Genomic DNA, 133,160 nt, shown 5'->3' on the forward strand with positions numbered 1-133,160 from the left:
ACATTTTAGGCACAACTCTGTTGGAAATCTCAGTGTTGTTGTGTTGCTGGCAGCTGTGCAGGAGAAGCAGGTCAGAAAAACAGATTATGTGACATAAATTCTTCTTTGAAGGGGACATGTGAGGGAATAGCAAGGGATAGCAGACATGTTACTTTGTAGAAGAGGGACAGGGGACACGTGAGGGAAAAGCAGAGGGATAGCGGACATGTTACTTTGTAGGAGAGGGACAGGGGACATGTGAGGGGATAGTGGACATGTTACTGAGTAGTGGAGGGACGGGACATGTGAGGGAATCAGGGCCGGTGCAAGGATTTTTGCCAACACAAGCGAAGCTACATTTTGGCGCCCCCCCCACGCCGCTTCTCTCTGTGGTCCTGGTATCTTTTCTCTGCTTTAGACAATGACTGGTTTAAGGACCATATTTTTCGCCCTCTAAGACGCACCTAGGTTTTAGAGGAGGATAATAAGAAAAAAATATTTTCCATTACACCTCAGGTCAGACCAACAATCAGACCCCCAATGTTAATCAGACCTCAGATCAGAACCCCATGTCAGACATCATCCCCCAGCCTTCAGCCCCCAATGTCAGCCATCAGACCCCATGTCACATTTATCCCCCTCCAGGTCACATTTTTCCGCCCTCCCCCAGGGTGCGCCCTAAGGCGGCCGCTTGGTCTGCCTTATGGTAGCACCGGCCCTGGAGGGAATAACAGAGGAATAGCAGACATGTTATGAGTAGCTGAAGGGACAGGGGACATGTAAGGGGATAGCGGACATGTTACTGAGTAATGGAGGGACAGGGGACATGTGAGGGAATAGCAGAGGGATAGCGGATATGTTACTGAGTAGCCGAGGGACAGGAGACATGTAAGGGAATAGCAGAAAGATAGGCATGTTACTTAGTACCAGAGGGACAGGGGACATGTGAGGGAATGGCAGAGGGATAGCGGACATGTTACTGAGGGACGGGGGGGGGGGCATGTGAGTGGATTGCAGAACGACAGGGCTTGTGAGTGATTACCAGAGGGATGGTGTTGGGGAACCAGGAGGAAGAGAATGATTTTAAGTGAGAAATCTAAGATGTCTTTGTGGCAAGCTCTGCAGATATGAGATGTGGCTGAAGGAATTTGTCATGATGGTCTGGGCTGAATGGAGAAGAGAAGGAAAGAGAATGTCTACATCAGAGGAAGGGACAGCACTGCATGTAAGAGGTATTTAGTGCAGAATTTTCCTGTATGGGTTTTTGTTGCACTGTATGTAATGTCCATCTAAATATGTCTAACATTTGGGCTGGTTTGAGGGGTTGGATTGAGAATTTGTCACGGTAAGGAGGGGTGCCATTACAATTTTGCCCCAGGCAGCAGAAAAGCTAGAATCGGCCCTGGCTGCAGCATCCACAAGACAGAGGAGGAGTGATTCTCCTCCCTTTCCTCCGCTCTGCAGTGCTAAGTGTTGAGCTGATTGGTGGAGCAGCAGTAAGTGAAAACTTCTGCACCACCAATCAGCTCAGTCACACAGTGATAGAGACCAGCACCGCCAAGGAAGAAGCAGGAGCCGCTGTGTGACATGACACATTGACATGCCATTTGTGAGCAGACGATTGCATGGACTGCCAAAAATGGTAACTAATTTATTAAGAGGTGTACGCCTCTTAATAAATTTGGTGCACCTAACTCCAGTGAGCTTCTTTCATGCTATGGGTATAGACAATTTTGGGTTGATTTTCTTTTTATTGCATTTGCTGTATTATGGTATAAAAATGTTTTTGCACCCTCTGTCTTTTTCAGTCTGCATATATTCTTTCCTCTGATATCTACCATCAAGGGATGGTCAGTACAGATAAGGGTATGAGCACCTTAAAGGGGTTTACTGGGAAAAGACTCTCAGATGCTCTTAGGGTGTGTGATTGGCATTATCACTGATCACAGACATTAGATGTGTAAAAGTTGCTGTGTAAAGACCTTACTTCCACCATAAATACAGTGCTGCCCATAATTATTCATGCCCCTGGCAAATTTTGACTTAAAGTTTTCTATTGATTATTGAGAAGGGTATGAATAATTTTGGACTGGACACTTTTTGCTCAAATGTAAATAAAAGCTGAGAAATGTTTTTTTTTCCCACAATAATGCCTCTTGTACATCGTCTTATTATCTTTTGGGAGACACCTATGTCATTTCCCGTCAAAACATTACTTGCTGGTTGAATAAAAGTAACTTTAAGTCAAAATTTGCCTGGGGTATGAATAATTATGGCTAGCACTGAAGTTGTATGATGGTAAGAATGTGATTAATCTATATGCAAATATAGAAGTGCTTCAAGGGTGGACTCGAGTCACTATGTGCACCCTTGCTCCTTTTACTTCCTCTGCTATCCCCTCCCTCTCCTAGATTGACAGGGCCAAGCAACATGATTTATGTAGGAACATGGCCCTGTCAATCAAGGAGAGAGAGAGAGAGAGTGGCAAAGGAAGCAGGTGATGCAAGGGTGTACAGAGTGACTTTAAAATAAAGTGACATGGAAAATGTATAAAATTGTAAAATAACCACAAACAATTCTTTAACAATGTTTAACATAAAAATAAGTATTATTTAAATAGGTAATTTTCAGATGAAACATTCTATGAAATGGGTTATCTAATTTCTCAATCCCCCCCCCCCCCCCACATGTGTCGGGCCCCTCACCAGTAATATACTTACCCCACTCCTTGCTCCCAGCGCTGCTCCTGGTTTCCGCACTGCCGCTGCTGCTTCTCCCTGCACACGGATGAAAACATCCGGAGTCGGGGTGGAGCAGCCAATGGCAGGGAAGACGGGGACGCGCCTCCCTTGCATCGCGGGTGACACTAGGGATGCTCGTCCCTGCCTGCCATTGGCTGCTCCCCCCGACACTGGATGTTTTCATCTGTGTGCAGGGAGAAGCGGCAGTGCGGCGACCAGGAGCAGGCCTGGGAGTGGGGTAAGTATAACCTATGTGAGGGGCCCAGGCATTAGGCGGGTCATTATAGGGGTTGGATAACCACTTTAAGACTGGCATATAAAATGAGATTCTTAATAAATCTGCTCCACAGCTTTTCATATATATAACAGTCTAAAGCTATGTGCATGATGACATTAAATGTTCTGCTTCCAATCCACTCTCAGTAACGTTTTAAGGACAAGTCCTTTTTAAGGCTACATGCACAGGAACGTTGTTTGTTTCCGTGTCCATTCAGTTTTTTTTGCGGATAGGATGCGGACCCATTCATTTCAACGGGTCTGCAAAAAAAGCACTGTGTGCTGTCCGCATCCGTATGTCCGTTCCGTTGCCCCGCAAAAAAAATAGTGCATGTCCTATTTTTTTCTAGTTTACGAACAAGGATAGACATTATTACAATGGATCCGCAAAAAAAACGGATCTGCAAAAAAAAACAAAAAAAACGGATGCCATACGGAACGTCATCCATTCTTTATTTTTGCGGAACCGCAAAACACATACGGTCGTGTGCATGTAGCCTAATGACGTAGATGTTCCTGTTTAACACACTGGTGCAATATCAGAGGACATAGACAAAATACTAAAGTAATATTGTTATGATTGTCACCAAATTCCCTTTATGAAGATATTTATTTAAAATGCAAACCTATATATGTTCCCACACACATGCATAAAAATCCCAGAGCTGCATTGCACAAACGTGGATGCTGATTTCAGATTTGCTGTAGACATCAGGAATTAATGAAAAAGCTAAAAATCGACGTCAAATGCTAATGGAATAGCCTATCTGCCTGTGTCTCTGGGAGGAAGAGAGAACACATATTGTTGCATAGAGCAGTGAAGCTTGTAATGCTTTTCCCCAGCATGAGACCCCGCCTCCTTTCTGTAGCCTGCAGTAAATGGATGTGCAACATATCTGTTCTTCTCTGTTCCTGTGGATGGCAGGAATACCTATCTGCTACCAATCCTTCGTCCATGAGATTTTGGTTTCCCTATTTAATCAGGATGCACAGTGATGGCAGATCAGAAAATCCCAGCTACATTGCAGCATTAGGGACAGGTTTCCAGGCGAATGACACTCTCACTTCACTCGTTTGAACGTTTGCCGGCTTGCAGGGACATGCAATGTAAGTTTTCAGTCCGCCTGAAATCTGTAGATGGCAGCTCTCCTGCACAGCACCTTTCCAAAACTCAGGGGATATTCAGCAGGTAAATATAAATCTAATGCATTTTCAGAAAAGATTATGTCAACTACTTCCGTGGCACTGCAGCTGACTGCAGATGTGGCTTCTAATGACTAAAGTCTTAATTACAATGTATGTTTGCTTTTTATTTGCATCTTTTTGCCTTTGCTTTGTATCTTTATACATCAATAGAAACGCCCATCTGCACAATACAAATGGCAAATGGATGGAAGGGTAAATTTACATGTACTGCATATGTTTTTATACAGACTTGACGTCTTCTCTGAACCAGCAGCCCTTACCTTACTAGCCGGTGAAAACACTTAAACGCAAAGGAGAAAAGCCTCCAATCAAAATCACAAACGCTTATGCAACATATCATTGATAACCATCCTGACATGGCTACTGCTTTGCTAGCTGGAGAAAAACTGAAGGAATTGATCCTGCCGGGGCCGCAGGATGATAAGGCTGGTTCTTTGGCAGCTCTCTTGGTCCAGCTCAAACTGGAACTGCCCTTTGACCGAGTGGTTACTATTGGCACAGTTCTTATCCCCATACTCCTTGTAACCTTGGTCTTCACAAAAAACTTTGCTGGTAAGTCAAATGTCATGTGACAGATGCAGCCTGTCCCTGCGGATGAAGGTTGTAAAGCCTTCTTGATACTTGAGTGTGTCTATTCTCATTAAACCTATGTATGATCTGAATGCAGCAGTCCCTTTCATCAGTTCAAACCAACCACCTTCCTTTTGTCATTTGCTACATTTTGTGATGAGGGTTGGATGAATCAGTGTGTTCCTTGCCGAATGTGTCATTGGCACATGAATGGGAGGGAAGGTTTACAATTACAGGATTGTTCCATGCTATGACCTTCCTAATACTCTTAAACACCCTTAGAGGTGAATTGACTTGAAAATATGATTGTGAACATTCTAGACTGAGGCCTTTTTATCAAAACCGGTGCAAAAGTGGAACAGTTGCCAGTAGCAACCAATCAGGTTGCAACTCTCATTTCATAAAAGGTCCAACTGCTTCACATCCCCACCAGAATTGATTATTATACCCCATTGTATAAACATTTTATAAGGGCATTCCTATCTCAGACCCCCATCAATCGCACCGGTTTTGCAATTCATTCCCTTCTAATTTTTGATTGCACAGCAGCATCCTAATAACCAGATTGTGAAAGGAACTGCAGCTGGCCCAATTCACGTGAATGAGGCCAAGAATCAGTACCCTGTGTAGCAGGTGAAGGGAAAGACTGTGAAAGGGACACAATTGTAATCTGAAGCTCCTTTATTATCAGGATCGATGGGCCCCAACTGATTAGAAAGTAATGACATATTCCAACAGCATGCTTTAACTTCATAAAATGTGAAAATCCCTTCAAATGCTCGGAATAAAAAAGAAACGTGTTTATGGTAAAGGCAAATGTCTGGACATAAAAGCTTGTTAGCAGCTGACTTTTCTTTGTTTCCTTAAATGTAATATTTTTTCTGCTGCCACAATTAGGCCTCATGCAGACTGCCATATTTAGCATCTTCATTGCAAACCAAAACATACGCCACTATGGGCCTATACTTTACCTCAATGTGTCTCCAACTCTGCATGGAGGTACACAATTAGATATTGTCTCAAGATCAAAGTCCCTGTCCATATGGCAGATTAGGGCATATGAAGGTCATAGAGTTGGTGTTTCATGCTTGGTACCCCATTACGTGTCAGGATGGACAGTTGTGGCACCAGCTGTGTCACCACAGTATTTAAGTATTAGCACAAAGAGGGGCACCCTCTTTCACCCCATGACTTCCATGAGACATGATTATGGGATGTTGTGGTAGCCAGGGCCCTAAGAATGGACCCCAAGTGTGCCATGCATGGAAGGCCATTAGGTCCTCTAATGCCTTGCCAGTCAGTTGTACACTGACAGGAACAATACTGTCATGTTCTAGCGAGGGTCCAACTGACCCCTAGAACATCTAACCACAAAGAATACACAGAGAAATAACAGTGAGTTGGAAACTGGATCAGCAGGTAAGGAACCAGTGGCAAGAGTTACCACTGGACCAAGTGCACTGGTTTTACTTGGGGCCAAACCCAGAGTGCATAAACCCAGTGAGCCCCCTTCTTCACAGGGCCCCAGATGGTAGGGATGAACTTAGCCAAAGGTCACTGGTTGCCCCTCCAGGATGGTCCCAGTGCACTTGGCTACTTACCTGTAGAGACTGCTGGAAAAGGCACCAGCAGTCCACACAAACAACAACAGAAACCCAGTCACCAGTACTGGAACCCGAACACCGCATAGGACTCAGTACACACACTGAGCACCAGAACACCAAAAGATCTTGATGTATTACAAGTGGCCACAGAGACTGGGTAGAAGGAAACCTAGGAAAGGTGCATAGCTCCAGCACCCAACAAGGGCTGGAGAACAACTAACACCCTGGCCTACAGCAACAGGATTAGGCCTAATGCCGTGGCCGTATTGCAGCCCGCAAACAGCAGATCCGCAATATGTGGGCATTGGCCGCATGCTCCCCGCATCACGGATGCGGACCCATTCACTTGAATGGGTCTGCTATCCGGAACTGCGGTGTGGAACGGAGGCACGGTAGCACTGCGGTGCAGACGGACCACGGACCCATTCAAGTTGAATAGGTCTCGATCTGTCCCGGCTGCAAATTGTGGTCCCTAATGCACGAAACGGCCACATAACGGCCATGTGCATGAGGCCTTAAAAAGCACCTATAGACCACACCCAGACCAAGATCTTAACCCCACAAGCACCAGACAGGGAAGGAGCAAGCATTCAAGGAGCAGTGCACACACAGACAACCAAAACTACACGTCACCCCTGGCAACCAGCATACACGACATTAACCGCAGCCAGTGCGCCAGACCAGAACAGTAAGCAACATGGAACCCGTGTCACAGTGAACCACACAGAGACCGTGACACTACTGTGACAAATACACTGCAATACAGACGTTTTGCAATGTTATTATTATTGATTAGCAGATCAGATATTCAAGTCCTCTAATAGGATTTTAAAAATCAAAAAAAAGTTTAACAATAATTTCCTTTCAAATCAATTTAAAAAATATTATTGATGTAATGACTTGTAAAGTAATATAAGTACTTGATTTATTCAGTTTTTTTTGTTCATCCCGCCACCTAGAAAACAATAAAAAAGTGATTACAAATTTTTATGTACCCAAAATTATACCAGTGTAAAATACAAGCCCTTACACAGCTCAACAGAAAAAAAAAATGTTATAGGTTCTTGAATGCAGCAACAATTTTTTCCTAAAAACATTTTTTATTGTGCAAAAGTAGAAAAACAAAAACTATGTAAATTTGGTATCACCATAATCATGACGTGCATACTAGTCATCATGTCATTTGCAGTTTGCAGTGAACATCAGTAAAACAAAACCCCAAAAACTACAACAACAAAAATGCAAAATATGAACTTAAAATGGTGTCATAAAAATACAGTTGCAAGAAAAAGTATGTGAACCCTTTGGAATGATATGGATTTCTGCACAAATTGGTCATAAAATGTGATCTTATCTTCATCTAAGTCACAGCAATAGACAATCACAGTCTGCTTAACCCTTTATGGACCGGGTTCATTTTCACCTTAACCCCTTAAGGACACAGCCTTATTTCACCTTAAGGACCAGGCCATTTTTTGCAAATCTGACCAGTGTCACTTTAAGTGGTGATAACTTTAAAACACTTTGACATATCCAGGCCATTCTGAGATTGTTTTTTCGTCACATATTGTACTTCATGACAATGCTAAAATTGGGTCAAAAAAGTTAATTTTTTTTGCATAAAAAAATACCTATTTTACCCAAAAATTTGAAAAATTAGCAAATTTAAAAGTTTCAGTTTCTCTACTTCTGTAATACATAGTAATACCCCCAAAAATTGTGATGACTTAACATTCCCCATATGTCTACTTCATGTTTGAATTATTTTGGGAATGATATTTTATTCTTTGGGATGTTACAAGGCTTAGGGCTCTTTCACACCTGCGTTCTTTTCTTCCGGCATAGAGTTCCGTCGTCGGGGCTCTATGCCGGAAGAATCCTGATCAGTTTTATCCTAATGCATTCTGAAGGGAGTGAAATCCGTTCAGGATGCATCAGGATGTCTTCAGTTCCGGAACGGAAAGTTTTTTGGCCGGAGAAAATACCGCAGCATGCTGCGCTTTTTGCGCCGGCCAAAAATCCTGAAGACTTGCCGCAAGGCCGGATCCGGAATGAATGCCCATTGAAAGGCATTGATCCGGATCCGGCCTTAAGCTAAACGTCGTTTCGGCGCATTGCCGGATCCGACGTTTAGCTTTTTCTGAATGGTTACCATGGCTGCCGGGACGCTAAAGTCCTGGCAGCCATAGTAAAGTGGAGCAGGGAGCGGGGGAGCAGCATACTTACCGTCCGTGCGGCTCCCAGGGCGCTCCAGAGTGACGTCAGGGCGCCCCAAGCGCATGGATCACGTGATTGCATGGCACGTCATCCATGCGCATGGGGCGCTCTGACGTCACTCTGGAGCGCCCCGGGAGCCGCGCGGACTGTAAGTATCCCACTCCCCGCTCCTACTATGGCAACCAGGACTTTAACCCTAAGTTCACACTTGCGCGTTTTACAGAGCGTTCCTACGCGCTGTAAAACGCGCAACACATGACAACCAATGCTTCCCTATGGGGCTGGTTCACATTTTCGCGTTTTACAGCGCGTTTGAACGCGCTGTAAAACGCCCGACGCTCAAACAAGTACAGGAGCTTTTTTTGGCGCGTTTGAGCCATAGACTCTTTGGACAACACTGCTGTCAATCACCCAAACGCGCGTCAAACGCGCGTTTACTATTACAAAAAACGCGCATAAATACGCGCGACAAAATCGCGCGTAAAAACGCGCATTTGCGAAACGCTTAGGTGTGAAACCAGGGTAATAGCGTCCTGGGTGCCATAGTAACACTGAAAGCATTTTGAAGACGGATCCGTCTTCAAATGCTTTCAGTACACTTGCGTTTTCCGGATCCGGCGTGTAATTCCTAAGAAGTTTAGAAGCAAATCTTGAAATTTTTCAGAAATTTTCAAAAACCCAATTTTTAGGGACCACTACAGGTCTGAAGTCACTTTGCGAGGCTTACATAATAGAAACCGCCCAAAAATGACCCCATTCTATAAACTACACCCCTCAAGGTATTCAAAACTGATTTTACAAACTTCGTTAACCCTTTAGGTGTTGCACAAGAGTTATTGGCAAATGGGGATAAAATTTGAGAATTTCATTTTTTTGCCTAATTTTCCATTTTAACCCATTTTTTCCACTAACAAACCAAGGGTTAACAGCCAAACAAGACTGTATCTTTATTGCCCTGACTCTGCCGTTTACAGAAACACCCCATATGTGGCTGTAAACTACTGTACGGCCACACAGCGGGGCGTAGAGTGAAAGGTGCGCCGTATGGTTTTTGGAAGCCAGATTTTGCTGGACAGTTTTTTTGACACCATGTCCCATTTGAAGCCCACTGATGCACCCCTAGAGTAGAAACTCCATAAAAGTGACCCCATCTAAGAAACTACACCCCTCAAGGTATTCAAAACTGATTTTACAAACTTTGTTAACCCTTTAGGTGTTCCACAAGAATTAATGGAAAATAGAGATAAGATTTTAAAATTTTACTTTTCTGGCAGATTTTCAATTTTAATATATTTTTTCCAGTTACAAAGCAAGGGTTAACAGCCAAACAAAACTCATTATTTATGGCCCTGATTCTGTAGTTTACAGAAACACCCCATATGTGGTCGTAAACCGCTGTATGGGAACACGGCAGGGCGCAGAAGGAAAGGCAGATTTTGCTGGACTGGTTTTTTGACACCATGTCCCATTTGAAGCCCCCCTGATGCACCCCTAGAGTAGAAACTCAAAAAAAGTGACCCCATTTTAGAAACTACAGGATAGGGTGGCAGTTTTGTTGGTACTAGTTTAGGGTACATATGATTTTTGGTTGCTCTATATTACACTTTTTGTGCGGCAAGGTAACAAGAAATAGCTTTTTTGGCACTTTTTTTTTTTGTTATTTACAACATTCATCTGACAGGTTAGATCATGTGGTAATTTTATAGAGCAGGTTGTCACGGACGCGGCGATACCTAATATGTATAAAAATGTTTTATTTATGTAAGTTTTATACAATAACTTCATTTTTAAAACCCAAAATGTTTTAGTGTCTCCATAGTCTAAGAGCCATAGTTTTTTCAGTTTTTGGGAGATTATCTTGAGTAGGGTCTCATTTTTTGCAGGATGAGATGACTGTTTGATTGGCACTATTTTGGGGTGCATATGACTTTTTGATCGCTTGCTATTACACTTTTTGTGACGTAAGATGGCAAAAAATGGCTTTTTTATACACCGTTTTCTTTTTTTTTTTTTTACGGTGGTCATCTGAGGGGTTAGGTCATGTGATATTTTTATAGAGCCGATCGATACGGACGCGGCGATACCTAATATGTATACTTTATTTTTATTCATGTAAGTTTTACACAATGATTTCCTTTTTGAAACATAAAAAAATCATGTTTTAGTGTTTCCATAGTCTAAGAGCCATAGTTTTTTCAGTTTTTGGGTGATTATCTTGAGTAGGGTCTCATTTTTTGCGGGATGAGATGACGGTTTGATTGGTACTATTTTGGCGTACATGCGACTTTTCTGATCACTTTTATTACCTTTTTTGGGAAGTAAGGTGGGCAAAATTTAAATTTTCTCATAGTTTTTATTTTAATTTTTTTATGGCGTTCACCATGCGGGGAAAGTAACATGACCGTTTTATAGATCAGGTCGTTACGGACGCGGCGCTACCTAATATGTGTAGTGTATTTTATTTTTTTAATTTTTATTCAGTGATAAATGTTTTTTTTTTAATCTTAACTTTTTTCACTTTTGTTTTACATTTTTTTGACCCAGACCCACTTGGTTCTTGAAGATCCAGTGGGTCTGATGTCTGCATAATACAGTACAGAACCCTATATAGGGTTCTGTACTGTATTTTACTTACACTGAACAGATCTATGCTTTTAGCATAGATCTGTTCAGCACCATGGACAGCAGGACGCCTGAGCAGGCGTCCTGTTGCCATGGGAACCTTCACCGTCTGCCACAACTTCGCAGACGGGGAAGGGTAAGCACAGGGCTGCGGGGGGCTCTCTCCCTCTCCATCAGGGGGCTGCAAAGGCACAGCAGCCCCCGATGGAGAGGGAGGGAGCTCCCTGACCGATGACAGTTAACCTTTTCCATACAGCGGTCCGTATGGACCGCGGTATGGAAAGGGTTAAACGGCTGACATCTGCGCAGATGTCAGCCGTTTATACCAGGGTGTCAGAAATGTGCTGGCACCCTGGTATAACCCACTAGAAGCCAACAAATTTTCAAGGGGAGGCGGGCGGGGGATCGCAATTCTGCCTGCCGCACCGCCCGCCTCCTGCAACGCCCCCACCGCCTGCGACACCCCCCCCCCTGCAAGGGGTGCAGGGGGGTGTGAAAAATCTTGATTTTAGGCACTCTAAAGTTTCTGATTAGAAACTGCAAAAAGCGCAGCAAACCGCAGGTCTGAATTGACCTGCGGTTTGCTGCGATCGCCAACACGGGGGGGGGTCACATGACCCCCCCGGCGTTGTGACAGGATGCCGGCTGAATGATTTCAGCCGGCATCCTGTTCAGATTAACCCCTGGGGCGCCGAAATGCCTATTTAAAGTTAGGACGTACCGGTACGTCCTGTGTCCTTAAGGACTCGGGAAATAGGGGTTAAGGGGTTAAGGACCAGGCCATTTTTTGCAAAACTGACCAGTGTCACTTTAACGTTTTGACTTATCCAGGCCATTCTGAGATATTTTTTTTCCGTCACATATTGTACTTCATGACACTGGTAAAATGGAGTAAAAAAAAATCATTTTTATTTATACAAAAATACCAAATTTGCCAGAAAAATGGAAATTTCCAAGTTTCAATTTCTCTACTTCTATAATACATAGTAATACCTACAAAAGTAGTTATTACTTTACATTCCCCATATGTCTACTTCATGTTTGGATCATTTTGGGAATGACATTTTATTTTTGGGGGACGTTAGAAGGCTTAGTAGTATGGAAGCAAATCTTGAAATTGTTCGGAAAATTTCCAAAACCCACTTTTTAAGGACCAGTTCAGGTCTGAAGTCACTTTGTGAGGCTTACATAATAGAAACCACCCAAAATGATCTCATTTTAGAAACTACACCCCTCAAGGTATACAAAACTAATTTTACAAACTTTCGTAACCTTTTAGGTGTTCCACAAGAATTGATGGAAAATGGAGATGAAATTTCAGAATTTAACTTTTTGGGCAGATTTTACATTTGAATCCATTTTTTTTCCAGTAGCAAAGCAAGGGTTAACAGCCAAATAAAACTCAATATTTATTACCCTGATTCTGCGGTTTACAGAAACACCCCACATGTGATCGTAAACTGCTGTACGGGCACACGGCAGGGCGCAGAAGGAAAGGAACGCCATATGGTTTTTGGAAGGCAAATTTACCTGAACTGGTTTTTAGATGACATGTCCCATTTGAAGCCCCCCTGATGCACCCCTACAGTAGAAACTCAAAAAAGTGACCACATTTTGGAAACTACGGGATAAGGTGCCAGTTTTATTGGTACTATTTTGGGGTACATATTTTTTTTGAATGCTCTATATTACGTTTTTTGTGAGGCAAGGTAACAAAAAAATTGATGTTTTGGCACCGTTTGTATTTTTACAGCGTTTAACCGAGGGATTAGGTCATGTGATTTTTTTATTTAGCAGATCGTTACGCACGTGGCAATACCTAATATGTATACTTTTTTTTTCTTTTTTTTTCTTTTTTTTTTACTTTTGCACAATAATAGCAGTTTTGAAGCAAAAAATAATCATAGTTTAGTGTCTCATAGTCTGAGGCCCGACACATATGTGCGCTAAGAGCTCCCATTATTCATGTATACTCATTTATAGTCGGTATTGTACCAGTTTTATCTAGAATGACCACCATTTCTTAGCTCTATATTTTGTATATATAATGGTGTGCAGCCATTTTGTTTTTTGTAATTATGTTTGCTTTATGGATATGCACCTGTGATCCTGAAGGTTTTAGTCAAAATTTTCTTGCAATATATTGGGGTGGCACCCCTTTTAGACTGGACACGCCCATCTACCTGGGACTTCTGAGCAGAGTATGTTTGTAGCTGGTTCCTACACTGCCCTGAATATTGTAGGCTTAAATAAGTCTAAAGTGAGGCAGTTTCTTTAGTGATGGGGACCCATCTGCGGAAGCCACCTTGACGCCTGGTAGATGGGCTCGACACTTATGTGCGCTAAGAGCTTCCATTATTCATGTATACTCATTTATAGTCGGTATTGTACCACTTTTATCTAGAATGACCCCATTTCTTAGCTCGTTAGCTTAGCTAGTTTGTATATATAATGGTGTGCAGCAATTTTGTCTTTTGTAATAGTCTGAGAGCCATAGCTTTTTTGTTTTTTGTTATTCTCTCAGGTAGGGTCTAATTTTTTGCGGGATGAGGTGACAGTCTGATTGGTACTATTTGGGGGGCATACGCCTTTTCGATCACTTGCTGTTGCAATTTTTGTGATGTAATGTGACAAAAATGTCTTTTTGTTACACATTTTTTATTTATTTTTTACGGTGTTCACCTGAGTGGCTAGGTCATGTGATATTTTTATAGAGCTGTTTGTTACGGACGTGGCAATACCTAATATGTATACTTTTTCATATTTTTTTTTTACTTTAGCACAATAATAGCAGTTTTGACACAAACAAATGACGTTTTAGTGTCTCCATGTTCTGAGAGCTATAGTTTAATTAGCTCTCGTGGGGACTCGATGCGATCGTTCACCCGACACAAACCTCTTCTATGTCGCGGTCAGCGCAGACCGCGGCATAAAAGGGGTTAATCCGGCAGCATCAAAGGTCGGGAAGGGGTTAAACTAATAACACACACAGAATTAAATGTTACCATGTTTTTATTGAACACACCATGTAAACATTCACAGTGCAGGTGGAAAAAGTATGTGAACCCTTGAATTTAATAACTGGTTGAACCTCCTTTGGCAGCAATAACTTCAACCAAACATTTCCTGTAGTTGCAGATCATACGTGCACAACGTTCAGGAGTAATTATTGACCATTCCTCTTTACAGAACTGTTTCAGTTCAGCAATATTCTTGGGATGTCTGGTGTGGATCGCTTTCTTGAGGTCATGCCACAGCATCTCAATCTGGTTGAGGTCAGGACTCTGACTGGGCCACTCCAGAAGGCGTATTTTCTTCTGTTTAAGCCATTCTGTTGTTCATTTACTTCTATGCTTTGGGTCGTTGTCCTGTTGAAACACCCATCTTCTGTTGAGCTTCTGATGGCCTTAAGTTCTCCTGCAAAATGTCTTGATAAACTTGGAAATTCATTTTTCCTTCGATGATAGCAATCCGTCCAGGCACTGACGCAGCAAAGCAGCCCCAAACCATGATGCCCCCACCACCATACTTCACAGTTGGGAGGAGGTTTTGATGTTGGTGTGCTGTGCCTCTTTTTCTCTACACAAAGTGTTGTGTGTTTCTTCTAAACAACTCAACTTTGGTTTCATCTGTCCACAGAATATTTTGCCAGTGCTGCTGTGGAACATCCAGGTGCTCTTGTGCAAACTGTAAACGTGCAGCAATGGGTTTTTTTTTGGACAGCAGTGGCTTCCTCTGTGGTATCCTCCCATGACATCCATTCTTGTTTAGTGTTTTATGTATTGTAGATTCGCTAACAGGGATGTTAGCATATGCCAGAGTCTTTTGTAAGTCTTTAGCTGACACTCTAGGATTCTTCTTCACCTCATTGAGCAGTCTGCGCTGTGCTCTTGCAGTCATCTTTACAGGACGACTAGTCCTAGGGAGAGTAGCAGCAGTGCTGAACTTTCTCCATTTATAGACAATTTGTCTTACCGTGGACTAATGATCAGCAAGGCTTTTGGAGATACTTTTATAACCCTTTCCAGCTTCATGCAAGTCAACAATTCTTAATCGTAGGTCTTCTGAGGGGTCTTTTGTGCGAGGCATCATTCACATCAGGCAATGCTTCTTGTGAAAAGCAAACCCAGAACTGGTGTGTGTTTTTTATAGGCAGGGCAGCTGTAACCAACACCTCCAATCTAATCTCATTGATTGGACTCCAGTTGGCTGACACCTTACTCCAATTAGCTCTTGGACATGTCATTAGTCTAGGGGTTCACATACTTTTTCCACCTGCACTGTGAATGTTTACAAGGTGTGTTCAATAAAAACATGGTAACATAAAATTCTTTGTGTGTTATTAGTTTAAGCAGACTGTGATTGTCTATTGTTGTGACTTAGGCCTCTTTCACACTTGCGTTGTCCGGATCCGGCGTGTACTCCACTTGCCGGAATTACACGCCGGATCCGGAAAAACGCAAGTGTACTGAAAGCATTTGAAGACGGATCCGTCTTCAAAATGCTTTCAGTGTTACTATGGCACCCAGGACGCTATTAAAGTCTTGGTTGCCATAGTAGGAGCGGGGAGCGGGGAAGCGGTATACTTACCATCCGCGCGGCTCCCGGGACGCTCCAGAATGACGTCAGAGCGCCCCATGCGCCCCCCCAAATTGCGGATCCGCAAAACACGGATGGCATTATTGTGCGTTCCTCAATTTGCAGAACGGCACGGACAGCCATTAATATAACTGCCTATTCTTATCCGCAAAACTGACAAGAAGAGGACAGGTTATATTTTTTTTTATGGAGCAATGGATGCGGACAGAACACGGAGTGCTGTCTGCATCTTTTGCGGGCCCATTGAAGTGAATGGGTCCGCATTCAAGCTGCAAAAACTGTGGCTCAAATGCGGACCAAAACAACGGTCGACTCGTGTGCATGTAGCCTTACAATGTGGATTTTCTAAAGGATTATTAGGGAGTGATGAAGTTATTGTTATTCCAGTGAATAATCATTTTCTATTATAATATCATGATTTTTTATTTTTTAATATATGTGTACAGTATTTATCAGCTATTCAGGTAGTGGTAGTACGCTCAGTTTGAGTATCACAGCGTAACATAATATATGTATTCTAAAATCTCAACATGTGGTCAACTATACCTACAGCATTTTCTTATCAATGTTTCGGTTATAAGAATGTCATCTGTCACCCAGGAAGAAGGAGAATAAGCAGCCTACATGAGTTAAGGCCTGCTTATACTAGACAATTATCGTTAAAATCCACTTGTTTCTAAGCTATTTTAACAATTATTGGCCAATGTGCATGTAGAGGCACATCAACAATAAAGAGTAAGACTGTGAAAACTATCATTATCGGCAGCAGAAATGAATATAGATGTTGCGTGTAGCAACAATTACCATAGTTTTCATTTACGAGCATATGGCTTTAAAAAGAATGGCAATGAAATACTGTGGTGTGTATATCTACTTTTAGCATATGGAGAATTAGAGAGTCAAGATGAAGAGAAAAGCTAAGAATATTTATTTAGAGTGCCCTGAAAAGGTTATTACTATTATTATAATTATTATTATCATGATCGTTATTCTTAGTAAGCCACTGAAAAGGAACAGGAATATTTGGATAGTTATTACAGACCCTGAGTGGCTTTGAAAAAATGCATATTATTTACTAGGTTTTTGACAGTACAAATCATTTATTCTGTTCACGTAGCCGCATGAGCGCTTGTTTTTTGCAGGACAAGTTGCATTTTCTAATTCAACCATTTAATATTGCATGTAGTGGGGAGCTGAAAAAAAAAATGGGGTGAAATTGGGAAAAAATGCAATTCTGCAACTGTTTCTTTTGTTTCGTTTCCTATGTGGTAAAACTGACCTGTTACTTTGTTTCTTCAGGTCAGTAAGATTATGGCGATACCACATATGTATACTTTTTCTTGCATTATAATGCTGAAAAAAAATAAAAACCTTGAAAAAAAGTTTTTTTTTTTTCCATGGCCATATTCTGACCCCTATAACTTTTTTTGTAGTTACAATGCCTTGAAAAAGTATTCATACCCCTTGAACTTTTCCACCTTTTTTCACACTACGCCCAGAAACTTAAAGGGGTTATCACATGAATAATGCAAAAAAATTAAAATCAGACATCATATAGTACATGATACCCTCTTTCTAACAAAGCTAGAACCAGCCCTGTGGATCCAGAGATATCTCCATTCATTGCTCTGCTAGACTTATATCAAGCTGAAAGCTCAAGGGGAGTGTCTTTTCTGCTGAAGCTAAGGGGGCGTGTCCATGCTCTCCCTATCACAGTTCAGGAGGCCATCTCAGTGAGAAGGACAAAGAAATAGGAAAAAGTACAAAGGGCAGGTAGTACTATATAAATACATTATATTGAATAACTCAGTGGTTATGCCAAATTTCTAATTAAATGTAATTACAAAAGTATTCCCATCGAGGAGCTAGTTTTAAAACTGTAGAATATTTTTGTTAAATGTATTTTATTAGATTTTATGCGATAGACTAGCACAATGTCACGGGTAGAGTAACGGGTATGAAGATTGAGCGGAGGTGCACCCCCTGAGCTGCCACCCAGTCCCTGCCTACTTGCACCACCCGCCCTAGGTGACGGAGCGCAACTGGGCCACAGTCCCTAACCTACTAAGTGCAAGCAGAGAGAAAGAGACAGCAGGGAAGAGGACAGCCACTGAGAAGTTACAATAAGCGGACAAGAGGTAGAACAAAAACGGAAGGCGAGGCGGGTCAACTAGCCGAGGTCAGTCCAGGAGGTCAAGTCAGAACAAGGGAAGTTGCAAAGACAAATCCGTAAACAAGCAGAGGTCAAAATCCGAGAGGTAGCGTCAAGGTACAGGGAGCGGGCAGAAGAGATGTCAAGAGGTGGATAGAGGTTCAATTCCAGAGGTAGCTTAATAACAATAAAGTACACAGCCTATAGGACGAAGATCACAGGCAACCTGTAGCCAGCAGGCCGCCTGTATTTATAGTGGGGAGTGAGGGTCATGTGACGTGGCCAGCGTCACATGACCGACAGACAGACAAGTCGAACACCGAGTGATCAGCTTGGCGCTCAAGGCAGACCTAGGAGCAGGGAGCCTCCCAGCTAGCAAAGCCGCCCTGGGAACGAGGCCAGACACAGATCCTAGCTCCTGAAGCTAAGCAGCAGGTCTGAGGCTGATGGGAGACCGAGTGCGCCTTTGGCGCCCCGTTACAGTACCCCTCATTTTACGAGGGGCCACCGGACCCAAGCATTGTGGACGAGGTTTCTCAGGGTGTTCCCGGTAAAATTTAGTAATGAACCTGTAAGCATGCATCCTAGACATAGGTATCCAGGACCTTTCCTCAGGTCCAAAACCTTTCCAGTGGACCAGGTATTGAAAGGAATTTCCAATCTTTCTGACATCTATTATTTTAGAAATAATGAATTCCTCCTGACTCTCAACCTCCACTGGTGGAGGAATTTTTTTAACCGGAACCACTGGTGACACATATCTCTTAAGTAACTACTTATGAAACACATCATGTATACGGAGGGAGTCGGGTAGCTTAAGTCTAAAAGATACTGGGTAATAGGCTCAATAATATTGTATGGTCCAATGAAACGCGGCGAGAATTTCTTAGAACATTGTTTCAAAGCAAGATTTTTAGTCGACAACCACACCTTATCGCCGAGTACAAAATTTACCCCCTTGGAATGTCTCTTATTGGCATGTTTACACTGGGTTTCCAGGGCCTTTTCCAGGTTCGATTGAACCTATGCCCAGACTGTGCACAGTCTAGCGGCAAAGGAATCTGCCTGCGGGTTGAGTGAGGAAACAGAGGGATTAGAACTAAAACGAGGATGTAAACCACTTTTACAAAAAAAAAAAAGGAGACACCCCCGTGGAAGAATTAACCCGATTGTTGATGGCGAATTCTGCCAATGGGGGTTGATTATGCGATACATAGCACCTTAGAAAAAGCTCCACTGCCTGATTTAACCGTTCTGTCTGTCCATTGGTCTGTGGATGGAAAGCAAACAAAAAGGACAAAGAGATGCCGCATCTTCTACAAAAAGCCCTCCAAAAGCTAGAAACAAACTGAACGCCTCTATCAGAGACAATATTCTCAGGGACACCATGCAGACGTACCACATGTTCAATGAACAAGGATGCTAAGGTCTTTGCATCAGGGAGCTTACTTAAAGGAACAAAGTGCACCAACTTGCTAAAACAGTCTACCACTACCCACACCACTGACTTCCCCTCAGAGAGGGGAAGATCAGAAATAAAATACATGGAGATGTGAGACCATGGCTCACAGGGAATGGGTAGTGGTTGTAGTTCACCAGCGGGATGTGTTCCTGGGGTCTTAGACTGGGCACAAGCATCGCAAGATAAAACATAAGACTGTACATCTTTAGACAAAGTGGGCCACCAGAAAGACCTTAGCAGCAATTCCTTAGTGGCAGCAATACCTAGATGACCACAGAGCACTGAGTCATGACATTCACCCAATAATTGAACACGAAAGCATTCAGGAACAAACAACTTATTATAACGATCGGCGCGACTATCACATACGTGACACAGAGGGAGGGAAAGAGGAAGGCCCTGCCCAAGTGAGAGGGAAGGTGGTGACCCCTGACCCACCTTGCGGCTGGCACCTGGCTGCCCTGACGTCCCTAGACGGGTTCCTCACCCGTACGCCGATCACGTGCCTAAAACCCTGGCTTTCCCTAAGATGAGCCCTAGATAGTGAACAGGGCGGTGGGAACACTAGTCCGCACCACTAGCTCTAAAGGAAAACACCAAGGGGAGGACAGACAATACAGACTAAACATATAATCCCAGGTGGGCGACAACAGGAGACAACAAAAAAGCCCAACAGGGATCCGGAGGGTAGCACTCTGGAACAACAACCAGGATTCACAGCTCCAGTGGGTCAGTATAGAAGTCCAGGCAGGAAGCTCTATAACTGGCAACTAGAGAAGTGTGAGAGGAGAATATAAGGAGGTTGGGAGTGGCAGACAAGAAACAGCTGAGGAGGAGAAGCTACGGATCCCTGAGTGTGACAAAAAGGATTGCAAGGCAAACACAGAAAGCAATCACTAAGAAACAACGTGATCTTTAGACATAGAGCGCGCAGCCACCCGCTGCGACTTCCTGACCCCGGGTATAACGGAGTCAGACGTGGCTCTTGACACCCTCGTGACAGTACCCCCCCCCCTTTCACGAGGGGCCTCCGGACACTCAGGACCAGGTCTCTCAGGATGAGAGGCATGGAAAGCCTGAATTAACCTGTTGGCGTTTACCTCTGACGCTGGAACCCACATTCTTTCCTCGGGACCGTAACCCCTCCAATGCACCAGATACTGAAGAGAGCGGCGGACCCGACGAGAATCAACAATTCTGGATATTTGAAACTCCAGATTACCATCCACAATAACAGGAGGAGGTGGCAGCGGTGATGGTTCTAGAGGTGGAACATACTTCTTGAGTAACGACTTATGGAAGACGTTATGGATCTTAAAAGTCTGAGGTAGCTCCAGGCGAAAAGCCACAGGGTTAATGACGGCTACTATTTTATAAGGACCAATGAACCTAGGGCCCAGTTTCCAAGAGGGAACCTTCAACTTAATATTCCTAGTAGACAACCACACATAGTCATTCACTCCTAGGTCCGGACCTGGCGACCGTTTCTTGTCGGCCATGCATTTATATTTACCACTCATATTTTTCAAGTTAGCTTGCACCTTCTGCCATACCGATGAAAGAGATGAAGAAAACCGTTCCTCTTCGGGAACCCCAGAAGACCCCCCCTCTTTGAAAGTACAAAATTGGGGATGAAAACCGTATGCACCAAGAAATGGTGACTTGCCGGTGGATTCCTGACAGCGATTATTTATGGCAAATTCGGCTAACGGTAAATATGATGACCACACCTCTTGGTTTTCAGACACAAAACACCTTAAATATGTTTCTAGGTTTTGGTTGGTACGCTCAGTCTGTCCATTCGACTGAGGATGGAAAGCTGAGGAAAAGGACAAGTGTACCCCCAAACGGGAACAAAAAGCTTTCCAAAACTTAGAAATAAACTGGGTTCCCCGATCCGAAACCACAACGGAAGGGACCCCGTGAAGCTTCACGATTTCACTGATAAACACCTGAGCAAGAGTCTTAGCATTAGGAAGTGCGGGTAGTGCAATAAAGTGTACCATTTTGCTAAACCTGTCTACTACTACCAAGATAACTGTTTTACCCGCAGACAACGGTAAGTCAGTGATGAAATCCATTGACAGATGTGTCCATGGCCTATTGGGGATGAAAAGTGGCAATAAAGACCCTGCTGGACGTGTATGAGAGACTTTCGCGCGTGCACAAGTAGAACAAGTAGACACGAAATCCATTACATCCTGACGCAACCTTGGCCACCAAAAACGACGAGACAATAGCTCCAAGGTTGCTTTACTACCCGGGTGCCCAGCAAGTGCCGAATTATGATGTTCCTTTAATAATTCAAGACGCAGGTTTAACGGTACAAACAATTTCTCTGAGGGGCAAGAGGCCGGGGCGTCCCCCTGGGCCTCTAACACCTTTCCCTCTAGAACAGAGTGTACAGCAGAGACAACCACTCGTCTTTGTAAAATAGGTACCGGATCACTAACATTACCCCCTCCAGGGAAACTACGAGATAATGCGTCTGCCTTGGTATTTTTTGCCCCAGGACGATAGGTGATTACAAAGTTAAATCTGGTAAAGAATAGCGACCACCTAGCTTGTCTAGGGGTGAGACGCTTAGCCGATTCTAGGTACAGAAGGTTTTTGTGATCCGTAATCACCGTGACGGGGTGGATTGCTCCCTCTAAGAAGTGACGCCACTCTTCAAACGCCAGTTTAATCGCCAACAGTTCCCTATTTCCAATATCATAGTTCTTTTCTGCTGTAGATAACTTTTTGGAAAAGAAAGCGCAAGGACGCCATTTGCCAGGAGACGGACCCTGAGACAATACAGCCCCCACTCCCACCTCTGACGCATCTACTTCAACAATAAAAGGCTGGGAGACATCAGGTTGAATTAGAACAGGTGCTGAGGTAAATCTCTCTTTTAGAGAGGAAAATGCAATTTTAGCGGCGTCAGACCATTTAGAAAAATCAGTCCCCTTCTTCCTAGTCATGTCAGTAAGGGGTTTAACGATCACTGAATAATTTTTAATTAACTTTCTATAGAAATTTGCGAAACCCAAAAACCGTTGTAGAGCTTTAAGGTTCTCAGGAAGATCCCAATCTAAAATTGCCTGGACCTTCCTAGGATCCATACGGAAACCTGAAGCAGATAATAGATATCCCAGGAACTGTATTTCCTGAACGGCGAAGACACATTTTTCAATTTTCGCATATAATTTATTCGTCCGTAGGACCTGCAGTACTTGCCTGACATGTACTTCATGTGTTTTCAGATCAGCCGAATAAATTAAGATATCATCTAGGTATATGACTACAAACCTACCGATGAGATGACTAAAAATATCATTAACGAAATGTTGGAAGACAGCAGGGGCATTGGTCAGACCGAAAGGCATGACTAAATTTTCATAATGCCCCTCAGGGGTGTTAAAAGCTGTCTTCCACTCATCCCCTTCCTTGATACGAATCAGATTGTAGGCACCCCTAAGATCAAGTTTGGAGAACCACCTAGCACCCGCAATCTGATTAAAAAGGTCAGGAATGAGAGGAAGAGGGTATGGGTCTCGGATGGTTATCCGGTTTAGCTCACGGAAATCTAGGCAAGGACGCAGGCCCCCATCTTTCTTTTTAACAAAGAAAAACCCTGCAGCCACGGGTGAAGAAGAGGGTCTGATGTGTCCCTTAGCCAGACTCTCGGAGATATAATCTTTCATGGTTTGTCTCTCGGGACCCGAAAGATTATACAACCTGGACTTGGGTAATTTTGCACCGGGAATCAGGTTAACCGGGCAATCATAAGGACGATGAGGTGGTAGCTTCTGACAACCCTTTTCAGAAAAAACTTCCTCAAAGTCCGAAATAAATGTAGGTAGGGAAGCTATGGAGGTGATTAAGCAATTGTTATTTAAGCAATTCTCTCTGCAATGCTCACTCCACTCCAATATCTCCCTGGCCTGCCAATCCACCACTGGATTGTGCGCTACCAACCAGGGAAGACCCAATACCACAGGAGAGGGAAGGCCCTCCAGAACGTAACATGAAAGACACTCATTATGGTGGTCCCCTACCCGAAGGTGTAAGTTATGGACAATGTGAGTGAGGTTTCTCTGAGACAGAGGAGCAGAATCAATAGCGAATATGGGAATAGGTCTCTGCAGCGTACAGAGAGACAAACCCATAGTGCGGGCAAAATGGGCATCTATCAAATTTACCCCTGCTCCACTGTCTAGAAAAAAAGAAATAGACTCCGTCTTAACACCAAAAACAATAACCGCTGGCAACACAAATTGAGATGTTCGTATGGAGGAAACGTATACCCCCCGGCTGACATCCTCCGCACAGCCTGGGGTTAGTAGTTTTCCGACGGTCTTTTGTTTTTGAGAAAGGAGGGACAGACATTAATGAAATGACCCCTCCCCCCACAGAAAAAAGCAAGCCCCCCACCTACGGCGAACCTCAGGAGGACGGACCTGACGAGAAGTTCCTCCTAGCTGCATAGGCTCATCTAAGTCAGTACAGACTAACTGCTGCTTGGGAGAGGTTACCAATTGCTCAGGAATTTTCGATCTCTCCCTAAGACGTCTATCTATTCTGATAGAGAGGGACATAACAGCATCAAGGGAAAGGGGGGTCTCATTCAGCGCCAGCGCATCCTTAACCCTTTCAGATAACCCAGAACAGAACTGACTCCTGAGAGCCGGGTCGTTCCACTGAGTATCCGTAGCCCACCTACGGAACTCTGAGCAATATTCCTCTGCTGGCCGATCTCCCTGTAGGAGTCTCCGTAACTTCGACTCAGCCAGGGCGACTCGGTCAGGGTCATCATATATGAGACCCAAAGCCCCAAAAAATCCCTCCACTGACCGGAGAGCCTGGGAACCAGGGGGTAACGAGAACGCCCAGGATTGCGGGTCCCCCTGAAGCAGGGAAATAACAATCCCCACCCGCTGTTCTTCATTACCTGAGGAGTAAGGGCGCAGCTTAAAATATAATTTGCAGGCCTCACGGAACGTCACAAATTTGTCCCTTCCCCCAGAAAATCTGTCAGGAAGAACAACCTTGGGTTCTGTAACAACCTGGTTACCCATAGCAACCGCTGGGCTTGCGGTCTGCTGCATTTGCTGCTGTTGTTGGAGGACAGACGCCTTCAATCCTGCCACCTCCAAAGACAGGCCTTGAAGCTGTTTTGCCAAAGCAGCAATAGGATCCATATTGGATTCTAAGTAGAGAGAAAAAAAAAATTTTTTTTTTTTTGTCCCCAAAAATAAGGGCCAGTTATAATATCACGATCGGCGCGACTATCACATACGTGACACAGAGGGAGGGAAAGAGGAAGGCCCTGCCCAAGTGAGAGGGAAGGTGGTGACCCCTGACTCACCTTGCGGCTGGCACCTGGCTGCCCTGACGTCCCTAGACGGGTTCCTCACCCGTACGCCGATCACGTGCCTAAAACCCTGGCTTTCCCTAAGATGAGCCCTAGATAGTGAACAGGGCGGTGGGAACACTAGTCCGCACCACTAGCTCTAAAGGAAAACACCAAGGGGAGGACAGACAATACAGACTAAACATATAATCCCAGGTGGGCGACAACAGGAGACAACAAAAAAGCCCAACAGGGATCCGGAGGGTAGCACTCTGGAACAACAACCAGGATTCACAGCTCCAGTGGGTCAGTATAGAAGTCCAGGCAGGAAGCTCTATAACTGGCAACTGGAGAAGTGTGAGAGGAGAATATAAGGAGGTTGGGAGTGGCAGACAAGAAACAGCTGAGGAGGAGAAGCTACGGATCCCTGAGTGAGACAAAAAGGATTGCAAGGCAAACACAGAAAACAATCACTAAGAAACAACGTGATCTTTAGACATAGAGCGCGCAGCCACCCGCTGCGACTTCCTGACCCCGGGTATAACGGAGTCAGACGTGGCTCTTGACACCCTCGTGACACTTATCTGCCGGTGTTTGTAGAGGAGCAAGTTGCTGAGCCTGTTGAATCTCAGAGGAAAGATCTGGAGAAACTGCTGCCACAAAGATGTTTGTCGGCAAGATAGGTTCCGGGGGGGGGGGGGGGGGGGTAACAGAAGGTTGGACGGCATTAAAACTCCGGGACAAGGCATCTGCCTTAACATTTTTACTTCCTGGTCTGAAAGTAGCAGAGAAGTTAAAACGAGTAAAAAACAGGGCCCATCTGGATTGTCTAGGATTAAGTTGGAGTGCCTTTAAGGAGGATGGTCTTACCCAGTCTTGGATAGCCTGAACCTTACTGGGAACCATTTTAAATGAATGAGGAGTGTGAGGCAGTGACAGGCCTCACGGCTGCTAGGGGAAAGATATGGCAGGAGTTTCCATTTCTTCGCTGTCAATCAGCAGGTCAGAATCTGCACCGGGTGAAACAATCAGTCTGGGATAAGAGCCCAGTCCACACTGTTAGGAGTTGAAGAAGTCTAAGCGTGCACTCGAGCAGCAGGTGGAAAATGAGAAACCTGAAGAGGGGAGAGTCCTCTGAAGGATGTCAAGAGGTCTAAGCCAGAGCCTGTTAGGAGGCAGTCTGGAGATGATGCCGCTGTAGTACCGCCCGAGGCAGAGAAAATGGAAGGTCTTTCTGCTGAACCTGTTGATGGGGCTGATGTGGATGCAGAGGCCAAGAGTCTCATGACAGTGTGTAACCAGGACCAGGTCGCAAAAGATGTCCCCTCCGCCTACAAGGTCTTCCAAGTAGCCAGCAGCTTGCTGGGGAAGAAATATGAGGAGATGGACAACCAGTATGCAGATCCTGTCTACTACTGTGGGCTGGCTCTCCCGAAAGGAGAACAGTGCCCTGGGTGAGCCTCTGGAGAAAGAGGAGAAGGACTTAAAAGGGCAAGTATATGATGCCAGGTCCAAGGAAACAAAGGCTCAAGAAGTTAAGGCAGAGGTGTTGGGGGACGTGAAGTCTTCAGGTGCTGCAGAGACCGAAGGAGTGGCTACTGATGTAGAAAAAGCCACTAAAGAAGCAGAGGTCTCTGAAACTGCTGCCAAAGTGGGGGAAACCACAGCTGGGAAGATGTGCACCGGAGGCACTTTAAAAAAGCGTGCGGGGACAAGCCTGCTCTGCTGAAGAAGAAAGGGTTGAGACACAACCATGAACTGGAACCGTTCAGTCAAGAGTTGCGGCAGTCCAAGAAAGGACATGAGGAGCATGTACAGAAGCCCGAGAATCAAAAAAGAGAGCTTGCTGATTATATAAAAACATCTTCTGAGAGAAGTTCCAGAGGCCGAAGGCCAAATGTGGAGAGAAAAAGAAAGAAAAGAGATAGGCCACGAGTGCGAAGGAGTAACATCCTCGCTCGGGAAAGAGAGTACCTGCTCATGAAAAGGGGAAGAAAGTCCCATAGATATGATCTACTCCATAATAAACTTGTGTTCGTGACAAACCAAGCGCTGTTGTCCTGGGTCTGGCAGAATAAAGGGAAGACTGTAGGCCAGGTCGATGCCCTCTCACAAGCATCTGGGTTTGGTGCTAGTGTTCACCCCTACGGGTTTGAACAAAGGGGGAGGATATGTGAGGCAGTGACAGGTCTCACGGCTGCTAGGGGAGAGATATGGCAGGAGTTTCCATTTCTTCGCTGTCAATCAGCAGGTCAAAGGCCACACCAGGTGAAACAATCAGTCTGGGATAAGAGCCCAGTCCAGACTGTTAGGAGGAGGAAGAGTCTGTGTGCAGCAGAGGCCTGGGAAGGCTCTGTACAAGTGGGCTCAGCCGAGCTGGTTGAGGGGCCATGGGGCTAGGTGTTAGCCTGAACTTTGGGGGACTCCGCGAAGTCTTGGAATCAACGGTCGCTAGGCCAGAGTCAGGAGGACTTCTGGGCCACAATCCCCCAAAAGGTACTGGACTTTGTTACAGCCTGGAAGTGCTGGATTGTTAGGCTGGGAAATGCTGCATGTTCTTCCCGTGTGTGAACAGGGCTTTCAGTGAGGTAGGGAGTCCTCATGTTTAGTTAGAGCCCAGCCGGGCAGGTGTTTTATTTGTATTGTTTGTTTTGCTTTTGCTGAGGTGCCAAATAAAAGCAATGTTTGGCCCCTAACCCTGTGGTCGATGAAGATCATTGTGAGAATGACCCCCGAATAAGAGGCGATCCCTTACAGGAGTAAGAATATAGCCAAGATAGGTGATCTCTTGAACTCCAATTACACATTTCTCTAATTTACCAGACAAATGGTTCTCCCTGAGGATTTTAAGAACCAGTCTGATGTGAGACACATGAGAATCCCAGTCAGGTTAAAAGACAAGAATATCATCGAGATAAACAATCATAACTTTGCCAATAAGTTCTCTAAAAATATCATTCATGAAATTCTGAAACACAGCTGAGGCATTGCAAAGACCGAATAGCATAACCAGATACTCAAAGTGTCCCTCTGGAGTATTAAAAGCAGTTTTCCACTTATCTCCCTCCTTAATACGAACTAGGTTAGAAGCTCCTCTCAAATCAAATTTAGAAAACCAAGAAGCACCCAAAATCTGGTTAAACAAATCAGGAATCAACGGGATGGAATACTAATAGTAATTTTATTGAAATTACTGTAGTCAATGCAGGGCCTGAGACCACCGTCTTTATTTTTAACGAAAAATAATCCTGCTCCCAGGGGAGAGGTGGAGGGCCTAATATGTCCTTTCTTGAGACTCTCCTGGATGTAGTCTTTCATGGATTATAAATCCGTCCTTTAGGAAATTTGGACTCAGGTAGCAAGTCAATAACACAGTCATAAGACCTATGGGAGGGACAGTATCTGTCTCAGTGTTGGAAAAAACATCTGAATAATCAGCAATAAAATGAGGAATATCTGATGAGACCCCAGCTTGAACTACGGTTAAGCAAGAATTACAGTTAGGCCCCCATCTCTCTAACTCGCCTGAACTCCAGTTAATGACCGGATTGTATTGCTGAAGTCAGGGCATACCAAGAACTACCTGAACTGGAAGATTCTCTAAAACAAAGAAGGAACATTTCTCAGAGTGGCAGATCCCTACAGATAGGGTAACCTCCGGAGTACAGAGTTTTACTGTGCCCCCTAGCAGGGGGGTAGAATCGATGGTGACAACCCGGATCAGGGTGGGTAATTCTAGTATAGGAATTCCCATCTGATCAACGAATTTGTAATTCAATAAAACTAAAAGCTGACCCTGAATCCACAAAGGCATTGCCTAACCCCTTTAAGACCCCAAAGGTAATAGAAACCGGCAGCAATAGTTTACTTTTTACCACCTCTGGGAGTACCTTGTCCTTGAATCCCTCAGACTTGGATGATTTCCCAGAAGGCTGAGCTTTAGCACACTAACGGATCCAGTGTTCGGGATCCCCACAATAAAAACAAGAGCCACGACTACGACGTAGTTCTCTTCGCGTCATCCCGAGTTGCATGGGCTCGTCCGAGTGGGCTTCCATCCTGTGTTCAAAGGGGGGAGTCTCAGGTTGAAGAAGGGTATGAGGAGAAAACAAATGCTCCCGCTGTCTCTCTCTGATCCGTCTATCTAGTCTGATGGTTTGCGTCATGGTCTCCTCTAAAGAGTCAGAACAGGGATAACAAACCAACATATCCTTTAACTTTTCAGTCAAGCCTGCCCTAAATTGACATTTGAGCGCTGGTTCGTTCCAGCCCGAAGGAACGCACCATTTGTGAAACTGCGTACAATAATCCTCCACGGGACGATTTCCCTGAGTGAGGGACTTAAGATTGGATTCTGCCACAGAGGCTCGGTCAGGTTCATCATAAAGAACCCCTAACGCCTGGAAAAAGAGGTCCACAGAGCTAAGACAAGGGTAATCTGGTGGTAAAGAAAAGGCCCATTCCTGGGGGTTCCCTTGAAGCAAGAAAATGATAATACCAACCCTCTGTGGGTCAGGGCCGGAGGAGTGGGGTCGTAGTCGAAAATAAAGTTTACAGCTTTCCTTGAAAGCTAGAAAACTTTTGCGGTCACCCGAAAACCGATCGGGCAATTTAGTGTGAGGTTCCACCTGAACGGTGGCGGGAGCAAGAATAGGGGGAGTTCGGACGGTCTCCTGAACTTGTAGTCTCTCCCCAAGTTCCTGTACTATTTGAGCAAGACCCTGCACATGTTCGGTGAGGCTCTGTATAGGGTCCATGCTGAATTTGGGCCTGTGATTTTGTCACGGGTAGAGTAACGGGTATCAAGATAGAGCGGAAGTGCACCCACTGAGCTGCCCTGCGGTCCGCTGTCCCTGCCTACTTGCACCACCCGCCCTAGGTGACGGAGTGCAACTGGGCCACAGTCCCTAACCTACTAAGTGCAAGCAGAGAGAAAGAGACAGCAAAGAAGAGGACAGCCACTGAGAAGTTACAATAAGCGGACAAGAGGTAGAACAAAAACGGAAGGCGAGGCGGGTCAACTAGCCTAGGTCAGTCCAGAAGGTCACGTCAGAACAAGGGAAGAGGCAAAGACAAATCCGTAAACAAGCAGAGGTTAAAATCCGAGAGGTAGAGTCAAGGTACAGGGAGCAGGCAGAAGAGGTGTCAAGAGGCGGATCAAGGTTCAATTCCAGAGGAAGCTTAATAACAATTAAGTACACAGCATATAGGACGAAAATCACAGGCAACCTGTAGTCAGCAGGCCACCTGTATTTATAGTGGGGAGTGAGGGTTATGTGACGTGGCCAACAGACAGACAAGTCGAGCACCGAGTGATCAGCTTGGCGCTCAAGGCAGACCTAGGAGCAGGGAGCCTCCCAGCTAGCAAAGCCGCCCTGGGAACGAGGCCAGACACAGATCCTAACTCCTGAAGCTAAGCAGCAGGTCTGCGGCTGATGGGAGACCGAGTGCGCCTTTGGTGCCCCGTTACACACAAAGTAGTTGGAAGTGAAGTGAGAAGTGAAGTGTGTGAGGGGAAAAGAAAATAAGACATGGTTTTTAAAAATTGTAATAAATACAAATCTGGAAAGTGTGGCATGTGTTAGTATTTATCTCCCCTCCCGAGTCAATACTTTTTACAGCTGCAAGTCCTTTGGGGTATGTCGCTTCCAGCTTTGCACATCTAGAGGCTGAAATTGCCCATTCTTCAGATTGGATGGAGAGCGTCTGTGAACAGCAATTTGACTGGGCCATTCTAACACATGAATATGCTTTGATCTAAACCATTCCATTGTAGCTCTGGCTCAAGTCTTTTGCAGCCTCTACCAGGATTGCCCTGTATTTAGCTCCATACATCTTTCTATCAACTCTGACCAACTTCCCTGTCCCCACTGAAGCAAAGCATCCCCCAGCATGATGTGGCCACCGCCATGTTTCGTGGTGGAGATGGTGTGTTCAGGGTGATGTGCAGTGTTAGTTTTCCCGAAACGCAAAGAGTTTTGCATTTAGACCAGAAAGTTCAACTTTGGACTCATTTGGCCAGCGCACCTTCTGCCACATGTTTGCTGTGTCTCCTACATGGCTTGTGGCAAATTGCAAACTGGACTTCTTATGGCTTGCTTTCAAAAATGGCTTTCTTCTTGGCACTCTTCTATGAATTCCAGACATTTGGATTCCACAACTAATAGTTGTCCTGTGGACAGATTCTCTCACCTGAGCTGTGGATCTCCTCCAGAGTGACTATGGACCTCTTGGCTGCTTTTCTAATTAGTGCTCTCCTTGTCTAGGTTGGCAGTTTAGGTGGACAGGCATGTCTTGGTAGGTCTGTAGTTGTGCCATACTACTTCCATTTTCGGATGATGGATTGAACAGTGCTCCGGGAGATCTTCAGAGTTTGGTATATTTTTTTTAATAACCTAGCCCTGCGTTACACTTCTCCATAGCTTTATCCCTGACCTGTCTGTTGTGTTGCTTGGTTTTCATGATGCTGTTTGATCATTAATGTTCTCTAACAAACATCTGAGGCCTTCACAGAACAGTTGTAATTATACTAAGAATAAATTACATACAGGCGAATTCTATTTACTAATTAGGTGACTTCTAAAGGCAACTGATCACATGTGTGTTTATATAGGGGTATCGGAGTACAAGGGGCTGAATACAAATGCATGCCACACTTTTCAAATTTTTATTTATTAAAAATTCTCAAAACCATGTATCATTTTCTTTTCACTTCACATAGGGAACTATAACAAGCAATCATCAGATTGCTTCTCTCATAGACTCTAATGAATTAGCATTGGAGTCTATGAAGATTATATTGTTACTATGGAGCCCAGCCACATACAGGGACTCCATAGGAACTAATGTGCAGCAGCCTTGTATCATTCAAGAATACAGAGGCTGCCTTGCACACACTCCAGCTCCCTCGATCTTTGCTAGGGGGAGCCAGTACACACCGGGAAGCGCACGCATCCAGTTTTTGTGCTCCCAGATGCCATGATCAAATTTAACCACACCATCTGAGGGTTTAAAAGTATACAATCAACGTTACCCGGCAGCTATAGTGCCCGCTACACTCACAAGCCGGCACCATCTGTAAAGTCCCGTCAAATACTGTACATATACAGTGCTGGTCGGGAAGGGGTTAACAAAGTCACAGTGATTATATTGTGCAGTGTTGTCACTTTATGGGTTCTCAGTTTTGGGCAACCCCTTTGCTGTTGATTGATGACCCAATGAGTGGAGGATAGCAATGTGGATTTTAAAATCTTAAAAATTGTCAGTTTATTATGGATGGAACCTGCTGACAAAATGACTGATCATCAGTTTCAAAGAGGCCCAAATAAAGCTAACAGACAATATGGCTGCACTCCCTGTAGTTAGTTTTGACAAAATGTCTGTCCCAACTTAGTTTTGGCATTTTTTCTGTATGTAAATATAACATAATACTGATTTATAAAACATACATTTACAAATATATGGTCGTTTTCACATTTTTAGCCCGTAAACATGGCGAATTTTGACTCTGTTAAAATCTGCTGTGTATACCACAGCAGAAACTGCCATAGTTGTTCACTTTGGATGCTCAGGCCCATTTACGGCTTAGCTCTATTGAATGGAGCTAAACTGTGAGTGGACACCCGCTGTGACTCCAAGCGGTGGCTGTTTGCACACTGCACCAAGAAGGGACATGTCGTGGCTTTAAGCCACCAGCCTGCACACTGCCTCCCTCTGAAAACAATGTGAGATAGACACAATAAAGCTGCCCCCAGCATTTTGAAAGTTAAAACGGGGTTTAAAGGGGTTCTCTGGGAATAAACACAGAGAAGGGAGAGGAAGCAAAGCTGTGCTCCTGCATGTGAATAAAATCAGTAAAGAGAGCATATGTACAGTGTTCATTTTAGGACATGGTCAGATATCATAGTCACATATCAGAATAAGACTGGGGGACATACTCAGTCATATGCAGCTGGTGTTTATGACATTCCCATTTTAAAGCTCCTTCTGCTATTTCAGGTAAACATGTATTTTTTAAATGTGTTCAAATAAAATTAAGTATTATATGTATTTATCAATTGTAGCATTAAAATGTGATAAATAGTAGATTTATGCCAGAGGGAAAGTTATTGCTTATTGGAACTTCCTGAGGTTAACCTGATTTTAGCCTTAGGGTGCATTCACACACCGTATGTACTTTGCGGTCCGCAATAAATACGGATGTGTAACCTCCGTGTTGCCTCAATTTTTTTGCGGATCCGTTGTAACAATGCCTATCCTTGTCCGCAAAACAGACAAGAATAGGACATGTTCTGTCGTGGGGCTACGGAGCGGACATAAGGATGCGGGCAGTACACTGTGTGCTGTCTGCATATTGTGCGGACACATTGAAAAATGAATGGGTCCGTATCCTATGCGCAGAAAATTGGGGATCAGATGCAGACCAAAAATACAGTTGTGTGAATGGGGCCTCTGTATGAACAGAGCAGCTTGAAATCCCAAACGGCTCCTGCATACCACAGAGTTAGGCCTCATGCACACGACCGTTGTGTGCATCCGTGGCTGTTGTGCCGTTTTCCGTTTTTTTTCACGGACCCATTGACTTTCAATGGGTCCGTGGAGAAATCGGAAAATGCACCATTTGGCAGCCGCATCCGTGATCCGTGTTTCCTGGCCGTGAAAAAAATATGACCTGTCCTATTTTTTTCACGGCCAACGGTTCACGGACCCATTCAAGTCAATGGGTCCGTGAAAAATCACGGATGCACACAAGATTGTCATCCGTGTCCGTGATCCGTGTCCGTGATCCATGTCCGTTTTTTTCCTATCATTTCAATGGCAAACTTGACTTAGATTTTTTTTTCATTTTTCATGTCCGTGGATCCTCCAAAAAACAAGGAAGACCCACGGACGAAAAAACGGTCACGGATCACGGACCTACGGACCCCGTTTTTGCGGACCTTAAAAAAAAACGGTCGTGTGCATGAGGCCTTAACAGCAGGTTTGCTTGTCAGTAGAGGCTGTGCGGCTGGTCCTCAGAACGGTTGGGCCTGAGTAGTCATGAAGATTGATCTGGGCGAACAAAGGCTACCTAAGGAAGCAGGCTGGGTACTGGTTGATGCATCTGGCACTACAGATGATCAGCTCAGTGGGGCCAACAGGGCAGTAGCTCCTAATCAGCAGATATTGTGTGGCGGTCATTTGGGCTCCATCACTGTTTTCATATGTGTTTTGAATAAAATTAGCCATTTACTGTGGTACATTATTTCTATGAATAGAGAAGGGGTGAGCAGCGACAGACATCTCCAGCACCACTCATCTAAAAAGTGTCATCAGTTCACTGATATATGAAAAGGTCCATCACTCACATGCTATGATAGTGTTCATTTAACAAACCAACCACGTACCAATTTTTCAGCATATACAGATTCTTTTTGTTAATAACATTTCAGTTGAATATTTTATATTATGTTTTAATTAATAGGCGTTATTGTATTGAAGTGTTCAGTAAATGCACTCATATTTAAATAGCCTTGCAGTAAATGGAAGGGTAGGGCCTTCATCTAACACTTCACCATTACAAAGTATGTCCTTACACTGAACATCTAAATACACTATTCAAACATAACCAATGGATGTCGTTTTTGTGGATATCAATAGCTACTTTGATCAAACACAGTGGGATACAAACAGTAATCTCATGCAAACTAACTGATCAAATGGATGTTAGGTTACTTTCACACTAGCGGATCCAGCAGGGCTTAGCAAAAACTCTAGCGTTACTGATAATACAACCATCTGCATCCGTTATGAACGGATCCGGTTGTATTATCTTCAACACCCGTCATAAACTCCATTGAAAGTCAATGGGGGACAGATCAGTTTTCTATTGTGTCAGATTGTGTCAGAGAAAACGGATCCGTCCCCATTGACTTGCATTGGGGGTCATAGCAGATCCGTCTTGCTCCACATCCCAGGACGGAAAGCAAACCGCCGCATGCTGCGGTTTGCTCTCCAGGATGGGAACGGAATGCATTTTGGAGCATTCCGATCTGTTCAGTTCAGTTTTGTCCCCATTGACAATGAACGGGGACAAAACGGAAGTGCTTTTTTCCGGAATTGAGACCCTATGACTGATCTCAATACCGGAAGATATTAACGCTAGTGTGAAAGTAGCCTTATAATGCTACATTTGTAATTATGTAATAAATAGAGTCCTAGAGGGGGAATTACCGTAATCATTTGCAGTGGTTTTGGTGTCAATCTGTGCTTTGTGAAGTTGCACCAAATGTAAGAAATGGTGCACAGTAATAATATATTTGGTGCATGCACAATGTGTTGTATATAACATACAAATGGCCGGCTCACAGTACATAAAAATACACCATTTATTTCACAAGAAATATATAAATAAATTGAAAATATATACCGTGAAACAAACAAATTAATAAATCGTTCACTGTCACAGTCTCAATTATATGTGGTTGCGGAGCTCGCGCAAACAAAGATAAAAAAAATAGTAATAAGGTTATTTTCTCAGAATTGCAGTAAAAATGCGGTATATGTCCAGTTCACTAAGGCCTCATGCACACGTCCGTTCCGTCATTTTTCACCGTTTAGCGGAGGTCCCATTCATTTCTATGGAGCTGTGAAAAAAAACTGATAGTCCTCTGTTTTTTCTCTGTGTCCGTGATCCGTGATTCCAGTCAGTCAAAAAAATATAACATGTCCTATTCTTGTCAGTGGAAAACAGAGGACGGACCCATTCAATTCAATGGGTCCATCAAAAAAAAAACAGATGCACAACTGGTATGTCACCCGTGTCCGCGTCTGTGTCCGTTTTTTTCTACAAGACCTTGGTGCAATAAAATTCCACTTTTCATTAGCCTTCCTTTTTTTCCCCCTGTCAGACAAAAAAAAGGAAGACACAAAGAAACCCAACTGAAGCAAAAGCGGACACGGACCACTGAAGCCAAATCACTGACAGTGAAAAAACACTGTCGTGTGCATGAGGCCTAAGGGTGCATTTTCAATTGATAATCCAGGAGTGCAATCACACATTCATTTGCCAGTTCTTATACTATTAGTGACTAGATGTTATTAGTAATATTGTGGTAGGATTAGCACTTTTCTTCCATATGTTCTAAAGGATCATTTGTGTTAAACAATGTTCGGTGATTGTAATCCGCCGTCGTACTTTCCTTAACCTAGATGCCGATGTTAGTAGCCAATATTGCGATAAATGTCCAATTCACATAATCACCTATGTTCTCAGAAGACATCGGCTCTCAGCGGCTCCCACTGTTTCGTTCTCCCATGTAATTTGTCTTCGACATGCTTACGCTCACTTCTGTTCCCGCAGTTGCGTACGGTCTCGCTATTCTCCTGTGTGCTGGCACACTTACGTCTGCGCAGTAGAAACACGGGAACGCCGACTCGTACCGCTTCTGTGAGTGGGATGGTATGAAGGCAATTTTAATTCTTTTCCAATGAGATGATATTGCACTTTGCACCATATAGATGAATACCGCTAGTTCACCATTCACCAGATGCATTTTGAAACATACAGTTTCTTCCTCAGTGGTAGTGGAAACTCTTATACAGTGTATAGAGCTATACTGATATCTTACAAACCTGGATCGGACTGTAATATCATGTGTGCATATTAACGGTCACACAGACCCTGCGTTTTTTTTAAAAGATCTAACAGCATTAATATCAAATATAGACCATGTCGTAAAGAGATTATAATACTCCTATAGCAATACAGATGGAGACAAGGCGTGCAATATTAAAATTATAACAACAACAAAAAAACATAAACTTTAAACTTCCAATGAAAGGGGGTTAGTAAGAGGGCGCAGACAGTGTCAGGGCGCTGGTTAAAAGCCTGGCCCCGAATCGTTGTGCGACCCTACCATACACCCATTCATGGAAACCCAAAAATGTATAGTTCTGTGTTAAGACCTCAAGGTGCCAACTGCCAAGGATCCAAACTCAAAGATCTTCTTAGATTCGCTTCTTGACATCCTAGATATGAAATCACCCCCCACTCCAATCTTTTTTCACTGTTTGTAGTGCCATGTACAGGTGAAACTCGAAAAATTAGAATATCGTGCAAAGTTCATTTATTTCAGTAATGCAACTTAAAAGGTGAAACTAATATATGAGAGACTCATTACATGCAAAGCGAGATATTTCAAGCCTTTATTTGTTATAATTTGGATGATTATGGCTTCTAGTTTATGAAACCCCAAAGTCACATTTTGAGGTACCCCATGCTCTGGGGGTAAAGATTAATTAGCTGACTAGAGTGTGACACTTTGTGCCTAGAATATTGAACCTTTTCACAAAATTCTAATTTTAAGCTGCATTAATGCAATTCCTTTTAATTTGCATTACTGAAATAAATGGACTTTTGCACGATATTGTAATTTTTCGAGTTTCACCTGTATTTCAACGTGGCGTGACATATTCTGAAATGATTTGAGAGTGTATGTTTCCCATATCCTTTAAGTATATTGTTTCTGTGTTCTGCCACTCTAACCTTCAGCGGTCTAGATGAACGGCCTATATATTGTTTAGCACATGGGCATTCTAATAGATAGATTACTGCCTCGCTATTACAGGACAGAGTTTTTTTTTTATTTCCCATTTGAATCCATTGACAGTTGAGATTACTTTAGAGGTATTTAGTCAGTCTACAGTTACAGCATAATCCACATCTATAAAAACCTTTTAATTTTTTCCACTGGGTTATCAAGGACCTTTCTTTTGTTCGTCTAATTGTGGGTCCCACCTGTAGACCCAGACTTGGTGCTCTAGTATACACAATGGGTGGTTTCTTTGGGAGATTGATCCTTAGGAGTTTGTACTCCTGTAGTAAGTGCCAGTATTTATGAATAAGAGCTGACACTTTTTATAGTCTGTGTTAAATGGCAAGACTAGTTTGGACATTTCGACTCTTCTAAGATATCTAATCTCTTTAGATATTCTTTATCTAGAAATTGAGCTTTCATTGACTGTGCTTCAATTTTCAACTGATCTTGTTCCGTGCAATTCTGTTTGCACTCCTGGATTATCTATTGAATATGCACCATTAGTGAACTGGACATATACTGCATTTTTACTGCATTTGAGAAAGTAACCTGTTTATTGTTTTTTTTTAATCTTTGTTTGCATGAGCTCCGCAAGCACATATAATTGGGACTGTGACAGTAAATGATTTATTAATTTGTTTCTTTTATATATTTTCAATTTAGTGATATATTTATAGTTAAATAAATGGTGTATTTTTATGTACTGTGTGTGAGCCGGCCATTTGTATGTTATATTATATTAAAGCTAGGTGGTTATAGCAGGCTGAGCACCAGTGAACTTTCTAGGGAGTATCCTATCTGGATTTATTGAGAACAATGTGTTGTATGCCTGTGTCTGTAAAAGTACACCAGCGGGTTGCCTGGCATGGAGATGCAACTTTTTTGTGACTTTTTTAAAAGTCGCACATCATAATTCAGATTTAAAGGTGTTCTAATCTGAAATCCTGACCTACTTTTCACTCAACTTCTAAAAGTGGCAAGTCTCCCCAAATTTCGCAAAAATAAGCATCAATTTTCCACCCGCATCACTTGTGACTTTTTTACCACATAAAACGGGCATAGCATATTCTTTTAAAAAAACAATTAAAATATATTGTCTGTTCAAAAAGCATCTGAAAATTCTATAATATTTCATGACATAAATACTTTTGATTTCCACTAGAATAGCCTTCATTAGTAGAACAGATGGCATACTTCTCATTGCGTGTATATTATTTGTTGAAAATACATATCCCTTTGTAACTTTGTCATGTACAGTTTGACAAATGAATTCTCTACCATCTGTGTCTAGTTCTAATTACATTTTGGCCATACTACATATTTATAGGGAGAAGAAATACTAGTTTGTCTATCTATTATCTATGCATACATTTGTATAACACTACAATTGAAGTAGTATAACATAGAGAAGAGCTAAACCTTTTAAGATTCGGTTGGTTTCAGGTTCGCCAAATTTTTTAAAAATAGTGAGAAAGTGAGAGACTAGTTAATATATGTGCACATTATTGTAGGCTAGGCAATGTTCGTCTGGATTTCTTGGAAAAATCTATGAAAATTAGCACATCTTACATTTGCTGGGATCAGGTAGTCTTAGGAAAGTTCATTTGAATATCTTTCCCAGAAACCCAGAGGGGCATTTCCTGGCCTACAATACTCCACACATGTACTACGCATACTCTGCACTCTCCATAATGAGTAAGAGTACCTCCCCAGATAATAACCCTTATACCTGTATTACATTAGAGATCTACTTAGAGTAGTACAGAGTAAAAATGGTCATACTAATGACTCTGCTTACACATGAAGCTCTATAAAATATGTATTCATTGTAATACCTGTTCAAAGATCTGAGAACCATAAATCAATTGATGTCAACTTGATCTTTTTTATCCGGAAGATGTATTTGTTCCCATATATACTGTACATATAATAGGGACATTTACAAATCTCAAATTTAATGTACATGTATTTTGGGTACCATAGTTGATATAACTAGACCAAATGTGAACAAATAATTAATATATAAACTGTTGTTTCTTGGTCTTCTGGCTATTTGTTAGAAAATTAAGTCCACATGTTCCTGGCATGGACTTACAAAAATAAAAAAACATGGGTTGCACATCCACATTACCCTGCATTCACCTATTATTGCTTCTCAGCACAGTTCACATTGCTCCTCAGCATAATTAAAAGTGTGCAGCACCATAATCTACATACTGTAAACAAGGAATTTGTATATGTTTTGATCAAAATGCATAAGCCCACTTACCATGTCAAGGTTGCCTCTACGAGTGTGTACCTACTCTAATTTGGAGCAGCACCATGTGGAGGCCAGCACTGCCACAGCACCGCTCTAGTACGTGGTGTAACCCAGCAGTTCAACAGCACCCCTGCTGTCAAACTGGGTTCCACCAACCCACAGAAAGAGCACCTCACATGGACGAATGGCTTTATTCTGTTAACAAAGTCAGGAAAATAGAAAAATGGTGGTATATTAAAACTAATAAGCTCTGACAGTACGAAAAAAATTGGAAACCTTGCAAAAAAACTCAAGACAATTTTTGGTGCCGAAATGCAGAGAAATCCACTCGAAAATCTGTGCGGATATTCTGTTTCTAAACCCACACCCGTGTACAAGTACAATAACCCTGGTTTCACACCTAAGCGTTTCTCAAACGCGCGTTTTTATGCGCGTTTTTTGTAATAGTAAACGCGCGTTTGGATGATTGACAGCAGTGTTGTCCAAAGAGTCTATGGCCCAAACGCGCGTCAAACGCCCCAAAAAAAGCTCCTGTACTTGTTTATGCATCAGGCGTTTTACAGCGCGTTCAAACGCGCTGTAAAACGCGAAAATGTGAACCAGCCCCAAAGGGAAGCATTGGTTTTCATGTGTTGCGCGTTTTACAGCGCGTAGGAACGCGCTGTAAAACGCTCAAGTGTGAACTTAGGGTTAGAGATTTGGGATAAATCTGAAATATAGGAAGAAGGAAAGCTAAGGGGTTTAACCCCTTTTCCCTTTTTTTTAATTTTTTTTGTCTGTGATCGCCTGTAAGATCATGTCACAAGGAGGGAGTCAAGAACTGGGAGTGGGTGGTATTAGGTGAAGAAAAAGGGAAGGGAAATAAATAAAAACAATGTAAGACACCATGATTATAAAATTAGCGATTAGTATTAGTAATAAGACACAGTCTAAACCTGATCATGATATTCTGTTTTCATATGTATTATTAATGACCTATTGTGTGGACACTGCATGGTAGTAATATTTTGGCTATGTACGACAATAATATTATAATTATAAAATTATCCATTATTAGTAAGAATTATTATTAGTATTAGTACAGTAATAATTATGACTGTAACCTGATCATGAAATTCAGTTTTTATATGTATTATTTATAACCTGTTGTGTGGGCACTGCATGGTAGTAATATTTTGGCTATGGACAATAATATTTATGCCCTGTATGACACAATTATTGGAGTGCTATAAGGTAATATTAAATAGGCGTTCTATTATATTATTTGGACACCACATGGTAGAGTTATTTTAGATTAGTACAATGGTAACAGTTTTGCACTGTATGACGGCATTTGTTTTAAGCCATATGGACTCTCTAAGGTGGCATTTGGACACTGGTGACATCGAGAGTTTTATCATAATGTAGTGCACATATTAAATGCTTTAATACATTGCAAAAATACTGTTCATGTGTGAACTAGTCATCCAGATTTTAGTAGTGTATTATACTAACACAAAAGTAACCAGCTAGATTGCGGTCAGGGTCCTCTCTCCTTCTGTGCTAGTTTGTAACTTGTCTTGTTTAGGCTTATGGTACTTGTTATTTTTTTATGTATGTATTCCACTTATCATATGTACAGTGCCATGGAATGAATGGTGCTTTACTAATAAATAATAATAATAATAGCTACAGTATTTCTAGTATGATGACAAGAATTACATACTTTTATACTATTCATATTTCAGGGATATAAGAAACCTTAAAAGTGTCAAGCTTGAAGGAGTTCTCTCACGTCAGCGAATGGCATTTATCTTGTAGACACAGTTAATACAAGCCACTTACTAATGTACTGTGATTGTCCATTTTATACATTGCTCATTTCCATGGCTATGACCACCCTGCAATCCATCAGCAGTGGTCGTGCTTGCATACTATAGGAAAAAGCGCCAACCTATGCACATCGGCACTTTTTCCTTCAATCATTACCACCGCTGCTGGATTGCAGGATGGTCATAACTCCTGGAAATGAGCAGTGTACTGTATAATGAGATGGAAAAAATGAATCAAGCCAGCAAAGGAGGCAATATGGACAATCACAATACATTAGTAAGTGTCTTGTATTCACTTTGTCTACATGATAAATGCCACTTGCTGAAGCGAGACAACCCCTTTAAAAGGTTATTTCCATCTATTGACTTATAGGATATATAGCCGCCTTACATCTGCTGGCATTAGAGGCAGAGCTTGTTAAAAGCTCATTTGCATCCATTCCCAGAAAGGCATTCTGTCCCAAAGGAGAGATAGTACCCCCAAATCCTGACTTAGACCTCTCACCCAATTAAGCTCTGCTCTGCACTGATGAGGGGCAATCACCCCGAAACAGTTCTCTGCAGATGAGGTGCTGGCTTATTTAATATCCAAGTCATGTCTCAGGGCCTATTTAAAGAGTCAAACATTGACTTATAGGATAGCTGCCTTACATCTGGTGGCATTATAGGCAGAGCTTGTTGAGAGCTCATTTGCATCCCTTTCTTTCCAGAATTCCAGAGGAGCATGTATGGCCTATAAGTCTTCTCACGCCGATTAAGGCTCTCTCCCCAAGGAGAGATAGTACCCCCCATATACTGTGTATGGACACCTTTAATTCCTAGAAAAGCGTTTTCATGCTTCAGTTCATGGTCACATATACATACTATTCACATAGAGTATCGCATTCTATCAATGTACATGTATGTTCTTATGTAATTACAACAGTGACTCTTTTTTCTGTGTTATACAGAGGAACCTATATATTGCTATACACCTCACAACTTCACCCGTGACCAAGCATTATATGCCAGGGGATATTGCTGGACAGAACTTAAAGATGCACTTCCTGGTGTGAATGCCAGCCAATGGCCTTCATTGTTTGAACACAAGTTCCTGCCATATGCTCTTCTGGCCTTTGCTGGCATCATGTATATTCCTGCCCTAGGATGGGAGTTCCTTGCCTCTACAAGATTGACTTCAGAATTGAACTTTCTACTTCAAGAAATTGACAATTGCTACCACCGAGCGGCAGAAGGAAGAGCACCTAAAATTGAAAAACAAATTCAATCAAAGGGTCCTGGTATTACAGAAAGAGAGAAGCGTGAGATTATAGAAAATGCAGAGAAGGAGAAAAGCCCTGAACAAAACCTATTTGAAAAATATCTAGAAAGACGAGGTCGAAGTAACTTTTTAGCTAAGCTTTACCTAGCAAGACATTTGCTCATTATATTTTTAAGCATCATGCCACTTACTTACTTAAGTATTTATTATGCTACTCAGAAGCAGAATGAGTTTACGTGTGTACTAGGAGAGCCCCATCTAAAAACCAGTAACTCAAAATTGCATACAAGGGTAAACTGCAAGTTGCCATCTGTTCAGCTTCAAAGAATTATTTCTGCAGTGGATATTTTTCTTCTTAGTTTCATGAACTTAATAATCCTTATAAATTTAATACACCTCTTCATTGTAAGAAAGTCCAATTTTATTTTTGACAAATTAAATAAAGTTGGCATAAAGACTAAGAAGCAATGGCAAAAATCCCAATTTTGTGATATAAATATTCTAGCCTTGTTTTGTAATGAAAACCGTGACCATATAAAATCTTTAAATCGCCTTGATTTCATAACCAATGAGAGCGATCTTATGTATGACAATGTGGTTCGCCAACTACTAGCAGCATTAGCTCAGTCTAATTATGACACTACACCAACAATGCGAGATTCTGGGATGCAAACTGTAGACCCCAGTCTGGACCCAGCAGATATTGATGTCAATGAACAGCTTGTTATAAAGCGACCTAGAAAGAAAATGAAGTGGATCCCAAGTAGCAACCCTTTACCCCAACCCTTCAAGGAACAATTAGCCATAATGAAGATTGAAAATAGTAAGCCGGAAAAGCCAAAGCCAATGCGGAGGAAAACTACTACAGATACCTTAATTGCTCCACTTATAGAAGCTTCTTCCAAATCTTCTCCCCAGCCTTCATGTCAAAAGAGTGATACCAGCACCATGTCAAGCATCTTCAGTGAAAAGAAACATTCTCGCCAATTCTCCTTAGATGTTCAACCATATGTTCTTAGCAATAAAAAGGCCAAACCACAGACACAGGAAATGGCTCCTATTGCGACATCTGAAAGCCAAGATTACATTTTCTTAAGCCAAAATGAAGGTGTGTTGGCACCGGTGTCAGCCTCTATCAAAGGTAAGACTTATATAGTCATATATATTGATTGCTTGCGGAATACGTCCAGTAAATTAATTTTCACTAACTACATACACCATTAAACACTGCTATAGGGGTTGATTTGACATTTCTGGGGCTGCAAGCAAAATTATATGTGTTCAGCTTCACCCCATCAGCCCGATAAGCCCCACTCTCATCATAGCAGTGCAGCCTTGGCACTTATGCTGCTGTTCTAAAGCTGGAAAGGCCCTCCTCGCTCTGGGCTCATGTGCAGATGAACTTACCCCACAGGTGGTATGTCCGTCCCAGGTTTAGTTGTTTATTTTCAGCCAGCAGGGTGCCCCTTGTTTTTTGAGGCCATGGGTATTTGTTTGGTGTGCATGGTGGTAAAACCCTCAGAATACTTACTGCACATTTATAACTACAACAAAAGTGACCCTAGTGGCATTAATAATACTCAATATACTATGTAAATCTAACGTGTAAGATAGTGGCATTGCTACAGATGTTATATTGGTTTCATGTATTGGCACCAGGCTTCACACCATATATGCTATACTGCAGTGCAAAATACCAATGACAACACAAGTATATTATAATGATAAAAACTATTCATGTACATCTTGTGTCTTGGCTCCTCTTAGACTGTGCCTGTAGTCTGACTGCCAGTATCATGGTAAACAAGAAGATACACAAGGTATTTTGAAGGCTACACTCATAACTATTTGAATATCTTTTTAAAGAAAAAGCAATATCCAAGAGGTCAATCTCTAGTCAATACAGTATATACACAATGCACAGGAATCACTAGTTACATTTTAACTCTTCATTTCATGTATATATATATATATATATATATATATATATATATATATATATATATATATCTTGCATATTTGTGAAAGATATTAAAATGCAACAAGTGATTCCTATAATTTGAATGACTTGCCCACTGATTTTAAATCATGTTACTAAATTTCCGAGGAAATAAATAATTCCTATACAACATAATTATTCTTTTGCTAAAGGTACTTATCTAGTGAAAAATAAAAATAAATTCACAGTGCTCTTGGATCCTTATTAACAGAACACTTATGAAGGCTTTCCCCCCAAAGCTCATCTGCTAATGTCTGGTGGCCGTAAGTCCACCATTTCCCAGTTCCCCTCTGCATTTATCTACAATGACCACCTCAAACTACTCTCTGCACACTGTGTTTCAGTAATTTGAGGCACTCCCCAACCTGCTCTTGAATTGGCCACCACTGCTCCCTATCTGACACAGAATGTTCTCCAGGCTGTCTTCTTTCTTTTAAATGCTTCTCCCCATGTCCCCTATTTCTCATACAAACTACTCCCCATGCCACTTTTTCTCACACAAAATGCTCCCCAGGCTTTCTCTTCATCACACTGACTATTTTTCATGCCTGCCTCTTTTACACACATGGATGGCATTTCACATTTTTTCTCACAAAGATCACTCCCCATTCCCTCTGTTTATTGAACACACTGTTCCCTATGCCCCCTCTTATACATACTGCCACTCTTTCTCACATAGACAACTCCTCATTTCTCCTCTTTTCCAGACTGTCTGCTCCCCATGCCCCCTCTTTCTTAAAATGGACGACTCCCTATGCCTTCCTCTTTCTTGCACAAACATCTCCAAATGCTACCTCTTTTTCACATAGACCACTCCCCTATGCCGCCTCTTTATCGCACATTCTACTCCCAATGCCCCCTCATCTCCACATTCCTCAAAGGCTACTCCCAATGCCTTTTTTTTTTCTTGCGCCCACTACTCCCTATGCCTCTTTCTCACACACACTGCTCACACATAGACTGCTTTCCATGTCAACCCTCTCTCACATTGACTGCTCCCCATGCTCCTCTCTCTTATGCAGACGGGTCTCCTTGGTTTGTGTCGAAGTACCTTGAATGTTGAATGAAATGACACAGAACAATTTATTTATTCAGTAGATAGTAAACTGTATGTTGTCTGTGACTTCCTCATTGGGCTTTGAACACGTGTACCACAGGAACTTATCGGAACAGAAGAGATATTTTCTAATTGTTGTTGAAACCATTGCGAGCATTCTGACATTCTAAAATATGTGTATTTCTTCCTTTTTAACAGATGCATCGAAGGCTACTAAAATCATTGAGAAAGAAAACCAGCCATTATCTGAAAGCTGTACAGATGTTTCAGTATCTGGGACATTTCTTACTTGTGGCGGTCACATGGTGAGCACCGCAGTTTCCGTATCAAGTGTTACCCTCAGTCAGTTGAAACCTGAGCCAATGAGTGTATTTAACCGTAACCCAACTCATCCTTTGCTCCATGTAAGCACTTTATATGAGGATAGAGAGGAACAGGTTGCTACTTTGATAAACAAGGACCACTCCTCTCCTGACTCAGCAGATATCATTTCAGTCATACCACCAAAGCAAGTCTTGTTAGCCCCTTATGAAGAGCCAAGGGCCATAATAAGTTCGGTGGACTATTAGATTTGACAGGTTGCATTACACCACCATGCAAACTCACTGCATGAGCATGGAAAATATAAATGAGCTATCTTCTAAATATGCAACCAGCAACTTTCATACACATCTTAGTCACCACTGTTGGGGATCTAAACATTCTTCCATGTAGTCAGCAGTATAAAGCAAGCACAATTTAATTCTATTAGATAATGCAGCATGACACTCAGGCAGTACACAAACAGTGAGCTAAATTCAAACTGGGCAGGATATATGCCCAAAATGGACAAAACGTGTGCTACTTGGTTGGGTTTACTTTACAAAAAAGGGGAACATGTAAAGGTATTTTACTGTGATTCACAAGTCAAAATTGTATTTATTAAGGGACCTTTGAAGTGTAATAACCATTGCTATTAGACTGGGAAGCCAATTTCTTACAGTACTTTCTACATATGAATCTGAAGAGACATTGTTGGAATTAAATGAAATAGCAATATATATTTTACAATAAATATAAGTACAAAAGTAAGGGGAAGATATTTTCGTTCATTTTTTATATATATTGTACAAATATCGAGAGTTCCAGGTGATCAATATTATACTATAAAATAATATTATTACAATTCAGTGTGAAATTTTCTAACCTGTACTGATGCCAAGAAAAACTGCTAACACAAGTACTTGCTGATAAAATTCCAAAAAGAGAAAAAAAAATAGAGTTCGTGCCAAATTAGAGTAGGTCCCACTCAAAAGAGGCAACCTTGATGTGGATCAAAATGTATACAAATGGCCTTGTATACATTAAGTGGACTATGGTGTTGTATGCTAGTAATTAGGCTGAAAATCAATGTACGTTGTGCTGAGGAGCAACCGATCAATGCAGAGCTTGTAGATGTGAGATCCATGTTTTTTCTCTTTTTGGAATTTTAACAGTACCTGCTGATCCCATTCATAGAGCCAATATCCATTTCCTAAATCTTTCATCAAATCACTTTTGTTGGGGAATTCTATAACCTGAGTATAATTACAGCGATATTACTGATCTGTATAATGAAACGGATTATTCTCTTATTAGAGTGGGGGACTTTTTCATTGCATAGTTCGATGTATAATATTCACACAACTATAGTATAACTTTTACATACTCAGAAATGTAATGGTAAATTGTAATTTTCATTCGGAAGTGACAGTTCATCATTTTAAAATGACTTAGTGAACGTGGTTGACTGCCCACAAAATCAGAGATAGCGGTCTAGGAAGCTGACTGGCAGCGCTTTCATACTATATAGATGACTAGCTATCCCTGTGATACATAACCAGAGATGTAGCTATAGCAGCCGTTTTAGATCCCTGGTGTCTGACGGGGCCGAAGGCCTCTGTGCCACATAAGAAGACACCAGTATTATAAGCCACACATGGCGGGGGCATTGTGACCCAGAAGCTTCCAATTACTCCTCTTTACATAACTTATGTGTAGGGAACATTGTGAACAAACGCTAATAGGATTTGCAAAATTAATGAATTAAAAGCTGTTCTGAGATTTTATCCCGAATAAAGAAACTTACCATTTGGTCTACTCCATACCTATTCTTCTGCAACAGTGTCAGCTAATGTGATATTTAGAAGTGTCTCTTGTCAAATGTCAGGACGTGGCAGTGCCTGACAATGGCAGAGCTTCCTGATGAAAGTTGCTGTCAGCAAATAGTAGATGCTCTTTATAAAGGGGTTTTCCAAGACTTTTATACTGATAAGCTATCTTTTGGATAGGTCATCAGTATCTGATCGGTGTAGGTCCGACAATTGGGACCCCCGTCAATTAGCTGTTTGAGAAGGCACCAGTTCTCACAGTAGCACAGCGGCCTTCTCAATGCTTAGCCTAAGTCATGTGACGTCATGTTCAACGGTCACATGGCCTAAGCGCAGCTCAGCCCCATTGAAGTGAATGAGGTTTAGAGCAATACCAAGCACAGCCACTGTACAATGTACAGCACTGTGCTTGGTGAGTAGTGTTGCGCGCGAATATTCGAATAACAAATTTTAATCGCGAATAACGGCACTTTGAGAATTCTATATATTCGTTATATCGAATGTTCATCATTTTTTCCATCTGAACACATGATTCCTTCTTGCTTGTGGGCCAGCAGTGTGTTCGGTGACGTCACCGGTTTTGATGGGCAGGCTTTAGCGCTGCCCTAGCCGTTTTACTAAAGCCCGCCCATCAGTGCCGGTGACGTCACCGGGCTTCCTGGCAGCTCCATGGAGAGCCCCGGTACGTCACTGGAACTCCTAAAAATGCCTTTGCCCTGCACGATTTAGCGCAGGGCAAAGGAGAGCATTGGAGCATGAACTGCTCCGATTGCTCAAGTCAGGGGGGCTGCCTAGGTGAAAATGGGGATATGTCCGGGTTCAGCTCGGAACCCAGACAACCCCTTTAAGTAGAAGCATGCAATGGTGATTTCTTCATCTCAAACAATTTATTGAAACAAAAGCCAACACCAGTGGTGGGTATACCCCCACAAAAAATGTCAGTGTCTCAATAACTTGTCATGTGGCCTTGAGCATCAATTAAAGCTTCACAACGACATCTCACAAGTCGACCTATTGTCTGCTGAGGCATGGCATTCCATTCTTCTTAAAGGGCGGCCCTCAGGTCATTGAGGTTCTGGGGTACAGAGTTACAAGCCCCTACATGGTGACTCATCTGATCCTATTTTAAATGGGATTCAGGTCAGGAGAAACTGCAGGCCACTCCATTAGAGGTACCCCAGTCACCAGCAGTTGTTCCCTAATGATACAACCTCGATGAGCTGGCACATTGTCGTCAATGAAGATGAAATTAGGCCTGTGTTGTTTGTGCAGAGGCACAATGACTGGATTAATGATGTTCAAGTAGTATGGGCTTGTCACTGTACCATTCACAAAGTGTGGAGCAGTTCTGTATTGACTAGACACACCTGCCCACACTATAACACCACCACCACCACCAAAGGCTCTTCTGGTGACAACAGTGGCTGATGCATAGCACTCCCCTTGACATCTCCAACATCATTGGCAGCCATTATTTCTGCTCAGCGAGAATCAACTTTCATCAGTGAACAGCACTGAAGCCCACTGATCCATTGTCCAGTGTAGATGCTCTCTGGCCCATGCAAGACAATGATGCCTCTTCTGTCTGAGAACATCCTGCTTGAAGCCTCGCAATGGCAAGGTACTGTTGATCAATTGTTAGGTGTCGTCTTGGTCTCATGATGTCAAAATGTGAACAGCATGATTAGGTGGACTGTTTAAATACCAATTCTAATTGAACCAGGAAATGTATTGGGCGATTAAGGGATCACAAAGCACAAGAGGGCTAGTGTTAGTAATGAATTAATAAAACGTAACTTTTATTTTATTAACAGACCTGACAGGGCAATTTAGGGAAAGTCTCTACTCACTATATATTCCCCCCCCCCCATTCTCCCCCCCCCCCCCATATTGGCATTACCCCAACTAGCACACTATTCAAGTGTTTATCGATCTATGGACATACCAGTAAGACTATTCCATTATTTAAGTATTTTGTTTATTTTGCCTACTTTTTTGATACGACTAGAATAAAAGTTAAGTTGTATTTATTCATTGCTAACACTACCCCTCTTTTGGTGCTTTGTGGAAATATTCTAGGGAGTGTATGACAAGTATACAACTAGCTACTCGGACATTTTTTCCCACACTACTTTGAGATTGATTCGTGGCTCAAACACCTGTTTTGAATTTCGCTGTTAAGCATCTTGTTAGAGAACAGCAAGTTGTGGAAAAAGTACTGAAGCACTGAACAGTTGGACATGTGCATTTGAAAGTTGAGAGAAGGTCACATTAAGTTCACCTGTAAAGGTTTGAGTGGATTTTAGCTTCATCTGGAAATTTCACCCACAAGCCAAATATCCCTAACTTTTTGCATGTGTATGTGTATATACAATACATCTGGATACGTGAGCCTGTGTATCTGCATGGGTAAATAAAGACAAGTGGGTGTCTAGATGACTAAGCATCGGGCTATAGTCAGTATGTGAGTAATTAATGGCACTAATATTTTTGGTGCAGCAATTTGTGCCCTGTAGAGATCTGTTGGCTGTTCCCTGTATGGCTCTGCTAAATGTGCACTGGATTACAAAAAGGATTGTCCCATTGCAACAACTTAAATTCTATCCACAGGAGAGGAAATAAGTGCCTGATCAGCAGGGGTTTCTGCCTGTCATAAGTACGTTGGTTGCGTTAACCCATTTCAATGTAGCAGCAGACACACACACATGTTATGGAGCAGGAGAAGCTGAGCAGATTGATTATAGATTTTTGTGAGAGAAGATTCCGTAAGGTTCAGTGATTTTTATAACTGAAGACCTCCCCCAATGAACAGCTCACAGTACAGGAGAGGTGTTATCAGTGACTGACAGCTATCTATGTATACACACTTACACAGAGGATGCTATCACTGATGACACCTCCCACATGTACAACTATAAGTGACTAACAGCTATCTATGTATACATACTTACACAGAGAACGCTATCACTGATGACACCTCCCACGTGTACAACTATCAGTGATTGACAGCTATCTATGTATACACACTTACACAGAGAATGCTATCACTGATGACACCTCCCACATGTACAACTATCAGTGACTGACAGCTATCTATGTATACATACTTACACAGAGAATGCTATCAATCACTGATGACACCTACCCTGTGTACAGCTATCAGTGATTGACAGCTATCTATGTATACACACTTACACAGAGAATGCTATCAATGACTGATGACACCTCCCACGTGTACAACTATCAGTGACTGACAGCTATCTACAGTGGATATAAAAAGTCTACACACCCCTGTTAAAATATATATATCCAGCACCCTGCCATCCATTCCACATGCCTCACAGATAATTTGACCGCTGAGGAAGGTCCGTTGGGACCGAAACGTTCGGTCAATTTTTGCTTTCTGATTGTGATGTAACATTTGGGCAACTGGAATATAAAACCCTTGTATCAATAAACCTTTTCTGAAAATGCAAAGCTAAACAATCTGAGTGCCTCAATTCTCATTATATTTATAGCTATCTATATATACACACTCATACAGAGAGAGAACTGTTCACACGGGTGGTCTTCAGTTACAAAAAGCAAAGATAGAAATTACAAGTTTTACTTAATGTTTTCCCACACAATTATATATCAAGCTACTCAGCTGATTCTGCTCTGTAACATGCTGCCTGCAGATTGCACTGCATTTAATGGTGACATGTTCTCTTTAATGTTGTCTTGTTTGGCCCTGTTATGTCTGCTCTGTATGGTTCTTTCATTGACACCACATCTTCCAGATATTTATTTATAAAAAAATTTACAAACCATATATCATTTTCTTTTCACTTAACAGATACTTGCTACTTTGTGTTAGTCTACCACATAAAATCCCTATATACATTTAAGTTTATCGGTGTAACTTTAAACGGGTATGAATACTTTTTCAAGGCACTGTATATTTAATTTGAAAACATAAATCTTTATAAGCAGACATATGTGTGAAGGTACTTTGTTGGGTTAAAGGGAACCTGTCACCGGGATTTTGGGTATAGAGCTGAAGACATGGGTTGCTAGATGGCCACTAGCACATCCGCAATACCCAGTCCCCATAGCTCTGTGTGCTTTTATTGTGTTTAAAAAATGATTTGATACATATGCAAATTAACCTGAGATGAGTCCTGTACGTGAGATGAGTCAGGGACAGGACTCCTCTCAGGCAAATTTGCATATGTATCAAATTGTTTTTTGACACAATAAAAGCACACAGAGCTATGGGGACTGGGTATTGCGGATGTGCTAGCGGCCATCTAGCAACCCATGTCCTCATCTCTATACACAAAATCACGGTGACAGGTTCCCTTTAAAGGTGCTGAAACTGTTGCTTGTACTTTTTATTTGACATGTATAAATATAGATACATTTATATTTTCCATTATATATATATATATATATATATATATATCTAATAATAGTAATATATTACTGAAGAAAACATAATTTTTATATATTTTTTCAGTGGTTTAGTGATAAACACAATCAACACTTGCAACTCAATGAACAGGGTGCAGAGTCTTGCAAGCACAGTAGAAGAAATCATATTTTTATAGCAGTGCTACTCAAACTGTAAAGTGGCTTTCACTGGTGAGGGGCTGCTATGTAGTCAATTTTGAGGGAAGTGATTGCTATATGTGTTGCACAAGCCTTTTTATGGCTGACGCAAACTTCAGTTTAGCGACATAACTGACTCATTTTGTGCTTATTTTAAACAAATTTAAAGGATAACGGTCACATTTAGACCCTCATTTCAATTTTCATATATGTAGTTACTAATAACATGATATTCCAGAATCAGTTACTATGCGACTGACTTACCCCATATTTAATAAGATTCAGCCCTTGGCAACCAGTCTGCATAAAACTGCAATTTCACTATTCAGTTAAGATGGCCGCCACTGCCCTCACCCTGAGGCTAATCCCGCCTGCCCTCACTACCCACAATGCATTGAGCTCCTCACATGCACTAGCCAGTAACAATAGCCGTCCTGGATCAGCTATGACAGCCATGCTAACTCTCAAGGTGTCATTAGCAATAGCTGCTGCTGACACATAAAATAATGGCTCTTACTTCCCCGAGGCCAGGAACCTCCGTGACACATACCTTCCATCCACAATGATTCCAGGTACCTTTTTACACCATGGACTACGACAGATGGTGAGGCCAAGGTATCACAATGTTTGAATGGTGAGGCCCTTGTAGAAAAAGATTAAGAAGCTGTGCTCTAGTGCATGTAACATGTTTTAGCACATCATGCGGGCCAGGTGGGCTAGTATTTAATATCACTGAAATTGTGGAACCTAAAACATAACTTTTAATGAATAGAGGTTAAAGTATAAAAAGGTCAATCAGATTAAATAATATCATAGAAAATGAAGGACCGAAAGCAAAAAAAGCTACATTTATATGAACAGGGTAGGGGTAGAGAAGAGAGGAGCCAAGCACAGGGCGAACTGACCTTATCAACGTTCCTAATTACCCCGCACCATGGAATAACACCCTGATGGTGGGTGCAGACCGCTCAGAAACCTACCCCTTACTTACCCTAATAAACCCTATAGTGATAGAATGAAAACATAACCAAAATCAATGCCCCAACACTTTTCCCCAAAAAGGTTAATCAGGGGGCCAATGTGAAAGAGATCTATCATGTAATAAACACTGTAAGGTTAATCCAAAGTGGTAGATGACTGTACCTAACATCCACCATCAATGATAGTTAAAACAATGATGCCCAAACAACAGAGAAAAACAGGTCTCATGATAGAGACATGCATTCACCCTGCCATAGATGTAACTGACAGTATAAAACAGTAAATTGGCTCATGATGGAGCCACTCACTCAGACTGCCATGGATGTAACAGTCGGGCTAGTATTTTAACTCAAACAAAAAAAAGTCACCATGAGGCTACATTCACACAAACGTATTTTGTAACATTTTGTTTCAGTGTCCATTCCTTTTTTTTTTTTTGTGGATAGGATGAGGACCCATTCATTTCAATGGGTCCATCCACAATGCAAAACAGACATCACATGGACATCATCCATATTTTTTGCAGATCCGCGTTTTTTGGAGACTGCAAAATACATATGGTCGTATGAATGCACCATAATAGAAAAGAAAAAGAAAACTATGCAAACAGTCTTGATTTGAAAAAATCCTATTGTTATATGTGACGTTTTTAAGCAGACCTATGTGTCTCCATGGTTACTGACTATAAACAAATGCTGTTAGTCATTTATATGCCCCCTCTACTACTGTTGCTAGGGGAGCAAGAAGATATAGTTAGATATGGCTGCAGGTCAGGTCTGTGTTGGACGTGCATACACAAATGGTAGATTTTTTTTTCTAAATCAAGATTTCTTTTACCATGGGTGTTGCTAGGGTCTCAAAATATCCTGGGCCCAAGCCCCAATGCATATGTAGCAATTTCCCAAATTAACCGCCCCCTCTCCATACAAGTCCTAGCACTAAAGACATGTTTTCCTTGCTGGATGGACATTACATTCAGCACTACTAAATATACAGGACTATACAGCACTATATACATACTGTATTACATCCAGTGCCTCACAGGTGACGTCTCCTTTGATGTAGATGTTCTCTTTCGTCAACTTCTCCATTCGGCCTATGACAACTTCTTTCAGCCACATCTTGTCTTTGCCACACAGATATCTTAGGTTCCTCACTTTTTCATAATCCTTTCCACCCTAGTGTCCCAACAGTGTTATCCTGGTGCTACCCCCAATGCTGTGCCTGCTGTGCTCCCCAGTGCCCCCGAATACTATACTGAAGAAATAAAAGTACCATACAGATAATCCCCAATAGTAATATAAAAGTTCCACCTACAGGAATAATTCTCTGCCAGTGTGCCCTCATTAGGCATAGTGCCCCCTACAATGCACCAATAATGATAATGCTCCTCAAAAGTGTGTTAGTATTAGTGCCCTCCATATTGTTCCAAATAATAATGCCCACTATACTGCACCCAGTAGTAATAAGGCCTCTCTGTCGTGACTCTAGTGTTAATTAGGCCCTTGTAGTACCCCTAGTAGTATTAATTTCCCCTATAGTGCTCCCAGTAGCTAACATGTCCACCTATAATGCCCCCTGTAGTGCCCAGTATTTACTATGCCCCTGATCCCCTATAGTTCCCCACTGGTTCTATCAAAGTGAAAAATAAAACAAAAAATCAAAGTCATCTCATTCCCGTCCCATGTCACAGTCTGAGATACAGATGTCCCAGCACAGGCCGTCCTAATGATGTTGTTGCGCTGCCTGCTGCATTGATGCATCCTCTATTATGCTTCAGGTCCAGTGGCCTATGAGAGTGATTCACCTCAGGGCAGGGAGCTATTGGTTCCCGTGCTCTGCCACAATATTCAACAGTTTCACCATCCTGAGGACCGCTATACAGTTGAATGTTCGGAGGTAACGATGTTGACGACCCTGGGTGTTTTGGCCTAGCAACGCCCCTGTTATTTGCAAAGTTGCTTTATTTTTTATGTCAAAACCATTAAAGCAATAATGAAAACATTGGATAAAAAAGTGTAGAGACATGTTCATTTATTGGTATATAGTTGTGTTAAAGGCCCACTGCCACTGGATGTATTCCACTGTACAGGCATATAGGGGGAGATTTATCCTTCTCCTATGCCACTTTTACAGAGTAAAAAAGTTGCAAACCCCTAAATGTAGATGCATGTGGTGTTCCTCTACTGCCCTCACCACTTTCTGAAAAGGGGGTGTGACGAGGGCAGGGCCATTGGTCCGAAACATTTGCTATCCTTTCCGCCAGTTTTTTGAGAGAGTTAATATTCTGTCTAGGCAAACTAACTGCCAGATGATGCGCTAAATTTATGACAAGGTATGGGCTTCATTAAAATTAGAAGCATCGATCAAAGACGCAAGGGATATAAAGAATGGAGTAGAAAACGCCAGTCCTCATAAATCTTCGCCACATATCACCCTTAGGGTCCCATTGTATAAAATGTATACTGTGCTTTCCTATGCAGTTAAGGCGGTATTACACAGCCCGACGTGACAGACGATTGTCGGGAGGGTAGTGTTTCCTCCCGGCAGTGGCCTGCCTGCTAGCTATTACATGTAGCGATCTCCTCCACAGCATGGAGAGGAGCGATCGTTATGCTCATCCCCATGCTCTATAGTGGTTTGCTGATAGCAGATGTGAAAAATAACAGTGATGTGAACTCAGCCATAGCTGTATGAAAATGATGATTCTTTGGAGAAATGGATGACGATCAGCCGGTAAGGTTATGAGTTGAAAAAAGTGAAAACTGCACTGAGTACAACATTACCTAATAAATAAGGTAATGGTAATGATTCTGAATGTATAGCCAAAAAGTTTCCCACCAATCACATTTATTACCTAATGTATGATCGTGTGGGGGCCATCCTGTGGACAGGCAATAAGTGTGAAGAAAATGGTAAGTAGATATCTAACACCATCAGGCAATAGGTAGGAGGCAAATTATACATGGACTGCTCTTTACCCAATTATATTAAATTGTCTTACAAATTAGTAAAGCGATAACTCCTTTCATTGAAGAGGATGCTGTTTTTGTGGCCTTGCCTTAAGGTCCTATTACACCTGCAGATGAAGCAGGTGATTGTCAGAAGGGAAGCATTCCTTCCCGGCAATCGCCTGCTCGCTAGCAGAGGAGACCGCTGCTATTACATGCTGCGATTTCCTCCTCAGCATGGGGACAAGTGATCGCTAATGCCATCACTCGTCCCCATACTTATTCATTGTTTGCCGGCAGTGGAGTGCTGATTACATGGCACGATCTGCCGCAGGAAAACGATTATTTTTAGAATAGTTAAAAGACTCTGATTACCCGATGCGCTTGCTTGTACATCAGGTAATCGGCGGTAGTATTACACTGCCAGATCATTTATCCATAGATACACAATATAACAAAACATGTGTGTTATATCAGAAAACCTAAAAGTAATCAAAACCACACATAGATAAATATGTGTGAGTTATGAACAGCGCCCTCTATTGGTTGCATAGTCTTATGACAAGACTATTCGCTGTTGTGAGATTGTGAAAACTCAGATCCAATGGTATATTCTACCACTGAGGCGTTCCCATGGTGATGGGGACGCTCCATGCGCACGGCAACGGGCACTGACTGGAGCGGGCTGAAATTCTAGGGAGCCCGGACAGATAAGAACAGTTTTTTTGGGAACCAGGCACCCTAAGCAGGGAGGAATCATGTGTGCTGTTCACTTCAGATGGATAATGAAAAATGACAAATATTCTAAAAACAAATATATAGCAATATATTCAATATATTGCTATATATTCGGGGTTTTTTTATATTCGCGAATATATGACGAATATTCTACAAAATATTCGTCAAATATCGCTCATCACTAGTAATATGTGGTAATAAATATTTCATAGGTATATAACCATAACTTGAGACCTATTGTATCACCAGTTAATCCAACACAGAAAGTGCTGATCAATAAGATAAAATACAGGAACAGTAGTGTGGGGATACCAGGTATTGATAGTGGGGTGACAATAAACATAAATCATCTACCACAAAAATGGATCATCCCTTATTCCAGGAAAAATTTCTCTTTGCAACACGATATGAACAGCAAATTTCACTGTCTGAAAAACTGGGTATAGCAGGGTATATGTGGTGGCATGGCCAACACCCAACACAGCCAACAACCAAACACACCCGAAAGCTTGGGGAGCTCTCCCCAAACTGGTTGGTATTCATTATTACAGGTATTTTGCCCCTTGTATTTATGCTCAGGGTGTGTTTGGTTGTTGGCTGTGTTGGGTGTCGGCCATGCCACCACATATACCCTGCTATACCCAGTATTTCACACACAGCCGACAACCAAACACACCTGAAAGCTTGGGGAGCTCTCCCCAAACTAGTTGGTATTCATTATTACAGGTATTTTGCCCCTTGTATTTATGCTCAGGGTGTGTTTGGTTGTTGGCTGTGTTGGGTGTCGGCCATGCCACCACATATACCCTGCTATACCCAGTTTTTCACACACAGCCGACAACCAAACACACCTGAAAGCTTGGGGAGCTCTCCCCAAACTAGTTGGTATTCATTATTACAGGTATTTTGCCCCTTGTATTTATGTTCAGGGTGTGTTTGGTTGTTGGCTGTGTTGGGTGTCGGCCATGCCACCACATATACCCTGCTATACCCAGTTTTTCACACAGTGAAATTTGTTGTTCATGTTCAGTTGCAAAGAGAAATTTTTCCTGGGATAAGGGATGGTCCATTTAAGTAGTAGATGATTTATGTTTATTGTCACCCCACTATCAATACCTGGTATCCCCACACTACTGTTACTGTATTTTATCTCATTGATCAGCACTTTCTGTGTTGTATTACCTGGTGATACAATATGTCTCAAGTTATGGTTATATACCTATGAAATATTTATTACCACATATTACCTCTGCTTTGGGGTTTGCCTGTTTTCTCTACTATTCAACACTCCCTGTATTTTTTACTCATTGTTGTATTGACTAATAAAGATGTTATTTTTGTATTTATCTATGTGTGGCTTTGGTTCACACTGCCAGATCATCTCTAACGAGGGTTCATACGAATGCTTGCTAGCGATGATCTTAGCGAGTGTAATAGGGCCTTTAGTTTTTCCTTTGCATAAGGACACTTGTTATGTCAGGGACTTATGTTAGTTAACCTTGGCAAGTTGATAGTTTTTCAACTGCATTAATCTTAATGATGAAGATTCATGGCCTTTCTTAGACATCTCAATGTATGCAGCAGAACTTAATGACTTCATTTTGCAGTGTGTCCTAATTCTACAAATTCTGACTAGCATAATAATATATTTAGTATCTAAATGTGTAGAGTGTATAGGACCAAAGGATATTTCTGTTGAACAACATTTTTAGCATCTTATTTCCCTCCTATAAGTGTATATCTGATAAAAATACTCCATGTATTATCTGTAAGGCCTCATGCACACGACCATGTCCATGTTGTGGTCCATAAACCATGGCTCCGCAAAATACGAACACCTTCCTAGGCAGTCCGCATTTTTACTCTCATTAATAGAAATGGCTATTCTTATCTGCAAAATTGACAACTTATAGGACATGTTCTATAATTTGCGGAATGGACATATGGATGACATCCATGTGCTGTCTGTTTTTCTGCAGACACATAGAAATGAATAGGTCCATGAATGCACATTGTATACGGATGCACAGTCGTACATGAAGCCTAATACTGATATTAAAGAGGACCTTTCACTAGAATAAAACATCTAAACTAACTATACAGACATGGAGAGCGGCGCCCAGGGATCTCCCTGCACTTACTGTTATACCTGGGCGCCGCTCCATTCTCTCGTTAGAGCCTCCGGTATCTTCATAGTTAGGCTCCACCCAGGGGAACCTGCCGGCGTCTCATTCTACCATGCTGTAGCGCTGGCCAATCACAGCGCTCAGCTCATAGCCTGAGAGGCTTTTTTTCCCTCTCAGGCTATGAGCTGAGCGCTGTGATTGGCCAGCGCTACAGCATGGGAGAATGAGATGCAGGCAGGTTCCCCTGGGTGGAGCCTAACTATGAAGATACCGGAGGCTCTAACGAGAGAACGGAGCGGCGCCCAGGTATAACAGTAAGTGCAGGGAGATCCCTGGGCGCCGCTCTCCATGTCTGTATAGTTAGTTTAGATGTTTTATTCTAGTGAAAGGTCCTCTTCTGTAAATTGACAATGCAGAATTACTGTAAAATGAATACAAGACATTTCTTGCAGAAACGTGCCCATGTGTCACTTTTAATTTCATATGGACCAATCTTGACTGGGCAGAATTAATGAACGTAGGGTAAATCAAGATGATAAATATAGAGTTTATTTTTGTATTGTATTTTATAATAACTTAATTTTTTAATTTGCACAATAAAAATAATACATTCAGTCTAAAGGTTCTGTAAAAACAGTGTTAACTGCAGTAGCATTTTTTTAATAATGAAACCATAACAAGCTGAAACACTACACCGCAGGAATACCGATTTCTAAGTCCTATCGCTACAAACTGTTTCACAATCACAACCTGTCAGCTTGGATAACATTTTCCCTGTGTGCTATTAGGTGCTGTTGTTAGACTTGATAAATATTTCTGCTACATGATTAGCATTACAGAGGTAGGCTTAGATTAGTATTATGAAAAATAAGTTATACTATCATTATACGGTAAAGCTATATTTCTAAAAGAATTGAAAAATAATACTATATTATTATGATATGCTAAGATGTTTCTGAGCGACCCTACAAGTTGTTCAATGGCACTGTTATGCTTAATAATATGCATACCACTAGATATCAATAAACTTATTTCTTACAACCTGCATCTGTCTGTGTGGATTAGAATTTGTCCTGTACTGGAGGTAAAGTAGAGCTTCTTCTATACCTCCGAAAGAAATGGTATACATTGTGGAGAAATGGTAATGCACTGTACAAATATATATGAAGTAATGGTAATGGTTGGCCTGGGAACAAATTCAGACCTTGATCCTGTATTGCCACTTGCCTATTTATGATATGCACGGAAAAGACACAGTGGGTCATTTACTATACTGAAATACACCTAAATTAGCAGCTCAGTGGTTAGTTGTGCCGCTATCTGTGACTTTTCCTTGCTCCCGCCAAGTCTAAAATTGTGGGCGGGGAAGGGGAGGGGCCAGCAGGCCCGTCTCATTCATCAGTTTCTACACCAGGAAGCTGTCTTACATTTAGAACTGGATGCACCAAAGTTATGGAGAGGCCTGCGCAGGGCCTTTATTAAGAAGCGTCCTAAAAAAGCGTCCTAAAAAATGTGCCCCACTGTTTTTAGAACAGATCATTTCTTTATTTCTCACATATGAGTGATAAGGATAGGTAGCACTTGTTATAATTAAGCTTGTACATAGGGCAGCTACTGTACATGTCATAGTTTTATTTCGGCTGCCTCTCGGCAGGTTTGCCCATTATAGTCAATAGGGCCGGACGGACTTCCGGCAGCACGGTGCACTAGCGGCAGCACGGAACCGGCAGGCTGTTCCTCTGCCGGAACAGCCTGCCGCTAATGTGAAACTAGCATTAGAGAGACTCAGAAGACTGCTTAGGGCTCATGCTCACTACTGTATGTGTTTTGCGGTCTGCAAATCACAGATCAGCAAAACACCAATCCTGGCTTTCTGCGTGCTGCCATTTTCTTTTTCACTTCAATAGAAATGTCCTAAACTTGTCTGCAAAAAGGACAAGAATAGGACACTTTTTTAACCCTTTCACGTCTGCAATCTGTATATATACGTGATAGCTGAACATACCCCGTGCAGCTACCACGTATATATACGTTCTGGCAGCTCTTTAATCCAAGCGCTGCAAAGCGCTTGGATTAAAGCTTCTGCCCCTGCCCTGTATGCTGTCACGGACAGCATACAGTGCAGTAATGCCGGCAAGGGACCAATCAGAGTGGCCCCTTGCCGGCAATCGATCCGATTGGTTAGTCTGTTCAGACTAACCAATCGGATCGCGGCAGCGTTAAAATGCCGGTTTCAGGCTCTGATCTGCGCTCTGCAGATCAGAGCCTAAAATCGGTAAGGTGTCCTCGTGCCCCCCCGATCCTCCAAGCCTTTGGTGCCCGCCTTTGGTGCCCCTCTGTGCCCGGCCGATCTGTGCCTCCTGCGCAGCTGCGCTGATCTCCTTCCTGCCCTGATGCGGTTCGCCCCCTGCATTAATTTTCTGGCCGCCCCCCCAGCGCTGCCCCCGATTCCCCCGATTCCCCATTCTGTGTGCGATGGCGGCGGCTCCATTCCTGAGCCGCCGCCATCAGCACAGAGTGTCAGCTCTATGCTGACACTCTCCTGTAACCCCATAGATGCTGCGGTTGCGGCATCCATCGGGTTAACAGAGGGAGGGGGCTCCCCCTCTCCACCATCAGGACTGCAGCGCTGTGATTGCAGCGCCCGATGGTTGCCATGGCAACCGGACGCTTTGCAAAAGCGTCCGGTTGCCATGGCAAAGGCGTCCAGTGCTGCCACCTACAGGCAGTCTGGAAGTATTATACTTTGCAATGCAAGAGCATTGCAAAGTATAGTACAACTATCAGCCCCACTGGATCTTCAAGATCCAAGAGGGAACTGATAAAAAAAAATGTGAAAATAATAAAAGTAAAAATAAATCAATAAATAAATAAAAATGTAAATAAAATAAAAAAGACATTGCCTTTTCCTATAAAAAATGAAAAAAATAAATAAAAATACACATATTAGGTGTCACCGCGTCCGTAACGACCGTCTCTATAAATATATCACGTGATGGACCCCGTCCGATAAACACCATAAAAATAAATTTAAAAAAAACAGTGCCAAAAAAGCTATTTTTGTCACCTTACATCACAAAAAGTGCAACAGCAAGCGATCAAAAAGGCTTATGACCCCCAAAATAGTACCAATCAAACCATCACTTCGTCCCGCAAAAAATGATACCCTATTTAAGACAATCGCCCAGAAAATAAAAAAGCTATGGCTCTCAGACTATAGAGACACTAAAACATCATTTTTTTTGTTTCAGAAATGCTATTATTGTGTAAAACTTAAATAAATAAGAAAAAGTATTCATATTAGGTATTGCCACGTCCGTAACGATCTTCTCTATAAAACTATCACATGACCTAACTCCTCAGATGAACGCTGTGAAAATAAATAAATGAAAACTGTTCCAAAACAGCCAATTTTTGGGTCACCTTGCCCCATAAAGTGTAATAATGAATGATCAAAAAATCCTATGTACCCAAAAATGATACCAATAAAAACCTCAACACTTTCTGCAAAAAACGAGCCCGTGCACAAGACGATCTGCAGAAAAATAAAAAACATATGGCGTTCAGAAAACCAATCCAGCACAATCTGCCTTCCAAAAACCGTATGGCATTCCTTTCCTTCTGCGCCCTGCCGTGTGCCCGTACAGCAGTTTACGACCACATGTGGGGTGTTTCTGTAAACTGCGGAATCAGGGTAATAAATATTGAGTTTTGTTTGGCTGTTAACCCTCAATGTGTTAAAGAAAAAAAAATATATAAAATGGAAAATCTGCCAAAAAAGTGAAATTTTTAAATTTCATCTCCATTTTCCTTTAATTCTTGTGGAACGCCTAAAGGGTTAACAAAGTTTGTAAAATCAGTTTTGAGTAACTTGAGGGGTGTAGTTTCTATAATGGGGTAATTTATGGGGGTTTCCACTGTGTAAGCCCCACAAAGTGACTTCAGACCTGAACTGGTCCTTAAAAAGTGGGTTTTGGAAATTTTCTTAAAAATTGTAAGAATTGCTTCCAAATTTCTAAGCCTTCTAACGTCCTAAAAAAATAAAATGACATTTCCAAAATGATGCCAACATAAAGTAGACATATGGGGAATGTTAAGTAATAAATATTTTATTAGGTATCACTTTCTGTTTTAGACGCAGAGAAATGTAAATTTGGAAAATTGTGAATTTTTCCTAATTTTTGGTAAATTTGGGATTTTTTCATAAATAAAGGTGAAATATATTGACTCAAATATATGACTATCATGAAGTACAATGTGTCACGAGAAAACAGTCTCAGAATGGCGTGGATAAGTAAAAGTGTTCCAAAGCTATTACCACATAAAGTGACGCATGTCAGATTTGTAAATTTTGACCTGGACACTGGGGCATCAATGACCCTTGGTCATGAAAGGGTTAATTTATTTTTGCAGCTCCATGTAATAGATGGGCGGATGCGGACAGCACGCGGTGTGTTGTCTGCACCTTTTGCAACAACATTAAAATGAATGGGTCCACATTCGATCCGCAAAACAAAATGTGGATCTGATACGAACCAAACATACAGTCATGTGCATTAGAGGATCTGGGGTGGGGGTGTCAGAGCTAGCTGAGATCCTGAGCCTGATAAAACAGCTGCTTCTACACAGCTTCTGAACATCATAACTTCCAACCTTTCTGTAAGTGTGATTTATCCCTCCATATCTGTTCTCTGAGCTTTGGAGCTGAAAACAAACATAGTGGGAAGTAAGGTAAAGGATGTCACGGCAGTTCAGTGCTGGCAGAAGGGAGACACCCCCTGATTCTGGGTGAAATGCATCTAGCTGTGCAGCTGAAACAGGGAATAATATGGCTGGAAAAAAAAAAAGATTAGGGAAGCCCAAACATAACTGCCTGGCACTGTCAATCAAAGCAGACTGTAATCAGGTGAACCACAGCTACGTGTCAATGCAAACAGTTTGATAAGGAAGTTGTCGGTGACAGCTCTCCGTTGAGAGCATTCTATTGCCAGCTGTCACTGAACAATATTTTCATGGGTCAGAGTGTCTAACTGGTTTTGAATAATGCCAATCATTTACTGGCTACAGCTAACAACACTGGAGTGAGGTAAAACAGTTACCTTGGAGGCTTAGGATTTTGTTAAGGTGGGGGTTCATACACAAAGCACACAAATATACATACACTCATATACACATTACCTTCATGGTTTCTAAAACACAAGGGGTGGGCACAGCAGGACAGGACAGCTCTAGCCACCAGTGATGTTGAGATACCAGAGCCAGAAAAAAAAAATCTCCCCTTCCCTTTCTCTTGTCAGAATTGCATACAGAGGAGAGCCATGAGGATGACATGGAAGAGTTCAGTGGAATGAGGGTACTAGGGGAGTTTAACCCCATAAGGCAACTATGTCTACAATCTTGTTTGTCCATGAAAACAAGTTGTTATTTACATTGTGTTTTGCTGTACTTTTATTCATTATTATTGCAGGCTACGTCAGCCTTTACTGTGACAAGGGAACTGCTTACAAACTGTCACTCCAGCCCTTTGACTCATTCATAGGAAGAAGAAAGCTGACAATTCATTCTCCCTGGTGATGAGTGTATCTGTTCTTCCCCCTCTTATCCTCATGCGACCCACATTCTGCTTCTGCTGAAGAATATGTCACACATTTCCATACACGTTTGAATTCTGTGCAATATTGGGTTTCACATAGGTAGAATGTTTCCAGTTTGTCTTCAAGTAGAGAGCAGACCACTGTTAGCGCCCAAGAGTTTAAATAACCATAAAAAGAGTGTGCAGAGACATGCCTCATTGACAAGCATGGCAACGCTTCCAGGAATAATAACAGAGGAAGGCTTCATGCACACGACCGTTGTGTGTTTTGCGGTCCGCAAATTGCATATCCGCAAAACACGGATGGCGTCCATGTGCGTTCCACAATTTGCGGAACGGCACGGACAGCCATTAATATAACTGCCTATTCTTGTCCGCAAAACAGACAAGAATAGGACAGGTTATTTTTTTTTTGCAAACTACGGAACGGAGCTGCAAAAACTGCGGCTCGGATGCGGACCAAAACAACGTTTCTGTGCACGAGGACAAATTGGTACAATGCAGAGTTCTAATAAAAGATTCTCCAGAATTATTGTTCTATGAGAAATCTTAGTGTTCACTAAAATGGATGATGTCTTCGACATAACTTTTTTTTAAACTTTATAGAATATTTTAGTCGCCTATGCTATTTTTAAAGAAAAACATCCTGCAAAAAAGCACACTATACTTTCTATTTTTATTTTTTATAATAGGAACCTATTGGTAATGTTGTATATAATGGCATATGTTGAAGGCATATACTAAAAGTATTTTCCCATGTATACCCCCAATATACACTGCAGTGTGAATAGATCCTTACATATAATTTTAAGTGGACAATGACACACATGACCGTAATTGTTAAAATCAACAAAAAAAAGTGCAATGCAATAAAAGGGAAGCTAAAGTGGCCTTTTATTTAGTATTTTTTTCTTGCAAAATAATTTCTTGTACCCAGTGATTTTTGTGGACTACATAAAACATATTGTCACTGATTCAGGTTGGAACTGCATCTGGCACCTTATTAGTTACTTTGGCTGCTAACAGGCATGATAGCACAATGCCCACAATCTGCATGAATGCTATGCCAAGGGCAACAGTAGCAATGTAAAACATGTTGTCGCTTACAAAATTGCAGACCTTCTTGAAGCAACCCTCCCTATGGATAGTCAGGGCTTCCTGTAACAGAGGACTGTTTTGGCATCCCCTGTGGGTCTTGCAGCAGCTGCTGGGTACTGATCCATTGTTATATCCAAGGTGAGCTTCCTGCTGCTCCAGGGACCATGGGGACTCAAACCAATCGCGGTAGCTATGGACGCCACAACAGCGCAGGGCTTTTTGTATTGCGTCCAAGGCATCTGCTTTTTCCTTGTCTTCTGAATAAGATAATACTGCATTCCGTAATCCACTTTGAAAACCTTCCGCGATGTCCCTATTTTAAGATAAATGGGTATAAACCATTATTCTGTGATATTAAAATTTCCTGGATAACCAAAAACTATATGGAAGGAGATTTATCAAAACTGGTGTACAGAAAAACTGGCTTAGTTGCCCATAGCAACCAGATTCCACCTTTTATTTTCCAAAGAAGCTCTGAAAAATAAAAAGTGGAATCCGATTGGTTGCTATTGGACACTAAGTCTGTTTTTCTTTTCACCAGTTTTGATAAATCTCCCCCAATTAAAGGGGTATTCCCATCACAGACAATGGGGGCATATCACTAGGTTATGCCCCCATTGTCTCATAGGTGCGGGTCCCACCTCTGGGACCCGCACCTACGCCGAGAACAGAGCGGGGAGAGTGATGGCTGAAGGCCAACTCCAAGCGCTTGCGCAGCCACCACTCCCATTCATTTCTATGGGGCCGACGGAAATAGCACAGCCAGCGCTCAGCTATTTTCGGTGGCTCATAGAAATGAATGGAGGGCAGCTGCGCATGTGCAGCTTTCCCCGCTCCGTTCTCGGCGTAGGTGCGGGTCCCAGAGGTGGCACCTATCAGATAATGGGGGCATATCCTAGCGATATGCCCCCATTGTCTGTGATGGGAATACCACTTTAAGTATCTTTCCTTTGCAAAACACCTACATTAAAAATGAGCAGATGTACTGGCTTTATTTAAATCACCACAGAGAGAAGAATAATTAAAAGGGCTCTTCTTCATTTAAAGCCATCCAAGAATTGAAATGGTCTATTAGTCAGTTTACTAATGAATTTGCCCTATTCATGTGATTTAGTTTCTACCTATCTGACACCATGAAGTATATCTATAGATCATGTTAGGAATTCATTCCAGGATTGCTTACCTTCACGTCATTTACAGCTTTCAAATCAGCCTCCTCTTAATGCTTGAGGCATTTGGTTGATATTTGATGAAGGAACCAGGTGCAATGTAATGTCTAGTCATTCTAAAAAGAAGGGCCCTTGACCCCAGACACAGGTCAGATGGAAACCTTGTACGGTGGTGTAAAGATCCTTACCTTGTGGAGTACGGTATTTTAAAATGAGAAACTAAATGAGATGTTTCAGCTCTGAATCTAGTTTTTTAATATGTCATTGTAGGAAAATAAAGGCAAAGCTGGCAAGTCAAATGCTGAAAAGTGTTACCTGTGTACATGGATTTATCCATACTGAATTACTGTATCCAATATAACATATACTGCACATATTATTATATGTTATGTAATGGGCTCCACAGTGGCTAGCACTCACAACCCTGGGGTGGAATCTAAGAACATCTGCATGGAGTTTGTAGGTTCTCCCCGTGTTTGTGTGGGTTTCCTACCACATCCAAAGACATACCGATAGGGAAATTAGATTGTGAGCCCCACTGGGGACAGCAAGTGATGATCATACCTGAAAAACACTGCGGAATATGTCACCGCTATATAAGTGAGTAAAATAAAAAGTATCAGATCAGTATACAGGATGAAATCTGCTGCCTGTAGAAATATGGCAGAAACTGTTTCTCATCAATGAGGGCCATTATACGTAACCTTAGACCAGGCAGTGTAAAGACGTTCCAAATATATCACATTGGTGCATGGCTAGACACATTTTTCTAATTTCATGCTAACTATTGGTTGGTTTAGACAATGTAGACGGTATCCAGCTCACCTGCTGCCTCTGTCCCATTTGTTGACTTCCTTGATGCATAGAAACTTAGGTAAGACCATGTAACTTATAACAATAAGGATTAATCCAGCATCGAAGTATTGCACATGTAATACTTCGATGCTGGATTCATCTTTATTGTTACAAGTATTGGTTGGTTTACTTTACACCTAAATATTGCCACAAATTGTCGTATCTACAGCCTCCTTGACAAGCTGGGAAATCAAAACAGGTGATGTAAGAGCAGTGAATTATTCAAATTTTGGTGTATTTTATGACAAGGCCTAGTGTCCATTAGTTGTGTCCAAACTGTGCCAGGTGAAAACTTTGCAACTGATGGTCACACATAATCAATATAGTTCTTGCAACATTTTCATGGACTTCTCTACTAAATTAATCAAAGAACTCTGAAATAAAAGTGGCATCGTCAGACCGGAGCCGCGCAATACTGCTTTGCCCAGATTCTCACACTACTAAACATTTAGCAAACATAACCTTGTAGGTAGTTGTGAACATGATTGGGTTAGCAAAGAGTAATAGAAAGAGTGGATACCTGCGGTAGAATAGACCTGAGAGCCCAGCAGCAAGTTCAGCTAATAGCACTGCTAACTGAAAGAGCCCATAGGTGCGTAGAAGACATTGCTTCTCTACGGCAGCACTGATGCATCCTAGAAAGCCCCACAGCAGCACAGTGGCTCCGCTCACCAGCAGGATTAATGGGATGTTTGGATAATTGTTGGTGGATAAGACCAAGTATTCCTCTAAGGAGATTTTCGCCCAGATTCCCACTGTGAGCATAACCAGACCTGCGGCCCAAAAGATGAAGCTGAAAGCAATGAGTGATATCTTTAATAAAGCCATCCTACTGCTTGTGCATCTCTTGTTATTCTGCTTAGGGATCATCAAGGACCTAACAAGACTGTCATCTTCATGCTGTATACCTACAGCCACATTGTGCTGTCCTTCATCTTCATCATCTAGTGGGTATGCAGGGAGCACCCACACACCATTTGGATTGCTTCTTAAAGGAAACTCTGCCACAGTGGAGATTCTTCTGTCCCCGCGTAGTTCCAAAATCTCATTTCCAACTGCAGAAGGTTTCCTTGGCTGCACCAGCTCTGCTATCCTATCCGTCATGGTCCTTTGCCTCTGCAGATTTTTTACAGCCTCCCCCTCTTATCACCTCTATGGAAAGCCAATAGATCTCCTTTAGTTCAGCAACGAATGTCATACAGTGGGCTCCTGCACGCAGGACTTACCAGCTTTTGTCTCCGCCTGTTTAAGAAGATAATTCAGCTTCCTATCTGGCAAAGCTATACACCACACCACCGCCAGACCATGCCTCGACGCGCGTTTCGCCATCAGCTTCATAACCCCTTGAAAAAGCTGATGGCGAAACGCGTGTCGAGGCATGGTCTGGCGGTGGTGTGGTGTATAGTTTGGGTCAGTATGTACTGCATTATGTTAACCATATATTATAACTTGGTATAGCCTGGTACTATGTTCTGATCGTGCAGTATTGTTTGTTGCATAATACTAGTATTGGGCATCTATGTAACATACTTTTTTGTGATGCCTATTGATCAATTCTATTGATGCACTTTATATAGTACTTTTAAGCCTAGTAGAAGCAAGACTTGATATCTGTTGATATTTATACAGGTCCTTCTAAAAAAATTAGCATATTGTGATAAAGTTCATTATTTTCTGTAATGTACTGATAAACATTAGACTTTCATATATTTTAGATTCATTACACACCAACTGAAGTAGTTCAAGCCTTTTATTGTTTTAATATTGATGATTTTGGCATACAGCTCATGAAAACCCCAAATTCCTATCTCAAAAAATTAGCATATCATGAAAAGGTTCTCTAAACGAGCTATTAACCTAATCATCTGAATCAACTAATTAACTCTAAACACCTGCAAAAGATTCCTGAGGCTTTTAAAAACTCCCAGCCTGGTTCATTACTCAAAACCGCAATCATGGGTAAGACTGCCGACCTGACTGCTGTCCAGAAAGCCATCATTGACACCCTCAAGCAAGAGGGTAAGACACAGAAAGAAATTTCTGAACGAATAGGCTGTTCCCAGAGTGCTGTATCAAGGCACCTCAGTGGGAAGTCTGCGGGAAGGAAAACGTGTGGCAGAAAACGCTGCACAACGAGAAGAGGTGACCGGACCCTGAGGAAGATTGTGGAGAAGGACCGATTCCAGACCTTGGGGGACTTGCGGAAGCAGTGGACTGAGTCTGGAGTACAAACATCCAGAGCCACCGTGTACAGGCGTGTGCAGGAAATGGGCTACAGGTGCCGCATTCCCCAGGTCAAGCCAGTTTTGAACCAGAAACAGCGGCAGAAGCGCCTGACCTGGGCTACAGAGAAGCAGCACTGGACTGTTGCTCAGTGGTCCAAAGTACTTTTTTCAGATGAAAGCAAATTTTGCATGTCATTCGGAAATCAAGGTGCCAGAGTCTGGAGGAAGACTGGGGAGAGGGAAATGCCAAAATGCCTGAAGTCCAGTGTCAAGTACCCACAGTCAGTGATGGTCTGGGGTGCCATGTCAGCTGCTGGTGTTGGTCCACTGTGTTTTATCAAGGGCAGGGTCAATGCAGCTAGCTATCAGGAGATTTTGGAGCACTTCATGCTTCCATCTGCTGAAAAGCTTTATGGAGATGAAGATTTCATTTTTCAGCACGACCTGGCACCTGCTCACAGTGCCAAAACCACTGGTAAAGGGTTTACTGACCATGGTATTACTGTGCTCAATTGGCCTGCCAACTCTCCTGACCTGAACCCCATAGAGAATCTGTGGGATATTGGGAAGAGAAAGTTGAGAGACGCAAGACCCAACACTCTGGATGAGCTTAAGGCCGCTATCGAAGCATCCTGGGCCTCCATAACACCTCAGCAGTGCCACAGGCTGATTGCCTCCATGCCACGCCGCATTGAAGCAGTAATTTCTGCAAAAGGATTCCCGACCAAGTATTGAGTGCATAACTGAACATAATTATTTGAAGGTTGACTTTTTTTGTATTAAAAACACTTTTCTTTTATTGGTCGGATGAAATATGCTAATTTTTTGAGATAGGAATTTTGGGTTTTCATGAGCTGTATGCCAAAATCATCAATATTAAAACAATAAAAGGATTGAACTACTTCAGTTGTGTGTAATGAATCTAAAATATATGAAAGTCTAATGTTTATCAGTACATTACAGAAAATAATGAACTTTATCACAATATGCAAATTTTTTGAGAAGGACCTGTATACTGTGGTCAGCAATAGTATTATATGTATGCATTGTTCATACTACCTTATGGATATGTTTATGTTTTTTTGAATATATACTGTCTGGTGAAATTACTGTTTGTTTAAATTTTGATCCATATATTTTCTATTATTGGTTCCAATTATTGTGATATTGGGTCGAATATACATAGATGGGAAAAATACTCATTGGTTGCCCCATAGGCATTAGCCCACGGGGAAATTTCCCTGTAAGGTCTATGGCTATTTCGTCCCTGTGTTGGCCACCGAGCAAGTCCTCCCTTTAGCATACTGCCTGGTCATACAGGAGAATACATCACTACATACCTACTGTATCTCTCCTCTGATGTAAACACTCTCTTTCCTCATCTCCCCAATTCAACCCAAGCTGCCAGGGTGACTTATTTTACCCACATCTCATCTCTGCAGGGTTTGTCATACAGACATCTTGGATTCCATCCTCCTCCTCACCTTCTTAACACAAACTCTCCACACTGCTGCAACCCCAAATACTGTGCCTGCCAGCAATAATAATGCCTCCATAAGTGCCCAAGTATTAAAAATACCACGAGTAAGCTTCCTTAGTAATGCCCTTATAGTGACTCCTGTGTTAAAAATACTTCTAGTGGTAGCCCAGTAAATGCCCCCTATATTATGCTCCTCAATTTGGCAAGTAAAAAAAAAATCCAGTACCTGAACCCCATTCCATGCCTCCATCTTTTGGCCTGCAGCCTGAGAAGCCTATGTCCTAGCACAGATCCTTTGCAATTAATGTAAATGTTGTGCCTGAATCCCTGCACAGGAAGCCATAATGACATCATTGCTTTGCTACCGCCTGCACAGTTCATACTCTGCTTCACAGACTTCAGGCCTATGAGGGAGAACATCGGGGCAGAGTGCATTGGCTTCTTCCATGCTCCCCCACAGAATTCAACTGTATTGCCCACCTTAAGATGGCAATACTGTTGAATTGAGCAGAGCACCGGCGGCCACTGGCTTAGTACATAAGTGCCTGATGCGTCAGATTATGTACCTGGATTGCAGCTATGAGAAGGGCTTGGTTGGCACCCTGGGCATCAGACCACCAGGAATTTTCCCAGTAAGGTCTATGGCCAGTCTACCCCTACCTAAGTGGTAGTGATTCATCTGAGAACCACATGGACATGCAAGTCTGCATGGTTTTCAAATAAAATGCACTGGTTCTTGGTAATGCCCATATGGTTTAATGGGTACCACAGACCCATTATCACGCCAACAATTGACATTTAGTTTCAGTTTTAAAACTGTGAGGATTTGTGCCAGGGCATTGGGTAGAAATATTGAACTGAGCTAATTCGAATGCAGATTTGTGATGTAGAAATAGAAAAACTTTTCTGGAATTCTTCCCCCGGTTCTGTGTTGGATTATAAAACAAGAGAAAGTATATTGGGAGGTTACTACTTCTCTTTTTTTAAATCCACTCCTGGGTTTGGCTTTAAACTGCATGAAAAACCTGATCAAAACCAGCACAAGTGAATACACCTTTAGGTTGGGTTCTTTGTGGATAATGTTTGTATTGTCATTTTATGCTATTTTTTTTTTTTTTCATACCCTGGAAATCCCCTGTAAACCTGGGCAGGCAAATGAGTCATGCTACAAAGACACAAAGGGGAAGAGACAGTTTAATTTCCTCTTGACCTAACCATTTATTACAGGTTGTCTCTATATTATCTGTATGTCTCTGAAGAGCAAATGCATCACTCAGTAAAAAAGTCCACATGACATAAAATCATGTATGAACGTTGCCCTGCTTATGAACATCTGTATGCTACAGATACAAGGTGACGATATAGCTGGAATTTAGTGGTTAATCCTATGTCATCCTGGGACTGCATACATATTGACGTGGTTCTAATGAATGACTTTTTTAATTAGCAACTCTACCAGCAGCCTCTTGGGAACCTTTAATTCTAATATCGGAATGAAGGTCAACTGTAAAAAACTAAGGGGGGGGGGGGGGCGGACATTACTAAAACCAGTCTTAGAGTAAAATGCAACACAATTATTATATTTCAATAGTTTCTATTCTAGGTTGACATATTAAAAGGGTAAATACAGTGCGGTATGATAGGTGTTGTGTTGTACACCATTTAGTTAAATAACATGTCATCAATAAAAGTCCCAAATCAGAATTAAATATTAATGTTATTACATCAACCTTCCGACATTAGTCGGTTTTTCCAGAAGAAGGGGAAAGGGAATTGAAGGCGAAAGGGAAAAAAAGAGGGAAGAGGAAGGCTACTTTCACAGTGTCATTTGGTGCGGATCCGTCATACAACCGCATGCATCCGTTCAGAATGGATCTATTTGTAGTATCATTAACATTGCCAAAACTGATCCGTCCTGACACACAATGTAAGGCAATGGGGACGGATCCGTTTGGCTCAGTTTCGTCAGACGAACATCAAAACGCTGCAAGCAGCTTTTTGATGTCCGCCTCCAAAGCGGAGTGGAGGCGGAACGGAGCCAAACTGAATGATGAAATACACCCTTGCTTCCAAATGCTACTTAAAGGGTTTTTATCTTTAGAAATTCTGTTATGTAGCTGACTGACATTAACGATGTGCTAATGTCAGCAGTACATAACAGTGTTCTTTATACTTTTGTCCCTGCCGCCGTTCTCCTTAAAAACACTTTTAAAATATGCTAATGAGCCTCTAGGTGCTATGTGGTCGTTGATTCAGCACCTAGAGGCTTGGTCTACTAACCCTTTATCCCGCCCAGGTCCTCCGTTTAGCCTGCCCTGCTCCTCTTGAGTGACGTCCGAGTTAGCTGGATCGCTGAAGAAATCCCGCGCCTGAGCCGTCCACTTCTGCATTTGGCGCAGGGACAAAGAAATAAGTATAAAGAACACTGTTATGTAGTACTAATGTCAGTCAGCTACATAACAGAATTTCTGATGATAGAAACCCTTTAACAGGTACGCCCTGATGTCCTGGTACTTAAGGGCACAGGGCGTACCTGTATGCCCTGTGTATTTCCGATCACCGCAGGTACCTTCGCTAAATGCGAGGGGGGGGGGGTCCCGTGAAACTGCAGGTAAATTCAGACATGTGGTTTGCGGCTTTTCAATGGTGCGGCGGCAGCAGTGGGCGCAGGTGCCATCGGGTCCCCATGCGGCTGTAGGGGGGACCCGATTGCATGGAAGGAAGCGCGATGACGAGCCTGTGAGATCCAGCCCCCTGGATCTCACAGGCCAGAAGCTGTATGAGTAATACACACAGAATTACTCATACAGCCAATGCATTCCAATACAGAAGTATTGGATTGCATTGTAAAAGGGATCAGACCCCCAAAAGTTGAAGTCCCAAAGTGGGACAAAAAATAAAGTAAAAAAAAATAAAGTTCTCTCCCCCAAAAATTTAAAGTTTCAAGTATAAATAAACAAAAACGTTATTTTCCCCAAATAAAGTTTTTAAAAAATAGACACATTAGGTATCGCTGCGTCCGTATCGACTGGCTCTATAAACATATCACATGAACTAACCCCTCAGATGAACACCGTAAAAAAGAAAGAATAAAAACTGTGCTAAATAAACAATTTTTTTGTCACCTTACATCACAAAAAGTACAACAGCAAGCGATCAAAAAGGCGTTTGCCCGCCAAAATAGTACCAATCTAACCGTCACCTCATCCCGCAAACAATGAACCCCTACCTAAGACAATTGCCTAAAAAATATTAAAACTATGGCTCAGAATATGGAGACACTAAAACATAATTTTTTTGTTTTAAAAAAGCTGTTATTGTGTAAAACTTAAGTAAATTAAAAAAAAAGTATACATATTAGGTATCGCCGCATCCGTATCGACCGGCTCTATAAAAATATCACATGACCTAACCCCTCAGGTGAACACCGTAAAAAAATAAAAACGGTGTAAAAAAAGGGATTTTTTGTCACCTTACATCACAAAAAGTGTAATGGCAAGCGATCAAAAAGTCATATGCACCTCAAAATAGTGCCAAACCGTCATCTCATTCCGCAAAAAATGAGACCCTACCTAAGATAATAGTCCAAAAACTATGGCTCTCAGACGATGCGGACATTAAAACATGATTTTTTTTGTTAAAAAATGAAATCATTGTGTAAAACTTACATAAATAAAAAAAAGTATACATATTAGGTATCGCCGCGTCCGTATTGACTGGCTCTATAAAAATATCACATGACGTAACCCCTCAGGTGAACACCGTAAAAGAATAAAAATGGTGTAAAAAAAGCTATTTTTTGTCACCTTACATCACAAAAAGTGTAATAGCAAGCGACCAAAAAGTCATATGCACCCCAAAATAGTGCCAATCAAACCGTCATCTCATCCCACAAAAAATGAGACCCTACCTAAGATAATCGCCCAAAAACTAAAAAAACTATGGCTCTCAGACTATGGAGACACTAAGGCCCGTGAGTTGAACGCATTGCACCCGCACTGAATCCCGACCCATTCATTTCTATGGGGTTGTTCACATGAGCGGCGATTTTCACGCATCACTTGTGCGTTGCGTGAAAATCGCAGCATGCTCTATTTTGTGCTTTTTTTCACGTAACGCAGGCCCCATAGAAATGAATGGGGTTGCGTGAAAATCGCAAGCATCCGCAAGCAAGTGCGAATGCGGTGCGATTTTTACGCACGGTTGCTAGGAGACGATCAGGATGGAGACCCGATCATTATTATTTTCCCTTATAACATGGTTATAAGGGAAAATAATAGCATTCTGAATACAGAATGCATAGTAAAATAGCGCTGGAGGGGTTAAAAAAAAAGTAAAAAAATTTAACTCACCTTAATCCACTTGATCACGCAGCCGGCATCTCTTCCGACTTCTTTCTTTGCTGTGTGCAGGAGCAGGACCTGTGGTGACGTCCCTCCGGTCATCACATGATCCATTACATGATCTTTTACCATGGTGATGGATCATGTGATGACCGGAGTGACGTCACCACAGGTCCTGTTCCTGCACAGCAAAGAAAGAAGACAGAAGAGATGCCGGCTGCGCGATCAAGTGGATTAAGGTGAGTTAAATTATTATTATTATTTTTTAACCCCTCCAGCACTATTGTACTATGCATTCTTTATTCAGAATGCTATTATTTTCCCTTATAACCATGTTATAAGGGAAAATAATACAATCTACAGAACACCGATCACAAGCCTGAACTTCTGTAAAGAAGTTCGGGTTTAGGTACCAAACATGCCGATTTTTCTCGCGCGAGTGCAAAACGCATTACAATGTTTTGCACTCGCGCGGAAAAATCGCTCCTTTTCCCGCAACGCACCCGCTCCTTTTCCCGCAACGCTCGTCTGAAAGAGGCCTAAAGGAAAAAAAGTGACAATGCAGCAGCACCCTGCAAATCAGATAAAGTACAATAATGCCAAAAATTATAGTGCTAATTCTACGCTTATTTATAAAGTGAGATGCTTGGCCAATGCATTTTGTACAAAACCATCTGAGCCCGTCTGCTGTACGTCAAGGCGATCTCTGTTAGACGGGTCCTAACACTAAATACTACCTGTTATGCGCCATAATGGCTGCCATAAAGTTCAGGGAGTGTTGGATCCACATGCATGCTGGATCCACCCTGCTTTTTACGGCACTAAAAATTGTAAAAAGCAGAGTGGATCCAACACTCCCTGAACTTTATGGCAGCCATTATGGCGCATAACAGGTAGTATTTAGTGTTAGGACCTGTCTAACAGAGATCGCCTTGAAGTACGGCAGACAGGTTCAGATGGTTTTGTACAAAATGCATTGGCCAAGCATCTCACTTTATAAATAAGCGTAGCATTAGCACTATAATTTTTGGCATTATTGTACTTTATCTGATTTGCAGGGTGCTGCTGCATTGTCTCTTTTTTTCCCTCTAGGTCTTTGCCATGGCGGCGTGCACCTGCGCACTGGGAGGTGCTGACTAACCCATTTTTTTTATGGAGACACTAAAACATGATTTTTTTTGTTTCAAAAATGAAATCATTATGTAAAACTTACATAAATAATAAAATTGTATACATATTAGGTATCACCCCGTCCGTGACAACCTGCTCTATAAAAATACCACATGATCTAACCTGTCAGATGAATTTTGTAAATAAAAAAACGGTCCCAAAACAGCTATTTCTTGTTACCTTGCCTCACAAAAAGTGTAATATAGAGCAACTAATGTACCCTAAACTAGTACCAACAAAACTTCCACCCTATCCCGTAGTTTTTAAAATGGGGTCACTTTTTTGAAGTTTCTACTTTAGGGGTGCATCAGGGGGCTTCAAATGGGACATGGTGTTAAAAAACCAGTCCAGCAAAATCTGCCTTCCAAAAACCGCATGGCATTCCTTTCCTTCTGCGCCCTGCCGTGTGCCCGTACAGCAGTTTACGACCACATATGGGGTGTGTCTGTAAACTACAGAATGGGGGCCATAAATATTGAGTTTTGTTTGGCTTTTAACCCTTGCTTTGTAACTGGAAAAAAACTATTAAAATGGAAAATCTGCCAAAAAAGTTAAATTTTGAAATTGTATCTCTATTTTCCATTAATTCTTGTGGAACACCTAAAGGGTTAATGACGTTTGTAAAATCAGTTTTGAATACCTTGGGGGTGTAGTTTCTTAGATGGGGGTCACTTTTATGGAGTTTCTACTCTAGGGGTGCATTAGGGGGGCTTCAAATGGGACATATGGGGTGTTTCTGTAAACTACAGAATCAGGGCCATAAATATTGAGTTTAGTTTGGCTGTTAACCCTTGCTTTGTAACTGGAAAAAAAAAATTAAAATGGAAAATCTGCCAAAAAAGTGACATTTTGAAATTGTATCTCTATTTTCCATTAATTCTTGTGGAACACCTAAAGGGTTAACGACGTTTGTAAAATCAGTTTTGAATACCTTGAGGGGTGTCGTTTCTAGAATTGGGTCATTTTTGGGTGGTTGCTATTATGTAAGCCTCACAAAGTGACTTCAGACCTGAACTGGTCCTTAAAAAGTTGGTTTTTAAAAATTTCGGAGAAATTTCAAGATTTACTTCTAAACTTCTAAGCCTTGTAACGTCCCCCAAGAATAAAATGTAATTCATATGATCCTAACATGAAGTAGACATATGGGAAATGTAAAGTAATAACTATTTTTGCATGTATTAGGCCTCATGCACACGACCGTTGTGTGCACCCGTGCCCGTTGTGCCGTTAGACGTTTTTTTCTGCGGCTCCATTGACTTTCAATGGGGCCGTTGAAAACTCGGCTTGTGCACCGTTTTTACACCGCGCCCGTGACCCGTGTTTCGAGGCCGTGAAAAAAATATAACCTGTCCTATTTTTTTCACGGCTAACGGATCGCGGCCCCATTGAAGTCAATGGGGCCGTTAAAAACACGTTTGCACACCCGTTTGACACCCGCGTCCGCGCCCGTTTTATTTATTTCATTTGCCATGGGCACTCTGTCTGGCAAAAGTTGTGGCAATAAATTTGAAAAAAAAAAGGTACAGGAAGTTTAGGGTCACAGATTATGCTAATTTCTAGCCACCTGTGTCTGGAAGCTTCTCTGTGTGGTGAGGCAGCCATTAATTTTCACTGAGAAAATGCCAAGGTGGAATGTGGAAAAGCTCATCACCCTGGTCCAGGAGAGGCCAGAAATTTGGGATACCCGCAGCAATATATATCTGGATCGTACCAGAAAGGATGCTGCGTGGGAGCAGGTGGCCCGTAGCCTACGAAAGAACGATTGGGCCAAAGCTGATAGCAGAGGCCGTGCGGACTTAGGTAAGTGTGAGCAATGTAGTTGTGCTGTGCGTGCCCACTGGATGGCAACCAGATTTTGTTTTTAACCCTGAGTTCCCAATAGTGTTTTCTGTGCAGTTCAGCTTCATTTGCCATAAAGGGCCGCACATGCTTTGTTAAAGTGACGTCTATTACATTCCATACAACACCATTTCTAAGTGTAAATGGCTGTCACTCCCTTTGCTCCAGCATACAGTTCTCATGTTTCTAATCACATGTTTGTGCCCTTTTTGTCACAGACACATGTCCTTGTATTTGAGCATCTTAGAGTTGTGACCGACACTTTATTTTTAAAAGTTAGGGCCACAAGGCTTACACGACTAGTATCCTCCATCTTGTTCGTCTGCATTAGTATCCAGACACCTGCTGGACTGTACCATGTGCTGTTTATTCGGTCCTTTTTTTTTGGTACCTTGTTATTCCCGATTTGCTCCCTTTTTTGTAAAATGTCATTTTATGCTGGTTTCTTTGGATCCTTTGTAATATTTTTTTTGTTTTTTTGCTTCATTATGAACAGTGAAACAAACCAAGACTCGCTGGGCCAGTTGCCGGGACCAATTTCGGCGAGAGGTCTCCAGCAAGGGGCGTAGTGGAGAGGGTCCCTCCCGGAAGAGGCCATACATATATACTGCCCAGTTGCAGTTTCTCAGACCCGTAATGGACTTGAGGCCGTAAGTAAATTATGATTTGTTGATCCATTTCTCATTGTGCTTAATCTTTCAATTGTGTATGCCTCAGCTAATGTGTACACGAAAGTAATGGCTTCATTTCTGTTGTACTATTGAAGGCATCTACTTTCTGTGGGGCAGCCATGTACAAAATGTCACAATCCCACATTTTTTGAAGGCACACGCCAAGCATGCCTGAATACCTGTAAGTTAACCAGTCCTGCTTGGAGTTGTCGTTGTGCATCAGATGGTGGGCATCAGTTTGCACATGCCTGGGGTTGGTTGTGTCCATCACTTTATGTGAAAGGTTGCCCCCATTCAAACCCGCTGCTGAGTTGTATGATGAGACGACACGTGTAGTGCGCATATAGCACCCCCCCTCTCTGTTTGGTTCCTGCTGCAATAATTTTGGGCAGGTCCCAGAACATAGATGTTTTTAATATTGAAAGGATTTCACAAACGACAAGCCACGTGCGCTCCGCACGCATTATCTCATCATACAGATGTTCTGCGTGTTTGCCTCCTGTTGGTCTTATACCACAATAATCTTTGGAACTTTTCATAGGGATAGGTCATTTATACCTCAAAAGGTGCATGTCTCCCATTTTAATGCAAGTCCAGATTAGTATATCAGTTTTGACATTAGCGGGTGCTTTTATAGTTCCCATATAGATTCCTTTTTTTTACTGACATGTCGGAATTTGATCCCCATTTGGTATTGGCCACGTCATTCACATTGCTTTCAATGTATGGCACCAGGACCAACATTGATTCCTTGGTTTGTTTGTGTTCAATGAAAAAAAAACCAGAATCCAATGATGTTCCTTCTAGGCTTGACCACCCGTCTCTGAATGACTGCTCTCATCATGCACATTTGTGGCCCAGTACATGTTATTATTTTGCTGGAAAATAAGTTCGACCAGTTAGACCCTACGTCTTGTATGTTGGTATGGTTGAAGCAGGCCACATACTGGTGAGATGGCGTCAATATCCGCACTGGTTTGGTGCCTGGAATGAATATTCCTCTTCTTTCGCTGGACTGCTTCAACCATCAAACCATGTTTTACCATTACATTACCATTTGCGCTTTACCAGTTGTGACCCATCTTGCCCTATATATTGTAAATACATTTGGAATTGCACTGTTCACATAGATGCATGTGTTTATTGCATATTCTCTTTCATTATGTTGTTTCGAGCCACTCCATATGTATAGTGTCTGTATACAGCTGATCACACCTAATATCACTGTTTATTTTCGGTTAAATTTAAAAAGAGATATCTAATTGAGTTTTTACATGTCTTTGAAAAACAGTACTGTGGACAGTCTGGAACCCTCTGGGGAGTCGTCTTCTGATGGAAGTGAAACCCCAGCTGCTTTTTCCCCTGCAATTAGTCCGGAACCGACGCCAGCAGAGGAGCCGGAGGAGTCGTCACAGGGCCAGCACCAACAACAGCCCAGTCCAGCCCGTGTCAGGCAGCCGCACCGAAGACGTCCCCGCCAAGTCCCTCCCTCCACCTCTGTGCCAGAGAGTCGGGAGGTTATTGACGCACGCGTCATTGATTTTCTGGCACAGAGGCGGAGTGACGGAGTGGAGGAGAAGATGCTTCGCGGATTGGCGCCCCTTCTGAAAAAAGTGCCGGAACCTGACCACAATGCATGCGTGGCTTCTATTGCGGTGGTCATGAAAATGTTCGCCATCCCAAATCATGGGGACATCCTGGGCCGTTTGAACAACTGGATGGTGGATCTTGAAAATGAGGGGCAACCCCAAGTGGCCGGCCAATTTGGACGGGAAAGGCAACCAACTCAGGCGCCTTCTTTTGCCCCACACCCCCAGTACGGGCCACCCCATGGCCATTTGCAAGGGGCATCACAGGCCATTTTCCAGGGCAGTTTGCCCACTGTCCCACAACAGCAGGCTCAAGGAAGGCCACGGTCCTCCTTTCCGGCAGGGTCTTTCACCCAGGACCTCTTTGAGTTATGATTTTCTTTTTTGGGGGGTGGTTTTTCTGTTTCAATTTGGTTGGTTGTGTTTATTTGCCCAAAATATTGATTATAACCTGTTTTGGTGCTGAATATTTTTGAAAAAAGTTATTTTGTGCACTAAAAATGTGTCTGGTTTTATTTTCTAACATTCCACAAACCATTAACCTTATCATTTGGTCTATCATGCCTAAAAACACACACACAGTATCTACAAATGCAACACTTTATTAAGATGCACCGCACCTTTAAATTTATTAACTTTCAACATGAGGTATTAGAAAATTTTATGGACCAAATACTCGAAGTTTAACGATGAAATAGTCTAACTAAATTTAGACCAAAACATCATTTAAATTTAATGTGTAGATTAAATAAAATATGCGATGTCCACAAAATCTCAGCCCGCAAGCCCACGTCAAGGGTCCTCATTACCTTGCGAGTCCCTACACTCCACTAATACAATAAATTCAAGTAATCTATCTAGAAAATAACAAAAAACTAACGAGCCCAGAAGATTTCAAAAACTGCCACGAATAGCGTCCCTCTGCCATGGCAAGGACCCCTCTGGGCTGTGAAAGTAGTCTGCAAAGAGTTCACGAACTGCAATGCCTGCAGTCCCTGGTCGTCTATGCAGGGTCCTTTCCAAGCCCAAATCTGAAGACGTTGGAAGATCTTCCAAGTCTACAGAAGAGGAAGCCTCGTGAATCCTGGTGAAGTTGTGCAGAACAACACAAGCTTGAATCACCAGGGTAGCATTCTCTGGATCCATCTGTATGGATGACAAGAACACCCTCCACTTGCTAGAGAGTATCCCGAAAGCGCACTCCACATACCGACGGGCACGAGTCAACCGGTAGTTGAAGATACGCCTCCTGACATCCAAACCACGCTTTGGAAAGGGCCGCATAACATGTGGAGTCAATGCAAACCCTTCATCCGCCACGATGACAAATGGAGCCGGCGGACGGGCATATCCGGGCAGTGTTCTGGACTCGTGCAGGGCAAGCTGGTTGGCAAGAAGCCGCTCACCCATTCTAGAAGCACTAAAGATGCGAGCATCCGCAGTGCTTCCATAGGACCCAATATCTACCATTATAAACCGGTAGTTACTGTCAGCAACAGCCATCAGCACTACCGAGAAAAACTGTTTATAATTGAAGAAACGGCTCCCTGAGTGTGGCGGCTTCTTCACACGGATGTGCTTGCCATCCATTGCCCCGATGCAGTTTGGGAACTGCGCTGAATTTTGAAAGCCCTCAGCGATCCGAAGCCAATCGTCCACCTTGGGTTGCGGCATCACCGTTTCTCGGAGCTGCTGCCAGATGACCTGGCAAGTGTGTCGAACAATTCTCGAGATCGTGGAGGTTCCTAATAGAAACTCGAAATGCAGGGATGCAAACGAGTTCCCAGTGGCAAGGAATCTGTTGTGAGAAAAATAAAAAAAATAAGTAACGGAACAACAGAGTCTGGATTCCTTAGCAACGTTCTATACACTACATTATTTAAAACCACACTATGTCTAGTGGAGCGTAACCTATGGGAAGGGCCTCTATGCACACCCATTGTAAATTCAAGGGATAACAAATATACACCCTAGACTTTACATAGCATTGCTCTGCCAAAAGCACACAATTCAAGCAACAGGCGGCATGGAATTAATTCATGCATTGTCTAGCAAATGGTTAAAAACCAAAAGGCCCAACCATATTGTACCACAGTATTCCTGCAAAATTGTCTGGTGTGCTTTTGGCAGTAAAGTAGCCAAATGATGGATGACCAGTCGCACCTCTGTCTGAAAACGGCTTGCCAACTCTGCAACATGTCCATGGATGCTTAAACTAAATTATATTGGCAATGGGGAATACAAACCATACCGGAGCATCATTTGGGGTAAGGGCAGTACTAACACTAAATTTTAACATAAACACTGGTTCTACCCTTTTGAAAAAATGCAGATAGTCATGTGCAAGGTAAGAAATCTGCGTGCAATAGCCATTATGTGAACATTAAATCTGAGGGGTTGGCAGCAGCACAATCCCCTATAAAAGTGAACAGACTGGGATATAGACTTCTAATAGGGTGGTACACGCTGCTAGCGAACCTGACAGAGTGACCCAATTCGTTCACACACTCCTAAACACAAACGCATACACCTGTATTTGTGGAAAATTGTCTAGAAGCCAAAAACGGCATGTAACAGCCTGCAGTAACATGGCTGAGTGACTGACTGAAAACACAATTTGAAACAAACTACAGGCGAATGGCGACGAATCATGGAGTGTCTGGAGCCCTTTATAGATGAACACACGTTTTAAAGCTGCTAAAATAAACCTAACCCCAAAAAAAAGAATCATATGTCGCAGGTTTTCAAGAGGTAAAATCTAAACAAAAACACCCCCCAAGAAAAATAGGATTTAAAAAGAAGGGGACTTCAGGAAACAGTAGCACATGTCTCACAGCAGCCATTTTCTAGCACATGTTCCCCCTGACACAAGCAGTGCACATTACTGGTGAAACTTAACAAGTACTATACTGCTTACCTCAACGTGACGATGAGCCTTTCCTCAGGTGAAATGCTGCGCCTCATATTGGTGTCCATAAAGGTAAGGACAGTACGTAGAGACGACAGCAATCGGTCAAAGGTACCCACTGACATCCGACAGAAGGCAAAGAACTTCTCTGGATGCAGCCGCAGATCTTGGTAAAGGGTATGGAAGTGTCCTTTCCGGTAGCGTTTGGAAACAATCGGATGGACCCAAAAACGTTGCCTTCTAGTCGGTTCATCATTCAACAAAGGAGGGCGCGGACCCCATTGCCGAGAAACGAGCCAATGCACTAAGACCTCTTCCTCTGAATCAGACATGGTGAAACAGCAAAGAGAGCAGCCAAAATAACCTCTGTACTCTGGAAAGACTACAGAAAACGGCCACAAATGCATACTCAGGTGCCCCTGATTTATACCAGTATCCTGGGTGGAGATAGTAAAATGCCATTTTTTTCACCATCCTTGGATTTTTGACGGCACGCAAAAAAAACGGTCACACGGAAGCGCAACGGAAGCAAAAACGGCCACGGATCACGGAACAACTGGAACCACGTTTTGCGGGACGCAAAAAAATACTGTCGTGTGCATGAGGCCTTAATATGTATTATAGAAGTAGAGAAATTGAAACTTGGAAATTTGCTAATTTTCCCAAATTTTTGGCAAATTTGGTATTTTTTTATAAATAAAAATGATTTTTTTTTTACTTTATTTTACTAGTGTCATGAAGTACAATATGTGATGAAAAAACAATCTTAGAATGACCTGGATAAGTCAAAGCGTTTTAAAGTTATCACCACTTAAAGTGACACTGGTCAGATTTGCAAAAAATGGCCTGGTCCTTAACCACCTCCCGACCGCTGTACGCGTATATGCGTCCGGGAGGTGGTTGCTTTATTCCTCCTGGACGCATATACGCGTCTTCTCGCGAGACGCGAGATTTCCTGTGAACGCGCGCGCACAGGCGCGCGTGCTCACAGGAACGGAAGGTAAGCGAGTGGATCTCCAGCCTGCCAGCGGCGATCACTCGCTGGCAGGCTGGAGATCCGAATTTTTTAACCCCTAACAGGTATATTAGACGCTGTTTTCATAACAGCGTCTAATATACCTCCTACCTGGTCCTCTGGTGGTCCCTTTTGTTAGGATCGACCACCAGAGGACTCAGGTAGGTCAGTACAGTCCCACCAAACACCACACTACACTACACTACACCCCCCCGTCACTTATTAACCCCTTATAAACCCCTGATCACCCATGATCACCCCATATAAACTCCCTGATCACCCCCCTGTCATTGATCACCGCCCTGTCATTGATCACCCCCCTGTCAGGCTCCGTTCAGACGTCCGTATGATTTTTACAGATCCACGGATCGGATCCGCAAAAAGCATACGGACGTCTGAATGGAGCCTTACAGGGGGGTGATCAATGACAGGCGGGTGATCACCCATATACACTCCCTGATCACCCCCTGTCATTGATCACCCCCCTGTCATTGATCACCCCCCTGTAAGGCTCCATTCAGACGTCCGCATGATTTTTACGGATCCGATCCATGTATCCATGGATCCGTAAAAATCATGCGGACGTCTGAATGGAGCCTTACAGGGGGGGTGATCAGTGACAGGGGGGTGATCACCCTGATTACCCTGATCACCCCCTGTCATTGATAACCCCCCTGTAAGGCTCCATTCAGACGTCCGCATGCGTTCTGTGGATCCGATCCATGTATCCATGGATCCGTAAAAAATCATGCGGATGTCTGAATGGAGCCTTACAGGGGGGGTGATCAGTGACAGGGGGGTGATCACCCTCATCATCCCCTGTCATTGATAACCCCCCTGTAAGGCTCCATTCAGACGTCCGCATGCGTTTTGTGGATCCGATCCATGTATCCATGGATCCGTAAAAAATCATGCGGATGTCTGAATGGAGCCTTACAGGGGGGGTGATCAGTGACAGGGGGGTGATCACCCTGATTACCCTGATCACCCCCTGTCATTGATAACCCCCCTGTAAGGCTCCATTCAGACGTCCGCATGCGTTCTGTGGATCCGATCCATGTATCCATGGATCCGTAAAAAATCATGCGGATGTCTGAATGGAGCCTTACAGGGGGGGTGATCAGTGACAGGGGGGTGATCACCCTGATCACCCCCTGTCATTGATAACCCCCCTGTAAGGCTCCATTCAGACGTCCGCATGCGTTCTGTGGATCCGATCCATGTATCCATGGATCCGTAAAAAATCATGCGGATGTCTGAATGGAGCCTTACAGGGGGGGTGATCAGTGACAGGGGGGTGATCACCCTGATTACCCTGATCACCCCCTGTCATTGATAACCCCCCTGTAAGGCTCCATTCAGACATTTTTTTGGGCACAAGTTAGCGGAAATTTTTTGTTTGTTTTTGTTTTTTCTTACAAAGTCTCATATTCCACTAACTTGTGTCAAAAAATAAAATCTCACATGGACGCACCATACCCCTCACGGAATCCAAATGCGTAAACATTTTTAGACATTTATATTCCAGACTTCTTCTCACGCTTTAGGGCCCCTAAAAAGCCAGGGCAGTATAAATACCCCACATGTGACCCTATTTCGGAAAGAAGACACCCCAAGGTATTCCGTGAGGGGCATATTGAGTCCATGAAAGATTGAAATTTTTGTCCTAAGTTAGCGGAAAGTGAGACTTTGTGAGAAAAAAACAAAAAAAAATCCGCTAACTTATGCAAAAAAAAAAATAATTCTAGGAACTCGCCATGCCCCTCATTGAATACCTTGGGGTGTCTTCTTTCCAAAGTGGGGTCACATGTGGGGTATTTATACTGCCCTGGCTTTTTAGGGGCCCGAAAGTGTGAGAAGAAGTCTGGGATCCAAATGTCTAAAAATGCCCTCCTAAAAGGAATTTGGGCCCCTTTGCGCATCTAGGCTGCAAAAAAGTGTCACACATCTGGTATCGCCGTACTCAGGAGAAGTTGGGGAATGTGTTTTGGGGTGTCATTTTACATATACCCATGCTGGGTGAGAAAAATATCTTGGTCAAATGCCAACTTTGTATAAAAAAATGGGAGAAGTTGTCTTTTGCCAAGATATTTCTCTCACCCAGCATGGGTATATGTAAAATGACCCCCCAAAACACATTGCCCAACTTCTCCTGAGTACGGCGATACCACATGTGTGACACTTTTTTGCAGCCAAGGTGGGCAAAGGGGCACCTTTCGGATTTCGCAGGCCATTTTTTACACATTTTGATTGCAAGGTACTTCTTACACATTTGGGCCCCTAAAGTGCCAGGGCAGTATAACTACGCCACAAGTGACCCCATTTTGGAAAGAAGACACCCCAAGGTATTCCGTGAGGGGCATGGCGAGTTCCTAGAATTTTTTATTTTTTGTTGCAAGTTAGTGGAATATGAGACTTTGTAAGGAAAAAAGAGAAAAAAAAAAAATCATCATTTTCCGCTAACTTGTGACAAAAAATAAAAAATTCTAGGAACTCGCCATGCCCCTCACGGAATACCTTGGGGTGTCTTCTTTCCAAAATGGGGTCACTTGTGGCGTAGTTATACTGCCCTGGCAATTTAGGGGCCCATATGTGTGAGAAGTACTTTGCAATCAAAATCTGTAAAAAATGACCGGTGAAATCCGAAAGGTGCACTTTGGAATATGTGCCCCTTTGCCCACCTTGGCAGCAAAAAAGTGTGACACATCTGGTATCGCCGTACTCAAGAGAAGTTGGGCAATGTGTTTTGGGGTGTCATTTTACATATACCCATGCTGGGTGAGAAAAATATCTTGGTCAAATGCCAACTTTGTATAAAAAAATGGGAAAAGTTGTCTTTTGCCAAGATATTTCTCTCATCCAGCATGGTTATATGTAAAATGACACCCCAAAACACATTCCCCAACTTCTCCTGAGTACGGCGATACCAGATGTGTCACACTTTTTTGCAGCCAAGGTGGGCAAAGGGGCACATATTCCAAAGTGCACCTTTCAGATTTTGCAGGCCATTTTTTACACATTTTGATTGCAAGGTACTTCTCACACATATGGTCCCCTAAATTGCCAGGGCAGTATAACTACGCCACAAGTGACCCCATTTTGGAAAGAAGACACCCCAAGGTATTCCGTGAGGGGCATGGCGAGTTCCTAGAATTTTTTATTTTTTGTTGCAAGTTAGTGGAATATGAGACTTTGTAAGGAAAAAAGAGAAAAAAAAAAAATCATCATTTTCCGCTAACTTGTGACAAAAAATAAAAAATTCTAGGAACTCGCCATGCCCCTCACGGAATACCTTGGGGTGTCTTCTTTCCAAAATGGGGTCACTTGTGGCGTAGTTATACTGCCCTGGCAATTTAGGGGACCATATGTGTGAGAAGTACCTTGCAATCAAAATGTGTAAAAAATGGCCTGCAAAATCTGAAAGGTGCACTTTGGAATATGTGCCCCTTTGCCCACCTTGGCTGCAAAAAAGTGTGACACATCTGGTATCGCCGTACTCAGGAGAAGTTGGGGAATGTGTTTTGGGGTGTCATTTTACATATAACCATGCTGGATGAGAGAAATATCTTGGCAAAAGACAACTTTTCCCATTTTTTTATACAAAGTTGGCATTTGACCAAGATATTTTTCTCACCCAGCATGGGTATATGTAAAATGACACCCCAAAACACATTCCCCAACTTCTCCTGAGTACGGCGATACCAGATGTGTCACACTTTTTTGCTGCCAAGGTGGGCAAAGGGGCGCATATTCCAAAGTGCACCTTTTGGATTTCACCGGTCATTTTTTACACATTTTGATTGCAAAGTTCTTCTCACACATTTGGGCCCCTAAATTGCCAGGGCAGTATAACTACCCCACAAGTGACCCCATTTTGGAAAGAAGACACCCCAAGGTATTCTGTGAGGGGCATGGTGAGTTCCTAGAATTTTTTATTTTTTGTCGCAAGTTAGTGGAATATGAGACTTTGTAAGAAAAAAATAAAAATAAAAAATCATCATCATTTTCCGCTAACTTGTGACAAAAAATAAAAAGTTCTATGAACTCACTATGCCCATCAGCGAATACCTTAGGGTGTCTACTTTCCGAAATGGGGTCATTTGTGGGGTTTTTCTACTGTTTGGGCATTGTAGAACCTCAGGAAACATGACAGGTGCTCAGAAAGTCAGAGCTGTTTCAAAAAGCGGAAATTCACATTTTTGTACCATAGTTTGTAAATGCTATAACTTTTACCCAAACCATTTTTATTTTTGCCCAAACATTTTTTTTTTATCAAAGACATGTAGAACAATAAATTTGGCGAAAAATTTATATATGGATGTCGTTTTTTTTGCAAAATTTTACAGCTGAAAGTGAAAAATGTCATTTTTTTGCAAAAAAATCGTTACATTTTGATTAATAACAAAAAAAGTAAAAATGCCATCAGCAATGAAATACCACCAAATGAAAGCTCTATTAGTGAGAAGAAAAGGAGGTAAAATTCATTTGGGTGGTAAGTTGCATGACCTAGCGATAAACGGTGAAAGTAGTGTAGTGCCGAAGTGTAAAAAGTGGCCTGGTCATTAAGGGGGTTTCACCTAGCGGGGCTGAAGTGGTTAAGGAGGTAAAGGGGTTGTCCGAGTTAGAAAAAATAAATATATAGCGCTGTAAATCTGATGGGCAGCAATATATAACTGAGCTAAGCAAGTTTTAGGCAAAAAAATATATATATTTCCTCATTGGTTCTCTTATGGCCCTTAGTTTACCTGCAACAACAACAATCTCTGCCCCTAACCCTGCTCTTCTAAGGGAGTGAATACAAGTGCTGCCCTGAGTGACATGCCTGACTGCTTGGATACTCAGCAGCATGTTGTATTTATAGGACTACAAGTCCCATCTGTACAATGACACTGCTGATATACACATGATCTTCCCTCTACCAGTTCTTGTGCAATGCTTTGCAGAACTCCTCTGTCAGCTCCTGTGCCCAGCATTTGTCTCCTCACTGCCTGCAGCTACTCAGTAAAGCCTTCAGCACTGAGTCTGTGCAGCTGAAGGGGTTAATGTTTTTCCTTAAGAATCCAGGGAGAGAGCAATAAGCAGCAGCTCAGCCAGTGCAGGGGGGCGTGGCCAGCCCAGTGACGTCTGGTGTACAGACTCATATCTGCTCTGTCAGGCTTGTGCATGAAACATCATCAGAGCAGGGAGAGAGCCTGACATCACATGAAATCTGAGAAACCAGCCACTGGAGATAAAGTGAGTGAATTGTAAAGTTCTTTCATTTGCCTAGTTAGAAACATACAAAGAACAAAAAAATAACTCAAACAACTCCTTTAAAAGCCAGTGAGAAAAGAAAAGCTACCAAACAACAACGGTGTATTTCACATTTGTTTCCCAGACTTTCAGCTAAGCTGGCTATACCAGCCGAACTGCGTATGAACGATCCCACCAGCATCATGCCAGATTAAACTCGCCGACCAAAACTAACTCACTCCCTGGTCCTTGAACACAATGGCAAATGACCAGCTGAATTAAAATAATCATGCCATAAACATGCAATTTTTGCTGACGGCGGTCAAACTTTTTGAGCATGGCAGATTACATTTCTCGGTAGACAGGAGTCTCTGTCGGCCATCACGAATGATCGTTCATGCAAGTTTTTCTAAAGAAATCTGCCAACTTTTTTCTCATATAACAAATTTTCAATAGGTCCAGCACCTTGGAATTTAGAATAAAATCTAACTGTTCTTTACATGAAATAAAAAACTCCATGGTGGCCTCAGGGGGATGAGTTTCGCGCTTCATAAAAAAAAAAATTTTTCCTAACTTTTTTCTCATGTATATGGCTAGCATAACCGCTGGCATTTTTTCAGGTGCAAAGAAAAAAAATCAAATAACACCCTCAAAAGGTGGAAACTTGGGAGGTCTGTGTGAAGGTGTGTGTGTGCATGAATGTACAGTTAGAGCTCTTAGATAGATATACACACTATGTCATGTGAAGGTCTGTGTGTATGTATAGTTAGAGATATCAGATAGATACAACACACTATGTCATGTGAAGGTCTGTGTGTATTGTAGGAAAGCGCAAGGGGCCGTCATTGACGGAAGATATGTGCCACCGAAGTTCCTGGCCTCGGTGAGGTAAGAGTCGGTAATTTTAAGTGTCAGTGGCAGCTAGTGCTGACTGACACTATTGGTTATTTAGTATGGCTGTAAAGCCGATCCGGGCCGGCTCTTACTGGGAGCAGCCAAAGTGCAGGGTGGGTGTCTGTTCCCCTTGTTCCAGGCCGGGTTTTGGTTAGGGATATAAAACCCAGCCAGCAGTCTCAGGCTACTTTCACACTAGCGTTCGGGTTGATCCGTTCTGAACGGATCCGCTCATATTAATGCAGACGGTGGCTCCGTTCAGAACGGATCCGTCTGCATTATAACTTAGAAAATTTTCTAAGTGTGAAAGTAGCCTGAGCGGATCCGTTCAGACTTTACATTGAAAGTCAATGGGGGACGGATCCGCTTGAAGATTGAGCCATATGGTGTCATCTTCAAGCGGATCCGTCCCCATTGACTTCCATTATAAGTCGGAACGGATCCGCTCGCCTCCGCACGGCCAGGCGGACACCCGAACGCTGCTTGCAGCGTTCAGGTGTCCGCTCACTGAGCGGAGAGGAGGCTGAGCGCTGGCAGGCGGATGCATTCTCAGTGGATCCGCCTCCACTGAGAATGCATTAGGGCCAAACGGCTGCGTTCAGGGCCGCTTGTGAGCCCCTTCAAACGGAGCTCACGAGCGGACACCTGAACGCAGGTGTGAAAGTAGCCTCAGCTGTGGGGATTATCCTCCATTTCACAGTGGATCTGTGGAGTAGCTGTGGTTTGACATCTGCATGATATGTGCCATATTATTATTATTTTTTTATTCTGTTTATTTACCAAGACAGATTACACAGAAGAAAAGCCGTTGACATTTCGCAACATCAAAATCTTGATATAACATATGTGGCATGTTAGTACAAATGATGTCGAAACCTGATAAATCTTGATACGTTTTTTATTTTATCCCCAACCCTCCCCCCCATTATCCCCAAACTCCCTTAAAGTAACTCTTGCTAAATCAGCCTGAACTGCAGTTACAGCAGAATTCACTTCCTGGTTTGAGGTTTCTAAGGCTGGACGGGCTTAGGCAGTTTGAGTGTAGGCCGGCCACACCTCCTTATGACATCACACTGAGAACTCAGTCCTTGCGTGCTAGTTCATGTGAAGAGTATGAGTCATCAGTCTGGCAGCCTGCAGTGTCTGTGAGGCCCCTCCCCCTGCTGGGGAATCATCAGAGAGCTGTGATAAGTGAGCTCAATGTACAGAACCATGTGGTTGTTCTGCACAGTTTTAGGGTCCATTCACACAGCCGCAAATGGGTCTACATACGTTCTGCAATTTTGCGGAACAGGTGCGGACCCATTCATTCTCTATAGGGACGGAATAGATGTGGACAGCACACAGTGTGCTGTCCGCATTTGTGGAGCGCGGCCCCGATCTTCCGGACAAGAATAGGCATTTCTATACCGGGGGGGGGCGGCCGGGTGTGTTGCGGATCCGCAATTTGCAGGTCCGCAACACCCCACGGGCGTGTGAATGGACCCTTACACACAAAATCTCTGTCTGATCTCTTACAAACCCATTTTTTTTACTCAAAAAAATATAATTTCATATTATACATTAGCTCAAAAGCTTGTGAGCTAGTAGACTTATAATCTTTGCTTTTGTCTCCCATAAAACATGACCAACCCCCGCCCACCAGCACTGATGCAGATATTTTTCCAGTACAGCTGTACTCCAGTTGTGTATAAACCTTACACTATCTGTCTTTATAGATGCATATACAGCTCAGCTACAGGTGTCTACTCCAGTCCCCTAACATCACTTTGGCTGAATGGCTTCCTATATAGCTCTGCTACATCTTTATTCTACTCCCCCACTAACACTGTGTCTGAAAAGCTTCATATTCAGCTCTGCTTCATCTGTCTGTTTATCTCTTCAACAAGCACTGTGGCTGAACAGTCTCATATACAGCTCTGCTACATCTGTTTCTCTCTTCCATCAGCATTGATGCTGACACACCACATATACAGCTCTGCTACATTTGTCTATTCCATTCCCCATTAGAACTGTGGCTGAACATCAGCCTATTCAGCCTGCTACATCTATCAGCCCCCCCATATGCCTCCATCAGCCCCCCATATGCCTCCAACAGCCCCCCATATGCCTCCAACAGCCCCCCATATGCCTCCATCAGCCCCCCGAGTGCCTCCATCAGCCCCCCATGTGCCTCCATCAGCCCCCCATGTGCCTCCATCAGCCCCCCATGTGCCTCCATCAGCCCCCATGTGCCTTCAACAGCACCCATGTGCCTCCAACAACCCACATGTGTCTCCATCAGCCCCCCAAGTGCCTCCATCATCCACCATGTGCCTCCATCATCCCCCATGTGCCTCCATCAGCCCCATGTGCCTCCAATAGCCCCCCAAGTTCCTCCATCAGCCCCCCAAGTGCCTCCATTATCCACCATGTGCCTCCATCAGCCCCCATGTGCCTCCATCAGCCCCCCATAGTGCCTCCATCAGCCCCCCATAGTGCCTCCATCAGCCCCCCATAGTGCCTCCATCAGCCCCCCATAGTGCCTCCATCAGCCCCCCATAGTGCCTCCATCAGCCCCCCATATGCCTCCATCAGCCCCCCCCACTTCAGTAGCATCCTGTCTGCCATGGTAACCGATCGGAGCCCCAGCATTACACTGCTGGGACTCCGATCGGAACTGCCACTGCCACCAATGATGGGGGGGGAGGGCGCACTCCCCACCAATAATTTCGCCACAAGAATTTTATTTATACTCGGCCATCCTGAAATTGACGGAGGGGGGGAGGCCGGCACAGTTATACACAGCAGCGCAGCCCCGATCTCCTCACCATTCACTGGTGTGATCTAGGCTGCGCTGCTGAACTCTGAAAGCCTGGACACCCTCCTCCTCCGCTAATTCTACACTATTCTCCCGAACTGTTCGGGCGGCCGATGCGCTGATCTATAATTATTCGTGCCGCGTTTAGACTGGAGCCGATGCGGCACAAAGGAATATAGATCTGCGCATGCGCGGCCGCCGGGAGCCGTGCTCGTTCGCGCTTGTAAGGGAGGTCGGCTACTGGCTCCTCAAAATTCTTCTGCGCAAGAGCGGCCCATGGATGCGGCAGGCGAGCGGTGGCTGTATCCATGGGCAGCGAAAATAAACAATCGAATTGGAGACTTCAAATATAAAGCGAACAGTAGTTTTTTTTAAAAGCAATATATTTAGCCAAATGTTCCCTGGGGGTTATATAATTAAATAAATTTGATCATTAAGATTTAACCCAAGAGGTGATTCTGACTGCCCGTATTATTATGATTTAAGATTTAAGGAACGTACTGTGAAGACGTGTCAATAAGGTTTAGAAAGTAATCTCTAATAAACTATCTAGACGCTTTTATTTATATATTTTTTTATTTTATCCTCCTCAAACTGCTAACCTTTCCAAATTGCCACTTAATTGGGAAACAAGGTACCATTTTGTTTGTTTGAAAGGAGACATTAGTTCCTGTTTTTCTTTATCTGATAGCGCGTCTGAAATAAATTTCTTCCATTTTTTTTTTTCCATGAACCTGCCTACTGTCTTTTCCTTATGTCTTTCTATCTCCAATCTTTCCAAATAAAGTATATGCTTCATCGTACCCATGACCTCTTCCCATTCAGGCGCCTCTGGTTGCAGCCATCTTCTCAAGATAGATTTTTTAACAGATGTGAGCCATATTAAAGGGCTGAGAGCCGCATTGCTGGGAAGCAGGCCCTAAAGCCTGTTGGGGACTGCTGCTGCCAAAACTGCTGACAAGGTGAATGCTTTTTGCTCTGTGGACTTGCCATAGTGTGAATGAACACCAAGACGAAGAACTGTCATTTTTGTATGTGTGAATAAACACTGCACTGTTTAAGTCAAAGACTTTGTTTTTGCCTCTGTACTGCGTCCGCTAATCTCTCTACCAGAGCGAATCCCACAGTATGTATAGTTAGAGATACAGGGCCGGCGCAACCATATAGGCGAACTAGGCGTTTGCCTAGGGCGCCGGCCTGCTGGGGGCGCCCTGGTGGGCTCCCCCTGACTGGGGCTGCAGCCCTGGGTGAGCGGCTCTTGAGCCGCCCCCAGCGCCGTTACAGGGGGGCCAGGAGGTGGAGGTTCTTCTTAAATATGGCTGAGCAGGCATCTGCTTACCCGGATGGCAGGTGCCTGCTCTGCCAGTAAATTACTGGAGGAGAGGAGGCGGGCGGCAAGGGAGGCTGTTCTAGCAGCTCCCCACTTCTCCCTCGTGCGCCCTCTGTGATGCCGGAATATGACGTTATTCCGGCCCTGGCATACTAAACGGCGCGCTGGAGGACTGAGGAGCTGCACCACACTGGACCCCAGGGAGATGAGTGTTTAAGTGTTTGACTGAGTGAGTGTCTGCCTGTGTATTTATGTCAGTGAGTGAGTGTATGTATGTCTGTCTTTCTGTCAGTAAATGTATGTGTGTCTGTCATTGAGTGTCTGTGTGTGCATGTCAGTGAGTGTGGATGTCTGTCGGTCAGTAACGCTGGGTTCAGACCTGAGCGTTTGCGATGGAGCTCTCTGTATGCGCGATTGTACCGGCGTTTGCAATCGCGCATACAGAGACAAGCGAACGCCTATTGTCGCGCGTTCCCGCTGAAGTCTATGTACGGGAACGCGCGACAAGACGCCCCAAAGAAGCTCATGTACTTCTTGGGACGTCAGGCGTTTTACAGCGCGATCGTACGCACTGTAAAACGCCCAGATGAGAACCATGCCGATAGGGAAGCATTGGTTTTTGCCTGTAGAGTGTTTTACAGCGCGTAGGAACGCTCTGTAAAACGCTGAGGTGTGAACCCAGCCTTAGTGTCTGTGTGTTTGTCAGCCAGTGAGTGAGTGTCTGTCAGTGAGTTTCCGTGTGTGTGTGTCTGTCAGTAAGTGTATGTGTGTCTGTCAATGATTATGCCTGTCGGTGAGTTTTTGTGTACATCATTCAGTGAATGTCTGAGTGTGTGTCTGTCTGTCAGTGAGTGTATGTGTGTCTGTCAGTGAGTTTCTGTGTATGTCATTCAGTGAGTGTCTGAGTGCGTGTCTATCTGTCTGTCAGTGTTTGTGTGTTACATGAGGGGGCGGCAAAAATCCTTGCACCGGCCCTGTAGAGATATCAGATAGATATTACACACTATGTCATGTGGATGTCTGTGTGTATGTATAGTTAGAGATATCAGATAGATATTACACACTGTGTCATGTGGATGTCTGTGTGTATGTATAGTTAGAGATATCAGATAGATATTACACACTGTGTCATGTGGAGGTCTGTGTGTATGTATAGTTAGAGATATCAGATAGATATTACACACTGTGTCATGTGGAGGTCTCTGTGTATGTATAGTTAGAGATATCAGATAGATATTACACACTATGTCATGTGGAGGTCTGTGTGTATGTATAGTTAGAGATATCAGATAGATATTACACACTGTGTCATGTGGAGGTCTGTGTGTATGTATAGTTAGAGATATCAGATAGATATTACACGCTATGTCATGTGGAGGTCTGTGTGTATGTATAGTTAGAGATATCAGATAGATATTACACGCTATGTCATGTGAAGGTCTGTCTGTATGTATAGTTAGAGATATCAGATAGATATTACACACTATGTCATGTGGAGGTCTGTGTGTATGTATAGTTAGAGATATCAGATAGATATTACACACTATGTCATGTGAAGGTCTGTGTGTATGTATAGTTAGAGATATCAGATAGATATCACACACTATGTCATGTGGAGGTCTGTGTGTATGTATAGTTAGAGATATCAGATAGATATTACACACTATGTCATGTGGAGGTCTGTGTGTATGAATAGTTAGAGATATCAGATAGATATTACACGCTATGTCATGTGGAGGTCTGTGTGTATGTATAGTTAGAGATATCAGATAGATATTACACGCTATGTCATGTGAAGGTCTGTGTGTATATATAGTTAGAGATATCAGATAGATATTACACACTATGTCATGTGGAGTTCTGTGTGTATGTATAGTTAGAGATATCAGATAGATATTACACACTATGTCATGTGGAGTTCTGTGTGTATGTATAGTTAGAGATATCAGATAGATATTACACACTATGTCATGTGGAGTTCTGTGTGTATGTATAGTTAGAGATATCAGATAGATATTACACGCTATGTCATGTGAAGGTCTGTGTGTATATATAGTTAGAGATATCAGATAGATATTACACACTATGTCATGTGGAGTTCTGTGTGTATGTATAGTTAGAGATATCAGATAGATATTACACGCTATGTCATGTGGAGGTCTGTGTGTATGTATAGTTAGAGATATCAGATAGATATTACACGCTATGTCATGTGAAGGTCTGTGTGTATATATAGTTAGAGATATCAGATAGATATTACACGCTATGTCATGTGAAGGTCTGTGTGTATGTATAGTTAGAGATATCAGATAGATATTACAGGCTATGTCATGTGGAGGCCTGTGTGTATGTATAGTTAGAGATATCAGATAGATATTACAGGCTATGTCATGTGGAGTTCTGTGTGTATATATAGTTAGAGATATCAGATAGATATTACACACTATGTCATGTGAAGGTCTGTGTGTATGTATAGTTAGATATCAGATAGATATTACACGCTATGTCATGTGAAGGTCTGTGTGTATATATAGTTAGAGATATCAGATAGATATTACACACTATGTCATGTGAAGGTCTGTGTGTATGTATAGTTAGAGATATCAGATAGATATCACACACTATGTCATGTGGAGTTCTGTGTGTATGTATAGTTAGAGATATCAGATAGATATTACACACTATGTCATGTGAAGGTCTGTGTGTATGTATAGTTAGAGATATCAGATAGATATTACACACTATGTCATGTGGAGGTCTGTGTGTATGTATAGTTAGAGATATCAGATAGATATCACACACTATGTCATGTGAAGGTCTGTGTGTATGTATAGTTAGAGATATCAGATAGATATTACACACTATGTCATGTGGAGGTCTGTGTGTATATATAGTTAGAGATATCAGATAGATATCACACACTATGTCATGTGGAGGTCTGTGTGTATGTATAGTTAGAGATATCAGATAGATATCACACACTATGTCATGTGAAGGTCTGTGTGTATGTATAGTTAGAGATATCAGATAGATATTACACACTATGTCATGTGAAGGTCTGTGTGTATGTATAGTTAGAGATATCAGATAGATATCACACACTATGTCATGTGAAGGTCTGTGTGTATGTATAGTTAGAGATATCAGATAGATATTACACACTATGTCATGTGAAGGTCTGTGTGTATGTATAGTTAGAGATATCAGATAGATATCACACACTATGTCATGTGGAGTTCTGTGTGTATGTATAGTTAGAGATATCAGATAGATATCACACACTATGTCATGTGGAGTTCTGTGTGTATGTATAGTTAGAGATATCAGACAGATATCACACACTATGTCATGTGGAGTTGTCTGTATGTATAGTTAGAGATATCAGACAGATATACACACAATGTCATATGAAGGTGTGTTTGTGTATGTATGTATGTATAGTTATATCCTGTCATGTAAAGGGGTGTGTATGACATGGTACAGAGCAGGAAGCGATGACGTAATCCCATTTCCAGACGCAACCATGCCTGTTACCGTCTCACCACCATAATTGCCTTGTCGTTGACTCCTCCCACACCGGACTGATCACATGGTGATGACATCATCAAAGGTCCTTTAGCCTACTAGGACGTAGCCTGAGCCGTCAGCCGCACAGTGACCCTCCTAGCGTCATCACCCATGTGACCGTGCATTCATTCCCCGCCCATTTACTCTACTAGCCCAGCATCCCTCCTGATTGGCTGTAAGTTCTGCTGACAGCACCTTCTCTAGCTGGAGTCTCCCTCACAGCTGAGGCTGCGCCGCTAGGCATGTTGGGTGTTGAAGTCCTAGACAGATGATATGTCTTATAAGGATGACGCTTGCTTTGTGTAAAGAAGACTACAGGTCCCATGAAGCAGTGCTGCCGCCGCCGCTCCTGGCTCCACTCCGGAGAGATGACTGGTGCAGCATGTTGTGCGGTGCGCTAGTGCCTGCCCGGGGATCCCACATAGTGAGAGAAGAGGAATCTGCTGCCTCCCAGCCGGCCTGATTCAGTGAGTCTTCTGCGTGCCCCAGCCCCAGCTCCTGGCTCTACACCCTCCATATGGTGACGGGCTCGCAGTAGCGGGCCACAGGTGTTCTACACCCTGACACCCGTAGGCTCCCCTGTACACGTAAAGTTCTCTGGAGTTGTGGAGCATCTGCATAGGCTTTTACCACATCAGCCATTTTCTTCCTTTCATTTCTATTGGGAAAAAAGTTTTGCCACAAGGGAAAATGGATATAATCAGCTTCTAGCCATAAGAGCCCGAGTCCAGATACCTGTGTGGAGCCCCCCACAATGGCCCCAGGGTTCCCCCCTGCCTCAGAGTAGGGGCTGCTGTAAAAGTAGCCTGTATTCTGTCAGTGAGCACATCCCGCTAGTCTATTGCCGCATTCACTATGGCATCTAGGAAATGGGGACAGTCACCGTTTTCTCCTCCTTAGAAATGTCCCTTTTTGCCCCTTCCGCCGATCACGGCCTGGTAAATAGCTTGTATAGAAGGATATAGGCTGCTGTGAATGGTGCCTCTAGGGTGCCACCCTGTGGTGTGGCTGGCTGCATGCACCAAGCTATGCCCACTCGCAGCAAGCTGTGGCCACCCAATTTTTCTATTAAATAGTGTTGCCATTGGCCACCGTGCATAGGCATGGCTTGGCCACAGGTGGCGACCTGAACCGCGAGGTCATACTTTTTCTGACGGCACGCCGGATGGCTAGGTTGTGGATTTCTTATGATGACGTTGCGCGTGGAAAGTCATCCAGTGCCAAATTCAAGCGGTGGGTGTTCCGGCCAGGCGCAGAGTGCTCCCTTTAGGGTAAATGCACACGTTCAGGATTTATGTGCGGACTATCCGCATTGCAATCCGCAGGTGTTCGCAGGGAAATCCGTGCAGTCAGTCCGTATCAACTGGTGCAGATTTGATGCAGATTTTCCTCCCTCCATTGAAGTTAATGGAGAAAATCCAGTCAGGAAAAATAAAATAAATGGAAATGCTTCGGATTTTAAAATCTGCACCGTAGGTCAAATCCGTCTGGAAAAAATCTGCATTGTGTGCATAAGAATTTAAAGGGAACCCATCACCGGGATTTTGGGTATAGAGCTGAGGAGATGGCCGCTAGCACATCCGCAATACCCAGTCCCCATAGCTCTGTGTGATTTTATTGTGCAAAAACCCGATTTGATACATATGCAAATTATCATGAGATGAGTCCTGTCCCTGAGATGAGTCACATACAGGACTCATCTCAGATTAATTTGCATATGTTTCAAATCAGGTTTTTCCACAATAAAGGCACAGAGAGCTATGGGGACTGGGTATTGCGGATGTTCTAGCGGGAAACTAGCAACCCATATTCTCAGCTCTATACACAAAATCCCATAGAATACAATGTACATGACCTACGATGCGGATTTTCGGCACTCCAATCCGCACGCAATCCTGATCGTGTGCATTTACCCTTAGGCCCCTTTCACACGAGCGAGTTTTCCGCGCGGGTGCATTGCGTGACGTGAACGCATAGCACCCGCACTGAATCCTGACCCATTAATTTCATTTTTTTTTTTCACGCATCAGTTCTGCGTTGCGGGAAAAACGCAGCATGTTCTATATTCTGCGTTTTTCACGCGGCCCTGGCCCCATAGAAGTCACTAGGGCTTCAGTGAAAAACGCATTGCATCCGGAAGCAAGTGCGGATGCAATGCGTTTTTCACTGATGGTTGCTAGGAGACGTTGTTTGTAAACATTCAGTTTTTTTTATCACGCGGTGAACTTGCTTGCAAAATGGTGCGAGTTACACTGAACGCATCCGGACCTAATCCGTCACGCTCGTGTGAAAGAGGCCTTAGGGTACGGCCATTTCACAATGCAGTTTTGGAAGTCAAAAATAGGAGTGAATTTAAAGAGGACCTTTCACTTGTATAAACAATGTGAACGAAGTATGCTGGCATGTAGAGCGGCGCCCGGGGATCTCACTGCACTTACTATTATCCCCGGGCGCCGCTCCGTTCTCACGTTATAGGCTCCGGTACCTTTGCTCCTTAAGTTATAGTAGGCGGTGTCTGCCCTTGTCCTGTGGGCGTCTCCTTCTCCTAGGCTGCAGCGCTGGCCAATCGCAGAGCACAGCTCACAGCCTGGGAGGTTTTTTATCCACGGAGCGGCGCCCGGGGATAATAGTAAGTGCAGTGAGATCCCCGGGCGCCGCTCTACATGCCAGCATACTTAGTTCACATAGTTTATACAAGTGAAAGGTCCTCTTTAAAAAAGAGTAGACCTTGTATTTGTCCTTCATACGTTCTCTTCTTGTGGCTAACTGCACAGGGGTGTGGGTTGTCTTGCAGAAAGTGAATTTCCGTGCGTTTCCACACATAATCCATGTGTTACTTGTGGTTTTTGGTGCAGTTTAGATGCAATTTGCCACGTATTCTGCGGCTGCCCTTCTATTGAAAATTGAAATGCCGCTGATATCAAAATCCACGTGGAAGAAGATCAAAGCATACACGAGTGGTCTTATCTCATTCCCTTTTCTGCTACTGTATTACGCTGCAGGTTTTCCGCACAAGAATTTGCATGGAAAAAACTTGCGTAATGCGCCACTTACTACGCAATTAACCTTTGTGATCTACTCTTGATTTTGGCTTTCAGAATGACATGGAGGAACCTGACGTGGTCGTACCCTTGTAGTGCAGATTGCATAGTATTGGTAACGATGTTCTGCCTTGTCACCGTGCAGCACTTTGTAGGGACCCACTTGAAAAAGGTTGCTGGGAATTTGGCAAGGGGACTTATACAGTTTGATCAAATTGTATACTAAAACCACGTGTTCCTCTTAAAAAAGTTGCTTAGCAGTGGGTGAGCGTATAATATGTGGATTTGTGGTCCAGGTCTCTTTGGGGTATTGATAACCATTACTGGTGCACTGTAGATTTCGGGGTTCAAGATCACTGGGGCGGACTGGCCATAGACCTTACAGGGAAATTTATTGGTGTGCCAATGCTGCAAGGGGCCACCCAATGCCTTCTCTCTACCCTTGGCCGGGTACATAATAAGCTCTCAACGGTAATAACACAGTGTGATCTGGTACTCGTGTACCCGGCCAGCTGGTGATCTGGTACTCACCTTTTAATCCCCCCTTCCCTGTTCCATATCTTAATCAGAGATAACTGGAGGAGGAGGACAGAAAGTGGCAGCTATTGATGGCCTTCACAGAGGGACAGATTTTGGGGCAATGTATCGTGCTGCACTGTAATATATGGTTCTGATGGGACGATATTTTGCGCTGTAGTATTGCTGACCCAGCCCATTTGTGTTGCCCAACCTTCTGTCAATTTGGACCCACCTACAACATGAGGCCACTTTAAGTTCCCTGTCCAGCCCTGACGATCACTGTCACATACAGTAGTTTTGGGCAGAAGCATATTGATAGAGGTGACACATTTGATAATTGCAATCCAGACCCTAGGACTCTGTAGCCTCTTAAATGGGATGAGTCCTAGTACTGTTGCAATAGCCAGGACAGCTTTTAGTGTAAGGTTTTTAAATGATGTCACATAAACTGCATGTGACTATTCCAGCCAAGAGGTGGAGCTCCATGCGAGCACTACTTCCTCTTCATTACTCTGCCTGTCTCAGAAGTGCAGTATAACGATGAGTACTTGTAATTACACTATGGCATCCCTACAGGGGAGACGTGCTCATATGGAGCGCCACCTCCTCCTCAAACAGCTGATCGGTGGGGGTGCCGGGTGTCAGACCCCCACCCACCTATCATTGATGACCTATCCTGAGGATAGGTCATCAATACACACAGGCTGCACAACCCCTTTAAACAAGTTTTTAGAATCTTGGTGATTCCATGTCCCTATCAATATTTTTTTTAAAATCCTAAAATCATGCAGTTTTTCTACAGGCTTCTAGGCCTAAAATATGTTTAGACTTCCTGTTCTTTGAGAGCCGTCACATGGGCCATTGACACAATGGTTTGGAGGGGATGTCAATGACTTCTACGGGAGAGTTTTCTAAGCAAGCTCTGTGACCTGTGCAGAGGTCAGGAAGGAGTAGATAAGCTGTGATATTACTTATTGTGAATGGCAAATCCTCTGTGATCTAAATAGATGTGATACCTGTCACTGTGATCCTACCTGTAATGATAATAAGATGACTACTGAATAGTTACCTGAACGGAACAGAAAATCTCAACATTATTTTATTTCCCTTTAAGGCTCAAGTGAGCGAACAGTAAAAACTGGTAATCGATGGGCATTGACCCAATTAATCACTTGAGATAGCCCAAATATCCCTCACTTACTCCTGGCAGCAGCAAAGAAAGCTGTGCCTCTGTTGATTGCCCAACCGGTGTTTATCATACAGCATGAATGGCCGCTGCTTTTATCATATGTCCCAATGTGTAATGAAGACCATGGCATACTGTATTCATATGTTTTATTAATTTAACATAATGCAAACCACTAAGTAAAGCATTTATGGTTCATGCAGGTGGACTTGTAATTTGAAGCTTCTGGTTGAAGCAGAAATCTGTGCTGTAATGCAGGACGGCCAACTGCCGGAGGTAAGTGGATCCTATCGCTGTATTTGCGTATTCTATTACTTTTTCTTTACACATAGGAAGTTCTGAATAAGGCCTCATGCACACGACTGTTCCGTTTTTTTTTTTTTGCGGTCCGCAAACCACAGAAGCCGCCTGTGTGCCTTCCGCAATTTACGTAACGGGTCGCCCATTGTAGAAATGCCTATTCTTGTCCGCAAAACGGACAAGAATAGGACATGTTCTATTTTTAGGTTTTTTTTTTTTGCAGGGCCACGGAACGGAGCAATGGATGCGGACAACACACTGAGTGCTGTCCGCATCTTTTGCGGCCCCATTGAAGTGAAGGGGTCCGCATCCGAGCCGCCAAAACGGGGCGGCTTGAATGCGGACCCAAACAGCCGTGTGCATGAGGCCTAAGGGTGATGCTACATGTAGCCGGTGGGCTGTGGATTCTCTGCAGTGGTTTGTCGTGGAAATGCTGTGGGTTTGCCGCAGATTTCATCCTCTGCATTGCAAAGGATGACCTTTCTGGCAGCGATCTGCAACATGGACATGCTATGGATATAAAATCTGCACCGTTTATCAATTTGTGGATAAAATTTGTTGGTATCTCATCCACTTTGCTGGTACTGTAAGGCCCCTTTCACACGGGCGAGTTTTCCGTGCGGGTGCGATCCGTGTGGTGACCGTATTGCACCCGCACTAAATCCTGACCCATTCATTTCTATGGGGCTGTGCACATGAGTGTTTTTCACGCATCACTTGTGCGTTCAGTTGAAATCGCAGCATGCTCTATATTGTCCGATTTTTGACGTGACGCAGGCCCCATAGAAGTGAATGGGGTGCGTGAAAATCGCATAGCATCCGCAAGCAAGTACGGATGCAGTGCGATTTTCACGCACGGTTGCTAGGAGACGATCGGGATGGAGACCCGATCATTATTATTTTCCCTTATAACATGGTTATAAGGGAAAATAATAGCATTCTGAATACAGAATGCATAGTAAAACAGCGCTAGAGGGGTTAAAAAATAAAAGAAAAAATAATTTAACTCACCTTAGTCCACTTGATCGCGAAGCTGGCATCTCCTTGTGTCTCCTCTGCGCTGAACAGGACCTGGGGTGAGCTGCTCCATTAAATACCGGTTAAGGACCTTCGATGACGTCACTCCGGTCATCACATGGTCTTTTACCATGGTGAATCACCATGGTAAAAGATCATGTGACGTACCATGTGATGACCGGAGTGACGTCATCGAAGGTCCTTAACCGGTATTTAATGGAGCAGCTCACCCCAGGTCCTGTTCAGCGCAGAGGAGACACAAGGAGATGCCAGCTTCGCGATCAAGTGGACTAAGGTGAGTTAAATTATTTTTTTTATTTTTTTAACCCCTCTAGCGCTGTTTTACTATGCATTCTGTATTCAGAATGTATTATTTTCCCTTATAACATGGTTATAAGGGAAAATAATAGCAATCTTCAGAACATCAATCCCAAGCCCGAACTTCTGTGAAGAAGTTCGGGTTTGGGTACCAAACATGCGCAATTTTTCTCACACGAGTGCAACGCAGGACAATGTTTTGCACTCGCACGGGAAAATCGCGCATTTTCCCGCAACGCACCCGGCTCTTATCCGGGCAAAAAAACTGACGCCCGTGTGAAAGAGGCCTAAATGCTGCAGGTTTTCCGCATGCAGTTCTGCTGTGTAGGGCTGCAGTAAACAAATATTTTAGAAATCAAGTATTCTATCATTATTTTGCGATTAATCAAGTAATCTAATAAGAAACAATTTATAGACTTGTTTGTTTGTTTTCCTTTATAAAAACTCATAAGACACCCTTCCTATCCCCCGTGCGATCAGCCAAAGGGCATCATTTCCCCCCAGTGCCACCAGCTCTTCCTTACCCCCCCCCCAGTGCCACCAGCTCTTCCTCACCCCCCAGTGCCACGTCCCCAGCGACAGTACTTGCCTTTCCTGTAGGGGCGCCGTTCCATTCTTCTCTGCGCGCTGCACTCGCGTCACACGACCACTCGTATAGTAAATGCTCTGAAGATTTTAGCAGCAGACGTGCAGTGACTGTCACATGTCGGCTGTACACTTGGCAAAATCAACAACCTACTTTATAACCTAAAGCCAAAGCGCCCCTAATGAGCTTTTCATAGGGCTCTATGCGAAGTATATGCTACATGGTCATATTTTTCTACCAATTAATTGGAAATAAGGTTCTACAAATGCAAGCTGGTTTTGCCAAAATACAATCTTGCAGGATTTTAACGCATCTGAAAATGTTGCTCAGAAAGAAATATGCCCCCCAAAAAAGTGCTTGGATTTCAGAGACTGATTGATTTATTTTTCAGCTGGTGTGTGAACACGGCCCGAAGCGTTTCCTCGATTTTCTAGGCAGTTGCATATGCAATACCAAAAAAGCCATACCTAAATATGTCCTGATGGTAATAACTCTTTTTAATATTTGGAGCATGGCACTTTGACCTTAATTCTGGAAGGAAAGAGTTTAAAGGAAAACTGTCACTATGATCGTAGTAAAAAAATAAATAAAAAAAATTAGCTGAGTGCGGACTCCACTATTTTCAGCAGTCCCGTAGTAGTGAAGGTAGAGATGGTCGTGCATGTGTGGTGTGCCTCCTTCACTTCTGGTGCCCCATTGTGGAGATAGGAGTGGGTGTTGGGTAGGACCCGTACCTATCTGACATTGATGGCTTGTCCTAGCGATATGTCTTCAATATCTAAGATGGGAATACCCCTATATCTTTTTAACCTCTCTGATACACCCATATCCTATTTTCTGAAAGGAAGCCCCTAAAACCTGTGTGCATTTAGAATACTAAGCATCTGCCTTCTCAAAGCAATTTGCATTCCGCAGCATGGTCGTGTGAATGAGCCCTCACTGACACATCTCCTGTTGTCTCATATTTCCTAATGCCGAAACCGCTAATAAGATTTGTACACCTTTTTCATAGTGCTAGTACTAGAAAATGGTCATCTACATCAATCAGAAGCCTATCCTAGGGAAATTCTCCCCTAGTGCTAAACACATGTGTTGCGTTTTCCAGGCTGTTGCAGACGCCATGGCATCATCGGAAACGGCAGAAGATGGACCAGCTCCTGCATCAGCTTTACCGCACAACATCTGTCAGTATACAGTATAATTGAGAAGTCACTGGATGTTTTTGTTCTGTGTCCTTTGCTTGTGATCCTGCCAGAGTCTGTAATTTCACTTGCATTTTCAGAGGGTAAACAGCTGATGGGCTGCAGGTTGGGGTGAATTTTTGCATTCTAGTTTAGATTAAACATTGGGGGAAATATCCCTTTGCAGAATATGTGTAGGGGGGGGGGGATGGCTGATCCTCTGGAACATAACTTCTCAGTTTTCAATAGCAAAACAAGAAGACCACATTGAAGAAACAGATTTCTTTCTTTTAACAGTTAACCCCTTGAATACCCTGGGATTTTCCATTTTTGCGTTTTTGTTTTTCACCCCCCCCCCCCCGCCTTCCCATAGTCCTAACTTTTTTTTTATTTATTTTTTATTCACATAGCCTTATGAGGGCTTATTTTTGGCGGGACAAGTTGTACTTTCTAATGGCATCATTTAGTTGCATACCATGTGGTAGGGAGCGGGAAAAAAAATCCAAATGGGGTAGAATTAGGAAAAAATGCAATTCTGACAAAGGATTTTATTTAAAAACTTGTTTCTCCTGTACACTATGTGGTAAAATTGACCTGTTATCTTCCTTCTCCAGGTCAGTACGGTTCCAACGATACCACACTTGTATCATTTTTCTTCCATTTTAATACTGAAAAAAAAATAATTAAACCTGAGGAAATATATATTTTTTTTTTCATAACCATATTCTGACCCCTATAAATTTTTTGTAGCTATGTGTATAGGGCTGTATGAGGGCTCATTTTTTTGCGCGACGATCTGTTCTTTTCAGTGATACCAATTTTAAGTGTGTGCGACTATTTGATCACTTTTTATTGTTGGAGTGACAAAAAATGGCAAATTGGCTGTTTTTATTTTTTTTCCCTCCCGCTATGCCATTTGCTGTATGCCATTAATATTGTTATATTTTAATAGTTTTGGAATTTTCGCACATGGCGATGCCATATTTGTCTTTTTATTGGTTAAGTATTTTTATTTTAAGGAAAGGGGGGTGATTTTTAACTTTTTTTTTAAAACATTTTTTTTTTTTTTTTTTTTATATTTGTGAACTTCTTTTTTTTTTAGGTCACCTTGGGTGACAATAACTGGCAATCATTTGATTGCCCATGGTATTCAGTGATGGCTAAATAGCCATCATTGAAGACTTTATTTGCACTATATCAATACAAGGCTGCCACTTAGTGGCCTGTATTAATATATACATCTAATTGACTCTGAAGCCTGCTTGAGGCTTCGCTCAATTAGCGCAAGGTAACACATTCCCCGATCTCAGCCAGGGAAAGCTGTTACCGGATGCGCACGACTTCCGGTTCTGGTCTGTGTAGATGCTGTGATAGCAGAGACCCCGCAGCTAAGTCGCCTGCTGCACACACGAGCGGGCGCCATGTTTAGGGATCAGACACATGACTTGCAGCTATGTCCTTAAAGAGGACCTTTCACCGATTATGACACTGTGAACTAAAAATACAGACATGGAGAGCGGCGCCCGGGGATCTCACTGCACTTACTATTATCCCTGGGCTCCCCCGCTCCGTTCTCCCGTTATGCCCTCCGGTATCTCCGGCCACTAAGTTATAGTAGGCGGAGATTTCAGTCACTAAGTTATGGTAGGCGGAGTCTGCCCTTGTTCTACTCTAGCGCTGGCCAATCGCAGCGCAGAGCTCACAGCCTGGGAGGTTATTTTCTCCCAGGCTGTGAGCGCTGCAATGCGATTGGCCAACGCTACAGAAGAACAAGGGGAGACTCCGCCTACCATAACTTTGTGACCGGAGATATCGGAGGGCATAGCGGCAGAACGGAGCGGGGGAGCCCAGGGATAATAGTAAGTGCAGTGAGATCCCTGGGCGCCGCTCTCCATGTCAGTATTCTTAGTTCACAATCGGTGAAAGGTCCTCTTTAAGGGGTTTAACTAAGAATAGTGATGTAGAATATTTCGCACAAAGAGCAACTCAACAAGTATGATCATTAGGTGCGTTTTGTTTGTTTCTAGATCCTTTTACTCATAAATGGGGGATTTTTCAACATCAAAATATGCATAAACAATCTGCTTGTGTAGACAGAAAGTTCTATTGTAGGAGTTTCAAAACTCCACAAAAACCACAGTGTGAACATGCCCCACTCGCCATTCGGTTCCCCTGCCTTGCAGCGGTGACATGTAGTGTCAACATGGGACACGGTAGTCAGCGTGGGAGCAGTGGAGGACTTGAAAGATGAGCTACATTTTATTTATTTTAACCTGTAAACGGCTGATTGAAAGATTTGATTAAGAGCTTGAAAAGCCCCTTTTAAAGGTCATCCATCACCGGTTTTATGATACTGAAGGCAGCATAAACTAGTGACCTCTCGCTAGCAAAATGCAGGGTCCCTCACTTGAATTGACCCATCTGTTCTGCTAATATCTTGTAGTAAAGAGGACCTTTCACCTCTCCTGACCAGTCTGTTGTAGTATCTACTTGCATTCCCCATGTAATAACTATTCTTGAGCATCTATTGTTATGGTTCTATGTTGTACCATTCCTCTGTTATGTCTACTAGAAGTTATGACTGGTCAGCAGCTTGCAGTACAGGTACAGATGGGTATTACCAGATCACCAGCAGCACTGATCAGATTCATACACACCCATAACTGCTAATACCTGTCCTGCAGACTGCTGGCAATTTGTAAACTTCTAACAGGAATAATACAGGAATGGTACGACTTAGTCGTAAGATTAGATGCTGCAGAATTATTGTATGGATATGCAAGCAGTAAATCTGACATGTCAGGAGAGGTGACCGCTCCTCTTAGCACATGCCAATCAATCCTGATATTCATGAGGTTCTGGCTCTCGCCACCCCTCTCATCTATGATCAGCCTGAAAAAAATAATCAGCATATTAGGAATTCTATGTATTGAACAGCTTTACCACTGGAGCTGTTCAGTACAAGATCATGGCAGATCAGCTGGGTCAGTTCAGCATTTTGCTACGGGTACATGTTACTATTTTATGCTGCTCTTTGTCAGGACAGAAGAAAACTGCTGACAGACTCCCTTCGGTAGACTTTTCCTGCTAAATAATTTCGTTCATTGTGGGCTGTTGACACCCGCAGAGATTTAGATGATGACCTTCTGCTGGAAGTATAAATAATTCCCTTTCATTCACACTGCACCCGCTGTCTTCAGCCCTTTCTCTTATGTATGTTTGTATTGTTTGTTTAGCGGATGCTGATGCTTTCCGGATCCTTTGGGAGATGAAAATGAAGAAAAGACAGAAATGCCCATCTCTTCCAGAAACGGTCACTGAACTGAGTACCGAGGAGGGAAGTAAAGTGTACATCGTGGGCACGGCTCACTTCAGCGACAGCAGTAAGCAAGATGTGGTAAAGGTAATGGCCAAACCAGCTCTAACAGAGGAAGTACGGCTTCTCCATTTAGTGGTTTCTTTCTGAATCTTAAAGAGTCTGTCCAGTCAGGAGATTGAAAATGCAAGTCAGTACCTACAGGGGATGTTTTCCTCAGATCTTGTTCCTTGGCTGCTTTTCAGCTCCATTAGGGCAAAGCTGTGACTACATTTCGGCTACATGACCCCTTATGTCATCGTTGGTTCAGAATGCTGTAGCATGAGCCAGTGATGAGATAGGGGGTGTGTCTGACTACACACTGTAGTCACAGATGAGCCCTAATGGAGCTGATCTGCGGAAAACAAATAGCAGGTGATTCTCCAATGTACTGACTGGTGAGTCGCTTTAAGCCTCTTACTGACTTTTAAATTTTCATGTAGTTCGGATCATCTTATGGCCACTTTCACACAGTCAGTATTTGATCAGTATTGCTTCAGTATTTGTAAGCCAAAACCCAGAGTGGAACCTACAGAGAACAAGTAAAATGGAAAGAATTGCGCTTCTTCTGTGTTTTGGTCCCACTCCTGGTTTTGACTTGGAAATACTGATGAAAGATACTAACCGTGTGACGGTTGCCTGTATCAGATTTTTTGGCAAAGTTAAAGGGGTTATCCTACCCCCTCTAATGCCCAGGTCCCTGCTCCCCGTCACCCGCTTCTCTTCTGATGCCCGCACGGCCGCTGCTGGGATGTTTTGATACACGCAACAGGAGATGCATTGGTGGCTGTGAGGGCATCAGAAGTGATGTGGGTGTCGGGGAGCAGGTTAAGTACAACCTGTGTGGGGGGGCCTGGCATTATAGGGGTTGGAGAACCTCTTTAAATGTGACTTCTTTTATAATGTATCACGATTACTAATGGAAGAATGTTGTGCATTACATGTATTTGTGAGACCTTTCTCTGTATCATACTCCAATTACTTTCTTTAGACCATACAAGAAGTTCAGCCGGATGTGGTAGTTGTTGAACTGTGTCAGTACAGAGTGTCCATGTTGAAGATGGATGAAGAGACTTTACTCAAAGAAGCCAAAGAGATAAACCTGGAAAAACTCCATCAAGCTATTAAACAGGTATTTTCAGAAGATTCACTATCCTGTACCGGACTCCTTACTGGTGTGCTAAGCCTCTTCTTCCGCTTAGCAAGGAGCCCGGTGACGTCACCAGCACACAGGATCGTTCTGCAGCTAGCAAGGAGGCTGTCAGTAGGAGGTAAATGTCAGCTAAACCACGCCCCTCTGTGACATCACCGGGCACAGAGGGCGTTAGTCTGGGAAGGAGGAGGCAGTATTTGGAGGAGGGACGTCGCCTCACTAAGGAAAGCCCCCCTCTGCCGATGACGTCACCGGCCATAGAGGAGTGTTATTAGGAGTAGAAGGAGGTGGTATTGGAGGCAGCAAACTATGCTATTTAGCATAGTGCACGACTCCCATGATCAATTGCAATGAATGGGATATGCTACAGTATGGGTGCTAACCACGCCTCTCATGTCCCTACATGCCAGTCAGATCACTCCCTGCCACTATTGTCTTTTATGCAATGCTAGCAGAGAGCAGATACATGGAAGCGGGGAGGGATACAGTTTGTAGGCTTAGAAAAAAGTGGTTTTAGGGGAGGAATACTGATGAGGAGTATGAGTGGCAGGAGGCGGAATACTGATTAGGGGGAGTGGACCAGCTGCAGAGTCACGCAGCCTTGTGGGACCCATAAGGCAGTGTGGCCGGAAATGACATCTCGCAGGAGCTGCTATGTAAACAATACTGACAGCAGTATTAGGGACTCATAGGAGCAAAGGGAATGAAAAAAAAAAAAAAAAACACAGAGCATCAGAATGACTTTACTGCGTAATGTTAAGGTGATTATTAACGTTTTTAAAAATTACTTTGATCCTGGACAACCCCTTTAAGCCTGAAATAGTTTGCCTAAAATCCCAGAGATGTAGAAGCTGTTGAGGTCTGTCTTGGGCTCTGGTCACATCCCCCTTTTGCTCTTCGTTTAACATTCACGTCGGCACATTTACGTTAAATGGATTCCCCCGATGGATGCCATAGCTTGCATCTGTCATTCAAAGGATTGTTGTTTTTTGTTTTACAAGATACCTTTGTATTGAACACTTTTTTTTTTTTTTTTTTTTTTTTTTTTTTTTGTGGTATACTGACATATACTAGCCAGAAGGAGGCTAAAAGGACGCTGTTTTTTAAATGTATTCAAATGTCTCTCTGGACTACACACTGTAGTCCTGTATGTAACAAAAAATGCTATGTTCATTCAATGGTCTACACAGCCTGATTAATTTGGGTTTCTTCCACCCCCTCCTCAAAACCTCATTTTTACCAGAATGGAGTCATGTCGGGCCTTATGCAAATGCTTCTACTCAAGGTGTCTGCTCACATCACTGAACAGCTAGGAATGGCTCCTGGTGGGGAGTTCAGAGAGGCTTTCAAAGAGGTGAGACCCATAATACTTACATTCTCAAGTTCTTCTTGAATTGTGTTTTACGGGTTGCTCTTTTTCTCTGTGCACCCTTGCTTCTTCTGCAGGCCTACCCTCTCCTTCTTGATTGATAGGGCCAGGTTCCTGCTTAGTCATCTCACCTGGCCCTGTCAGTCAAGATGGAGAGGAGCAAGGGTGCACAGAGTGGCTTGGGCCCACCCTTAGTGCACTTAACTGCTCATTTGCATATAGATTACAAGTACTTTTTCTCCAATGAATCACTAAAGATATAATTACATTCAGCTGAGCTAGCTCTACAAGGCGTTGTCTGGTTTAACAAGTGATTTTAATCTGGTTACTAAAATCTTTATCATGTAATGTTGCAGGCCAGCAAAGTGCCTTTCTGCAAATTTCACCTTGGAGACAGACCGATTCCAGTAACATTCAAGAGAGCCATTGCTGCACTTTCCGTCTGGCAGAAGGTCAAGCTTGCCTGGGGCCTGTGCTCATTATCCGACCCAATCAGGTAGAAAAGCCTGGGTAATTTTGAAGATATTAGGTTTTGTGTATACCAATACATGTTAGGCTACATGCACACGACCGTTCAGTTTTTTGCGGTCCGCAGACCACGGGTGTCGTCTGTGTGCATTTCCGCAATTTGCAGAACTGCATGAACAGCCTTTAATATAACAGCCTATTCTTGTCCGCAAAGCGCGGACAAGAATAGGACATATTATATTTTATTTTTATTTTTTTGCAGGACCACAGAACGGAGCAGCGGATGTGGATAGCACACGGAGTGCTGTCCGCATCTTTTGAGGCCCCACTGAATTGAATGGGTCCGCATCCGAGCCGCCAAAACTGCGGCTCTGATGCGGACCAAAACAACGGCCGTGTGCATGAGGCCTGATCAGGAGGTCTACCACATGTATGACGGGATTCTAGTTCATTATCTGGCTTGAAATTCTTGTTCCAGCGAGGATGACGTGGAGAAGTGTAAACAGAAGGATTTGTTGGAGCAGATGATGGCAGAAATGATTGGCGAATTTCCGGATCTCCACCGCACTATCGTCTCTGAGAGAGATATTTATCTCACCTACATGTTGAAGCAAGCGGCTAGAAAAACCGAACTACCTCGTGCCTCCGAATGTAATGACCACTTTGTATTGTTCTCTTTGGCAATGAACTTAGCTGTGTTTGTGGCTTCATAGGCATGTAAAGAATTCAGTGGTATCCATATAAATGTGCATTGGCCACCATCATTATTTTACATTTAGCTCTACTGTCCTTTGAGTGGCGCCACAATTAAATCTCAAATTTGTCTGTTGGCTTATGTAGCGCATGGCAATCTTTCAACTGAAATAACTGCGCCTGCGTCTAGATATTACTGTTATATACTCGTTATGGAGCCCCCCCCCCCCTGCTGTTCCTTTGATTTCTTCTCAAAACGTCTGCCTAATGTGTCCAGTGTCATACAGGCCCAGTCCCACTACCTTTTTGAAGGCAATGAACTGATTCCTGCTATTGTACAAGCAATCTTTTAAGAAATAATTTAATGGGCAAAATGGCTGTTCAGCAGGGCGGGGATTGATCAAAAGAATACCAGGGGCGGTATAAAAAGTACATAACGCAGAGCAGCATTTGGTTTTTAAATGATTGCAAATAAAAATTAAAAATAATTGGCGTAAGCTGGCAGAAATGTAATATAGTACCTTGTCATTTGCTTGTATTGTTTTTCTACATCCTTAAAGGGTTTTTCCATCTTTCAGACAGACCCACACCCCCACGTGGCTGGACATGCGGAGAGAAGCATACTTGCCTCTTCCCCTTCCACTGGGTTCTGGCTCCTCTGCCACTGCTGCAGTACTCCTGCCCGCCTGTGTCAACATCCAGTTTGATAACTGCTGCAGTGGTGGCATGTCCCCTTGCGTTAAGTGACCCATTAACATGACGCAATTGGCACATGTCATCACTGCGGCTAGTCATTGGCAAACTGGATGTGGACACGTGAGAACCGGAGCATGGCAGCAGGGGGGGGTGAAGGAGTCGGCAAGTATGCTTCCCTCCACAGGTCTGGTCACGTGCCCCTGTAGATGGCAAACCCTTGGCTGTAGATTACTGAAGCTCATGTATTAACCTTTGTCCCTTTACTGTACTTAGCTGAGCCTAGAAAAAGTGTCCCATCTGTTGTTGTTGGAGTTGTCGGGATGGGACATGTACCTGGTATTGAGAAGAACTGGAATACGGATGTAAATATACAAGAAATCATGAGGTAAATCTAAGCCTGCAAATCTGTATATATGTACGTACACCTAGCTAAGCCATAAGTTGTAAAGGACATTGGTCAGCTTTTTATGGAAGAGCAGAAACTTTACACCAGTGCAGTTATCTTCCTCCCTTTCTCTAGATGTGTTTCTTCCTGCATCCCCATCATTTCTTCCATAGAAATGAGCAGACATAAGTTGGTACCTGCACGAAGAAACCATTGCTATAGCTGTAGTTGGGTGGATAGAAGTATTGCAACTGTTCACTTCTGTGTCATGACTTAATGATTTATGGAATCTGCAATGCAGTGTCGGATGCTGAACACCCAAGGACCCTGTTGACTTTAATGGGGCCCCCATCATGCCACAGTCAATAGAAACCATGGCATCTAAATAGTTTACAAAATAAAGGGATTGGGCTCCCTCTGTACCCAATCAGGCCCCCTATGACGTGATCACAGGATCTTGATGTTGGCCATAGCAAGTGTAGACCTAATAAATGCCCCCAAGGTTATCATGTACAGAAAAAAGGGTATTCCTTGCCAGAGGCATGGTTTAATAGGTGAACTGCCCAATGTAAAACAGGTTTCATTCACCGTATTAGATAACTATTGCAGTGTATTATGCCAGCGAGTGGAAGGTGAAGTCCCTTAGGGGAAAAAAATAATAAAAATATTGTACACATAATTGATATCACCTCATCTGTAACAGTCCAGTCTATAAATTGATCAAGTTACTTTTCCTGCACAGTGTACATCATAAAAAAAGTGTAAAGAAGAAAGAAAACTGTGCTGAAACGGCTGGTTTTATTTACCTTATTTCCCAATAAAATGCAGTATGAACACCATAAAAAATGAAAACCAGTTCCTGCCCTCCAAAAGTAAAAATAAATTAATAATGGGTTATATGTACACCAAAATAGTACCAGTAACAACTACAGCCTGTCCTTTTCTCTCTCCCCCCCCCCAAAAAAAAAAAAATCTAAAACAAAATCATATAGCTCAATCAGTGTAAAAATAGTTTATGGCAACGCAAAATACAATTGATTATTTATTTTTATCGCAAATTTTATATATATTTTTTTTTATGATCCAAAAGTAATAAAACACATAAATAATATATATAAATTTGATATTGCCATAATCGTATCAACCCAGAGCAGAGTATAAAATGGTGGCATTCACATCATGTTTAATGCCTCCACGGGAATTTTCATTGAGATTACCGGTATACGTCTACTACTGAATAGCTGAGAACATTATACAGAAGTATACCGCAATGGATTAAACAGAGTTCATCTTTGGACTCCATTTGACCTGCTTTCTGTTCTTTTCCTGCATTATTGCTGGACAGAATAGCAGTCTACCACTCTATTCAGTCTGTTGAAAATGCCAGAAATCAATGGAAAGTAGGTCAAAAGGTTGTTTACCACACCCAAAATTCACTAACGTGAGGTATTCTGCATCATGGGGGGGGGAAAAAAAAAAAAGAATGGCTTGGATAAGTAAAAACATTTAAAAGTTATCACCTCCTAAAGTGACGCAACAGATTTGAAAAATGGAGCCATGGTGTTAATGCTAAAACTGTCTCCTTGAGGGGTTAAACTGCGCAGATTTTATACAGTGACTGCTGATTTCACACAGTCTTCATTTATACAACTTATTTGTTTGCTTAATGGGGTTATGTGGAAGGGGGGGGGACAAACTCCCCTAATTGGCCGAACCTGTAAAGGGAAGCTTACCTACCTGCTGGTTTGACATGGCTGCAACCAATCGCTGGCTGTGGGAGTGACCAGATCCCCTTGCATCATGTGACCAGTTGTCATGATTTAAAGGGACACTGACAGGCCTTCTGAGCATAATTAGCTCTTTATATGCCTATTCACTTCGCTGGGCGGTATTTTCGGAGATCCTTTCGGAGATCCTGCGCATGCGCCCGGGCACCCTCGCTCACCGGGATCACATTGCACCAAGTAAATACTAATGAGATGGGCGTGTCTAAGGATCCGGCAGTTGGGACGCGGCTGGTCACAAATGCGGCACAAAGAACGCCCCTTGGGCAGAAAGGACATAGCAAAGTACCTGCATAGTCTCACTCTATCCAGTCAGTGCTGTTACAACCCCTCTGTACCCTTACTGCAGACTTCATTCATAACTTCTAGTAGAAATAATAAAGGAATGGCATAACATAGAGCCATAAGAATAAATGCTCCAGAATTGTTACCTAGAGAATGCTCCAGAATTGTTACCTGGAGAATACATGTAGATACTTAAACTGGCGTATCAGGAGATATGACAGGTCCTCTTTAACCCCTTAGTGATGCCTTTTTACTGTGTGGTCACTAAGCTTGGCTTAAACATATCGTTGCACCTTCTATTGGCCTATGTCAGGCATGCTCAACATACGGCCCTCCAGCTGTTGTAAAACTACAACTCCCACAATGCCCTGCTGTAGACGGATGGCTGTAGGCTGTTTGAGCATGCTGGGAGTTGTAGTTTTTCAAAAGCTGGAGGGCCGCAGGTTGAGCATGCCTGGCCTATGTAATGGGTCCTAACAAGAAGGCCAAGCAACTTTAATACTATTAAACCTAACAGGCCTGGATTCGGGTGACAGCAGGGCAGTCCTTCTCATTGATACATGTATACAGTAGGTTGCTCCACAGCCTACAATGTATTGGCCCAGATTTCCTAATCCTGTAGATGGCAGAAGCTCAGGCAGGCAGTGTAGGCTGGAGGATAAATGTGCTCCAGGGATACACACTTTTTACTCTATGGTTGGCTTATTTTCAGACATACATTTATGCCAGAATTGCACTGAACTTTTGGTGCATGTTGGGCCCTGTCCCCTTGTTGAGCATGTCAGAAAAAAGTGTAAAAACTCTAGATGCGTGCCATTTTTAGACAGATTTTTGATGCAGACACATTAGTAAATCTGGGCCATTGTGTAAAAATGTGTCTATGGGTTGATGCAAGTCTAAGTTACTAAAACTTGTATACCTATAGGTTCCGGCAATGTAAACTCACTTTGAATACCTGGATTAGATGCTCAGTTTTTTTTTACCATCTGCTAATAAGCCCCACACCAGCTATTCCCAGAATGAAGTGGTATAAAGTGTATATATGTAAGTGAAGTGTGCACCTTGTATAAAGGCAATGGGGGCGACTTATCAAAACTGGTGTAAAGGAAAACTGGTTTAGTTACCAATGGCAGCCAAACTGATTCCACCTTTTCATTTTCCAAAGGAGCTCCAAAAAATGTAAGGTGGAATCTGATTGGTTTCTATGGGCATCTAAGCCAGTTCTCCTTTACAACGCTTTTGATAAACCTCCCATAATGTCCTGTAGGCACTCACTGTGTGATCTTTTCTTACAGCGTGCCTCCTCCCTCCACACTGAACAGGATTATTACATTCACTGCAAAGGTGACATTTTTGGGACTTTTCAGTTACGGATGTTTTTGTGTTAGTAAAAGGACTGTCCGGTTTATCCTCTCGGTGCCAGCCACACGGTATTGCCTTCAAAGACTGAACCAAATGAGAACCTGGAATTTTTAGATTGCAGCTCACGGATGCTCGTTCTTCTTTCTACGCTATGAATGACACCGCCTGCCCTGGGTTCATAATCCAACAAATCTCAGAGAAACGGCAATGTCCTCTGAATAAGTGGCAGCTACTGTACGTCCTGCAGAAGCTGTAGTGCTCTGAGGGTAAGAGCCTTGAATCTAGGGGAGATTTATGGCCCTAAAAAGGGGTCTGTTGCCCATAGCAACCAATCGTGGCCCAGCTTTTATTTCTTCTAGTGCTTTTGAGACGTGAAAGCTGCGCTGTGATTGGTTGCTATGGCCTTTTCTTGTAGACCGCTGCATAAATCTTAATAGTGTCTCAAAGACAAAACTGTAATTATGATATAGAAAACAAATCGTATCTGGTCATTACCGAGGGCTATTCCTTTTTTAAAAACTAGGTCACAAATGGCTTTTTATGGTGCAGTGCTTCCACCGTTCTTTACCAGAACCATTTCATCCATGAGACTGGTGACTGTATGGAGTAACCCCACCGTTTATACGTCCGCTTTATAACGAGACCTATGGCACAGGCACATAAGCTGAATTTAGTCAGTCAGGGATGTCCATTGATGGAGCCGATTATTCTTCACCTGTATTATAAAGTGTGTCCACCTGTCACCACATTTTATTTTAATATGTAATATGCCCAGATATATTGAACCTTTCACTTCCAAAAATGAGCACCAAGCAGACCTTTTTCCATAGATTCTCCACAGAATGTATCACTGACTTTCTATATCTACACTTTCTATTAAATAATGACTGACTTTTTGGGGGCTACTAGTTACTGATTTTAATTAACAATTCACCTTATTTTGAAGAATAGTCTTTTTTTGGACCAAATGGACCCCCTGTGAGACACTTTACCTAAGTGGCTTTGTACATAGCGGATGCTGCATATCCAGGTATCTCTAGTAAATTAGCACTGTTAAGGCACTTTGTGGCATAGGAGTTGCTTTTTGTAAAATACGATTATTACAGCAGAAAAAAAATTGGGCACATTAGACTGGGAGAAATGGTATAAGCAGGCGCATGAGAATGGAGCCATTTCTTCAGTTTTTTTTCACATAGAGCCATTACCAGAATGTAAAGAGGAGCTGTCACCTCTCCGGGCACGTCTCTTTTAGCAACTACTTACATTCCCCATGTAATAATACTAGACCGTCTATTCCTAAGCCTTTCTTTTTGGAATTCCTGCTAGTAATTTGCAATGAAGGTCCAAAAGAGTGTTACCAGTTTGGGAGTGGGTCCCTGAACAGTCTGACACCATCCAATCAGTTCTGCTAGTGTCAGACCTTGCAGGGACACACCTTGACTGGTAGCACCCTTCTGGACCTTCATTGCAAACCGCTATCAATCATTTCATCCCTTCGAGCAGGAATAATAAAGGATTGTCACACCATATTGTTATAAGAATAGAGGCTTCAGGAGAGGTGACAGGTTACCGCCAAGCTCTCCTGGAAAGCATATTTGCCCAGGTATGTCATGACAAATCCTCTTTTTCTTTGGATATGTTGACATCACATTTATGGCCATACAGTGACATCCGTCGGCCAAAGGGTTCCAATATAGAAGTAAAAAAATATGTAGTTAATGGATGCCTTTGCATGTAATAGTGCAGTCTATTTGGCAGATTTATCAAACTGGTGTAAAGTAGAACTGGCTTAGGTGCCCATAGCAACCAACCAGATTCCACCTTTCATTTATCAGAGCTACTTTGGAAAATGAAAGGTGGAATCTGATTGGTTGCTATGGGCAACTAAGCCAGTTCTACTTTGCAGCAGTTTGATAAATCTTCCCCTATGTCGGCATGCTGCATAAAACACATACCAGCCAGGTTTTCTGTCTGGCTAATGTAACCCTATGGACCCGTCTGGAGCCTTCCTGGTGGACATTGCATTTTTGATGCATATTAAGTCAGATTTGCCTTGTTGACAACCCATGTAAGAGCTGTCACCCAGGTTGTCACAAAGAGCAGCTCAAGAACACCAATAAGATTATTCTTATTGTAGAGATAATGGTCATTGGTAAAAATCTGGCAACTTAAGAATACCCTGTCGCCTTTCTGCCCTCGACACTGCTCAGTCATGATGTGACAGGAAAGTATGTCCTTTTTAGCACCTTGGGCAGATTTATGAATGCTGACTACAAGAAAAACTGGCTTTGTTGCCCGTAGCAACCAGTCACAGCTCAGTTTCCTGTAAGAAATGCAGTGTGCACTGGGATAGGTTGCTGAGGTAAGTTTGTTTCTTTTAGACCTTTTTTTTTTTTTTTTAAACCAGGTTGTCTTTTTAATGTACACCATTTAAAAGGGTTCTCTGAAAATTCTCTAAAATGGCTGCCAGCAACCTGTCCCAGAATATGAGCAGGACTGGTTGCCACCACTTACCTACGGGGGTGCATCATTCCCATCTATTGTAGAGCAGGGCAGTGAGGCCCTGCCCCCTCACCGACGAGGCGACCAGTCCTACTCGCATTCTAAAACAGGTTGCTGGAAGCCATTTGAACGGGTTACCCATGACTAATGGAAAAAAAATTAAACGTACATGACCATCTCTAACAAAGCTAGAACCAGCCCTGTACCTCACATGGGTCCAGAGATCTCTCCATTCATACTGACAGCTCAGCGGGAGTCAATAGAGAACGTAGGCTACAGCAGCATCTCCAAAAAAGTTACCTCTTTATTCAAAATTCCATGGCACGGTGTACAAAAACATGCAACGTTTCGGCTACATGTAGCCTTTGTCACGCATGAAAAAAAGGCTAGATGTAGCCGAAACGTTGTACACCGTGCCGTGGAATTTTGAATGAAGAGGTAACTTTTTGGGAGATGCTGCTGTAGCCTACGTTCTCTATTGTCTTCACCTTGACTTCCATGGATCTGGGGTCTTCAGCTCAGCTGCTGCATTCCTTAAATTAAAGCTCTGGTAAGCCTTCTGTGTTTTCAGCTCAGCGGGAGTGTCTTTTCTGCTGCAGCTAAGGAGGCGCGTCTCTCAGCTCTCCCTATAACAGCTAAGGAGGCGTGTCTCTCAGCTCTCCCTATAACAGCTAAGGAGGCGTGTCTCTCAGCTCTCCCTATAACAGCTAAGGAGGCGTGTCTCTCAGCTCTCCCTATAACAGCTAAGGAGGCGTGTCTCTCAGCTCTCCCTATAACAGCTAAGGAGGCGTGTCTCAGCTCTCCCTATAACAGCTAAGGAGGCGTGTCTCAGCTCTCCCTATAACAGCTAAGGAGGCGTGTCTCAGCTCTCCCTATAACGGCTAAGGGCGCGTCTCTCAGCTCTCCCTATAACGGCTAAGGGCGCGTCTCTCAGCTCTCCCTATAACGGCTAAGGGCGCGTCTCTCGGCTCTCCCTATAACGGCTAAGGGCGCGTCTCTCGGCTCTCCCTATAACGGCTAAGGGCGCGTCTCTCGGCTCTCCCTATAACGGCTAAGGGGGCGTCTCTCGGCTCTCCCTATAACGGCTAAGGGGGCGTCTCTCGGCTCTCCCTATAACAGCTAAGGGGGCGTCTCTCGGCTCTCCCTATAACAGCTAAGGGGGCGTGTCTCGGCTCTCCCTATAACAGCTAAGGGGGCGTGTCTCGGCTCTCCCTATAACAGCTAAGGGGGCGTGTCTCGGCTCTCCCTATAACAGCTAAGGGGGCGTGTCTCGGCTCTCCCTATAACAGCTAAGGGGGCGTGTCTCGGCTCTCCCTATAACAGCTAAGGGGGCGTGTCTCGGCTCTCCCTATAACAGCTAAGGGGGCGTGTCTCGGCTCTCCCTATAACAGCTAAGGGGGCGTGTCTCGGCTCTCCCTATAACAGCTAAGGGGGCGTGTCTCGGCTCTCCCTATAACAGCTAAGGGGGCGTGTCTCGGCTCTCCCTATAACAGCTAAGGGGGCGTGTCTCGGCTCTCCCTATAACAGCTAAGGGGGCGTGTCTCGGCTCTCCCTATAACAGCTAAGGGGGCGTGTCTCGGCTCTCCCTATAACAGCTAAGGGGGCGTGTCTCGGCTCTCCCTATAACAGCTAAGGGGGCGTGTCTCGGCTCTCCCTATAACAGCTAAGGGGGCGTGTCTCGGCTCTCCCTATAACAGCTAAGGGGGCGTGTCTCGGCTCTCCCTATAACAGCTAAGGGGGCGTGTCTCGGCTCTCCCTATAACAGCTAAGGGGGCGTGTCTCGGCTCTCCCTATAACAGCTAAGGGGGCGTGTCTCGGCTCTCCCTATAACAGCTAAGGGGGCGTGTCTCGGCTCTCCCTATAACAGCTAAGGGGGCGTGTCTCGGCTCTCCCTATAACAGCTAAGGGGGCGTGTCTCGGCTCTCCCTATAACAGCTAAGGGGGCGTGTCTCGGCTCTCCCTATAACAGCTAAGGGGGCGTGTCTCGGCTCTCCCTATAACAGCTAAGGGGGCGTGTCTCGGCTCTCCCTATAACAGCTAAGGGGGCGTGTCTCGGCTCTCCCTATAACAGCTAAGGGGGCGTGTCTCGGCTCTCCCTATAACAGCTAAGGGGGCGTGTCTCGGCTCTCCCTATAACAGCTAAGGGGGCGTGTCTCGGCTCTCCCTATAACAGCTAAGGGGGCGTGTCTCGGCTCTCCCTATAACAGCTAAGGGGGCGTGTCTCGGCTCTCCCTATAACAGCTAAGGGGGCGTGTCTCGGCTCTCCCTATAACAGCTAAGGGGGCGTGTCTCGGCTCTCCCTATAACAGCTAAGGGGGCGTGTCTCGGCTCTCCCTATAACAGCTAAGGGCGCGTCTCTCGGCTCTCCCTATAACAGCTAAGGGCGCGTCTCTCGGCTCTCCCTATAACAGCTAAGGGCGCGTCTCTCGGCTCTCCCTATAACAGCTAAGGGCGCGTCTCTCGGCTCTCCCTATAACAGCTAAGGGCGCGTCTCTCGGCTCTCCCTATAACAGCTAAGGGCGCGTCTCTCGGCTCTCCCTATAACAGCTAAGGGCGCGTCTCTCGGCTCTCCCTATAACAGCTAAGGAGGCGTCTCTCAGCTCTCCCTATAACAGCTAAGGAGGCGTCTCTCAGCTCTCCCTATAACAGCTAAGGAGGCGCGTCTCTCAGCTCTCCCTATAACAGCTCAGGAGCCAGTTGAAGGATGAAACTGAGCACGTGCGGCCTTCTCAGTGAGCAGGACAAAGAAATAAGAAAAAACAAAGAGCAGGTGGTGCAATACAGATACATTTTATTAAATAACTTGGAGGCTATACTAAATTTTTATTTAAATGAAATCGCAAAAGTATTCAGATCCAGGCGCTGGTTAGAAAACTGTAGAATATTTTTTGTGGGACAACCCCTTTTAAGTTTCTGTGGCAGTATGTGCAGTATAAATTCACAAAAATGCAATGAGACCTAGGTGTCAAAAGCAGTGGTGTATCTTGGTTTTGTGCTGCCCTAGGCGAGACTAAACTCGGGCACCCCCCTAATATAAATTTGACCCACCCCTTCTCCCCCCTCTAACCACTCAACGGGTCCCAACCCCCTTACCCCATAAAACAACTAAGTAATAGATTTTTTGTGAATTACTGTAATTTAAGTACTTACAGTTTTTGAAGACAGCAGGCTCAGGGATCAAGTAAGTCTTTCAACTCCTTCACTATGCGGCGCCGGCGATACCACTCGCATAGTGAAGGATTGGATCGGACAAGGAGCAATTTAAATATTTAGCATATTGTGTAACTATTACTAAGCAAACAAGGCATTTTGCCACCCCATTGGCAAGTGCCGCCCTAGGCAAATGCCTTGTTTGCCTTGTGATAGATACACCCCTGGTCAAAAGGGAACCTGTCACCATGAAAATGAAGGCCAGCCTGCAGACCGCATGTTACAGAGCAGGAGGAGCTGAGCTACCTGATATAGTATTGTGGGAAAAGATTCCACAAAACATGTATGTTACTCATTCTGGGCCTAGGAGTCCAGTGGGCGGTCCTACTCAGCGATTGACAGTATTTTGTATATATTGTGCACACAGATAGCTGTCAGTGAATACAATTTCTTAGCACTGTGTGAATGAAGGGTGCCCCATGTGCTGGTTTCCTTCCTTTTGTAATATCGGGCATTGAGTAGGACCGCCCACTTGACTCCTAAGAACAGAATGAGCAGAATATAAAATTTAAAAGAATACAAGTTATAGTATATCTTTTCCAACAAAGCTTTAAATCCGTCTACTCCACTCCATCGGTACTATACCATGCTGCCTGCCGATCGGACTGCGTGTGCAAACTGACGGGTGCCCTTTAAGTACTGGATATTTTTCCCTGTATGCATGTTATTGATGATCTTTGTGAAATCCATGAATTAATTAATGTCCCTTTTTAGTTTCTTGTATTATCAGACTGTACGAAGTATCATTGTAAGGTGAAAAAAAATCAGCATAAAAGCGCAGCTGGTAACTTTATTTGTATGGGAGTAGATGTATGCTTGACTGTGGTCTGTGGCGTCTCAAACGGCTTTTGCCGCAGACCAAATATTTTACTGTATCTTCTGGAGCAGTGTCTGGTTATTTGGAATATCTCAACTTTTACATAATACTTTTTTCTACCTCAGGAATTTCTTAACGCTGTGTGAATGAGGGGTGCCCTGTGTGCGGTTTTTGCTTTGTAATATCGGGCATTGTAGGGTTTTATAGCTATACCCAACAATAAAAAAAAACTGTAGGTTGATAAACAAATCTTTATAGCTGCAAGGTGTGCTGTGTCTTCCAGTTCATTCATACTCCTCCTTAGTGGTATTACAACATAAAGGGGTATCCCTTTATTTTTTTTGTTTAATTTATTGGTTTATATAAATGGGAAATTTATACCATTTTTAAATATACATGTATTTAAAGTTTTGCTTACATATCTATCTTATATGGGCAGCACGGTGGCTCAGTGGTTAGCACTGGTGTCTTAGGTTTGAATCCGACCAAAGACAACACCTGCATGGAGTTTGTATGTTTCCTCCCACACTCCAGAGATATACTGATAGGGACCTTAGATTGTGACCCCATAGGGGACAGAGTGATGATTAAGTCTGTGAAGGGCGGCAGAATATGTCAGCACTATATAAGTGAGTACAATAAATGGGTTGCTTTCCCCCTATTGGCACAGTAAAATGGTGTAGTCCATGGATCATTCAGTCCCGTGTAATGCATCCATAGACTAAATGAAATATGGGATCAGTCATGGGACACTGACATCCAGTAAGCAACGGTGTTACATGACATATATACATAGGAATAATGGTGGAAATCATTGTGGCCATTACAACAACTATGTCACTGTATATGTGTTTATGGCTGCCTATTTCCACTTGATATGTAAATGGCTGCCTGTCTCTAGGTGGTGATGTTAATAAATTTAACTGTAAAAAGAATGCAAACATGACACATACAGGCAAGATATGGAGAACAATGTCAGATGTGCTTCTACACAGACACTGATGGACATGATGAGATGCTGCTGCAGGCAGTAATACTGTAATATACTAGTAGTGGGTGTATATATATATATATATGCGAGCGGTCACATGACGGGATTGACACCAATAGTCCTATTCAGATCTCGTACGAAGGCTCAAAGTCTGAGAGCAAAATTTTAAATACATATACATTAGAAAATTATATATAACTGCCTATTCTCTAAGCAAATAAACTTAATCATTAAAATTGGAATACCTCTTTAAATGGTTTGGAGGCTCTATACAAATGTGCAGGTGCACATAAAGCCACTTATTACTATAATTCCGTAAGGGTACTTTCACACTTGCGTTAAAGTTTTCCGGTATTGAGTTCCGTCACAGGGGCTCAATACCGGAAAAAAGCGCTTCAGTTTTATCCCCATGCATTCTGAATAGAGAGCAATCCATTCAGGATGTCTTCAGTTCAGTCACTCTTACAGTATTTGGCTGGAGAAAACACCGCAGCATGCTGCAGTATATTCTGGAACACACGCCGGATCCCGCATTAATTTCCATAGAAATGTATAAATGCCGGATCAGGTACCAAGTCCTGAGGATAGGTGATCAGTAAAAAAATAAAAATCTTGGAAAACCCCTTTAATGCATTTTTGCTTATGTCGTTTTGTGGCAATACATTCAGTATAACTTGCCTCTTATTTTTAATCCCAGCCCTTCCTATGTTTAGGAGCCCAGTGGGTGGCTATATGTCTGTGTAGTAACTGGAATCCAAATCGTAGAAAGAGAAGGGATTTCAATTAAAGGGCTTATCCCACAAACTTAAAACAAATCTTTTTCACTCGCACCTGGAGGACTTTCACCAACGATACATATAGCATGTATGCCCTCCTCCACCCATTTGCTTTTCTATTTTCTAGAGAGAGCTTTTCAGGCCGCTTCTCAATGGAATCCCTATGCCAGGGAAGGTGGGCCGGGGGTGCTATCGGAGAGGAGAATGTTCTTATTGCATGTATATTGCAATAATACTTTTAAAACGCTGTCTTGGTGGCACATGAATACTTTCTTGGGATAATGCCTTAAATAAAACAGTGCTTATTCTGAACGCTTTCCCACAAAGCTATATATAAATCTGCTTAGCGCTATACAATGCTGCCCACCGCTTAATCTGCTGAATGTTATGCTCAAAGCTCTACTGATTTTGAGCATTATATTTTACATGTAGTGCATTTTTCATGGGGGGGGGGGGGGGTCAAACCCCCACTAATTTCATAATGATGACCTATCCTGAAGACAGGTCATCAGTAGTGATGAGCGAGGCAAGCTTTGGATGCTACATCCGATGTCGTTTTTGTTCAAAATTAATGTTAATTAATACAGAGATCCATCTCCGTACAGTACTAAAATGTATGGGCTCCGATGAGGCGAAGTCGCGTGAGACTTAGTTGAATAACTTCTGTAGTTGATTTTTACAGTGGATAACCACTTTAAAACTTGGAACCGAACCCGCTTCAGTTCCTACTGGTACCTCTGACTTCATCTCATCTGAGCCCATCCGTTATAATACTGAACAGAGACAGATCTCCATACACTGTTAATCTCAAGTTCTGAACAAAGTGACTTCGGCGGTAGCATCTGAAGCTTGCTTCGCTCCTCACTAGTCATCGGTAACATCCTGATTTTTGGCTTCAAAAGCTGCTGCAAGAAAAAAATCTGAACTTGTGGCAGTGCCCTCTGAAGAAGTGTCTGGAAGGTTAAGGCTAGTCTCACATCTGCGGCAGTTATTCCGGAAGGCTGTAATTCTCCACGTCCAGCATTGCCGGATGCAACTGGAATGCCCGCCTGTCCCGTTAACTATAAAGGGGTCTGGCACAGATCCAGCAAATATGCAGACAAATTGCCAGACACAAACCGCTGCATATGGCTGAGAGTTCCTGCCTGACCACAGATCTACTCTACTAAACTGAAATGACGCCTTGACCGATAGTCGGGCAGGGACGCTCAGCATCGTTAATCATTACGATGCTGTAAGTTTGAGTCACAGAAGCATTGTTCGGTCCAGGAAATGCGACAATCGCATGGAGCGTGTATCCTGGACCTAAGGCCTCATCATGCACACGACCATATTTTTGGATACGGTCGTGTGCAGGAGGCCTATAAGAGTGAGTTCACACATCAAATGCTTGTTGCAGAATATGCGCTGAAAATCCGTAACAGTACCATGTTATTGAACGCAAAGCAATGGGTGAAAACTGCAACTGAGTCCGCACCAAAATCCGCAATGATAACACAGGCGGATTTGATGCAGATTTTAATGCACATTTGGACTACATTCACACACAGTCACATGGCTGTTTTCAGAGCCAATTAGAGACCATGGGACTATTTACGTGGCCAGTTAACGGTCATAAAAAATAGGTATGCTCTTTGAATTGCATTATGGATTCCATTACCACGGACTATAATGCAATTCCATGACGGAATGCCTTTAGAGGCATTGTGTTATTCTTTCCGTCATAATAGAAGTCTGTGGACTGCAAAACGGATCCGTCCCGTTTCCATTATGCAGGGGAGGAAACTGAATGGATCCATTTTGCAGCCCATAGACTTCTATTATGACGGAAAGAATTCCATTATAGAATTGCGTTCTGGTCCGTGGTAACTGAATCCATAACGCAATTCACCTTTTACCAGCAAAGGAAGCGTGAACGAATTTCAAAATATGAAATTCGCTCATCTCTAGCTATAATAGATACTTTGGGCACTATGGGGGCTATTATAGATACTGAGAGCAGTAAGGGAGTCATTATATATGCAGGTGGCACTACAGAGAGACATAATATATACTGCGGGCACTGCAGGGGATGGGATAAAAAAAGAAAATCCTGTGAAATTCATTTTTTTTCTTTTTATAATGTCCATCGTTAACACCTGTTAGAAAATGGATGCACACACACTGATGCAAAATGGCCATAAAATACGAAGTGTGTCCGGTCTTGTGTGAATGTAGCCTTAGGCTGGGTTCAGACCTGAGCGTACTGAACGTACGCTCTGTATGCGCGATTGTACAGAGACAAGCGAACGCCCATTGTCGCGTGTTCCCGCTGAAGTCTATGTACGGGAACGTGCGACAAGACGCCCCAAAGAAGCTCCTGTACTTCTTGGGGCGTCGGGCGTTTTACAGCGCGATCGTACACGCTGTAAAATGCTCTGGTGAGAACCATTCCCATAAGGAATCATTGGTTCTTGCCTGTTGAGTGTTTTACAGCGCGTAGGAACGCGCTGTAAAACGCTCAGGTCTGAACCCAGCCTTAGTTTGGGAAAACCTACTCTGAACCTCTTTAATTTAAAGGAATTCTTGTCATTTTCCTCTGCAAAGTAAAGAGCAATAATTGTGTCTAATTGAAAGTTGTAAATGGGGGCACATGTTTATTCTGACCAGGTATTGGTTTTTGGCATTTGGCCAAGACCCACCTCTACCAGAATCGGGTGAAGCACATGGCACAACCACCAGCGGTGCGGCCAAAAACTCCAGTGCAAAACTGTGTGAAACAAACTGCCTCCTGTAAATGAAGCTTTTTTTTCCTGCCGTATAGGTCTCTCCTTTTTCTTTAAATGATTGGTAACAAATATATTAAGCCTATCTGTATTGGCTCTCCATGTCTTGAACGTGTAAAGCCATAATGTTGTATTTGCCTGAGTCTTATAAAAGGTATACATAGCATTTGTATAAATTTTTGCAATCGCAGCGTGCCTTTTTTAAGGTTTTAGGGAAACATTGTGATTTATATTATTCAAATAAATAATTGCAACAAAAGTGTCTCTTCTCTTATTGCTAAACACACACATATATAGGCCTGTGGCTGGTGAAGTACTGGAGGGGATGTATATCTCACCGAAATTGCTTATTTGGGTAGGATTCTAGGGTTTTCCTCAGCAAATCTAGGTTGCTGAGGGCTTTAATGGCTGGATTTTTATGGCATGGCAGGGAGGTTGGTAGTGGAACCTACAGAAGCTCCCATACGGACCTCCCTAGCATTGACTGGGTTGCATAGCATTATATTGATTTATGATGCTATGTAACGCTTGGAGTTCTGGAGTATATTGGAGTATATTGTCAGTAACACTGACAGCATTATGTACAATACAACTGACCCAGTCAGTACGGGAGTTTCCACAGACACACACTGCGAGTTCAATCCGGTGAATTCGCTCATGTGAAACCAGCCCTACAAGTATGGTATTCACCTAGCCCAAATTATCATGGGTGCTGCGGCCAGGGCTGATTACTGGGAAGCCTGCTATAAGAAATCTGTCAGCTGAATACTGCTTTGTCTGAACTACACCTAAGGTAAGGAAACCTGATGATGTGCTCTCTGTCATTGCCAGCCTCACACTCCTAGATTGTGGCAATACCTTTTCTGATGTGTGACCATGGATTTTCCTTCGCAAGTGCATGCTATTTTCCCATTGAAGCTATTAGGCCGCTTTCACACAGTCAGTGTTTGATCAGTGATTTCCATCAGTAATGGTGGGTCAAAAATACAGAATAGATGCAAACCTTTCCATTATACTTTGTCTGTGTAGCCTCCACTTCTGGTTTTGGCTCACAATCACTGATGGAAGTCACTGATCAAACACTGACATGTGAAACTGGCCTTACAGTTGACAAAGCCAGAGCTAGAAAACGCTTGCATCTCCTCACATTTGCCCACTGAAGAAGAAAACTGTAAACTAATTGATTGCAATGGGCAACTACTTATAATAAGTTATGGGAAGCAGCTATGTTTGGCCTCAGCAACCTCGTGGCTAGGTCAGTTTACCCATGTCTGAACGATTAAGAGAACCATCTGGAAAATTAAACGCCGAGAGAGGAAATATTTGGTTCAATCCCTCTGCTAAAAGCTTTCCTTGTGGATGCCTCGGCTGCATCTGTCAGATTCTCTGCTAGAGATGTGGGTCTTTCTAATGCTGCTAGGAGAGCACTTTGGATGAAATCTTGGTCTGGGGGATGAGACCTCAAAGATCAAGTTGTGTTCCATACCTTTTTCAGGGGAATGTCTTTGGTCCGATGTTAGGATTCTTGAGAAGGCAGCAGACAAAAAGAAAGGCTTCCTAGAGGAGAGACTGGTTAGGAGGAAGATACCTTTTCAGGATAGATTCTATAGGGGGGAAAGGGAAAACCGGGCGCTGGAGTTACCCAAAAGGGGGTAAAGGAAAAGGAGATGAGTCCTGTACGTGAGATGAGTCAGGGACAGCAGGACTCATCTCAGGTTAATTTGCATATGTATCAAATCGTTTTTTTTTTTACACAATAAAAGCACACAGAGCTATGGGGACTGGGTATTGCGGATGTGCTAACGTCCATCTAGCAACCCATGTCCTCAGCTCTATACACAAAATCCCAGTGACAGGTTCCCTTTAAAGTGTTAACCAATAACCACTTTCCCCACTAGTAAGAGAAAGTGCTTACTGGTTATTGCAGGGAGCCTGTAACTGACAGGAGGAGGTAATAACCAGGGAGCACGGCCTCTGCAGTGAGGGAAATCACTGATTTATGAACAAGTTCCTGCAGCGTGGCCCCTGAACCAGAAGATGCATACTTGCCTGCTCCATGCCCCCGCTGCCTCTATCTTCCGGTTCCTGCACTTTTACACCTGTCCGTGCATGACCATGGTCACATACACCGCTCCAGTCAATGACTGGCTGCAGCAGTGACACGCTGCTTGTGGCCACATCACTGCTGAAGCCAGTGATTGGCTGCAGAGGTACATGTGACCATGGCCATGCACCAACAGGTGTATTCAGCGCTGGGAGCAGGTAAGTATAATCTTCGGTTTCAGGGGCCATGCTGCAAGAACTGAACTAAATGAAGGAGGAATGACGGTGATAGCGATCATTCCTCCCCAGTCACTTTACATCGACCTGTGTACACTGCGACCCCTTGAAATAGAGTGATGTGACAAAGCGGCCCTCAGACCAAAAAAGGTTGTGCACCCCTGTCTTAAAACATCAGGGTCTATCAGATCTCAACTGTTAGATCCAGTAGAAGGAAGGTCACTTCAGCAATATATCTGAAGATCTGGAAGAAATTCTGTTCCTGGTCAGGCGAAAGATCCCCTAACCATGAGAAGCCGAAAACGCAAAAGATATTAGAATTTCTACAGCAGGGTTTTAACCTTTTCTCTGTTCCTGCCCCTACAGAGGTCAGGGGAAAATCTCCATATGTATGCCATCATGGTGGATTCATGGAAACAGAACTACCGGTAAGTCTAATTCCAATTTTTGCCACCATGGGCCACCCCTGGCGTTTTTCCATGTTTGTGATTTTCTTTGCTAGGGGCGTCGCTAGGTTAAAACATTCAGGGCCTGGACCCCAGATGTGCTGGCTGCCAGAGATATCCAACTGTATCGCCATCCTCAGGACAGCGATACAATTGAATCACTGTGGCGGGACATGGGAACCAATAGCTCCCTCTCATAGGCCGCAGGCAACTAGGCCTGAGGCCCATGAGAAGTATGCAGGCTGGACTTAGGTGGTGTGATGACGTCATTGACTTCAATGCGAGCACCAGAGAACTCATCGCTGCTTCACTGACAGTGGCCGTAAATCAGGGGAGGATCCTTTTTTCTGCCTTGTATGTTGAGTAGCATGTTGGCACTACAGGGGGCAATTTAAGGTCTGGGGGCACTACAGGTGAGCACTATAGGGACTGTGGGCACTATAGTGGGGCAGTCTAAGGGGCACTTTGGGGGACAATATAAGAAGTGGGGGCACTACTGGAGACCACTATAAGGACTATGGGCACTACAGGGAGTACCAAAAGGTTTAGGGCACTAAAAGGCTGGAGGCACTAAATGGGCGGTTTGAGAAATGTGGACATTGTAAGGACTGGGGCACTATAGGGGGCATTTTACTGAGGTTACTATAGGG

At 43.1% G+C, this 133,160-nt stretch overlaps 3 protein-coding genes and 1 long non-coding RNA gene across 6 annotated transcripts; 3 read left to right on the top strand and 1 right to left on the bottom strand.

Moving 5' to 3' along the window:
- Positions 1-3,927: 3,927 nt before the first annotated feature.
- PANX2 (pannexin 2) lies at positions 3,928-46,298 on the top strand. 2 transcript variants are annotated; one of them, XM_044276887.1, is made up of 5 exons: positions 3,928-4,185; positions 4,430-4,754; positions 42,363-43,814; positions 44,441-44,493; positions 45,928-46,173. In XM_044276887.1, the coding sequence occupies exons 2-5, from the start codon at positions 4,529-4,531 to the stop codon at positions 46,036-46,038; spliced, it is 1,842 nt and encodes a 613-aa protein (XP_044132822.1). In that variant the 5' UTR covers positions 3,928-4,185; positions 4,430-4,528; the 3' UTR covers positions 46,039-46,173. The 2 variants fall into 2 exon arrangements, with proteins under 2 accessions (XP_044132822.1, XP_044132821.1); XM_044276886.1 differs by lacking the exon at positions 44,441-44,493 and having other exon boundaries at positions 45,928-46,298.
- Positions 46,299-65,814: 19,516 nt separating this feature from the next.
- On the bottom strand, positions 65,815-99,108 carry LOC122925535 (tetraspanin-7-like). Of its 2 annotated transcripts, none has more exons than XM_044276894.1 (2): positions 68,483-68,790; positions 65,815-66,251 (listed from the first exon to the last, which is right to left on the bottom strand). In XM_044276894.1, exons 1-2 carry the CDS (start codon positions 68,788-68,790, stop codon positions 65,816-65,818), a joined length of 744 nt encoding a protein of 247 aa, XP_044132829.1. In that variant the 3' UTR covers position 65,815. The 2 variants fall into 2 exon arrangements, 1 of the variants encoding a protein (XP_044132829.1); XR_006387633.1 differs by lacking the exon at positions 68,483-68,790 and adding an exon at positions 99,001-99,108 and having other exon boundaries at positions 66,121-66,251.
- Positions 99,109-99,292: 184 nt separating this feature from the next.
- Positions 99,293-119,619, top strand: TRABD (TraB domain containing). The gene is made up of 10 exons (XM_044276897.1): positions 99,293-99,492; positions 103,975-104,047; positions 107,098-107,176; positions 110,410-110,576; positions 111,520-111,660; positions 112,925-113,035; positions 113,407-113,546; positions 113,997-114,169; positions 115,181-115,292; positions 118,657-119,619. Exons 2-10 carry the CDS (start codon positions 104,024-104,026, stop codon positions 118,835-118,837), a joined length of 1,128 nt encoding a protein of 375 aa, XP_044132832.1. The 5' UTR covers positions 99,293-99,492; positions 103,975-104,023; the 3' UTR covers positions 118,838-119,619.
- A 4,729-nt stretch (positions 119,620-124,348) lies between these two features.
- Positions 124,349-130,043, top strand: LOC122927913. Its single transcript, XR_006387828.1, has 2 exons — positions 124,349-129,224; positions 129,524-130,043. It is a non-coding gene; the product is annotated as an uncharacterized LOC122927913 (long non-coding RNA).
- The last annotated feature ends 3,117 nt before the right edge of the window (positions 130,044-133,160 follow it).

Source organism: Bufo gargarizans, chromosome 2 (assembly GCF_014858855.1).
Source record: "Bufo gargarizans isolate SCDJY-AF-19 chromosome 2, ASM1485885v1, whole genome shotgun sequence".
NCBI classification, from domain to species: Eukaryota; Metazoa; Chordata; class Amphibia; order Anura; family Bufonidae; genus Bufo; species Bufo gargarizans.

Bases quoted from the DNA above. Each gene is read 5' to 3' on its own strand.
- PANX2 (XM_044276886.1), top strand. From the start codon at position 4,529: ATGCAACATATCATTGATAACCATCCTGACATGGCTACTGCTTTGCTA. The intron at 4,755-42,362 runs GTAAGTCAAATG...TGTGTTATACAG, and splicing joins CTTCACAAAAAACTTTGCTG to AGGAACCTATATATTGCTAT. The intron at 43,815-45,927 runs GTAAGACTTATA...CCTTTTTAACAG, and splicing joins GGTGTCAGCCTCTATCAAAG to ATGCATCGAAGGCTACTAAA.
- LOC122925535 (XM_044276894.1), bottom strand. From the start codon at position 68,790: ATGGCTTTATTAAAGATATCACTCATTGCTTTCAGCTTCATCTTTTGG. The intron at 66,252-68,482 runs GTATCCACTCTT...ATCTTAAAATAG, and splicing joins TCAGGTCTATTCTACCGCAG to GGACATCGCGGAAGGTTTTC.
- TRABD (XM_044276897.1), top strand. From the start codon at position 104,024: ATGCAGGACGGCCAACTGCCGGAG. The intron at 110,577-111,519 runs GTAATGGCCAAA...TACTTTCTTTAG, and splicing joins GTAAGCAAGATGTGGTAAAG to ACCATACAAGAAGTTCAGCC. The intron at 114,170-115,180 runs GTAATGACCACT...TACTGTACTTAG, and splicing joins ACTACCTCGTGCCTCCGAAT to CTGAGCCTAGAAAAAGTGTC.